We start from the raw sequence: 144,179 nt of genomic DNA, 5'->3' as shown, positions 1-144,179 counted from the left end.
CACAAACAAAAGACTAATACTTTTTAACTCAGGAGGATGGTTAGTAATAAATAGCATGATTAGCTCGGTGGGTTTTTTCTAATCATGTTTTAAGTTTTATCTAAATTGTCTGATTCTTACAAAGACTGGCCCTTAATATGAGGGTGGAACTGACCATGGGAATATAAACATCAACGACGTCATTATAAAACAGCAATGGTATTCAAACTCGAGAGAAAACCCCTCTCAGATAACAAACCTATCGATAATGTTTAAGCTCGAATTGTTAAACTACATACGTTTCATCAAATGGCAGTTCGTCTGTTTTGCATATTTAAGCAAAACGAAATAAATATTTACTCAACTCCATGTACATATTAAATACAACTCCAACTGCTACTTTAACTCTAATTTTAAATCAAATTGAACTCAAAATCCTGTTCGAACTGCAATAACTCATCAACTGTTATTTTTCAACTGATTGTGTATAATATATAAGGTATGTAGAGATGACAAAGGCGTCTTTTTTTCAATTCTTTATTTTTAAGCCGACTTTACTACTAACTTCACCTTTTTGCGTCTCATTTGGTTCATATGTCTGTTTGAATTTTATAGACTGTTGGGTTGTATGTCTGTTTTTATATATACATGATAGTTTTCTACTGCTGAATCTCAATTTTTGTCAGGTGAACCTATAAAGTATATTTGGGTTTTTCATCCAATTTTTTCATTATAACGGAAGTATTAACAATAGTTATAAACTGGGAGGTTCAGTGAGTTATAAACCAAGATTTAATGCATATTTTTTTTCAGGAATTTCCTGTCCCTGTTTTATTACACATGCTGATTGACAACGTCATATTTTGACTGTTTGTAACAAACTTCCCCTGTTTAAGTTGCCTTGGAGTTCTATATTTTGTTGTACTGTTTTGTTCATGTTGTTAATAGTCATAACGACATTGTTTACAACTTACTAGTTTTAGGCTTTCAAGCAATATATCTGGTGGAAGTTTTAAATGAAGAACTATTCACACTAACATTATTATCACATTAACTCATGATCACTCATATTTCCGATAAGTATTTTGTTTTAAAGTGTTTAACGTAGAAGAAAGCCACATTTTCGTCGTCGCCTTCTGACAACAAAATGATTTTTGAATCTTGGATATGTACTGATATTTAAGTCTTGAATTCATATTTGTTTTAATAAGCTGTTAATGGGGTTTTTTCTAGATGTCAGAAAATGCGAGTACACTGTGATATGTACGTTGTGTCTTTTTAGTTTATGGGGTTTATAAATACTGTCCAACGAACGGTATAATTATGTTAGATATTTTCTGCTTTGTAACGATCTATTGAATTAAAGTTTGTTAAACTGTTTTTTATAGTTTGTACTTATTTGGAAGAGTACACCCCTGTGTAAAAGAAGGTTTGGTGCCTTGCAATATAGTCCAGCTATCTTCGTTATTTTCCTGTCACACATCTGGAGCCAGTAGTTCAGTTGTTGTCATGGGTCCATGTATGTCATACTTCTTTTTGAAAGTTATATATAAGCCTTATAAATTCCACAATTGAATTTTTGCATATAGAATCCTTGTCGTTGTTTTGTACTGCCAACACTATATTATGATGTCTTCTCGTATTAAATGTATGTTAAACTGCATATAATTGCTTACATATAAATATGTAAATATGCAAATACATATATTTGAATTTAGTAAGATATTTGTGACGTTGGCAATCATATGAAATTTTATTACTTTTATGCATATGGTATCATTAAAACATTATGGAGGTATCTAAACGGTGGTATTCATAACGTTAACTGTAAACATTTTTTTGCAACAAATTCGCAACCAACGCTTCTTTGTTGCCTTCTTAACTAACAATGATTATCAACATGATTGTTGAAGGACAAACACATTATTTCTTTACTTTTTTCAATCATGACAATAAAAGTTCACATTTTTTTAGAAACAGCAAAAAAAAAACATGTCAATAGCACTTTACAGATATATGTGTCTAGAAATTATTGGAACTGAGGAGCAGGTTAAAACAATTAGAATGATGAAAAATATAAGAGACTTTCTAAACAGTCATCACACTTATATAACAATCACCAGTGGAAGTTTTGGAGAGGGACTTATTATGAGAGGAAGCGATTTAGATGAAATGTGTGTTCATACGTCTATTGAGGTTTCTGAAGATGCAAACATCAGTTTCAATGATGATACAATATATTTTACAATGATACAAGACGATACCCCTTCAGGTTTCACCAAGTTGCGTCTCTTACATACTGATGATCCGGATATATTTGAAGACTGCGATATATCTGGACGCGATTACTACTTTTCTAGCGCTTCAGTTAAACAAAGATTGTTATCCGACAATGTATCGACTGTTCATGGTCCTTGTGTGTCAGATAAAAAGGGAATCATTGACATCGCATATTGTGTACGCAGTAAATCATGGATTATAACAGTAGATCAATGGATAACGCGATCAAATGACGGATGGCCAGATTACGATGTGAAAAATTCTATTGTTAAACATGGCGTACTTTTTGTTCCAATAGGTGCGAAAGGATCCGCAAATGAAGAAATAGAATGGCGAATATCGTTTTCAGTTGGAGAAAAGCTTCTGGTTTATACATTTACGCATACTAAACTTCTATGTTATGCTCTGATGAAAATAATTCTAAAGGACGTGATAAATATTGACATTCATTGTAAGGAGTTGCTTTGCTCATATTTAATAAAAACCGTTATGTTTTGGATATCGGAAGAATTGTCTACATCAATATGGAAACCTGAAAACTTGATATCGTGTTTCATGAGATGTTTTAGAAGGCTTATATATTATGTTGAATACTCAGTGTGTCCACATTATTTTATTCCAAAGATTAATTTATTTGAGAATAAGATAAAAGGACAATCACACAAAAGACTTTTCAATAATCTGCATATTCTAAACAGTTATGGTTGGCAATGTATATTATTTTCAGACCAAATCTCGAGATTCTTTGGTTTAGAATACGAAGTAAGGAAAAGACGAAGTTGTTTTAATATCTTCAGTATCAAACAACAGTTATCGTTTATCATGAGTGCGGCAGATACTCCAAATATGTCTCAAACATTGTTATTGAAAAAAGTGATACCCAAGGTAATGTATATTAAAAGTTCCAAAATCAAATACCTGTACACGTACTATTTGTCAAAACTAAGATGCTTAAGTAACGAATGACTACAAATTGATGATGTCTCTGATAATAAATCTACTTACAGACAATACAATACCGCCATAAGAACTCTTTTGCTGGGTCTTCATCATGACGCTGTATCAGGATGGCTGTTGCTAGCTTCGTTTTTTTATGGAAGGAAAGAATACAAAATATCTGTAGATCTCATTCAGTATTGTCTTTTTAAATGCACACCGGAAAAGATTTATCGTGGCATGAATTTATCAAATATTCATAAAGAATTATTGGATATGCGTGTATGTAGAAAGATGAATATTGTTCAGTTGTCGAGGTTTCTTCTTTTAGGCTTTGTAGAATTTCCGAACTGTGTGCTAATTCCTGACGAACTAAGAATCGACGAGGAAGACAAAGGACACAGTATAGCCCCAGTAATATATGCTTATTTTCTACGTTTCCTTTGTCATTATCATCTTGACAATACTGGACAATGCCTGAAATCTCTTCGATATCTCAAATTTACAATAGAAGAAAGCTGTTTTATAACAAATAACTACCAAGTAGCGATATCCTGTAATATGCTAGGCATAGCGTTTCAACTAATAGGAGACTTGGAATCAGCGAGACAGGCATTTATGTACTCTTTTGAATTATATCCAGATAGAATTGTATATGAAGCATCAAGAAGATTAGCATTGGTTGATAGAACGTAATTATGATGATCCATAACATGTTTTATTTTTCCATTTTCAATAACTTTAGGATAGTGCTGCATACTTTATATTGTTTTGGTTTATTTCCTGGATTATCATTATCATAATTAGCTATTTTGTATTTGAGTGTTTCAAATATATAATAATAGAGGGCTAGAATAAGGTTTACAGAATAGAAATTAATTGACCGATGCTACAAAAAACAATTACCAAAAACAAAAACAAAACAAAAAACATTTACCTTAGCTGTATTCGGCAAAACTTTTAGGAATTTTGGTCCTCAATGCTCTTCAACTTCGTACTTTATTTGGCCTTTTTAACTTTTGTGGATTCGAGCGTCGCTGATGAGTCTTTTGTAGACGAAACGCGTGTCTGGCGTATATACTAAATTTATTCCTGGTATCTATGATGAGTTTATTTACCTTGAGTTGAATGTCCTAATATTTATAAACGTTTCGTCAGGGAGAAAAGACTGAACAGATGAAAACTGACAAGTCACTTAAGGCGGATTAACAGTGCAAATAATAATTATCAAAAGAATGCAAACGCAAGAGTGGACATATACCAAAGATTTTGATTATAATTAATAATTCAAAACTATATTGGGTCATTCAAAGATAATATCGGATTTGGCTATGTTATCACAATATTGTGGAATAATGTTTCGAACGGTAAAGTCATTAAAATTATCGAAAAATTATAAAAAAATCATACATCTGTTTATGAAATTTGATTTAAGTAAATACCTTGAATGATCTTTTAGTTGTGAATTCAGGGTATTAGTCAATGGTGACAAAAACTGTAATAATACTTTAACACAATCACAATCGTTATTGAAATAATGGAATATAATTGGCAGTTCACCAACTTAAAAAATATTAAAAGATATATGCGGCATTGGGTTTTTCAAGTAAAGAACTACGAAAAAAAACATATTCTGTAAAGGCTTACAATTTTCTAGCTTTGGACGGCAATATACACATCGTTAATGCCATGTGAACTTCGTATGAATGTTTTAAATTATCATTTGTTATATCACTCTTTTTTCTATAATCATTGATAATGAAACATCCTGTAAATATAAAGTTTTGTAAAAAAAATAGAATACAAAGTTAAGTAAATCTTATAAATCAAATATATATTTATTCTGACACATGTCCATTGAAAAAATATTCAACAAAAGTAGAGTTCAAAGACTGATTATAAAACCAAAAATCATGTATCAGACAAACATTTGATGGTACGCATTACCGGTTTTTTATCTATAAGACACAGACGATTTTTAATTTATTTTTTTAATTTTGAAGAGGGAAACAAATATAAAATCATTATATTATGTTGTACAAAATATTTGTAAATGTTGATAAATAGGTTTTTTTTTTTTGTATAAGTGTAGAACAGGACACATTTGCAAGTTGTTTTAAGATTATATATCATTTCCTGCTTCCTATTCAGAGGGAAAATTCAGAGATGACGTATGTACAAATCAAATGAATATTTCCCTGAGTTAGTTGTGTACAACTGGTTTTTTTAATTTGACCTATTTTCTCTCAATTTTTGAAGAAATAAACCATGTCATCTGACTAATATATATAGTCAATATGTAAAATTCCCCTTTTTATATAGTTCCGGGTGGTGTATTTTTTTCAAACGAATAAGATTGTTCATTTTATAACAATGCTATAACCAAACAATAGATCTGCCCTGAATAACATTCTGACGTCAAGCAACAATCAAGCAGCTATCATATTTTAACTGTAACGGTAACCTCAACCTATAAAAACTGACAGCGACAAACACCAATCAAACAAACAAAAATAAATGAATAAATGAATGTAATCTACCATTGAAACATTATATAACATGTTCAAGGAGAACCTGAGATCACCCCTAGTTTTTTGGTGAGGTTCGTGTTGTTTCTTCTTTGGTTTTCTATGTTGTGTCATGTGTGCTGTTGTTTGTTTGTCTTTTTAATTTTTAGCCATGGCGTTGTCAGTTTGTTTTAGATTTATGAGTTTGACTGTCCCTTTTGTATCTTTCGTCCCTCTTTTCCAACCAATTTAGATTATAACTGAAGTTAACTTTCGTTTTACACGTGATGGTTATGAAATTGATGGGTCATTCATGGCTTGATTCTTTTGTTGCATACACCGAAGAATAATGTGAGATTAAAAAATAAAAAAATAGAAACACATGCCGAATGTTTATTTAGAGTCATACCCAAAATTGAGTGTTAATTAAAATAGTATACGAAGTATATTTAGAAATGATTGGTCCATATGTATATATGACATCAATTAATCACAAATTAAAACTTATATTGGACATTTTCATAAAAAAATCATTAAGCCGAATGTCAATTTTTTGTTCTCAAAAAAATACCTTACTGCATCATAATTTGGAAAACAACAATACTTCATATTTAAGTTAAACACCAAATAATATTGCATCAATATCCTGATCTTAAGTGAATGAATATAACCAAACGTAAGATAAATATTTTGTTTAAGATCATGGTAATATTTATTTTGTAACATCAAAAGATCAACCAAAAAAAAACGTATAATTATTTCGAAAGAAGTCCTCGAAGAGGTAAACTATTATAAACCTATAAAAAATAGTGTTTTGGTTTTGCGGTAAATTCAGTAAAAATGTTTTTCATTGACTTCAATGCACAAATGTTTCTTGAACTAGTTGTAAATAGAAATAGGACAATGTGGTATGAAGACTAATGAGACAACTCTCCATTCAATTTTTAATGTTTTTAAAGTTAAAAATTATAGTTCGAAGTACGGCCTCTTCAACACGGAGTCCAAGCTTTCACCGAATAACAAGCTTTAAGGGCCTGAAATAATTAGTGTTAAAAAAGAATTTAACCGAAAAACCAACAGTTTACTCTGTATAAAAAATAGATTATGCATAGATTACTTTTAGAAATTGAAAGCTTTGATATATCAGTCATCAAATGTACGAAAGAAGCCACACCTTGTTTAAACATAAAAACATAGGGTCATGTTGTAGTCCATAATGTTGTATGAGTCGATAAAAAGTAAAATGTTTTGTTTTTATTTACATAATATATAAGCGATCATATTTCTGAAATTAAGTACATCATTAGGCATAGATGGAAAGTGTAATGTTATGTTTATCAATCGTTATGTTACAAATGTACACATTAGAATAATCTTCATACAGCCATTTAATTTTGTACGTTTACGGAAGCATTATGAGGGAAAGTTAAAGATCGAATCGTATGAGGTAGGTCAGCAGACGAGATACTCTACCTTGTGTAATGGGAACAAGTAGGGAACATTCATATTAACGAAATGTTATATTTAATCAGTGTTACATAAGAAATTACACTAAGTCTTGTTGAATGTCCGTCTTCTGCCAATGTAAAAAAAAAGGACAGATAATTATAATTTTGTAAGAGCAAAACTATTGAAAGGACACTTTGTACCGGTTTAAAATTAAAGTGCAGGTAGGATTGATTTTAGCTAACTTCCTTTCTACACTCGGAACACAAAGTGTATTATCCCGCATAATCTGATACGGCGAACGGTCCAATAAGGGGGACATCATATACGTGTATGTAGATTTGTAAATATATAAGTGTTCGATGTTATTTGAAATGTTTCAAAAGCAAATGTATATATCTGAATTTGTTGCATGCAAATGTAGCTGTGATGTCGTATTGTGTATGGCTAGCTTGCGTCCAAATAATTACTTAAGTCTAGGATAAACACTTGTTGAACGTTACATATGTATTATGCGTAATGTATTTAAATATACAATATGTAACGTCAAGTACGTTTTTTGGGGCATTGTCTTCTGAGTTTGGATTCAAATGGCTACTTTTGCAAAGACGAGAAACTACTCTGTCCAAATAGGAAGAGTAATGATTTTAAGAAACTCTAGTGAGGTTAACAAAATATATGTATACACGCCCTAAACATGATTTAAAAGAATCAAAGTTGTTCAAATACAAAATCGTAAACAAAACTAAATTTGGAATAAAACATCCAACTACATTTTGTATTTTTCAATCTGAACAATATTTATCATACATTTCAAATAATAGTCAAACACATAGTGCGTTATTCAAAACAACATAGTTTGAAACATCAAACACAAAAGGTAAAGGTGAAATAATCAGTATTTCAACAAACATTGATAAAAGCAAACATAATATTTTCATTTGAACATTTGGACTTTTAATAGATACGAAAAGAGACATAACGGAAGTCCTTGTTATCAACGTAGAGAGTACAACAACCATGGCAGGTAAAATATTGTTTAAACACATTTATCGTTCCGTTCTGGTCAATGTACCGTTCTGTCAGTCTAAACCATTGTGTGTAATTGCATCACTAAACAGACATACATTTTCAAAACGCTGTCAGGTGCAGTAAATATTCAAAGTTTAGTTAGAAATAATAGGGACATAAAGAGTTTTACTCTCAATGATACAGAGTTTATACTTTTTCGATATGCAGTTTATTTGTATCATGTTGCTCGCCAGAATCACTTGACTTATTACTTATTGCTCTGAACTTAAAGCTGAAATCTCGAGACTTGTGGTTAATATGAAAAACATGTAATTATAAACGATAGCATAAAACAGATGCAAGATCAAATTTGTGTAATGTTCTGATTGAAATTCGATGGAATTACTTTTTAAGTCATCTTGATATCATGATGGATTTACATTTTACGCTATATGTAGCTATTATAGAAAACACTTTAATCCAATTGTCATTTTGGTTTTTTTTGTATCCCTATTGCGGATGAGAATATATTATTTTATCTAATACATGACGAATATGCATCTATGAAGAGTAACAAACAAGCGAGATCATAGTAAAATTTCTTTCTCATACTGGCTAGCCTGAAAACTAGATTCAACCCACATGTTTTTCTTAAATGTTCTGTAGTAAGTCAGTAATATTGCAGTTGTTATCATGTTGGCGTGTGTTTGTGTACATTGTGTAGTTGGTCAGTATTTCATTTTTTCCGTTTTTCTCCTCTTCAAGTTGATGTTTTCCTATGGTATAGATTAGTGATCCAAATCGTTTTCCGTTAGATAGGTTTTTGACTATTGAACAGTGGTATACTACTGTTGCCAGAATGTATCAAGATAATTGCATGGTGGTTAAAGAAAAGGCAACATTCAAACGCCTTGATTCCAGGACTGAAAAGAATAGAAAACAACAATTGATATAGGTTATCAATCCATGACAAAAAATATAACATACCTATCTTTTAACACCCAAATAAATCTTTTAGTCAGACTTACAAGACGTTAAATAACTTTCACATAAAAGATTCAGACGGCATCAGGCCTTGCGGTCATAAAACTTTCGAGTACGATTTTTGTACTCAAACTCAAGAATCAACCAATCAAAATACTGGATTTTGTGTTTCGAGCACTTATTTTGTACTCGGAGTACTGAGTAAAGTTTTATGACCGAGAGCAAAGAACGGATATTTTTTTACACGAATGCCTTGCTTTTTTCCCACAGGCAAAGTTGATTGAAGATGAATTTAGCTATTTATTTTAGGTATTTTTTTTATATATTGCTCTTCAACGGTTTCGGTACTTATACATCTTTGAATTTCAAATGTTTGGTTGTGAGCGTTCCTGATGAAGATGAAGGTAAATAAAGAAAAGCGCTTCGGAGGCATGAAATTATTAAACGTGTAGTTTTCAATTTTGCAAAAAAATAATAGTTTTACACGAATTAGTTACCTAAGTAATTAGTTCAATGTAACAGGGTACATCAGGTCGAGAATTGGCTTCTGAAGGATATTGCAACCAGATTAGAATAGAACTAATTATTGAAAAAAGGTTTGCATCAAAACGAATTAATAATGAAATATTTTTATGCATGCGGAAATACTTTATAACTTAAATTAAGTCAACATATGGATTTCATAGTTTAATGACAAAAACTAAAATCCAAAATTTCGGGGAAAGTAATATGCTTTCGTGTTTTCGAATAGAACAGTCATGAGTTTAATTCGGTAAATATATGAAAGGAAACGTACTTAAAAAAAAAAAAACTAAAGACCCATTTTTTATATTTCACATGATTACCGGTATGCAGAGATTTGTCTCATGGGCACTCATTCCCATCTTCTTATTTCTATGTATCATTATCAATTGATTGTTTTGAATTTCTTATTGCTCTTATTTTGGAACACAGTAATGTTGTCCATTTAAGCTTACCCATCAATCATTAAACCATTATCGCATTGAAGACAGCATTCAGTCGTCATTTTGATTCACCAAATTTTGAAAAGAATCTGAAGCTGTATAAAAATGACACAAACATAATTACTCACACAACAACAGCTAAATATAAAATTTCCTTTTATATCATTGTGTTTATTGTATTTGTCGTGAAATTTTGCCTCCGAACGGTTTGAATATACTTTAAGAAAAGAATATGATGGTAAGTAATGCACGAAATCAAAGTACAAAATCAATCTAATTTATTCACATAGATATTTACGATTAATATTAAATAAATAAATCAATACAGCTGACAAAATACAAATAAAACAATTAACCTGTGTGTCAGTGAATTTTGCCCAACCCGGTATTAAATACTTATAACATATACATAACGGTAACAACAATTTTAGCTACAAACAAATTCCCGGACTCTAAATAATTGTCAACGTAAAATTCTAGATTCCGTTTTTTCCAAGTCGCGAACGTCATCGCTTTATGACTTAAAAATATATAAAAATATAGGCAGTAATTATGTACTAAAAATATTAACCTTATTTTAATTCTTTAACCAATATCTAAACCAATTTTTTGAAAAGGTGAGGGACACAAAGTTTTACGTCCGAGCTCTGGCCAATCTAAAGTTTGCTTACCGTTTTGTGTTTCTCCTCCATTGATTGACAACGTTATCATGCCCCATAAAAGGCTATGCAAATCATTTTGCGGAATTAATAGCCGTGAAGACAAAGTGGAATAATATATAATAACCTTAATTACGTTTCATCATAAGCTATTACCTTATTATACAATTAGGAAATTATCATATACAACTTTATAATGAACACATACATATCAATAATAAAAAGTCAAGAGATTAATCTTTCCAAAGAACGATAACTCAAACGCAAGAGTTCAAGATGTAGATTGGCTGAATTTTAGACACGAACATGACACTATCAATTTAGTAATAAACATCCCTTTTAAAGTAAGTTTCAAGAATACACATAAGTTCCACTTTGTTTCGTTAATCATTTCAGTTTAAGAAAACCTTATGAAACTAGTTCAATTTATTAATATTGTCTTAATTCCCAAAAAATAAAAAGGCTCGCGTTAATTTTACAACAGTATTGCTCAATTGCGTTCACGTATGTACGAGAACGTACAAAAGTTAAATTCACATTTTGGTTAACAACATTATATTGATCTCCAACAATCAAATATCATGAATAGTTTAACAAAATCGTAAAATACAGCTGAGAAATATTTGTTTACAAGCAGAGTAGTCAACTGATATTTGGGTTATTGACTATTTTGTCCCTAACAACTTTCAAAATGTTTAAAATTGGAATTTTTTGGGGATAGATTTTTGTATTATTTCCTGATTTATTTCAACCATTTTTCTAACGTTTAAAAAATTGATTTTACATTTCAATATTTTATTCATTATATGGTTGTACGATAGATTACCTTCATAAATTTTATATTTAAAACTGATAACATGTGTATCTAAATAACCGGTAAATAGTAACTACATTTAGATACACAAAAGTTTATGACCTGAAAAACAATGTAATCGAATAAAAGATTAAATGTAAGAATCAACCGATATATTGACTTTGAATGTATTAAATATATGGACAACATATGGAAAATAAATAAACAGATCATAGATATGTGATACTATGATTAAATTTGGTATTTGAGCCAGACACGCTTTACGTCTACAAAAGACTTATCAGTGAAGCTCGAATAAAGAAAGATAAAAAGGCCAGATAAAGTACGAAATTGATGAGCATTGAAGCCGAAATTCCTAAAAGTTTTGCGAAATACAGCAAATGTGATTTATACCTGAGGTAGAAAAGCCTTAGTGAATGTGGTTTTCAGGGGGAAAAACATCTTGCAAAGCAAGCAAAGCAATAAACGTACAATTATAAATGTAGTATTCATCTTAATATGTCAGCTCAATTTTGCGTCACAATTGTCATTTCAAGAGCGGTTAAACAATCAGCTTATATTTCATAAGCTTAATATAGCGTATTATTTTACATTTTACACCCACCTAATACACTCTGAATAATTTCTGACAAAAACATAAATGCATTTTGTAATCTTAGTTTTGGTCTAAGATTCTTTGGTTATAACATCTATTTTTTGTTTATTCAACAGGCCTTGAATAAAACTATTATGTGAAACAGTGACTCAAAATCTAACAATATTATAGTGTTGGTTGGATTTCTATTCCCCGTGGGTATCACTCGTCTAGTAGTAAGGCCGTCTGCGTCGACAGGAATTATCAGTGATATGGTCATAATTATAAATTACCCTTTTTCACAACTTTGAAGTTTTGAAATACTTAGGCTTTTCTACCAAATGATAAGATAATCTAAGATGTATAAGGCTACGTTTTTTTACGAATTTTTGGTCCAAAATGCTCTCCAACATCGTATTTCATTTCTCTTTTTAAATCTATTGTATTCGAGCGACACTGATGAGTCTTTTCAGATGAAACGATCTGTCGTTCATTTTACGTTTGTAAATCATACAAACTATTATAAACTAAGGAATTAACTCACATGTACAATTAACGAATTACATATATTTTTATGTAGAAAGGTCTTCACTATAAAGATACTGATATTCATATTCTTTAATAGCTTGATATTTTTTGGCTTTCAACGTTTCTAAAGACGTTAAATGCAGACAATTTCAAACAATGATATTAACTCTTAATTTATATTGATTTGATTTATAAGAACTTTCAAAGTAAAACTGCTATATGGACAAAATAGAAATACAAACTTATATATCAACTTTGCCCGGATTATATAAAAAAAAGAAGATGTGGTATGGTTTGAATCTTCGTTCCAAATAAGTTCATTGCGTCCTTGGATGGTGTAAACTTCTAACTAACCATATTCACAATTACACCATTACACCATACACTCTGTATCATTACACCATACACGTAACACCTTTGCACCATACACCTTACACATTACACCATGATGCAATTTAATTTCAAAGAAAGTGGGGGACTACAAATTATTTATTTCTTTTAAAAACGAATTTTGGTCGTCATATTGTACAGTAATGTATACAATTAAAATGCTTATCAATATGTTGCATAGTATGAAATGTCGTACACCATTTATCCACAGTATTCCCAACCTCACGTTATTATTTTCCACCATACACCATAGCACCATAGCACCATTTTCCTTCTACCGTTGCACCATATGCCATAGACAATTACACCAAACACGATTTTTTGGGGATTTTTTTAGGATGGGGGCAGTTTACACAATTCAATGGCCAAATATACTCTTTAGTTACTCGGCATAAAAGTCCTTATGCAATCTTGATTGATGTTTGGTAATGCCATGTCCTGGTAATTTTGAATTATCCTCATTGTTATTTTCACATATTCGCAATACAATTGTATCGAAACATTCTCAATAATCATATTCCACCACAATTCATGAATATTTCAATAATCTGTGTGCATAGGCTTTTGTTATAAGACTGTGTGTTGAACATACTGCAATATGTCAACATATGCATTTTGTGTTAATTTCTTTAATCAAATGTATTGAATTTTGCAGAAATTCCAACACAAAATGATTCGTTAGCTCTGTATGAATATATGTGTCAGAATATAGTTGGAACAAAGGAACACGTTAACACATGCAGATTGATGAACACGGTCAGAGACAATGTACAAAGCGACAAACAATGGACAGTTATAACCAGTGGTAGTTTTGGAGAAGGTTTGGAGATGCGAGGTAGTGATGTAGATTTAGTGCGGGTTCATAAAGATATTGAAGTTTGTGAAAATACAAACATTCATTTTAATCCTGCAACAAGTTATTTTGAAATGGAAATGAACGATACACATCCAGGTTACACGCAGCTACGTTTAGTTTACAGCTTTTTTCCGATTATTTTGCAATCCTGTCATAGGATTAGAAGTGAATACTACTATTCAAACTCTTTACATAATCAACGATTTTCAAAAAGTCTGTTTTCTACTTTTCATGGTCCATGTATATCTGACAACAATGAATTGTATGACATTGCATTCTGCTTACATTGTAAATCTTGGATTACACCAGCAAACAAATGGAAGACACGGTCAAACAAATCATGGCCTGAAACCTTTGTGAAAGAGGCTATTGTAAAACACGGCGTTCTTTTTGTCCCAGTAGGATCGAAAGGATCTACAAATGAAGAGCTAGAATGGCGAATCTCTTTTTCCGTTGGAGAAAAGCTTCTACTTTATTCTTTTACACATACACAATTATTATGTTATGCTCTTTTGAAAATTTTTCTTAAAGACATTATAGATACAGATACAGAATGTACAGAATTGCTTTGTTCATATTTCATGAAAACAATGATGTTTTGGATGTCTGAGGAATTTTCTCCATCAATATGGAAACCTGAAAACTTGATATCATGTTTCATGAGATGCTTCAGGAGGCTTTCATATTATGTAAAATACTCAGTTTGTCCGCATTATTTTATTCCAGAACATAATTTATTTGAGAACAAAATCAAAGCACACGCACAAGAAAACCTTTTAAGCAAGTTGTATCTTCTTAACACTTATGATTGGCGATGTATTCTATTGTCAGACCAAATCTCGAGTTTCCAAGAAAAATCATTTGACTGTACCATAAAGTCAAGTAATTTCCATATTCACACTGTGAAACAATTAACATCTACAAATAGAGTAAAGGCAGAGGATTTCAGGTCGACGTTTAGTTTGAATGCGAAAAAACTGATAAGCAGGATATTGTCCATTGAGAGTTATAAAATTAAAAAAATGTACATCTACAATATTTCAAAATTTTGTTTGAAAAGTAACCAGTTGCCGCCATTGGATGATGTATTACTATCCAATAACAAATATTATTATAAACAAAGCAATATATATATAACTTCTCTGATGCTGAATACACGTCATGATGCTGTATCAGGATGGCTGATGTTTGCTTCGCTATTCTACAGAAATAAGCAATACAATGCTGCTCTTTGCGTCCTTAAGTATGCTCTATCAAAATGTACCCGGGAGAAACTTAGCAAAATCGTGAATTTTTTAGATATTTATTATGAACGTGAAGCACTTTTGAATTTGCCTTTATTTAAAAAGATGAGTATTGTTCAGTTGAAGAAAATTTTAGTACTAGATAATGTGGTATTTGTGAACAATTCTGCGTTAGTACCTGATGAGCTGAAATTCGATGTACAGATTATGGGAACATTCCATATACCACCAGTAGTATATGCTCATTTCCTTATGTTTCTTTGTTATTATCATCTTAACAAGACAAGACATTGTCAGAAGTGTCTTCGAAAATTACAATCAACTGTAAGGGATCGCTATTTCATATCAAATGAATATCTCGATGCTATATCTCACAACATCCTAGCTAGAAGTTTTCAATTTTCTGGATACATGAAATTAGCCAGAAATGCGTATTTGGAATCTATATCATTAGAACCGCATAAAATGTTGAACACTGCTTCATGGAGACTCTCGCGGATGCGTTAGACGTGATAATGATACATTACTGTGTATTTACTGTTTTGTTGTTTGACAATTTTAGTCTTTTTTATATTAGGTTTTGTTAGAAAACTCGTTCGAACTGTTGAATAAGTACTTCATGTGAATTTCTATCAAGTATTTTTTCAGGTTACCAAAATTTTAGTACAGATTCAATTTTAGTAAGACATCGGCTGATATGATAATGTGGTTTTTAGTGGCTGTCATAAAGAACCTGATCCGATCTTACACAAACACTCATACAATGTACAAACATATAGGAAATATATTTGTTGTGCAAAACGATAAGTTGTTTTATAAAACATAGAAAAACAGTTATATTTAGCAGTTTTAGAGTACTTATGCATTTGTGGTTTATAACACCAGTACTTTAAACTGGACTTTGCCATCAATGTTTGGTGTAAAAACAAAAGGAGAAAAAATCCGATTAACAAAAAAATGAAATGGAGAGTACCATGATACATCTTCATATTTACGTTTATAAAAGGATAGCACAATTATGTTCCCATTTGATTTATTAAGAGATATATTGTTTTACTGTATCAATATCTATATTTATAAAAAGCCGGACTGTTATAGTGGCACAGCTTGTCCCTTGGGACTTTCAATATTAAGACACGAAATATTTCTCTCTAATTGATTTTTACTACAGTTAAAATCGGCAAAAGTCGATGACCTAAAAATTAACAACAAAAGAGTTTAAAAAACAGTTAAAAAAAATAAAATACCAAACTGAAAGGGAAATTCCAAATTAAAGTATTAACAAATAGCAAAATCAGAAGCTCTAACACATTAAACGAATAGAACAACAACGGTCATATTAATGACTTGGAGCAGGTAGTAAAGATCACATATAAAATGGAGTAGAAATATATGAAAGGAATATCCAAACTCAAATACACAAACTCCAAAACATCTGATAACATTTTGCTGTTAGAAAGTACAAGTACCCAGCCACGTCCACTTGTATGTGTAGTAATTGTATTTTAATCCATCTGATGAGTTAAGCCTTTTTGTACTGTTACATCACTGTCCTATTGGAGGGGGATGGTTGGGATCCCGCTTACATGTTTAACCCCGCCATATTTATATGTTTACGCATGTCCAAGGTCAGTGGTTGTCGTTTGTTTATGTGTTACATATTTGTTTTTCGTTCATTTTTTATACATTAATAAGGCCGTTATTTCTCTCACTTGAATTGTTTTACATTGTCATGTCGGGCCATGAAATAGCTGACTTTGCGGTTTGGGCTCGTTCATTGTTGAAGGCTATACGGTGCCCTATATTGTTAAATTCTGTGTCATTTGGTATCTGTGTCAATTGTGCAGGGTTGTCTCATTGGCAATCACACCACATCTTCTTTTTATATAATAATGTCATGACGATGACAAAAACCTAAATACAAACAAAAGTACAAAAACCAAAAACAGAAATCAGAAAACATTAGATTTTGCAACAAGAACCCAATCAGAGTTTAGAATTGAAATCCCATGTCCAGAAGAGTTACCATGTTCTGCTCTATCATTGGCTCTAATTGTGATGCTTATGCAGTACAAACCGTTGATACGTCTTATTCAGACTGTCCAATTCAAGTTTAATAGAACGGGATCGTTATGATGACCATTGTAAATATCCGTTGTTATCTGCGCCAGAGAAAGTGTCTGATTAAGTTTACCTGCTCGCTATAAAACAAAAAGAGAAAATGGAAAGAAAAGATAGATATTTACTTGTCCATCGTCGGACAACATATTTTTATGTTGAAGTTACCGACCAAAGAGTTGGTGCTGACTTTACTAAACAGGGGTTTATTGCAGGTTAACGATACACATTAAATAAAGTCATGATGTAAGTACGTTATCTTGTTTCTGGACTTGATTTTAAACACACGCTTTAGGCTTATTAGAAGATGAATCAATAATACAAGATATCTGACAAAATGACATAATTTTACATTCTAAATGATACGCAATATGAGTACAAAAACAAAATAAGGGAAACTTGCACATAAGCATATCCAAAACAGAAGATATTTAATTACAGTAATAACATTTAAAACAATTCATATTTTACATCCGAAAAAATATTTTAACCGTTATAATATATCAAGAACTGGAAGTGTTTAACGACCTTGATTGGCTAAACAGCCCTCGCACGGTCGGTTCGGTGCCTGAAGGCGATTGGTGATCGTTTCAATATTTTCTGCCGTGGGTCAGGAACAGGTGGTAGAGAACGCCATTTTGACAGGCCGCCATATTGGTTTTGGTGAGTTATCCATAAACCAAATTTCAGAGTTGTATGTCAAAATATGTCTTATAAGAGTATCAAATAATTTACATGGCAAATCAGTTTGAACAAAATTGAAATTTGACAGTTTTACATAATGTCCTAGAATAGATCTTCTGACAGATTCTGACAGCTTTGATGAAAAGGTTAGATGTGATCTCTTTTGTACGTTAAAACTACTTGATTACATTCAAGATTTATTATCGCATATGTACATTCCATGAAATCACGGCATGTGCCCCTAATGATGCCCTTTGTTTTGGCGCAACAGAGATCACAGTCACTATTGATTTTAAAAAAGTAAAATTTAAAAAAATACCGAACTCCGTAGAATATTTTGAACGAAAAGTCACTAAGCTAATCATAAAATAAAAAAACTCAAACACATCAAACGAATGGATCAAAACTGTTGTATTTATTATAGTTCTTGGGGTTTTGTCCGTGTTTTATTGTGTCAATTTTTTTAATTTTTTTTCTTAATTACTCATGTTTTTTACATTTTCAATAATCTTTGTTTTCGTTTAGACTTTTACAATCGGTTTATGAATGGTAAAATTCGCCTGAACTTATGTTTGTTTGTATTTCATGTCAAAAGGTTGGACAAAGTACATTGTTTTTCCTAATTTGAAAGATCCTTAGTCATTGTACTTATCGGTGATGTTTAACAAGAGTAGCAGGACGCCCTAAAAGCCCCCTTATACTGTGAAAGTAAAGTTAAATCCCTCGTTCAAATTATGTTTGATAACCATAAACTATTGATTATGTTTCTTTGCGGGTACAGATTTTTCTGAAGTATTGATTTTTATTAAATATTGGTTATTTTAAAGTTTAGGTAGGAGAACATTTTTATTGGTAAATAATTCTTATATGATTTTTATATTAGGGAATATGTTGATATGGTTGGTCAAGAGAACTTCCGTTGGTGATCTTGACGTTGGTTATTTTTCGAAAGACGATGTTGACCGAACTTCTTTTCGAAACCAATGTAAACAAGATGACGGCGATAAAAAAATACTTACTTTACCAAATTTATTTTCACTGCACGCTAATCGTTAAATAAAATAATAGACACAATCATTCGTTTAAAGATAATAAGAGTTTTTGACAAAACTTTATATTTTTCAAACAAATAAGGTTTTTTCTTATCCCAGGAATAGATAACCTTAGCCGTATTTGGCACAACGTTTTTGTGGTCCTCAATGCTCTTCAACTTTGAACTTGTTTGGCTTTATAACTATTTTGGTCTGGGCGTCACTGATGAGTCTTATGTAGACGAATATAATCATGGAACCTTTGATAAATATTTACACAACTGGGCCGATGCCGCTATAGGTGGACGTTTCCTCCCCGAGGATATCAACAGCCCAGAAGTCAGCACTTCGGTGTTGACATGAATATCAATTATATGGTCATTTAAATAAATTTCCTGTTGACAAAACTTTATTTTTTTTTTCCAACTAAGGATTTTCCTACCTTAGGAACAGATTACCTTAGCCGTATTTGGCACAACGTTTTGGAATTTCGGGTCATCAATGCTCTTCAAACTTTGTAATTGTTTGGCTTTATAACTATTTTAATCATAACGTCATTGATGACTCTTAAGTAGACGAAACGCCCATCAGGCGTATTAAATTATAATCCTGGTACCTTTGATAAATATTTGCAGTTTAATTTTTATCAGATAGCAAGTTGTATTGAGTACATATTTTTGCGTTAAACAACAAAAATATTCATGCGCCAGGCGTATTCAATGACATAAATATACAATTTACGTGTGATAGAGTTGGAAAAATATATTCCCTATCTCCATTTTTAAAGAATTATAAGTATTAAACGCCTTTTTAAAGGAATCTATTGTTGTATAAATGGACCAAGTCACTCAAAAATATAGTGTCTTAGTTCGATTGCTTCGGACATAATATAAGTAAAAATTATATTAAAATGTTTACAATCTAATCCCAAAATACACAATACTGTCTGAAACAGATCTTAAAGATGGTGGTCTTTTATTTCCAGAAATATATGTAATTATATTCATTGTTCCTTGATGAACTTTAGTTTCTTTAAAAATATGACTTTATATACTCAGTTGATAGAAATATGGTATTTTTCCAAATTTTTTTCCCTGAAATTAGCGAAATATTTTTCCACATGTAACCTCGTTGTTGGATTTATATAGATGTATCTAGGTAGTCATGTATTTGATAATTTGGCAATTGTAGGAATAACTTGTTTTAAAAAAATGCCACAAAATCACATTATTTCAAATACTATATTATTAGAGTTTTCATGTATGACAACTCTATATTTTAGTGGGCCTTTAGCAAAAAGAGTCTATTTCAAAACCGTTTACGATATAAACTCATAAACTTCTGCATTGGATGACGAACGTATTGAGAAGATACAACTTACCATGATATCTGCTATGTTAAGGAAACATATTTGCTTTGCATATTTCCCATTGATGAATTAAAAATTAGTTTCATAAAACATTTCGAAATAGCACGTTATCGAAACTTCATATAAAGAGTAGGTATTCGATTATTTTGATTGTTATATATATTCTAGTGAATTCAGTGGTTACTTACAGAAACAATTTTTTATTGATTTGCAGTATAATGCACTCAATTGCTCCATCTCTTTCGTCAAAATTTTAAATAAATATAAATAAGTTAATCCATATTTTATGTATTTACAATACCAAGTAACACAGGAATAGTTAGTTCAAACGTGTAGGAAATAAATCGAACTAGACAATTCAACTGACAATATTAAATAACTTAGAAAAAGAGAGAGCAAATAAGAACTGGTTATTAAATGAAAACGTCAATGATTATATTGAAACGACTATAATAGTTACCGTGTGAAAAATTAACATCTGTTTTTTTTAAACTAAAAGGGCATCGAAATAAAAAAAAATCGAATATGATCAAGTTCTCTTTTATGAATGCATTCTTTTTATACAATGAACGTCATTATCGAATTTTACCACGCGAAGTTAACTGGAAAACACTTGCAAAAATGTCCTGTTTAATATGAAAGGTTATATAAATTCAAAGCCAGTTTCGTTTTTGTATGACATGATATGTTTATTTCAATTTTGCTTCCTTGTTCAAATTACAAAATCAGCTTGGTAATCAAATAAATGTGTTAGGCGTAGTTATGAATACATTTATTATATTTATATAACTTTTGTAACTGTAACGTTTGATTCATTATTCCAACTTGCATGTGTTAAGTTTGTTACAAACGACTGAGGACTTTACTAAATATGATAGTATGACATATGTCGCCAATGCGATGAGAAAAAAATACTAGTAATTACGCAAAAAGAACATTTAACATCAACATCAACTTGATATCAATACGAGCAAACTTATTAAAAGCTTAACACATATCAAATTAGATGCTATAACTAATTTATAAAGACCATAAAAATCTTCGTCATTTTATGCTAAAATATAATTACCGAAATTACCTTAATGTTGTCAACCACTGCGGATTTTTTTTCTTCATTTGTTATACAACATTAAACAAGTTACAATTGTATAGCCTCTGTGTGAGGTTGATACGAGAATATATCGACCTTGCAGAAGTGTATGGACTGAGGACGAACTCAGACCTCATAGTGAGTAATCAAAAAGTTGGAATTGTTTTATTTATATTGAATAAGGCAGAAGATTGGTACCAACTCGTTTCAGTGGTTAGAATCGTATCAGATAATCTACCGAAATTAAGAGCAATAGTGCTTTTAAAAAAATAACCGTGCAATATCACATTTCTTTCTGCTGTTTTCAGTCTACCTATGACATATAAATTAAGAAGTGACTCCTTTCTAACTTTGATAAAAAAAAAAAAAAAAAAAGGGTAGCTTGCCTAATTCGGCACTTCAGTATTCCAACATCCTGCTGCAACGACACATTTTACTGGTCACAAAATATGCCTGGTTTTACTTGGCAAAAACTGAGTATTCTGACACTCTGCTTAATTTGACAATGTTTTTTTTCTGGTCACCCAGTGTGTCGAATAACTTTATTAACACTATCTATTGTTTTAAAAATATATCTTTTATGTATGTCTTCTGTTGAATATATAATGGAAATCATATTACATGTAAATTGTTATATCATACACTTCTTCGGTCCTCGATATAGTGATAGCAGGTTTTTAGGCTGTTGAACTTGTATCATGACCTAACGGTGTTAAAGGGTCTAATATGAAAATTGAAATGTTAAAAGATATGTGCCTAGTTTGGGTTTATATATTATTTTGTTTTGATTCATATAAAAGTGCTAGATAATACAATAAATTGAACTATCGTAAACTTTTTTTTTTTATTTTTTTGTATTTCATTTCTTTCGTTAAGTACTCACTTTAAGCATTGATACGTAAATTTATTCTTCGTTTGAGTAAGTCACAGAGGCAAAAAATCGTTATTCATTTTTGAAATTGAACATTTGTGTTACATGCATTGGTTGGTTTTCTAGTTTTACTGTCATCGGGAACATTCGGAGGCATTCATTTTGTAGCAATAGTTTAGGTTTACGCCTTATTTTCTATGGATTAGTTTTCAGAATGAAAGTTTGACCTACGTTGTAAAAATAGGGAGATGTGGTATGATTGAAAATGAGACAACTATTCATCATACTTCAATCTGAGTGGATATAAGTAGCTACAGGCAACCGTACGGCCGTCAACAATGAGACGATCCCTGATTATGAATAAGATTTTCATTTCTTTTCTCTTGTAACCGAAACAGTAAATCTAACATGTCGTCTTCATTATTGGTCAGCACTTTGCTTTATTCGTATTACTTTATACAATAATCTTTCAGTAGTCTTTTGGTTATCAAATACTAAATCAAACGTTTGGTTACGTTGTTGAGTGCAATTGATATCTATGTCTTTTTATCATTCTATATGTGCCTTTTTTCTTATAAACAATGTACACCAGAGTCCGATCAAGAAAGATTATTTTAAATATATGTAACAATTTCTTATCAATTTTAGCCGGTATATTTTGTTATAACATCCAACTGAATTTAACGTTCTAGAAATGTTACTTGCTATGTGTAGAGCCACAGACAATGTTTACAAATTTAAAACGGATGCCATTGTTAATGGAACTGGGTAACAGTTTAACATTGCCCCTCTGGGGGAAAAACTATAAAGCAGCATGTTCTGCTAGAATATTACATCAAACCCAATAAAACTGTATGGATATGTGTAACATGGCATGTGCCATTGTGGCATCTGTCTTTTGAATTTTGGAAATTGTCACCGTTAACATGAACGCAACAAAAAGTAAAATAAAATTAAAATGCTTCAAACTTTATGACTTTATCGTTATCATCTGAAACTTATCAAATTACGTACTTTTCAACTATGAGAACATAACGACTGTGTGAATACATCATGAGCAGAGTTACGTGTATAAAAAAGAAAATGAGATATGAGTATTTTAAATATATGCAGCTCCCTTGGAAATATCATATTCATAATAGCTTTGCTTTTAGTCACAATAAAATAAGATGGATCATGTTTTCTTAAATAGTTAAATATATGAAAATATATTGGGGATTGGATGTCGCGGCTACTTATCCCTAAAAAATGGAGGAAACAACCCATTGCTCGCCCACCACACAAACAAAGTGGAAGGTATGTAAACTTGTTGTAGTAAGAACTATCAATGTCAAACTGCTAAATTGGATGAGCAAGTGTCGCTGGGTTATTTGGTAAATAATAATGTACAGGAACATATCATTGGCAGTGAACCCAATGCTTATTCAAACAATTCGCGTCGTCTAATAATCAATCTTCTTATTTTTTTACATAACGTGTGTTTATCTCCTCCGCCAAAAAAAGAAAGTCAAATTTAAAAGTGTGCCCATTGCATGTGTTCATCTTATCTTAAACTGTAAAAGCTTAATACGACAGAACAGTTTCAGAATATTCAAAGCATTTGTACATTCAGTTTAAAGCGATCTGACAAAATATTATAAGAACTACTTTCGCTAAAAAGATTTCGATTAAAATTAATTGATTAGTGTTTCAGTCTTGTGCATGATGGATTGATCGAGATTCTTGAAAAGGGTTAGGTGAAATATGGCCTTGACAAATATCTACCTGAAATGACCTAGTTCAAACATGACGTCTTTGTACCAATAACAACAACAACATGCCTGAATGACACCATTATTTTATTTTACTAAAGGCTCGACAGTAGTCAAAATGACTAAGTAGTTCGTCCACTGAATAACTAATAATATAACTGAGGTTATGAGTGTATGACCCATTCGTTGCAGGTGCTTTTGATTCCAATCTTAATTGACTAGAATAGTAAAATTTCAGCCGATCGTCGGTGGTTATCTCTGTGAACTTCGGCTACATTCACCAATAACAATTGGCCGCCTCAAACCTGCCAACAGTGTTCACAACGGCATTAAGCACCAACAAGACATAAATCAATTACTATACCTCTATGGATTCCTAGGAGGGTCAGTAGCAAACCATATAACTTGTATAATTATGTTGTTCTAGACAGAGGGTAGATATCATCCAAACTGTTTCTGAAATGTTCTGTTTTTAATACTTTTCATTGCTAATCATCGCCAGGGATATAAGTGTAAACCATTCAATAAACATGAAATAATATTAAAAGTAGAGGACACTATTTGAAAAAAAACACGTTCAATAGTAATTTTCACAGCAATTCTAGTAGGGGAAATATTTCGACAACAAACCCAAAGAAAATTGTTTCCTGTTTAGTTTCAATTTGGTATATTATAAAGGATTGACTTTCATTCAAAATTTAAGAAGGATAAAGAGGAAATATAAACTTAAACTTAGAAAAAGTTTATTCATTTTATTTAAAGAGTGTACATTGTGTACCCGTTGTCACATTTCAAATGAAACTCTACTGTAACAATGCATTCCCAACCAATAACACAGATGCGAAGTTGATATCCTTTCGAGATGAAAGTGTAATTTTGGTCTTCAAAATAGTTTAAAGGATTGACATATTTTTGAGATTTTCAAAATATATACACTTATCAAAATGACAGGTAAGTGCAGTTAATTGGGCTTGCGTAATTGTACCTTAATTAAACTTAAAATTTTGATTTAATGAAGAATATTTTAACTTTCCACTTTTGTCTCAAACATCTGTTCAAGTTTTATGTATAGTTATTGGTTTCATCCATAAAAAGGCTTTCTTGTAATATATAATGTTTGGTCGGAAAATTTATTGATGAATAGTATTTGCTTTACGTCCAGTGGACAGTATTTCAATTATGTTCAAAACAAGAACACATTTACAATCAAGAAACAATTGTTTAGAGACCAATTGTAGGTCCCTCTATCTTTGATTTTTCAAACACTCTTCGCTAACTCATTATTAGTCCTGATATCAAAACATGTGTTTATTCATTCTGATTTTAAAAATGTATGATTTATATACATGCGGTTACCTGAAATGATAAAGAAAATTTAGTACCGGTTTCATGAAATCGCGTGCTCTGCTATGTTTTAGAAAATATTTGATTTCAATGTTATTTTCCTCAAATAAGGGATATGATTATCTAACCCTGGTTATAAATGATAAAGTGTGGTGTCATGTGAATGCTGTCGTAGCACTGATTTCAATAATGTGTGCTTCTTATGTACTTTCAATTGAAATATGTGTATACTCTGCCAATTCTTGTTTATAGTTGGTCAAAAATGGTAACATAAAAAAGCTTACTTTACGCTGAATACCAAAATATGGTTTCTATATACTAACCATTAGCTACTACCATTTCAAAAAAGTCCGTTTTTTTGTGTTTAAAGGTGACTGTATTCTGATTCTAAGAATATATGGTTATCCATTTTTCCCTTCCATTAGTTCAAAAACTACTTGTTTGCACCAGTTCACTTCAGGAAGATATATGTTATGGTCATATATCAACCATCTCATAACAAGAGACTCTATAGATCCATCATGTACAAGATCTTAATCGAAACCTTTTTATGGGCAATAGTTCCTATAACATTTCATCATATCGCTTAAAGTAAAATAATCTTTCAACGTGTTGATTCATTCTTAATAATCGAAATTGCAAGCGACGCATTGATGACGTTTTAAATGGAGTAACTGACTCTATGGTCTTTCGTTGGAAAACAAGGACTTAGCTATTCATGCGTACCTTTATTTATATATATCTCCATTCTCACGAGTACGACCATAACATACGCTGTAAATAAGAAAGACATGTGTACATTAAACACGCATTTGCTTAATATCCAGTTTTTCAGTTAGGCTGTGATGGTTCTTATTACCACAAGGTTAGCTACAATTGAACCTTCCAATGTGTCTGTGTGTGGGATGGGCTAGAGACACTTAAGTGCTATTTGGTAGGAATAAGCAGCCGCGACGTCCAGTTTCCTTCCATTTTAGAAATGTGGTCATTTTTTCTGTCGCCGTGTGAACGGTGAAAAACTTCAAAATTGTAAAGACAGATATCATGTTATATATCCATACAGGTTTTTTTTTTATTTAATGTTTTATTATTTAAGACATTGATGATTAATAGGTATTTTTCCAAAAGGGGTAATGTTTAACTTTTGCCCTGTTTTCATGACAATGGCAGCCGTTTTGAAATTCTTAATATTGTCTCTACATCTTGGCATACCATGTAACATTTCTTAATGTTAAATCAAGTTGGGTCTCATTATAACAGATTTATAATTTAGAAGATTTTCGGATTTGAGTAATTTATATGTTAACGGCAGACATCTTGACGATGGCATATCCCGATCGATAATCTGCACATGGTTAGTATTTAACTTAGTATATATGTAGTTCCATTCAATTTGGCTCATACAGTTCCAAGATATAAGCTAGACCAAAGAAGGGAAGAAAATTGATAAGAATTAGAAAACAGGATCATAAAATAACAATATGTCACCCCAATTCCGTTAAGAGTGCCATAATGAGCATTGTAGAAGTTTAATATCCAAACAATAAGATTGTCACTAAAGAAAAAAGTACATAAATAACAAAAAGACTGACAAAAAAACAAAATAAACATTTAGCCTTAAAAGAAAAATGTTGATACTTATTACTATACTGTTTTTTAAATCATGCCATGTCTATAAATAAAATCAACGGTACCTATTTTGTTGCACCAGATGCGCATTTCGACAATACATGTCTCTTCAGTGATGCTCGTGGCCAAAATATTTGAAATCCAAAGCATATATAAAAGATGAAGAGCTATAATCCAAAAGGTCCAAAAAGTATAGCCAAATTCGTGAAAGGAATCAGAGCTTTGCATGAGGGAGATACATTCCTTAATTTATGATAATTTCTAAGGTTTTGTAACAGCAAATTTTAATAACACAAAAAATCCGTATTTTCATGCCAGTACCGAAGTACTGGCTACTGGGCTGGTGATACCCTCGGGGACTAATAGTCCACCAGCAGAGGCATCGACCCAGTGGTAGTAATAAAATCAACGGTACCTATTTTGTTGCACCAGATGCGCATTTCGACAATACATGTCTCTTCAGTGATGCTCGTGGCCAAAATATTTGAAATCCAAAGCATATATAAAAGATATATAAAGTTATCATTTAAAGAATTTTAATTATACTTGTAAGAGTATAAGTGTATTTAAAATATCAATATAATCATTTGCTTCCACAATTGATTCAAAAAAGTCTCTCTCTCTCTCTCTACATATATATGACATGTTTATATATCTTGTTAATAGCAGATGTTCACATTTAACTACTGATTCATATAGCTGTCAGAATCTCTTAACGCCTACAACACTTTATCACATAAACAATGTACAATGAAATCTGTGTTATCTGACACATTAGGGAACCAGAAAAAAATATCGGATTAAGCAGGGTGTTGGAATACTCAGTTTTTTCTGCAAGAAAATGCATATTTAGGGAACATGGAAATGTCTCGGTAAAATCAGCATGTTGGAATACTCAGGTGTCGGATTTAGCAGGTTACACTGTATTAACTGAATACTTGTAATATTTCAGAGTGTAGCTTTTCAAATGAGATTGCAGGGAACTTGTTTACGGTTTTTAAATGCTTCACTTTGTGTCTTGTACAGGCCTTGTTTAACTGATTCTACAGTATGGACATTGCTCATTGTTGACGACATTAGGGTGACTTCTATTGTATAACACTATTGATCTTTGGTGTCAGGTGGATATTTGAAGTAAACAGCGTGTTGCAAAATTATCTTATCAATTAAAAAATTGTATTTTAGATTCAACCAACCAAGATGCATCATTAGCTCTGTATAGTTTTCTTTGTCGGAACATAGTTGGAACAGAGGATCATGTAAAAACAATCAGAATGATGAACACTGTTAGAGATAATTTAAGAACAACTGAGGATTGTGCAGTAATCACTAGTGGAAGTATTGGAGAAGGAATTATGATGCAAGGTAGTGATTTAGATATAATGGCGGTCATGAAAAAATATGAAGTTTGTGAGGACGAAAATATTCGTCAGAATCATGACATAATGTATCTCACATTGGAAACTGAAGATACACAGCCAGGTTTCACTACGTTACGTTTAGTACACAGTGATTATCAAAAGGCACCTGAATTTTGTGAAGGGATAGGCGAGAAGTACTATTTTTCAAACTCAAAATTTAAGCATTATTTTTTAAACAGCTATTTTTCTACTGTGCACGGACCATGTATATCAGACAAAGTTGGATTTTTTGACATGGCGTACAGCCTACATAGTAAGTTATGGATAACACAAGCAACACAATGGATAACTCGATCAACTTACTCATGGCCAGGACATGATGTTAAACAGTCTATTGTTAAACACGGTGTTCTCTTTGTACCGGTAGGTGTGAAAGGATCTACAAATGAAGAATTGGAATGGCGACTTTCATTTTCTGTTGCAGAAAAACTTCTGATTTATACTTTTACGCATACGCAATTGCTATGTTATGCACTCTTGAAAATTCTTCTTAAGGACATTATAGCTTTAGGCATAAATGGAACAGATATACTTTGTTCATATTTCATGAAAACCATTCTGTTTTGGATATCTGAAGAATTACCTACATCAATATGGATACCTCAAAACTTGATATCGTGTTTCATGAAATGTTTCAGGAGGCTTATATATTGTGTTGAATTCTCCATTTGTCCTAATTATTTTATCCCTGAGAGTAATTTATTTGAGAATAGGATAAAGGAGTACGCAAAGGAAATCCTTTTAGATAAATTATATACTTTAAAGAAATACGGTTGGCAATGTATCCTACTGTCAGAACAAATTTCTAATTTCCTTGTATCACACATTAGCAAGGAACCAAGTGAATCATATGTTTACAATGTTAAACAATTATTATCTGAAGTAATGAATTTGGCAGACAGTATGCGGGTGACATATAATTTGCCATTTGAAAATGTGATACACAGGGTGTTGTCAATTAAGAATTTCAAAATTAAGTACATGTACACCTACTATATGACAAAGCGTTGTAACAAGAGTGTCCAATTACTACCATATGAAAACAGATGCGGAAATAAATCGACTTATAAACAGTACAAAAGCTATATAAGTTCGTTGTTAATGCTCACACGTCATGACGCTTTATCTGGATGGCTTCTGTTAGCTTCGTTTTTTTACATGAGAAAACAATTCAATATAACACTTGCCATCCTTCAGTATGCTCTATCAAAATGTACACCGGATTCATTTTATAGAAGCATGAAGTTCAAACATATTAATTATCAATCAGTTTATTTGCCTTTATTTACGACGATGCCTTTCGTACAGATGGTGAAATTTCTGGTAATAGATATTATCGATTTTAATAAAGACTCCATGTTAATACCGGATGAATTGGAAATGGAAGTTGAAACGAAACCATTATCTATACCACCAGTAGTATATACGCATTTCCTTTGTTTTTTATGTCATTATCATGGCAACGATACCAGTCAATGTTGGGATTCTCTCCGATATTTAGTTTGGACTGTTCATGAAAACTATTTTGTAGCAAATACCTTTCAGCAAGCTATATCTTACAACATCCTAGGTATAGCTTGTCAGTTGATAGGACAAACGGAAACTGCAGTTGAGGCCTTTATAGAATCCATAGAAACATACCCACACCGAGATCAAAATTTTGCGTACCAGAGATTATCCTTAATGGGTATATGTGATTATGACAATATAAATTAAACTAAGTTAAGTTTTCTCTCCAATTGATAAGTGCAGGAGTTTTCCATATATTTTATCAATTTTGTTTTGTTAGAATATCATTTGTGCACATTTCTCCTTTTGGATTTTTCTTAAAATAGACTCTCAAATGACAATTTAAAAACAATTGAAGTTAAATATAAACATGTACTGAATGTGTATGAAATAATCACAACTAAGCTGAATTAATAATAGAGGAACACGACTGGACTACAGAAATACTGAAGTGTATCAAAAATAAAGGCAACAGTAGTATACCGCTGTTCAAAATTCATAAATCGATAGAGAAAACAAATTAGGGTTACAAACTAAAACCGAGGGAAAAAATAAACGAAACTGCAGCATACATAAAAACGAACTATTAGATAACAACTGCCATATTCCTGACTTGGTTAGGACATTTTGTGGGAAAAAAAATAGTGGGTTGAACCAGATGTTGTTGCAATCCCCGCGCTTGATAGCTGTCGCAAGCAGTAATGTGTACAATGCCAACAAAGAATTGTTAAATCGTATAACAGACCGGAACGAACAACACTACCAAAGGATAGAGTAAAAGACTACCTACTATTGTGTATAACTGGGATATATTTTGACGGACTTCTACACACCTAAGATACGTCAACACAACCGTGATAGGTATACATATGTGTATTAACATGTGCATGTATACGAACTATACATTTGGAACTTGTACAATATTTTTCATTGAAAACTTCAATTAACTTATCAGTTAAAAAGGAACGCCACAAACTAGTTATCCTAATAACGCACCTACATCTGTAGCCGAACAAATGAAATACAAAGTAAGCCGAATTTGTACATCAACTGGCAATTCATTCCGAACGAAGCGCCGTGGTATGGCGAATTGTGGGGACATCTAATAGGCTTAACTAAAAATAACATTAATAACAGTTATTGATAAGGCACCCGTCAGCGAACAATCAATGACAATATTATTAACAGAGATAGAAACTATAACAAACAATCACCAAATTATATCTATATCTTCAGACATCAGACATAAGATATCCCGAACCATTAACGTCATCTCATCTTTTACAAGGAATTATTATTTCGACGACCGAGATGCACAACGACAAACACAATGCGAATATTCAACAACATGATACGATCATAACAAACACACTATTTGAGAGAAAAAGGACTTTTATTAGACCATTTCGCAAAACGTTGGTCCAACTAATATCTAACTAAATTACATGAGTATCATAGAGCCTCCGGAAAACATAATGGACCAGTTAACATCGGTGATGTAGTTCAATAAGGAAGTGAATCATCACGAGTTTTTTAAAGATTAGGAACAATATAAGACGTCATCAAAGGAGGAGATGGACTAATTCGAGCAGCAAAAGTACGGACTTCGAAAGGACTAGTTACCACACCACTAATTGTGAAGTTATATCCATTAGAACTGTAGTAACTGTTAAAGAAATATTGTGGAGTGCAATTAACGTAAAGTTTTAAAAAATACTATAAATGTGATCAATAAAAGAAGACAGTTTTGTTAAATAAACTGAATGTGACTTTATTCCTTTGCACTACTGTTTAGGCTTTGCAATAAGAGTTGACTGAAATCAGTTTTTTAAACACATATGTCATTGTATAACTGTACAGCAAATGACCTAATGACATACATCTCCTGAAACTGTTATTGATTTGTGTACTTAGTAGTTCACACCAGTATTGAAATTTGTTTCAGTAAACTGTTTAGTTTTCATTACGAAACTAGATATACCAATATTTGTATTACGATTTAAATTGTATATCCTGAATCTAAAAACTGACACTTACTATAAAAAGCTTTTCCTACGCGACAGCATCGATGGCATCAATGTAGTTTTATTGCATATAATGTTGAATCAGCATCCAACATTAGTTGATGTAAAACGTATTAGGGTCTTTACCATTCATTTTTATTTAGTGTCATCTTATCATTGATTTTTTACCAGATGCATTTCGTTTCTGGTGATTTTTTGGTTGAGAGTAAATTCCTTTATTTGATTTTGTTTTAAAAAAAACCGTTATCTTTATGAAAGCATGCTGTCTTTTTATTGTTATACATATTTGATTTTGACACGGTAACAAGAAACAAATTCAAGTATATACATTGTATTACATGTATGTCGATGGTATGACTTAAGATTTTTTATTAATAAATACTGTATAATTGTATTTAATATGCAATTGTTTATAAGTGTTTTATAGATTATTACAAATTCAGATAACAAAAAAAAGTAAGTTATTCTACCGTTTGAATAAAATGGAATAGGAACAGTAAGATTAATATATATTGGTAGGTTATGTTAATTTCCTGCAATCTTTAAATAATAACAAAAGTAAATATGATTTGAATCCGCGTTGTGAAGGTAAATAATTCACAGTAGACGATCAAAATGACAGGTAAATTGAAATCTGTATTTTATAATACACACCTTCGAGATTGCATTATCCTTTTGAATATATTTCATACAATTAAAGTTTAAAACCTTTTAGATTTTTAAGTTTCTCACGTTTCTACGCAGGTACAATCCCAGGCATTCACATATTAGCATTTGAGCGTTCCTGGTGAAAGTACATTTAGACTTTTTAATCTGAATGTGGGTAAATTGTTTTAATTCACTGCTGTAATAGTTTTGAACAAATATATTGGCAGACTTGTTGTTCGTGTCATTCTTTTTAAAGAACAGGGTATTGAATTGAATCATTATTTTCCCTTAAGATCGAAATCATGTTCTCTGTAAATGTTTTGTGATAGGGTGAAAAGCTATAAGTTTCAGTTGATATATATAATGTCTTATAAATATGTTCAAACTATAAAATGATTGCTTAATATGCTGATGTGATATCACACATCAATGGATAGGCTCTGGAAATACACAATGATGCATTAATAATATTCCAAATCTCCTTTGTTGTTACCTTTCATCATCTAATTTAACAGTTATGATAATAAAAAAGGAGAAACATTGCAACACGTATAACAGATTAAGCAGTATTCACGCGTTACAAAAACATCATTCAAAACAAAAGCTTAACTGCCATCAATCTAAATACGCCCTAACTATTCACACGTTTTACAATTATTCCAACAGTGCATACATCAATATCCCTAAATATTCCTATGGTATAACCAGAAACGAAAAAAAGTGTCAACATTATCTTCTAATAAGACTAGTTGGCTTTAAATGGACAGGATCAATTTTGTATTGTTATGGCACTCATGATGAAAAAAAACCACCGTACGTTCTGTAACATGAATAAAGGCAACTGTATTATACCGCTGTTCAAAAGTCATAAATCGACTGAAAACAAATCTGGGTTAAAAACCATCCAAGTTACAAGTTATAAAAAAGTATAGCTACTGTTAATACTGTGCTATTCCTTCTATAGCGGTACGGTCTTCAACACGGAGTCTTAGCTCACACCGAACAGCAAGCTATAAAGAGCCCTATAATTACTAGTTTTAAACCATCCAAACAGGGAAACCAACGATCCAATCTATATACAAATCGAGAAACGTAGTTTATCTGTTCGAGAAAAGAACAAAAGGTCCAGTAGCATTCAAAGGTTTCTTGAAACTTAATTCAAATAGCTGTATAAATTCTAACAAACCGTTTATATTTTCATTATTATTAATTGATTTTCTTTGATCAAATGTATGTCTCTGAACATCATTCAAACAGAAGATTGTGTATGTATGATTTTATTCATATGAACTTCCTTTCAGATAAGAACATAATATCAAACATGAATCATGTATGGATATATAACACTGTATACACGAATCATCCATTTTCAGATATGTAAAATAAGGTTAGATAGCTGATATACGACAAAAGAATGACAACATTTCAATGCATAAGAAATATTTTGTCTATGTCATCGTCCTATTTGTTACCAATAAATAAAATGCTTGAAATCGAGGTGAGGAAACAAAATAACACCTGAGGAAATGTTTTGAAAATGTTTCCTGTATTTATCATTTTACAAATGAAATTATCAAAAAATCTATCTCGGTAATACACGATGCGGTTTTTAATTGCACTTCCGTGTTTGAATTACATCGATGCATACATTCTCTAGTCCGTATGAAATAAGTAGTATTTATACATCAAATATTTGGGACTGGGTTTTTCCCGGTTCATACACTACAATTGCAAAACGTTCAACATCACACAAAAATAATGTTTTATAACTTATAATATAAAAATAAGGAGATGTGGTATAATTGTCAATGAGACAACTATGCACCAACTATCAAATTAAGTGAATGCTATCAATTATAGATAACCATACTTCCGTCAACAATTAGGGAAAAAACAATACTGTATAATTGGCTATAAAAGGCCCAGACATTAAAATATGAAACTATTCCGTTGAGAAAACTAAACAATTCGCGCAAAACAAATATGACCGACGACAACTACTAAACAACAGGCTCCTGACTTGGAACAAACACATAAAGAATATGGTGATGCTTGTGAGTGCGAATCTTTCCCCCTAATCTGATAAATTGTATTAAGTAGCGTATTAATTTAAGATGACACTGGTCCATCAACTCCAAAATGAACAATACTAATAGGGGGTGTTTGTCTACACTGATTGATTTTCATGATGGTCTTTCATGTCGGTAAAAAGAATTCGATACCAATCATTGAATCATGTACATAGGTTATATTTTTTTCATCTTGTATTACTCATATTTAGAGTAAAATAATTTATATGTTAGAGAAATTATTATGTTCATTGATAAAACGTGTTACCACAATTATAATATACATTTGTGTACGTGTTATTTTAACTATTTTACCTATAATGTCTGTTTTGTTCACGCATCATTGTAAATATAATGGAACGTGATGCGACTGTCATACAAGTGAGAGGTTAAGCGCTATAAAACTAGTTTCAATCCGTCATTTTCTACATTTGAAAATGCCTGTGCAAAGTCAGGAATATGACAATTGTTGTCCATTCGTTTGATGTATTTTATCATTTGATTTTGCCATTTGATTAGGGATTTACCGCTTTGAATTTTCCTCGGAGTTCAGTATTTTTGTGATTTTACTTTTATCTTACCTCTTTTTATGGATAATGACAAGAAACAAAAATCGACGAAAAGAAAGAACGAAATGCAAACCCCACCATAACATAAGTGATCCCTGGTGCTCTGGAAAGCTAAATAAATCCTATATTTACTCCATGAATACCCAAATATTAACACAAATGTGTTAACATTTCATAAAAAAGCTTTTCCGGCAATCCAAACAAACATCCTCACATGTCCAAGGCGGAAGGTATAACTGATAAGTCGAAGACATCCTGACGATGACAAAGAAAAGTGAAAAACAGCAAAGAGACAAATTAGTCGTATAACATGACATTAATGAAAAGAATAGGCAACGTGATCCCACTTTAACTGGGATGATCTTCAGGTGAAGATAACAAGTTTTTGTTTACCCTCTGAAAACTACTCTCGATATTAAAATGTACGTATTGATAAATATATGGAACTTTAATATGTCATAACTATTCTGTTAAAAAAAGGATTTGCGTGACGAAACGTTATTGCTCATCAAATAAATTATGTTGTTATGAATGGTTTAACGCCATCACGTGGTGACCCCCTATGGATACATATCGATTTAGTAGATTTCATGAGGTTTATGACGTCACGTTCACTTTAAACGGTGATGATATGGATTGTTTTAATAAAAAAAAATGTATTTCGTTGCTTATTCTTTATTCATTACTTAGCAGGGAAAATTCCATGTGCTATAAATTCGTTATACGGTTTCCTACTGACCCCCTACAGATCCATCGAGGGTTAGTAAAGAATTTAAGAGATGCGGCATTCGGTCTCACCCCATAATGAATTTACAAACCCTCAATAAAGCAGTACGGGGTAGTAGTAAACCATATAACTTGCAATATACTGCACACACATTAAGAACATGGTACCAACACGAAACCAAATAAATATTAGTATAAGTACGTTCAAACTGCTTTAACATGTTCACTTCATATGATACATGAACTGACTCATGCTGAAACATAATTTTAAAAAGCCATTAGATTACATGTTGTATTTAAAAGCGTTGTTGATATATTCTATTTTAGTTCACCATTGCATTAGGTACTATTATGACCACACGCCAATTTCTGAACACATATCAACATAAAATAAATTTATCATATTGTCTCCATCGTTTCACTCATCTGGAAATATTACGTAGATTACGTAGAAAAAAACAAACACAGTATAGGGTTGTGCGTTCGCTACAAGATCGCCTGTAATTATTGCATCTGTAACATAAATATATACACTCATCCATACATAAATGCATCAAATTTCAAAATACACAATTAGATACGAATCGAGAAAGTTACATGTAAGATGGTTATGTGGGATGTAGGGTGGGGAAAAGTATACCATACTAACTTTGACCTTAATGATCTTCTACCTTCTTGAGTATGAATAACGAATTAGGTTAAAATAAGATATCATGTGTTATTTGTACAGAAGGAAGAATATCCTAGTTAACGGAAATGAATGTTAATTGGTCGAAATAATTAAAAATGTCAAACTTGCAGAGAATGAAATAATGTATTGAATGTTGTCAAAAGTGGATTATCTGGACTTAGAAAGGTCGTTGATCATAGTAAGGCACCATAAAATGTAGAAAACCCGTTTATCTATCAGTGTATACAGGTAAGGATGTCTGACAAGTACAAAGCAAGCGAAAATTAGCACAACCAAATTGTCCGCGATCTCCTGTTTTGAATGGGCACTTCTTTCTGTCTCTATATTGCACTTTTTTTTTAGAAAATAGCAAATTCAATATAAAGCAAATGTAAATAAGTAAATATATGCATTATAGAGACAATGAATTCGGTCTAACATCGTCCGTGCAGAAAGAAATTCAATGGGTATTTCCCTATATCATTTAAATATCGAAAGACCGTTATGTAAAACATAGGCTCGTAAAGAAATGTAATCATATTGGTGTTTCATTCGCTATCATGATTAAGAATAAGGATGGGAGTAAAGGGAATAATTCGAGAAAAAACCTATGCAACTGGGTTTTAAATCAACTAAACCCATATAAAATCTACTACAAGAAAACGAGGAAAAGATTTGATAAAAAAAATCATGATCAAGTTAATATTATTCAGCCCGTGAAAACGTGTGTCCTTTTACGTTTCTTTTGAAGGATCCATTTACGTATTGAACTATCAAAGACGTACTATATAAAAAAAGTTTTGAACTGTTATATAAAGAAAATGATTGTGCGTTTCTTGTCAAGCTCTATGCTCACGTGATCATATTCGACAGAAACACAAATACTTGATGAGAAGAGGATATGCTTGGCAACTCGAGGTAATCTTTGAAATTCGAAACTATTCTAAAGCAAATCACGGTTTCTATTATCTCCAGCGGAATCTCATTGAAACGACATGCCGGGTAAGTGCATATAGCTGGCCTTTTCTAATTATGACTTAATGTGTTCTCGTACAATTTATGATATAACTGACAATGTATTCTTCCCAGATAATACGAATAAAGGAAATAAAATAATGTTATGATAGGTAGTAATATCTCACTTAATCCTGCAATTTTATTGGTTTCCTTAACATTTCATATAAGCTCTTAGTCTCTGTGAAGAGAAACAAAGATACAAATTGTAATAAGGGTTGAAATCGAGACACTCCATTATACTTAAATTGTTAATCGGGCTTCACAAAGGATATGAGCTCATAAATATTGTCAGTTTCACTACATTCCTACATATTTGTTCATTTTTATAAGTCGTAATGTCTAAACCATAAAACGATGTATAGTCAGCAAAAAGTCTTATTTTGCATAGCACATCACATATAAGGAATACATATTAGGAATAAAGCAAGGGCTTACATTTTGCCTTGGAGACGCTGTAAAATTATGAATATCACATGTTTCTCCTGTTACGACAACTTTGTGTTTTCTCTCGGATAAATAACTATTCAAACATCCCAGGAGGTGCAAACACATTTTTTTATTTCCGTCCTCATTTGGTCAATTTCTAGTGGAAAGGAAAACAAAATACAGCTATAAATGGTACCAAAAACAGCAAAGAGAGAAACTGGGACCCATTACCATATGGTGAGCACGCAACACACTATATCTAAACTGATAACAAAATAAAAATTCCTCCAATTATATATTCATGTTAATATAATAGTATAGGATGTTTTATGTACAGCACACATGTAACAATGAATATGTCATTTTATATAATTCATTCGTCCGTAGAGCTTTACTCGACTAACCTTCAACGGGAAAGCTCCAAGCTAAAATATGAATGACAAGATTGCATAAATTAAACACAAATTCGAAATTTTAACTTGACTTAAATCTCGGAATACGAAATTAGACTCGAAGCGTCAAATTATATAAATTGATTTACTGGTCAGTCATCTGCTTTGAAATATTTTAGCAAATCAAAATATGTAGTTAAACATATTTTGTTTTACTAATATATGTGAAAAAACAAATGACTAGAGTCAAGTTTTATTTCGATTTTTCTTTACGTGCATCTATATATCAAACCAAAACGCTACATTAAGTTTTAATTCCAACGTAAATTCAATATAATGTCAACTCAATTTTGAACAACTTCGGAGTTTTTTAAATCTTCATTTGCATTGATTTGTGTTGTACTGACACATTGTCATAATCCTTTTCTTATTAGTAACCTAACGTTTTTTAGAGACAGTCACACGAAACATTTTGATGGGTCTTTACAGATATATGTGTCAGGAAATTTATTGGAACTTAGAATCAGTTAAAACAATTGAAATGATGAACAATATAAGAGACAATTTAACCAGCAGCAATAATTCAATAACAATTACAAGTGGAAGTCTTGGAGAAGGACTTGAAATGCTAGGGAGTGATTTAGATCAAATGAGTGTTAACACATATATTGAGGCCTCTGAAGATACAAACATCAATTTCAATGTTGATACAACATATTTTACAACGGTATCAGAAGATACATCTCCAAGTTTCACTAAGTTACGTCTCTTACACAGTAATGGTCAAAGTAGATATGAAGAATGTGAACAGATTGGACATGATTATTACCTTTTGAACGCGTCAATTAAACAAGTACATTTCAACGACATTTTCTCCAATGTTCATGGTCCTTGTGTATCAGACAAACATGGGTTGTTTGACTTTGCAGTATGTTTTCGTAGTAAATCATGGATTACACCAGCAAACCAATGGATAACACGATCAAATAATGGCTGGCCAGATTACGATGTGAAACAGTATACTGTTAAACACGGCCCACGTTTTGTTCCAATAGGTATGAAAGGATCTAAAAATGAAGAATTAGAATGGCGAATGTCGTTTTCCGTTGAAGAAAAGCTTTTAATTTACACATTTACGCATACTCAACTTCTATGTTATGCTCTAATGAAAATTATTCTAAAGGACGTAATAAATATTGACGCTCATTGTATAGAACTGTTCGTATTACATATAAACCGTAATATTTTGGGTATTTGAAGAATCATCTACCTCAATATGGAAACCTGAAAACTTGATATCGTGTTTCATGAGATGTTTTAGAAGGCTTTTATATTTTGTTGAATACTCAGTGTGTCCACATTGTTTTATTCCAGAGAATAATTTATTTGAAAATAAGATACAGGGACAAGCACGTGACATAATTTTAAATAAGTTGTATATTCTAGACAATTATAGTTGGCATTATATATTATTTTCCAATCATATAACGAAGTTCCTTGATTTATCATATGAAATTAGAAAGAAAACAACTTTATTTCATGTTTTCGGTTTCCACAAATTAACTTCGCCTAGTATGGAAGTTGGAGCGAAGAACCTCAAAATTTGATATTGCAAATAGTCATACGCAAGGTATTGTCCGTTAAAAGTTCCAAAATCAAATACTTGTATACATATTAGTTGTCAAAACTTGGTAGTCAAGAATTATAACCATTTGGTAATATATCTGATAATAAATTATCTTATAAACATTACAGTACGAATATTAGTACTCTGTTGCTAAGTACGCGCCATGATGCGGTGTCAGGATGGCTATTTTAGCATCTTTTTTTTTATAAAACAAAAGAATACAAAAAAGCTGTTGATGTTCTCAATCACTGTTTTTTAATATGCACACCAGAAAAACTTTACAGAGGCATACATTTGTCACATTTCCATGAAGAATTATTCAATTCGCCCTTATTTAGAAAGATGGCTACTGTTCATTTGTTGAAATTTCTTTATTTAGAATTTGTGAAATTTTATTCATAAATGCTAGTACCGGATGAATTACGAGTCAAGGAGGAGGTCACTGAAGTCGTTATATGCCCATGTAGATATCCTTAGTTTTCTGTGTAACTATTATCTTCACAATACTAAACAAGATCAGGACTCTCTAAAATATCTCTTATAGGCTATAGAGAAAAACTATTAGCAAAATGTCCCACAAAATGCTATATCTAACAACCATACTTTTTCAATTAGTTTGAGACAAATTACCAGCAAGACACGCATTCATGCAATTTTAGGTTGCATTTCTGTAAATATTGACATGCAATTTCCCTTTTACGACTAAAACTGTACCAATTATACGATGAAGTTTTGAAAAAAATCTTATCCTAGAATTGAAAGTTCAATTTGTTTCAAAGGTCAAAATATAAGGCTGTGCGGCATATTTTCAACGTTTATAGGCCTTGAACTTTTCAGAGTTTGAACTAACACTAATTGTATTAACTACCCCTACCTCGAATGAAGCTTTACCACAGATTTCAATGTAAACAATGTGCACATGTTTATTTACTGGTAACATTCCCAAGTTATGTCTTTATGAGATGGAACACAGAGAGCATAACTTTGAACCAGTATGTAAACAAAATTAATTTTCTATGAATATTCTAAATCTCCCCCAAAAGAGGCGTGGTTTGAGAAACAGCTGTATTTACAGAATCTAAGGTGCCAACTCATTTGATCAAGGTTGACCTTAGATGAGTTTGGTGTTCTTTTGTCGATTACTGTTGTCATATATCTCTTCTTTACATTTCAACGCATTTGCACATCTCTATGTTACGTGAAGTCCATTAATCGTTCTTGTTGAGGTGTTCGGAAAACCGCTTTAAACGAACGAACAATATAAAGTCTTTTTTTTATTTATATATGTTTAATTGTCTATTGATATCGTAAGAAGTTATGAGACATCAAGGTTCCGTCATGTATGTCTAATTTGACTTATGTCTATGATGAGTTTCTCTTTAATCAAACATCTAGGCATATAATTCTTCAAGTATCTCTTTTATCAATTCAATATAAAAAAGAAGATGTGGTATGATTTCCAATGAGACAACTATCCACAAAAGACCAAAATGACACAGACATTAACAACTATAGGTCACCGTACGGCCTTCAACAATAAGCACAGCCCATACCGCATAGTCAGCTATAATAGGCCCCGATAAGACAATGTAAAACAATTCAAACGAGAAACCTAACGGCCTTATTCATGTAAAACAATGAACAAAAAACAAATATGTAACACATAAACAAACGACAACCACTGAATAACAGGCTCCTGACTTGGGACAGGCACATACATAAATAATGTGGCGGGGTTGCAAACATGTATTACACACATAATTTGTTCACAATTGCTCGAATGTCAAAATAAAGTAATGCTTTAAAGTATCGATGATCATAATAGAGTTTTTGTATGCCTGTATGTCTTTGAAGCGATATAGTTATACCATTAACCTGTGACATAGTTCATTATCTCCTAGGAAATAATAAATATAATAACAATTCCTCTCAGGGTCTCCAAGGGTTTCTTTGTTTTTTGGATTCGAAAAAGCATGGAAATACATGCACAAATTAAAGTCAACCGACAAAAAAAGTCGTGTACAAATACAAATTAAACATTAAAAAAACCTACTAAGTGTATCGTATCGAAGAAATATGTTTTATGTCACCATTTAAATGCTGTCAATGTTGTTCAATAACATAGGTCTGTTGTAGAATTGAGCTTATTTTGGAATCGGAACTACAACTTAGTCCACAATATGTTGAAGTGGCGGTTGTCTAGCATATATCAATCGTAAAAACCACACTCGATATCTAAACACAAAATGAAGACAAATCGTGTACTATTGCAAACAAAAAAGAAGAATGAAAAACATACACGCACAAAAATACAAATCCAAACAAACCCCGCTGCATTTGTTTGCACCTGTCCTAAGTCAGGAACCTAATGTTCAATGGTTGTCGTTTGTTTATGTGGTTCATAAGTGTTTCTCGTTTCTCGTCTTTTATAGAGATTAGGCCGTTGGTTTTCCTGTTTGAATGGTTTTACACTACTCATTTTGGGGCCCTTTATAGCTTGCTGTTCGGTGTGAGCCAAGGCTCCGTGTTGAAGACCGTACTTTGACCTATAATGGTTTACTTTTACATATTGTGACTTGGATGGAGAGTTGTCTCATTGGCACTCATACCACATCTTCTTATATCTATCTAAAGACAAAAACACCAAAAATAACATCAAGAGTTTGCACTTTACATTACAGGAATTCAATCAAATAATTTTAGATAAAACAATTAGTAGTGACATGCATAACCTATCAATATGGTTCAAGGGAAAGAATGGAAGTATGAACAAAATTGAGAAAATATTAAGCTCTGAAATCATGATTGAAAATTATATGTTATTGACGGAAATTCAGATTTTAGCCACCAAAGACATTTTATATCTTGATCGGACATAACATACATGCATACAATGCATTGTAATGATCGAGAGATATACAAATTAGGAGATGTGGTATGGTTGCCAATCAGACAAACCTCCACAAGAGACCAAATGACATAGAAATTAACAACTTTAGGTCATCGTACGACCTGCATCAATTAGCAAAATCCATACCACATAGTCAGCTCATAAAATCAAATTGAATTACCTCCCGTCTACCTGAAATCATTATGTGCCATCAACCATAACAAACGCATACTGTACATTGTTTGTTCAATGTCGAACATCAAGGTGTCCTTAACATACTTAATGTGTATTTGTACCGACTGAAATACCCGTGCGATTATAAGCTCTTGAACTTATTTTAACACTTATTGTCGTTTAAAAAGGTAAATGTGTTTGTTTTATCTTTTGAAACTAATCATGTATTGAATAACATAATTTTATTATAGTTGTTTTTTCTGCTCATAGTTTTATAAATGTGTGTGTGGATTTTGCTGTTTCTTATCAACAACTCTCTCGTAAGTTTAGCTTGAACTGTTGTTTGTAAATAATAAAGTATCATACGATTAGGAACTGATTACAAAATATCTTTTAAAGAAAAAGGAAACAAGAATAAAGATATATTACTTTCGTGTAAAAAGCAATATAAATCATTTATTTAAATAGTCAATTGTTAAGATAGTAATCGATTTTAAAATTATTACAGCTCAAAAGGAAAGGTAAATTTATCGATTTAATTCAACTAAATATAGAAACGAAGGAAGACATAAGGGTCTCGTCACCAGGGTAAAAGACCAAGATGACAGGTAATACTTATTCAATAAGACGTTTATTATTTATTTTTCAATGCATTCCTTTGTTATATGTCCCACGCATGATTCCTTTTCCACAAATTTTAGATTAAATATTTTTGATAAAAAAAAAGATTGTTATATGCTGAGACTACTATAACTGTGTTATAGTAGTCTCAGTTATATGTTAAGCGTTTTCAAAAGTAAAATAGCAAAAACACCGAACTCCTTGTAGAATTCAAAACGGAAAGACCTTTATCAAATGGCTAAATTAAATGCTCAAACACATAAAACGAATGGAAAACAACTGTCACATTCCTGTCTTGGTAAAGGCATTTCCTCATGTAGAAAGTGTGGGTTAAACCTGGTTTTATAGCTAGCTAAACCTCTCAAATTAAGATAACGGTATAACTAAATAAAAAGCAAACAATCCTACCAAGTATGAGATGATTCTGTCAATTAGTTTTTTAGAAGTTTCATTCACAAGGTAACACTATTGTAAAACTCCAAAATATAGTCAAAGTATGATGACATCAGTACAAATACTTAGATCAAAATGGCGGTTTAGTATAGTCAACTACACAGGATAACAAACGATAGGATTCAGGTATTGAAAATGTGAAGTTACAAAAATATCGAACTCCGATGAAAATTCAAAATGAAAAGTCCCTTATCCAATGGCAAAATCAAAAGCTCAAACCCATTAAACGAATGGATAACAACTGTCATATTCCTGATTTGAAACATGCATTTTCTTATATAGAAATTGGTGGTTTGAATCTGGTTTTATAACTTGCTATACCTCTCACTTGTATGACAGTCACATAAACTTCCCAATGTTTGGACACAACAAAGAGACATAATAAATAAAATTGTCAAAAATAGGGGAATAGCAGTCAACATTGTGTTATAATCTTAATCACTATAAAAACAAAAACAAAACAATTAAAAAAACTTTTCTGAAGGATAGATGTGGGCATGGTCCTCACAATATTGTTATGTCTAAAAAATGTTCTAGTTGAAATTGAAAAAAATCAGGTAGAAAGATGAGTTGAGAAACAGAAAAAAATAATAATTTCAGGGTATCTCATCCCACAGCCAAGAATGAATACAGTTTTTAGGACGTTTGTATGTTACGTGTTCTTAGACATAGAGAATTGTACAACAGTATTACGTCGAGTTGAGTGTACATTATCAGAATATATAGTGCAGCTAACGAGATTATTGTCAAGCAATTTCACTCTTGCTTTGAACAATACCTTTAGGTGCAGTTTCTTAGAAGAAAAATATTCAAAATATTAGGCTTTGATGATATTGCTGCTTCCTGTTAAGTTATAAACAAATAGCACATTGAATTATTTCCATCTTTTCTTGTGAAATAATAGTATATTAAGGCATAGTAACGAAATGCTAAAGCATATAACATAAGTTCTTGACCTTTGCTGGTGTCTACTTGATTGTGTAAGTTCTCTATTATTCATACTTTAACTTGGAATTAACAGTCGATTTATCGGACTGACACCTAAATCTATATATATACCCGAATCAAAATTTCTCTTATAGGACTGGTTTAACCTTTTGCCAAAATATGACTTTGGATTCCATTTGTATTATGATGTATAAAAAAGTCCACACTTTGGTTCATAAATGCTAAGTAAGACAAATATCATCATAAGGTACTTTTTGCGACACAAAATTAACACATTTTGGAGCCACCTGTAATGTCAAAACACTATGACTTTGTTCATTTTTATCCTTTAAATTTTCAGAAAACAACCTTGGCAGCAACATACAATCAGATCTATTCTCTAATCAACAATGTTAACATACGTTTCGAAATGTTTTATAACATATACTACTAGCACACAAATTGAAATTTCCTGTAACCAGAAATATAAACATTCTATAGACACAATATTTGTGGAGATTAGGGGGTTGATGCCAAATTTAAGTTGCTAAAACTATATTAAGAAAAAATAATTGGACCAAAATGAAGTCTACACAATAAATACTACGTAATTAAGGAGTAATAACTTCATCATTTATTATGTTACCGGTATATCAGAACGTTTCTAGCTTTTCGGCTAGACAAAAGGAAAATAAACATCTAGGGGCCAATTTCAATCTTTGGAAATCAACGCTTTGATTTTTTTTTTTTAGAATCACATACACGAAATGCATCAATAGCTCTGTATCATAATATATGTCAGAATATTGTCGGAACCGAGGACCATGTAAAAGCAATCAGAATGATGAACGCTGTTAGAGACAATCTACAAAGCAACAAATATACGACAATAATCACGAGTGGAAGTTTTGGTGAGGGACTTGATATGCAAGGTAGTGATATTGATGTTGTGTTGGTTATGAACTATGCTGAGGTTTGCGAAGGCATACAAGTTTGTTTCGATGCTGATAAAATATATCTTACCACGGAAGCTGACGATACACAGCCAGGTTTCACCAAGTTACGTGTAGTTTTAGTGCATATTAATGGCCAGGTTATCTTTAAAGACCGTGATAAGATAGGAAGCGACTACTATTTCTTTAACTCTAATTCATTCAAACAAAAATATTCCGACAAACTTTTGTCGACTGTGCATGGACCATGTGTATCCGACACAAATGGAATATTTGACTTGGCATACTGTATACATAGTAAATTATGGGTAAAACAAGCAAATCAATGGAAAACACGATCAAAAAATGTGTGGCCAACATACGATGTTAAACAGGCTATTGTAAATCACGGAGTTCTCTTTGTACCGGTTGGTGTAAAAGGATCAACAGAAGAAGAATTAGAATGGCGAATATCATTTTCCGTTGGAGAAAAACTTTTAATTTATACATTTACACATACACAATTGCTATGTTATGCTCTTATGAAAATTCTTCTCAAAGATGTTATAGCTTTAGACAAAGATTGTAAAGAATTGCTTTCTTCATATGTCATGAAAACAGTTATGTTTTGGATGTCCGAAGAACTACCATCATCAATATGGAAGCCAGAAAATTTGATATCTTGTTTCATGAGATGTTTCAGAAGGCTTATCTATTATGTACAGTACTTGGTTTGTCCGCAGTATTTCATTCCTGAGAATAATTTATTTGAGAATAAGATGAAAGGCCAGGCACAAGAAATACTTTTCAAGAAGTTGAATATTCTTAAAAGTAATGGTTGGAAGTGTATCTTACTGTCAAAACAAATCTCGAATTTCAATGCATTAGCAGATATAATTAGAAAGAAACCAAGTTGTTTACAAGTCTACAGTGTTAAACAATTGTTATCTCCAGTTATGGATGCTGCAGACAGTTTACTGTCGAAACATACATTAAGTATGGAATTTGAAAAAGCCATACATTGGGTGCTGTCCACAAAGAGTTCCAAAATCAAATACCTGTACACGCACTTCATGTCAAAATATTGTCAGAGAAGTCACAAATTACTGCCATTTGATGACAAATACGGTACTAGAAATAAATCTATTTATAAACAGAGGAATTCATATATATGTACCTTGCTACTGAATACACGTTATGATGCTGTATCTGGATGGCTGCTGTTAGCTTCGCTTTTCTATAGAACAAAACAATACAATATAGCTCTTTTCATCCTCAGGTATTCGCTTTCGAAATGTACGATAGAAAAGATTTACAGAGCCATGAATTTATCTCATGTTAATTATGAAGCATTCGATGTTAATATTTTTAGAAAGATGCCAATCGTGCAGATGGAGAAATTGCTTTTGTTAAATCGTGTGAAATTTGTTGTTCACTCTAAGTTAATACCGGATGAATTACAAATAGAAGTAGACAAATTAGATTTTCCTATACCTCCAGTAGTATATGCTCATTTCCTTTCTTTTCTATGTCATTATCATCTGAACAATACAGAACATTGTCGGGATTCTTTGCAAGATTTACACTTGACCGTAAAAAAAGAATACCGTATTGTAATTGACATTCAAAAGGCTATATCTTACAATATTCTCGGAGTCGCTTTTCAATTAGTGGGAAACAATGAATCAGCGAGAAAGGCATTTATACAATCTATGTATTTGTTTAGGGGCCATGCAAACAATACTATGTTGAGTTTATATGTATTAAAGTGTCTTGAGGATTTGTCAGTTGGAATGGACCTATCAAAACTGAACCAAAGTTATTTCAGATAGATGGACACTACAATTCATCGGTAAGCGAAAGAAAGCCAGCGTCGTGAGGAAAAGAAGAACAAATAGAAAAGTCAGATAAGAACAGGAAACACTTATATATTGCCGTTCGCTATTAGGCAATACGAAAACTTTGGATTTCAGACTTCACAGTCGTATTAAGTTGGTATTGGAGTAAAAACAAGAAGTGACCGATTTTTTCATACTTTGCCAAGGTGTAGTATATGTTGTGAAATGTTCAAAAATATGATAAAATATAGGTCACCGAGCTTTTTTTTAAGCCACAGGTTGTGAAAAATATCGCATTTTGTATGGATTATACAGGGAAAATGCGTTATTAAGAAAATAGAAGGTAAACTTTGTGATAGAATTTGAAATAAAATATGAGAACATAGCTCTACTGAAATGCTTTCAGAATACCAACAGAGAAAATGGAGTCTCAGTACGTTTTTTACCTTTCTATAGCATGATATAATACCAATTCCTGTAGTTTCTTTTATGATTCACAATTTCTGAGTAACCTCCCCCTTAACATGCTTGATACGCAAATTAAAATAAAGTCTCATTTTTATGCCCCACCTACGATAGTAGAGGGGCATTATGTTTTCTGGTCTGTGCGTCCGTTCGTCTGTTCGTTCGTCCGTCCGTTTGTCCCGCTTCAGGTTAAAGTTTTTGGTCAAAGTAGTTTTTGATGAAGTTGAAGTCCAATCGACTTCAAACGTAGTATACATATTCCCTATGATATGATCTTTTTAATTTTAATGCCAAATTAGAGGGTTTACCCAAATTTCACGGTCCACTGAACATAGAAAATGATAGTGCGAGTAGGGAATTCGTGTACTGGGGACACATTCTTGTTATATTCTACCTTAATAAAAATTTAAGTAATTCTAAGATTTAATCACGTACTTTTAAATTTTAATTCTTATCTGTAGACGGCGTTCCTATTAAGATGGCAGAAGACTATTATACTATCTTTATCTACATGTACTGGTTTTTAGATAAAGTATGATTTAGTAAACATTTCATTTAGGAAAATATTGGTAACTTATATTTGATATTGTTTTAGTGTACCTTTACCATTGGCATCAATAAACGATATCATTTTAGGAGACATCAGTACAAGACTTAGACAGCTAATGATAAAAAACAAAAGTTGACCGGCTTTTTCATGTTTTGTCAAGACGATTTCGTTGAGAAATACTAACCTGAAGTTTAATATCGCGTTTAACGATTGGTGTCAAAGACTGATTTTAGATGAATACATTCCATTTGTATGTTTATATTACTTTTCTGATGCTTGTAGTTTAAAGGTTTGGGTGGCTTGCTTGCTTTGTTTGTATAAATGTTTGCTCAAGCATTGTAATGCTGATTGACATCTGCAATCAATAGATAGGCAGGCCTTCAGTTTTTATAAATTATACTTAATTATTAAATAATATGATTAAAACAGCCCTAATACTACCAAAACGGCATGTGTCATACTAGAGACGTCGTCCTGGTCCTATAAATCATGTGATCTTTATTGCTTTCCGGCCCGGTCCGATATTTTCAATCCGGACTGGCAACGAATCTTGAATTACATGTAAACATATAGTGTGCATGTCATTCAGGATTCATTGCCAGTCCGTATTGGAAATAGTGTTCCTATATTCACATCATTGCCAGTCCGTAATGGAAATACTGGCCCTATATTCACATTTGATGTATGAAATACAGCATTCAGAACAAGTCTGTATTGAAAAAGTTGGTTTATTTAATAAAAGTGTTATGAATTGGCTGTTTCCGTATTGGCACTGGTATAGATTCTCGGTCAGCTGTATTGGCCCTCGACCCTATATACGGGTCTCGAGGCCAATACAGCAAACCTTGAATCTATACAAGTTCCAATAAAGAACACTATAATGTTTTTGGATGTAAGTATAAAGCAGAGTATAATAAAATAGAGAATAGTAATTGGGAATGTGTCAAATATATATCAAAGGTACCAGGATTATAATTTGAACGCCAGACGCGCGTTTCGCCTACATAAGACTCATCAGTGACGCTCATATTAAAATAGTTATAAAGCCAAACAAGAACAAAGTTGAAGATTATTGAGGATTCGAAATTCCAAAAAGAGACAACAACCCAACCAAAGACTAAAACACAACCGAAGGCCACCAATGGGTCTTCAACACAGCGAGAACATCCCGCACCCGGAGGCTGACATCAGTCGGCCCCGAAACAAAAATATATACTTGTTCAGTAAAAATGGACGTCATACTTTACTCCTAAACATATATATAAAACGAAATTAAAACAAAAAACACACTCAAGATTAACAAAGGCCATATGCTCCTGACTTGAGACAGGCGTAAAATTGCGGCTAGGTTAATCATGTTAGTGAGATCACAACCGCCCCCTTTTACCTCTAGACAATATTATTAAAATGAAGCCCCGCCTATCTATTGATTGAAGATATCAATCTTAATTGCAATGCTTGAGCAAACATTTACAAAAACAAAACAATCAAGCCACCCAAACATTTATACAAACATAGCAAGCAAACAATTCAGCCAAACCTTAAAACTACATGCACTCGTACAATAGCAGAAAAAAGGCTAATTTGTATGTGCATTTCTGTTATATCTTATTCAGGAAATGACGAGATTCAGTATATTTGCCTATGAAAAAAATATGGCACCAACAAACAAAAAAGTATAACTTGCTGTTCGGTGTGAGCCAAGGCTCCGTGTTGAAGACCGTACTATGACCTGTAATTATTTACTTTTATAAATTGTGACTTGGATAGGGAGTTTTCTCATTTGTACTCATACCACATCTTTTTAACTCCAATTACATATCACTGTACAGCCTTCGGAAATGAGTCGAACACAAAGAGATTGTAAGCTATAGAAGACCAAATAATGACGATTCAAAACACAACAAATTAAACAATAGATTTATACTACATTAACAAACAATAAAAAAAAGAGATTGCAGCGCCTTGGAGAAATGTCACTATGGTGAATATAATTATGTAATTGTACTACAATAATCACAATATGGTCAAAGTCTAAATAATCCATACGAATAATCTTAACGAAATGACGTAAAATTGTGGTCGTCTGCATATGGTGTCAAACAGCCCTGTCAAGTATAAGATCGTTCGGACAAGCAGTTTCAAAGAAGTTGCGTTCACAAGGTTTCATTGTGGTATTGCTAGATTTATTTCACTTGACTGGGCAGAGTTTATGAAGTTCGCTCATTTAAGATCAGTCCATCTATAGATAGGAGTTTTGGGATAAGTTCATCAATGAAGTGTCCAGTTATTCGTCTCGTATCATACAATCAGTCCTTTTGTATATGCGTTTGGTGACACTGATTATTGATTAGAATTCAATTAGTATTATAACGGCAATCATCCTTATCACACATATCTTCAAATAGACTGTCCTTATGCAAATTAAAACATAAGCTCCGCCCGATCAGTTGAAAACACATTGGTAATACAAGAGTATAAACAGTCAAAATCACAAAACTGTCAAATTAAAAATGACAGTAGAATATGGTGAACTACAAATGGTTGCGAACAACCCTGTCCCCCACAGGAGATATAAAACTAAAATAAAGTCAAAGAGACATAACTCTTTTAAGAAGGAGATAGAATCGAAATATTAGTATTATATGGCCAACTACACTTGATTGAAAACAATCCAACTATACGGACGAACGAACAAACGAAAAGACGCATAGAAACTTCAACCATATCACAGGAACGGTGGGACAATTAATACAAATATTAGATCTATAACGACAACAAATAAATGTTTAGCTTTGTTATGGAGGTCATAAATAAGACTATGGGCGCTAAACTCTGAATGCTCATAACCTTGTCCCTGGAGAGAAATAACTTGAGAACAGCTGCTTGAGAATAAACAGTAAACGATTACAAATATGTAAACAATAACAGGTCACACGTGACACTCCGTGACCTGCGTAAATCATTTGAATCACATGTGGTGCAGTAAACGTCAAAAAAGGGGGGTGTGACTCGCATGTGAAACACTTGTGTACATGTGTGTCATTTTTGCCTGTGTATGTCTTCAGCAATGAGCAAATTCACACCGTTTTGTAAGCTATAAAAAGCACCGTACATGAACAAAAAATCTAACGACAAACACTGTATTACATTTTTTTGGTTTGGAATGTAGAGTTGTCTCACTGTCAATCATACCACATCTTCATTTTTCATGTTAAATGTACCGTGCTGTAGAAATGTCTTTTACTGTTCCTCTGAATATAGAAAAAAAAACCGACAGATATCTATGCCGATGGACATTTAAGTATATTTAAATGAATGTAAATACACACCGTATGCAGGGTGTCCAATATGTTTGACACGGGGTGGAAATTTTGAAGCTGATAAAAACGATCAAAGTAATTTCCAGTATCAAAACTTCTAATTATAGAATTGTTAGTACCAATAATGTATTGCAAGGAAGGAACCGAACCATAAACTATTTCCAGCAAGCAGAAGCAGTCGTTTTCAGTGCTCTCAAACACCTCTCCCTTATTGGTCGTGTTTAAGATTGTGAGGCAGTATATGTAACATGCAAGTTTTAGGATAAAAAAAATACTTTTGACGAAATCAATGTTTCCTCGTATGATTTATATAGAAATGAATTCCTACCATGACAGCTGCTCATTTAAAAAATGTTGGTTATCAAACTAGTTTTTCATCAAAATATAATGTGTCGCTTGGGGTGTCAGATTTTGAATCTCAAGGGGTAGAGGCATTATAATAAAAAAAAAATGCATATGATTCAGCCTTTGTCTGATACTTTGTAATTCATTTTACTCGTTTTATAGTCTTATAAGTATTGTGCTTTTTTTTTTAGTAATACTATAAAAGACTCAAAATTCTTTTGTTTTATACCCGAACATGATGTGTTTTCCTTTTCAGTTGCTATCATGATCATGAAAAAGTAATCACTATGGCTCAATGCACCCAAATATGGAGCAAAATCTCAGACCGACCTTCCTATAAGATTTGCTTGAGATACCAACAGTTAAAATCCATCAAATGTCTTCCGAAAATGAAAACAAATAATGTTCAAGTATAAAACAAAATACTTTGAGTCTTTGTTTTCACTATTTCTAACATTAAAAAAAGCAAATTACCAGTACTTACAAGCCTAAATGAAATATCCTAAGAATGTAAATTGTCATTACAGTAAAGCAAATTCATCGTTCAAAAATGTGGCGTTTTTGTGATTTACGCGTGCTTTTCTTCTTTACAGAAAGAAACTTAATTGTATTTGAGTTTTTTTGTTGATAAAAATAAAATAACTTACATTAAAAAAAAACTCGCTTGTCAAGACTTTGTGATGTGAAATAAGAATAAAAAAATAGTTGTCTAGCATGTGAATGACAAAACAATTTGTATACAGAAGTATCTTTGATTCATTACAGGCGTTCTCCCTTCAACGTCACCAATGAGTCAAACTCAAACCGTATATATAGTAGTTTACTTTTTTTCGATAAAGAATATCATTATTGCTACCACTATGGTCATAAGTTAACATACAGAAAAGGCATGTCATTTGTTGAAAAACGTATATTGACATCGTGCATGCAGTATTGTATTAGTTATATATGTCGTATGTTGTCAGACTTGGTCTTGAAGTCATAAAACTTTCGATAAAGAATTTTGTACTCGTGCTCCAAAGTCAACCAATCAAAATGCTTGATTTCATGTTTCGAGCATGATTTTTGTGCTCCGAGCACGGCTGAGCAAAGTTTTATGACTTCAACCCCAGACCACCGACCTGAACATCCTTCTTACATCCTTTTATGTCTTTGTGTATTCTTGTCTTTAATTTTTGCTAATATGCTTGGTAGTTTATTACAGAATGTTGACTGCTGTACCTCTATATTTAACATTTTTATCTCTTGTGTCTGTTTATTTTGTTCTCACATCGTTGTTAATATAATGGAATTTGATGCGACTGCTATACAAGTGAGAGGTTTAGCTATGGTTAAAACCAGGTTTATTCCATAATTTTCATTTTCTGCACAAGTAAATGCCTGTACAAAACCAAGATTTTCTTTGCTTCCAACTTTAGATTAAGAATTACTAAACACAGTACTTGAGTAATAGTCTAGTTGACGTGTTTTGTTCATTTTTATATTTAGTTACAATGAAAGATAACTCGTGTTTACCTGACGCAATTCCGTATTGAGTTATTTACCTTAGAAAAAAAATATCCCATATTTTGTTTTACAACATACAAATATAACTATTCTAAAATGACGAATATATATATTTAAAACAATCAATATTTGATGAAATCAGTCTAAAATAATTATTGTCAAAAAAGTGACAACAAAAGCGAAGGAATGGTTTATTTCAAAATTATATGTATATTTTCTATGTTGAAAATAATATCTTTGTAAGCCAAGTTTTTCAACAACGCAACTGTTATACAGCTTATATCACGCCTTTATTTAAACACACACGCAAAACACTAGAGTGCCATAACATATATCCAGCTTTTAAACAAAACCCGATATAGAAACTAGCATTAGTGTACGAGCCTTTACGATAGTATGAGTTTAGGGAGAACAAATAATGGTAAATCAGTGATATTTGGTATGTAGTTGTAATTAAAAGAAACGAATGAAATCTTAAGTATCAGAAAATTGATAGTCGGACGATACATGTTTTATCTATGTGAATCAGTAACACATGGTGCATGAATGAAAAAGATTTATGAGACAGCTACCCTATTACACCATGCATAAACGAAAAGGTTGCATTTAGAGATCAGAATATGCAAGAACAAATGTTCGTTTCTTTTGTCAAGCAATTAATCGCATCAAACAAAAACAAAAAAGACTATCAAATATCTAACAATAGGACAGACATGGTAATACCATGATATACTGGGGTCTTGATATGTATTTTTTTATTCTACATTGGCTAGAGGTATAGAGGAGGGTTGAGATCTCACAAAACGTCTTTAATTCCGCCGCATTTTTACACCTGTCTAAAGGCAGGGGCCTTAGACCTTTGTTGGTTTTGTACGGGTTTTTTGTAAGTTCTACTTCATTTATATGTTTTGGAGTTTAGTGTACCATCCTTTTTCACTGAACTAGAACTAATTTTGAATAGCGGCCAGCTGAAGTTGTGTTGAAGACCCGTTGGTTTCTGTTCTTTAGTCGGGTTGTTGTCTCTTTACCATATTCCCCATTTCCATTCTTAATTTTACGTTATAGATAATAATGGGTAAAAAAATAAAGTTAGAGAACAATGGGTCAAACAATAAAGAATGTACAATAATGGGCCCAAAAATAAAAATTAGAGAACAATGGGCCAAACAATAAAGAATGTACAATAATGGGCCCAAAAATAAAGTTAGAGAACAATGGGCCAAACAATAAAGAATGTACAATAATGGGCCCAAAAATAAAGATTAGAGAAGAATGGGCCACACAAATGAAGAATGTACAATAATGGGCCCAAAAAATAAAATTAGAGAACAATGGGTCAAACAATAAAGAATGTACAATAATGGGCACAAAAAATAAAAATTAGAGAACAATGGGCCAAACAATAAAGAATGTACAATAATGGGCACAAAAAATAAAATTAGAGAACAATGGGCCAAACAATAAAGAATGTACAATAATGGGCCCAAAAATAAAATAAGAGAACAATGGGTCAAACAATAAAGAATGTACAATAATGGGCCCAAAAATAAAATTAGAGAACAATGGGCCAAACAATAAAGAATGTACAATAATGGGCCCAAAAATAAAATAAGAGAACAATGGACCAAACAATAAAGAATGTACAATAATGGGCCCAAAAATAAAAATTAGAGAACAATGGGCCAAACAATAAAGAATGTACAATAATGGGCCCAAAAATAAAGTTAGAGAACAATGGGCCAAACAATAAAGAATGTACAATAATGGGCCCTAAAATAAAGATTAGAGAAGAATGGGCCACACAAATGAAGAATGTACAATAATGGGCCCAAAAAATAAAATTAGAGAACAATGGGTCAAACAATAAAGAATGTACAATAATGGGCCCAAAAATAAAATTAGAGAACAATGGGCCAAACAATAAAGAATGTACAATAATGGGCCCAAAAATAAAAATAAGAGAACAATGGGCCAAACAATAAAGAATGTACAATAATGGGCCCAAAAATAAAGATTAGCGAAGAATGGGCCAAAAAATAAAGAATATACAATAATGGACCCAAAAATAAAGATTAGAGAAGAATGGGCCACACAAATGAAGAATAAAGAAGAATGGGCCACAAAATAAAATATACAGAATAATGGACCACAAAATTAATGAATAGAGGATAATGGCATGGGCAACAAAAAAATGAAGAATAAAAAATAATGTGGCATAAACTGAAATATAGAAAAAAGGAAAATGGACCCAAAAGTAGATAATAGAGAATAATGGTCTACAAAAATTCAGAATAGAGAATATTGGGCCACACAAATAAAGAATAGATAACAATGGACCCAAAAATAAAGAATAACGAACCACAAAAAGAAAAGCTAAGTACATACAATGTTGTGTACGTTTCCTCAACTAAAGTAAGAGAGATATATGGCAACAATTAAGCTTTAAACTACACCAAACTGTTATGCCGATGTATCTTAAATTGATCAGTACATATTCAAATAAAATCATGTTTCAGTAAAAGGTTTGTCTGTAACATACCATGGCGGCAATCAAGCTAAAAAGTAAAAAAAAAACACAGACAACGCCAGGACAAATAGAAAAAGATTAATATACAAACATAAGACAAAAGAAAAAGAAGCATCACACAGCAAACAAAAGATATAGGAAACAAATCCCCGGAAAGCCGATGTAAATAATTCATGTGCTTTGGAAGAGTCAACAGTTTATACTTTTTACTAGCAGTGATGCATGAACAACAGGAGACACCGATCCTGTAAAAGCAGCCCTGTGTCGCTCGATCCTTGTAGAGTTCATGTGATTCCCTAGCTGACTGAATTGATCATGAGGGTCTGGATAGGGGGTTATTCCTTTCTGTATATGCCCCTCCTTCTGTGTTTTCTTGGTTCTTTATTCTACACATTTGTTCTTTAATTTGTAAACAAACCCTCGAACATCGATGAACTGAATTCTGTTGCCTTTGATTAACGTTTTATTGCAAAATTTTTTAAACCGATTTTTCCTAGAATACCTTTACTTTGTTTTATTTTTAAGAAAATGTTCAGACACATTGAAATCGCTAATGCAAGTATAGCGTTCTGTCTTGGCGTTTATTTTTAACGTTTGGAACTCAAATCTTTCAGATTATTACAACTATATGTTCACAACTATTGTTTGCGCTTTGATGTCCCGACGAAGAAGTTTTCGAATTTTGCTTTTAAAAACAAATCTTAAATATGTATCCCTCTGATGAGTTAAGTCCTTCTCAACTGATTAATTTTTACAGTTTTTTCATTTGTTGTACTGAGGGCTACACTTTTGTCCCACTTTGTCTGTTTTCCACTATTTGATTGGATGGTTGTCTCTTCTTGTCGACACATTACCCATTTCAATACTCAATTTTATGGTTTTTAAAACGTCAATGAGACAGCACACCAATATGAACCTTGAAATGAACAGTTCATTCTCTTATTGGTGAGTATCCAGATAGAAGGTTCTTCAATTCAGTAGTCTTTCATTTTTCAGGTAATTATATGAGGGTCTGTTATTCTGTAAACATTTAATTTTCACCCCTTTTTTCTCTAATCTTTTAAAAATTAGCCCCTTTTTTCTATAATCTTAAAAAAATTAACCCCTTTTTTCTCTAATCTTCATTTTTTTTTTGCCCGTCATTTTCTAATCTTCATTTTTTAAGGGCATTATTCTTTAATCATTTAACCCCATCCAAACCCTCTTATAACCTTTATTATATTCTTTGCTTTATATTCCTGACATTTTTAACTTCCATTGTACTATGTGTTTGGCCTGTTGTTCTCTATTCTTTATCTGTGTGCCTGTAATATTGTTTGCCCATTATTATCTAAACTGAAACCCAATCTAGACCCTCCTTTATAAAACTGGCCCAGTGCATATGGTGACAGTAAACCTGATAATAAAATTACTATTGGTAAAAGTATGCCTGATTGTTCCTTGTTTGACGTCCAGTAGCAAATATTTGTTAAAATTAAAAATCTAATGCCATCTCAGTTATATTTTCAAAAACTTACACCTAAACATTCTGACTGGTTAAATAAATGTATTTTAAAACATCCTAAACAATGGAAATTAAAACAATGATGTAACGTTATTTTGATTTTGATGTGTCAGAACAATGAGATTACCCATAGTCCCTCAGATTCTGAAATGGCAGATTGATAAAAAGATAGGTTTTGCGAAGTGGATCGACTGTTGACATCAATATATTTTCCAAATCAACAAATAAGCAAACCGTGCACATAATCAAACAGTTGCTACATGGCATATATATAACCAAATGTACATAGCCAAATATTCGGAATAATAAAAGTCGTGGATTTTACCCCAAGTGGCGACAGCAACACAACTACAAGAACAATCAAACAACTTCTACCAGCCAGCATACACACAAAAATATATTGACAGCTAGATTGCTATACCATTAGCCAAGCTATAAATCGTCCGGAGTCTACAAAATTTATGAATGATTTCAACAAAAGCCACATGCATCAAAAGTCAACTTACAACAACTAAATATATTAAATTTCTCCAAATAACGAAAAAAACATTAAGCTATGACACATGACAGCCTAGTATGACAAAGTTCCCGAAAAATTGATATGTAACCCCCCAAAAAAATGTGATGCAAAGATTGAACAGCAGCAGTATATTAATCACAACCTTGATCAATAGGTGTATTAAACTAAGCGGAAATTTGAACAGGATAATTACTAAGTTTGTTAGCTTTTAAAACAATATTTTCGTAAAAAACTGGATACATGTAGCACATACAAAAATGAATTTATCACAGTAAATCAAACTTCCACAATTAATCTTTGTAATGAAATTTTGTATGAGTTTTGACCAATTTATGATACCTATATCTCTTGTGAAAAGTTTTTCAATACATCAAATGAAAACATTGCGTTTATAAAAATCCGAAACTTAAATAGTATAAGGCGCATATCGATTCAACTGAGAAATCAATCTAATTAAAAACCGATCTCTCATCGCTCCTGTTTCTGATATGTCGCGTGGGAGCACGCGACATATCAGAAACAGGAGCGATGAGAGATCGGTTTTAAATTAGATTGCTGAGAAATGCGCTCCATAAGAAGCAGCCACCAGAATAATTATCTTGCTCAAGGAAAGGAAAAGTAACAATAGGAAAGGAAAGATCATCTCGTTTATAATACACTTTGAAATGGATGCATGTAGAAATGTACAATTTTTATAGCAAGATTAAAAAGGAACTGCTAAAGTTTGATTTAATAAGAACATCAAATCAACTTCAAACTTATGCAGTGCGCGTTTAAAAATTGCTTAGCGTTCCTCTGGCGTGCAACTAACGTATACCGACTTTGTCAATTTTCTCTTTACGTTTGGTGCACGCCGGTCTATACGCCAATGTGTGACGCCGACATTATGAAGACGAAACGCGCGTCTGGCGTACAAAAAAATAATCCTGGTACCTATGATAACTATTACCTGTGCATTTTTTTTAATTTGTGCTCTGAATGGATACCCCATCTATTTCTTTATAGTTTCGTTCAATTTTATCTTACGAAATAGCAATGAGAAGTTACTTCGTCCATGTCAAATGTCAGACTAGCTATTACTCCACCTTGGATAAGAACACTTTTGGAATCAATGTGTGATATAGAGTAAGAAAATAAAGATTTGGAATCTAGGGCAAAAAAAGGGCAGTGATATTGTTGGCTTTTTCCAAACTTCCTCTACCCCTTTTTTTTTGGGGGGGGGGGGGGGGGATATGCGTCATTTTTATCAAACTGGGAAATTTATAATAAACCATGAATTTGACTGGAACTTCAATTTGCAGACCCCCTTTTAAGAGATGAATCCTCATTTGAAATCAGACCCCTTATTGTCAGCGATGATACATAAATAGACCCTCAAATCTGCAAATATAGTCATTTTGGGCATGAAAAATGTTTAAATGAGTGTTTATCAGTTTGTATTCATGCACAATTACTACTGAGACTGCACTGGTTGGGAAAAAAGTTGTCTTTTGGGGAATAATAATTATTTTAAGCCATTTTTGTTCTGTATTTTAATAGATCTTAATACGATTTCAGGCAAGGTTGATAGGTTATGTATATATTACTTTTATTATCATTGTATTATTATTTTACGGGGGTCATGGTTAAGTCAGCCTTATAATATACTATGTCTCGTAAGATGTAAAATAATCTGTCCAGCATTTTACTATTTGTCTAAATCGATTCGATGGTGCTTATAAATGATTTTATTCATTATGAATGAATGATAGATGAAGATAAATTAATTTTCATCACATCACCATTAGTATTTTTTCTTTTCTTTTCTATCGTTAAATGAAATTTTTTTAAATATTTCATTTTTTTTCATTGTGTATGTATTTTTTATGTTCACATATGCCTTAAAATCAAAGAATATACATTTATGCATTTCTTCGATAGATAATTATAATCCAATTTCAACCTCTGATTTACAAATAAAATTGACACCAGACAGCGCGCATGAGTCTCAGTGTGTAATGAAAATCTCTCACACACCAAAAATGTTATTATTAAAAAATAAATAAATGCACCCTTAACTTGAAATGAAAAAAAAAAATACTTTTAAAATTATTTTAACAGTTTTGCCTACAAAGAAAGGGGGATACTCTGATAATCTTGTAATTAGCGCCAATTTGTGTTAATCGCCTTTCTAAAAACAGCGAGTGATCATGACTGTCAAACAGTTAGTAATGATAATTTCATATTTTTGACAAATTATCCGATTTATTTTTACCTGGCATTCCATATTTCATACGTAATCCGGTAATTGAATTCCTTCCATTCATACCTGAGTGGGGCTAGTAAGGGGATTGCGCAAAACAAAATTACTAAATAATTTAAATTACAATCTTAATAATTATAAATTCTTTAAATTCAGACAAAGCTATTCCATAAATTTATTATTATATAACATTTTTGTAATTTTTCGTGCAATTTTGCTGAAGTTTGAAAAATTCTATCTAACCTGTTTCCTTGGGGCGTAAAGCATCGACTTTTCAATCAAGTTAAGGGAGGCGTGGTTTATTCGTGACGTAGCGAGCATTTCGCACCGTTTGTTATGTTTGGAAGAAACATGGAAGTACACTAGAAGAACAATTTTCATTTTGATTGAAATTAGGATTTTATTAATTTGAACTTAATGTGAAAATGAAACAATAAGGAAAAGGATTTATACAAATAATTAACTTCTTTATCATTCCGATAATTGTATCGTTTCAAAAGTGTGATACGTGAAAACTCAGGTAGCATGTTTGAACACAGGTGAGTGTTAGACAAAAATCACCTTTGTCAACAATCGGAGGTCGGAGCTGTGTATTATAGTTCTCAAAATGTGTACATTTCGCATTATAGGCTTACTACTAACAAACAGTAATAATTGTTAATTTGGACAATGTGTCGTTTCGAGAGGAATTACATTACATGAAAACAAATACATGGAATACACGTGAAATGCGAAACATAATTTAGCATTGTGAGTACAAATTAGTGGAGAAAATTGATCAAAAAGAGGTTCTCAGGGAAAACATTATATTTTTAAAGCATGGCTTTAATAACGATATTCCATACAACATGGAGAGAATTATTGACAACATTTTTAGTTATTTTACAAATATTATCTGTGACTTCACAAGTGCCGGACCCTGGTGGGACACCAGAAATTACAACTGAAAATTATAATATTTCTGAAGAATTACCAATAGATTCGTTTGTAGGAATTTTACCAATTAAATCAGGATATCTATATCACATTCAAGACCAACAAAATTTATTTAAATTAAATGAAAATACAGGTAGGATTACAACAAATATTGTCATAGACAGAGAAAAACTCAAGCAAAACACGATAAGTTTTTTCGTAACTGGCTCATCATCATCAAATACTCAGCAGCACCCCATCAATGTTAGGGTTACGATTTTAGACAAAAATGACAATTCGCCTACTTTTCCTCAACAAACAGTATCAATTAGATTTTACGAAAATATACAAGGTGCTCAAGTGCCGCTTACAACAGCCTCTGACAATGATTTTGGAGAGAACGGTAGAGTTTCAAACTATGCAATTATTTCAAGAGATGACGACAATAAGTTTGATGTTCTTTACGATCCTGATCAGTATGGTGAGGTATTAATTGTTAGAAACGTAGAAAAATTAAACCGAGAGGAGCGATCTGTTTATCAACTTAACGTTTCAGTCCAGGATCACGGAACACCTCCAAAATTTGGGTATTTACAAATTTCGATAAATGTAGATGATGTTAATGACAATCCACCAATATTTGATCAAAGTCAGTATAAGGCAACTATAAATGAAAGCGCCCCTATTGGTACACTAGTCATTCACGCTGCAGCGTCAGATGATGATATTGGAGTTAACAGTGACATAACCTACTCACTGTTGGATGACTCAAATCAATTCGAAATTGACCCTAAAACAGGAGAGATCAGAACAACCAAAACACCATTGTATTGTTATCAACGTTGCGATCGATCTGCTGGAGACTTAGAATGTGAACCCTATAGCTGTATTATAACCATTACAACTACAGATGGTGGCAGTCCTTCATTATCAGGTAGAGCCTATGTATCTGTGAAAATTGTTGACGAAAACAACCATGCACCCACCATCTCAATAAAGCACTACCCAGATGCCTCGAAGCCTCATTCTACCGTCAGTGAAAATGAAAGTACACAAAACATTGTTGCCTTAGTAACAGTGACAGATGCTGATCCTGGAACAACAATTTCATCTTTGTCAATTATATCCGGAAATGAAAAGGGACATTTTAAAATAATGTCAACACCCAACTTTAAGTACAGTTCTGTGCAACTCATTGGAGTTCCTGATAGAGAGCGAATTAGTGTTTACAACTTAACAATTGAAGCCACAGACTCTGGAATTCCTCAAAAGTCTTCTTATGCATATTTGATAATCTATGTTATCGATATAAATGATCACGTTCCATGGTTTACCAAGCTTGAATACAGGATAACGCTTGGTGAAACTTTACCTGTCGGTAGCTTTGTGGAAAGCTTAACAGCACATGATGAAGACTCAGGTCAAAATGCTGACTTGACCTATTCTGTTGTTACTGGCAATGAACGTGGATGGTTTAAATTAGACGAAAAGACTGGACTTCTAACAATAAAGGCAAAACTACATTATGAAATTGCTTCAGGTATTGTAATGAATGTATCAGTTCATGATGGTGGACCCAGTCCATTTTACAATTTTACACGTGTCATTATAAACATTTTAGACGAAAACGATCAGGCACCAACTTTCTCAAGTTCAAGTTTCAACATTACACTGGATGAGAACAAAGCAGCTGGATTTGAAATTCTAATGGCAACTGCAACTGATGTTGACACTGGGGTTAATGGGACAGTATTATATCACTTGCACAGCGATGTCCAACTCAGATATCCAAGTACATTTAGCATAGATACGAACAGTGGTAAACTTACAACTCTGAAGATGTTAGACAGAGAGGTCAAGTCATTTTATGAGATCAAAATCATAGCCAAAGACCAAGGACCACAACCTTTGTCCTCTACTGCAACAATAAATTTAAGAATTGCTGACCAGAATGACGAAAAACCATCTTTTTATCCAGAAAAGTATTTTGTGAATTTTGATGAAAATCAACCAATTGGTTCATTGGTTGTTCAAGTGACTGCTTTTGACCGAGACTATGGATCTAATGCTAAGATTACATACAGTTTCGTATCAAATGATCCTGCATTTTCTATTAACCCAGACACTGGTATTATTACAACAACACGAGTACTTAGCAGAAATGTTCGAAATAAGTACACACTACAAGCGGTGGCAGTTGATCCTGATCCTTCGCATGTATCAAATGTTGGCACCGTTGAAATAGCCGTTTTCAATTCAATTGACATTGTGCCTGTTTTTCAAAATCTGCCATACAAGTTTAATGTCGATGAGGATTCTGGTACCGTATCAAATCCAACAACAAAAACAGTTGGCTCTGTCAGAGCAGTTGTGAATGGTAAAACTGTCAGATATGCCATTGTAAATGGTGACACTGAAAAAATATTCAATATTGGACAGACAACAGGGGCCATAACTGCAGTGAAAAGAGTAGACCGGGAAATCAAATCTGAATATATTCTGACAATTGTTGCCTACACGGACAGTCGTAGCACAGAAGTTGGTGTACATGTATCTATAAATGATGTTAATGACCATGCACCGAAATTTGAACTCATCAACAGTGAAGTTTTCATTGCGGAAAATTTACCGGAAGGAAATGAAGTATATCTTGCATCTGCAGTTGACCTAGATGCTGATATGAATTCTGTTATTACTTACTCTATAAATGACCCATCCTTTTCAAATTTATTTGAAATCAACAGAAATACAGGAATGATCATTCTAGCGAAATCTATCCAGAAACTGAACTTGGTGCAGAGATCTTTCCAGGTTACAATTACGGCGACTGATGGTGGATCTCAGCAACTTTCGTCATCACAGCAAATCACATTAGTCATCAAAGACGTTAATGATCATTCCCCGGTATTTTCACACACAAGTTATGCATATTCATTATACGAAACCACTTCAGTAAACGAACAATTCTTGGTACTGCAAGCCGCTGATAGTGACTTTGGTGAAAATGCAAAAATAACATACAACATTACTCGAGGGAATGGTGATTCATCATTTGGAATTTTCCCCAGTGGTGCGCTATATGTTGCTAAACAACTAGACCGTGAAACGAGGGACCACTATCAACTGACTGTTGTTGCTACAGACAATGGTGCCGATCGGCGGAGTTCTGCTGTAAATGTCACCATAAACGTTTTGGACAACAATGACAACAAGCCTTTGTTTGTAAACACAACTTACTCAATGACAATCAAGGAAAATAGCCCAGCACACAGTGTTATTGGTTCAGTGAGTGCCACAGATGAAGACATCGGCAGGAATGCTGAAATTTCGTATTTCTTAGTGACTGGTCATGACAAATTTATGATGGACGTACAAACAGGTGAAATCAGAAGCTTGAAAGTTTTCGATAGAGAGAGCTTAATTGAAGACACTGGAAAAGATTCTTATACTATTGAGATTATGGCTACCGACAATGGAATCACAAAACTAAATGACAAAGCTACAGTTGAAATTCGTATCCTTGACGAGAATGATAACCCACCTATCTTTGACAACAATATCTACAGACCGAAAGTGAACGAAAATTCGGCAAAGTATTCGCCTGTTGTGAAGGTGACTGCAACTGACTTGGACAGTGGAGAAAATCAGGCATTGACATACTCAATATTATCTGGAAATGAGGATGGACAGTTTGAAATAAATTCAGGAAGTGGACAGATTTCATTAGTTGGATTTGTGGACCGTGAGTCACAAGATAGTTATTTATTAAACATTTTGGCTACGGATTCTGGATCCTTAAGAAAAAATAGCGCAACTTGCACTGTTTCCATTACAATTTTAGATGTTAATGACAATTCACCACTTTTTGCACAGTCTGTGTATGAAGTCGTCTTGTCTGAATATACAGTTGTTGGAGATGAAATTATTCAGTTTGTTGCCACGGATACTGATCTTGGAATAAATGCTCAAATAACCTATTCTCTAACTGGAGGTGCTGGTACATTTGTCATAGATGCTAATACTGGGAAATTGTACTTGGATAAAGGATTAGATTATGAAACAAAACGTGAATATAAACTAAATGTATCTGCCTCCGACAAAGGAACACCAAAGGTTCTGCCAACGTATGCTAGTCTAACAGTCAAAGTCAATGATGAGAATGACAATGTACCAACTTTCATAAGTACGCCAAACGTGGCCTCTATTACGGAAAATGCAAATTCCTTTCAGTCCATCATGAAAGTAACAGCCCAGGATATTGACTCTGGTCTCAATGGGTCTGTGACCTATAGCATCATCAACCAGGAACCAGTTACAAACATGTTTTCTATAGATGCAGAGCAAGGAAAAATTTCATTTTCTGGTTCCGATTTGGACAGGGAAAAGGTCTCTACATATAGTTTGACTGTTGATGCATCAGACAAAGGTGTTGACATCACAAAGAGAAAATCGGCTGAAAAGACCATCATTATTAATGTCATTGATGAAAACGATAATGCACCTGTTTTCTTATCAACAAATGCTGTCACAGTAACATACCCAACAAGTATTGGACAGTTTGCAACAATTAAAGCTGAGGACCCTGATGAAGGGAACAACGGCAGAGTTGTCTACACTTTGCTCACTCAAAATTCATATTTTAACCTTGACATTACATCTGGAGCATTGTCTGTTACATCTTCGTTACCAGCCTCACCGGGAACGTATACATTACGAGTGAAAGCATCTGATAATGGAATGACACCAAAATCTAAGGAAATGGATGTAAGAGTTATTCTTGTGCCATCATCAGGAGTTGGACCACGGTTTGAAACCTCTTCGTATTCACTTCAAATTCCGGAGAATCAAAATATTGGAAAATCAATTAAACGCATTTACACCAGTCCGTATGCAAATGAGAAATTTTATATTACTGGAATTAGTACTAAAGGTAAAACCGGACAATTGTTTCAAATTGATGAAAATTCGGGAATATTTAGTGCCGCCATGCAATTAGATAGAGAGATTCATGGGAGTAATGTTAACGTTACTGTGTGTGCTGTACAGAGTTCCCAGAGCAGTCCAAAAGCTAGCTGTACTGTGGTAAGTTTTAAGCTTATATTTGTTTCATTTGAGAAAAGGATAATTCTATGTTTGGTATGAAAATTATGAATTGGGTGCATTTATTTTGAATAATTTAAAAAAAAAAAGCAGATTGAATTAAGTGCATTTGAATACTTATTTTATAATGAACAAATGATGAAAATCAAATTTTATAACGTTGAATTTAAGTTTTTAACATGCTTTTAAATTTGATCGAATCACTTGAAACACAGGCATGTAACATGTATTTGAATTCTTTATTTGTTTTGACTTGCAAAAATTGTAGCAGAGATATATTTAAATTTAATTGGTGTCAAGGATGCCCCAATTAGATATTTAAAAATTATACTTATTATATTCATATGCATGTGCTCAGCAACCAAGAAAATCTATGAGGGCACTGTTTAATTATACATGTAATTAAGTATAGATTTTTTTATTACTTGGTTCGTTTTAAAATGTCATACAAATGTACTGATAAGTTTTACTATCATTGAATACATGTACATGTATGCTCATGTTTATAGAGTTAACAAAATTATTGATCAAATTTCTATTGAGAATTTTTTAAAATTAAAACGAATTGAAGAAAGAATTTAACCTTTTAAAAATAAGACAGGGATTAGATGTATCCAACTTTTTGTAGAAATGTGATTACATTAACCATGTTAACACATGACATGATTAATAAAAGTTAGGAATGAACAAAAAAATGAAAGTACATGTGTACTTCAATTTTTTGCAACACAAATTTGGTATTGGGTTAAAAAATTGGAACATTAGCTTTAGAACATGTAGAATACAAGCTGTTTTGATTGGCCTAAATGTCTGCTTTTGTTGCCAAGTTGCTGTCTCTTATAGTGAAGATAGTCAGGAGATAGGGTTTACAAGATTAGAGATAAACAGACCAAGCATACAGAAAAATTTGTAAAAAAAAAAAGAATAGAGGGAAATAGGGTTCTTAATAATAAAGAATAGAAAAAAAGGGTTCTTTAAATAATCAAGAATAGAGCAAAATAGGGTTCTTAATATTAAAGAATAGAGAAAAATAGGCAAATTAGTTAATGAAAAGAGAATAAATGTCCTTCAGAAATGAAGAAACCTCTAGACCCAGTGGCGGATCCAGAACTTTTCCTAAGGGGGGCCCCGCTCGAGTCCTGCTTCAATGATTCCCTATATAATCAACCAAATTTTTCCCACAAAAGGGGGGGCCCGGTCCCCCAGGGCCCCCCCTGGATCCGCCTATGAGACCCTTAGTTTAAAAGGACATATACATGATATATATATATATATATATGAAGTAATTAAACTTGTTTTTTTCAACTAAATCATAGTAGATTTTGCCTTACATTTTTGTACTGATAGAATGTGACAGAAGATAAAAATATTTAATAGGTCACTTGTGACATAACATGATTAATGTGGAATTCTTGCTTTCTTACAAATTTGTACAATTCTTGACCAAATTTAGCTGTAAGGCTTAAATATTACACAATTATAGACCAGTCACGCTTGAAAATAAAGGAGGAAAACAAGTCATATAATTATAACAATTTTTCAATTTCTCCCCAAATATATATAAGTACAGAAAAGTACAAGGTGTCACTTGTATTAGTAAGAAATTGATAGGTATGGTAATAAAATGCCTGGTCATTTATTGATAAATGACCATAGACCTGAATTTATGACTCCGGCCATAAAAATGTATGATAAACATGATAAAATCAGTGGACATACCTATACAATAAACCCTCACTCATCTCAATAAATATTATGATCAATTATTTATTAGGGTCAGTTTATAAGTTGTTTAAAATAGCCATATAAAATATGTGAAGTTAAAGTGATCTACAGTCTATTTAGTATATATACATTGTATATATATACGGGGACTATTATAATACTTATATATATAGTATAATAGTCCCAGATATATACAAGGTTTTCAATTTGTTTACGTTTAGGAGCTAAAACAAGAAGTATCCTCAAAATAGATTATATTTTTATTTATCTTTCTGTTTATTCTTATGGGGGGGGGGGGGGGGAGAAATCCACAATGTCTTTTAATCTTGTTATCTTAAGCAACCTTTCAAAAATGGATCGAAATTACGATTACCAGAGTGAGGAAATTATCAGTTTATCAAGACCTGACTTTTAAAATCACTGTTATTCTAGATGTGAAAGTGGAGTTATAATTACTTGGAAGATTTATAAAAATTGATACAATATATAAAACTTGAAAAAAATCAGTTCTAAGGAAATACATTCTATATAAATCTTGTTTTTTGGAGATCCATAAGACATGATAATTTTGACCAAACTTTCTGCTCCATTGACTGGTTGACTTAGGAAACAATCATAATTAATATTCCTTATTTAACATGAACTTCATTCAATTGCCAGACAACATTTTTGATGTAAATCATAAAATGTAATAAAATTGTAAAACCAAATATCAACCCTTTTCCCATGTCATGTAACTAAATTATGTACTTTTAATACTGATACATTGTACATGTATTTTGATAGAAATGACACATTTTTTAAGATAAATTGTGACTTCCTTAACTTTTGACAAGACCGACAAAATTGATCAAAGGATTTTTTTGTCTTTTGTTTCAGAATACAAATATTGTGTATTTTCTTAATATAGGATGGTCAATTTACAATCAATCACCTTTGATTTAAGACATGAAAACTCCCTCGATTCATTATGAGACATGTAAAAACTCCCTTCAATCCCTAATGCTCCAAACATTGAAGTTACCTGCCTGCCCCCCCTCCCCCCCCCTTTTTTCAAAATCCTTGATCAGCACCTGGTATTTTTATGTACAGGTATTTTGTTAAGTTAACATACAAACTATTTGTAACTGATCATGAACACATGAATACATGAAAATCTTGCACACTATTTGCACATTTTTACATGTAAAACAAATTGCACAACGATGCACAATTAAATAAAATACACAATACACATAGGTACCAGCTGGGCTTTACCTACATACCTTAATCTTATTAATAAGATTTATATCTGCCCAGCAGAGAAAAAAAACTAAACTGTTAACAGTAAATGTCTTCATCTTGATTTAAGATTTGTGTCAGTAATTTGTACAAGTTGGCATTTTTGTCCATTTTTTGTTTAAATGTTTTTTTTTCTGGTATTTAGTTATTTAAATATCCTCCTGACATGTGATTGCATTATTATAACAGAGACAGTCACATGTTAGATCGTCTCTGCCAAACGCAGTCGGAATTGAATGATAAATCTTTATGAAACTAAAGATTTGAGTTAATTTAAATGTTGAAAAAGTTTAAATCAACAACAAAGAGACGTAGTGCATTTGGCAGTTAACATGTAAATGTTGCACACTTAATACTGGAAACGTGCAGTTGATCAAAAAAGTTTCGTCTTATTACAAAAAAGAAGTTTGATTAAGAAATGTGGCTGTCAGGTGTAATTTTTAAAATTCCAAAGATTGACAAGTTTATTTTTGTACTGAAACACAAAATACTAGTTTTACATTATTTGCTATAAGAGGACACTTCGCTGTACATTTATTTGCTCTTGAAAATAAACTGAACTATCATTTGATTTTACATTTGTTGCATTGAAGTAAAAGTTTAATGTAATGAATTGTGAAAAGGTAACTTAAAATGAGATACAAAGTAAAAGGAGCATGAATGTACTTGTATAATTATAAAAGGTATTGAAACTTCTGTTTTCCATAATAAGCAGTTATCTCCCCTTAATACTGAGATAAAACCAATAGATTTCTCTAATTCATATCAAGCACAGATAAATATTGTATTCAAAATAGACTATGTTTGTTGCAATTCTTTTTCATTGAAGAAATATACATCATGTACTATAATTTGGGTGAAAAACCTTGTTGACACTCAGGATGTAAAAAAAGGGGGATAGCGAGTGCACTAAAGTGATGGAATTTAGTAAAATTTATAAAGTATCGAAGTTTAGATTTTGCTTTTAGTAATACATTTCTGTTTACTTGAAAAAATATATAGCTAAAAATTATCTTTCACCAACAACTCTGGAGTTACATCTAATTGGCAAATCGCACCCAAATTACCCTTTCTTTAAACTAAGCCGGGCCAGTGTCCAAAAGGATTATCCAAATCAACTGTTTAGTCATAACTTGAAAACATTCAAGATTATGACACTATTTGATCAATGTTAGTAGAATTTTGAAAGTTTGAATCTAATTTATCAGTACAATAGCGTAGAAATTATAGGTCTTTTCACTTACGCTGACAACCGAAATATTTTATCTCTTTTATATAGAAACTCAGTAGGTACTCTTTCAGTACCCTGGCCGTACTATTTACGAACAACATTACACCTGATGTTTATTTATCAATATGGAAAACAAATAACGAGGACATTTTTCTGTTTCCAGTTTATTAATGAATTAATCAAGAATGTATAATCCTTCCAAAAGAGTTTTTCCTATTGAAGAAATATTTGTAATTTCTTCAGACCCATAAGATGTCACTCATAAGATTTCTTTATTATTTTATGGAAGAAAAATCCATAATTATATTTCAAATTTATTACCATCCAAATCAATATCTATAACAGTCTGCATGGTCTGTGTTAAATGTGTTATTTTTGTGGCCAATAAAAATTTCTATAGGCTAAACTATTTTTAAGGTATATGAAAAGCACTCGGTATGGATTTTTTTATTCAAATCTTTATTTGTAATTTTAAAGCCAACTAGTTGCATTTGAACATTTTGATGAATTAAACAGTGCACTTTTATATCCGTTTTAGCTCAATATATCAATTATTAGCTGCTAACAGAATGACTAAAATTGGACTATATTTGTTTTCATCCAAGGTGGTGTTGGTGTTGGTTTTCTTTTTTTCAATAATTCACAGCAAAGATTTTGAATCTTAATTAATTTTTTACGGGTTTTTCAAATTTTTGCAATACATTTTTTAAATTTGTATAAATTTTAGTAAAATACAAGTACATTTTCCACCAATATTGTGACCAGAATGACACGCTTTAAAGTACCTTTGAAATAGACATGATGAAGTAGAAAATATACAATACAAATGGCCAAGATTTATAGATTCTGTTACACAATAGGTAAAGATTGGGTTTGAGATCAGACTCCATAAATTATATGTCACATTTGTTCGGGGTCCATTTAATGTGTCCGTACATACCACGCTAGGTATCAAATCTTTTTATTTAACTTTAAATGACAAAATCGCATGACCACCATAAAATGCCACAAGAAAAAGACGAAGGTATCGGTTACATTAAAGTGACACCTATCTTTTAAAATTCTTTGTCTTGGGTGACTAAGTTCGTATTTTTCGTTTCATATTGTTCTTTTATCTTGTCATTGTGGACAAAAGCCTGTGTTTTGAAAAGGCCATCCAGTTTGTCAAAATTGTATTGAGTCTTCCACCCGTTTGTCCCAATTTTTTTGTCAGATTCGTAATTTGAAATATGAAATTGTCTTTGTTTACATTGTATGTTGGAACGATATTCACATGTTATTTACAGTGAATCGTTACCTGTTTATTACAACCCGTCCCAATGTTATAAAAATAAAATCCAAAAACAAAATCTGGGGGGTTGCTTACAAGATATGCAGCTGTACTCATTTAATTTAAAGTTCAGGGCAACATTGAAGTGCAATTTTGTTCGTTGCACGGTACGAGCACAAAGTGTCATTTAAAAATTGGAGAAGTTTAATTTGAAAGAGATGAATTGGGTTTTCATTTCTATTTACAACTCTGCTTGAGAAAACGTTGGGATCAAATGAAATATAAAATTTCTAGGTTAGATAAAAGAGTTTGATTGTTTTCTCATATACATGTACACCATTAAACATGATATCTTATTTGTTCGAGATAATTTTCTCATCAAATTTGGACTAAATCTATTTTTGTTTTTTCCATATTCATATTCAGATAATTTAGCAAATTGTAATGGAATATATATATGATATGTTCAAATTTATAAATATAAATGTTTAAACAAAATTATTAAGAAAGAAAAAATGTTTTGGAGAAAATTTTATGCTCTCTTAACATGCTTAATTCAACTTGCCAAGAACATTACTTATCAACATTACAAAAAGGAAAACCCTGGAAATTTATTACCACTAATAAGTGGTCAAGTACTAAACAACTGCAATAAACAAAATGTAAATATACAATAAACAACAAGACTCATTAAATGATGGTCAGTAAACCTTAGTATACATATGTCCATTTCACAATAAGTGTAATTAACGTGTACTGGGTAATATACATGTAATTGACATTAATCAGTTTACCACAATAAAGTGTGGATATATTATGTTAATTGTTATGACCAAACCTTCAGGTATGAAATACCAGACATGTTTATTTCGGTGTTGTCCGTTTCATATGTTGTTAATTTCGAGTTATGCATGGGGGTTTAAACAGTATTTTATTGTCCTAATTTGTATTTTGACTGATAAGGTACATGTAGAGTAACACAATTACAGGTCTACCAATATCCATACTCCAAGTAAATATATTGACCAAAAAGAAAATATTTTGTTACCATAAACTTTAAAGGAGAAAATTTTTGAAAGTAAAATTAGTTTAGCCTCACCCAAGACTTAAAAATAACATGGTCCAGTTTAAGAAAGTGCAAAATTGTATGAATGAAAAGATTTTGTCAATGTGGAACTTTCTTTTGAATTGAAAGAAAAAAACTTTTAAAGTATTGAATGATGTACACAAAATGTGGTATGATGTCAAATGAAGGTGTGCAGCCTACATGTCCTATACAGTGACTTTACAAATGTTTGTTTATAGTGCATTCAAACATATTCTCAAGTACATAAAGGTATAAAGATTGATACAAAAATTAAAAAAATCTTTTTATGCATGTTGTCAAGTGCCAACTTAAAAACATTCAAGTGTATTTCACCTTCGGTAATTTCTTAAAAGGGTCTGAAAGTGCTGGTTACGCCTTTGACGAATGTTTGATAGAACGTAATGCAAAAGTTTATTTTTTTTGTTTACAAGGTGTGGTGTGAGACCTAACTTTAAACAAGATAGATCTATCTTTCTATTTAAGTTCAGGGTTAAAGTGATAGGTATGATATGTTTTCGTCTCATCGGAAGTGATTCAGTAAAAAAGTCCTTTCATGTAAGGTTCATTTAAGAAAAACCATGTAGGACGTTTAAAAAGTTATTTCAATATTTGACGAAGGTCAGTGGTTTTCTCCAGGCATGCTGGCTTCTGCCACTAATAAAGACTGGCCGCCACAAAATAGCCCAAAATGTCACTTAATTAAGTGTGTTAAAACACTAACAATCAATACATGTATATCAATTATTTGAAATTTTTTACTTAGTCACTAATAGAATTAGATGTTTCCCTTAATTTAACTTTGGACGTTTATTTTTGTGGATATTTATTTTCATTGTTTTGCCAAAGTCTGCATACATGCGTTTAGAAAATTTGTAAGTCATTGAAGTCAGTTGAATTTATGGCTTCCTTTGTCCTTATACCAACTTATCCACGAAAATTGGTATCCAACAAATATTAATGAATCCACAGTTAAACTAAATTAAAATGTATCAGAATTGAAATTACATGTTTAATTTATACTGACCCATATACATTAATTATTTAATTGAATTTTACCGATTTCAGAAAAATATAACTTGTATTATGACACATCTATTGTTAATGGAGTTGTTCTAGTTCATTCTTTTGTTCAAATTTTTAATCCATGCATATATTTTGTTAAAATATCATGGAGAAGTGGTCAACAATTGGCCTGTATTAAAATAAACTCTATACAAAAATTGGACGTGTCATTTCATTTCAATAGAATAAACCTCTAGTTAACCTGTACTGGGTTTTAAATTTGTTTATAGCAGAATAATAGCTAAATCCAAAACAAAAATGTATCATTAAGGATGTACTGTACTCGGTCTTAAGTCTTTTGAAAAGAAATAAAATCCCGTGATTATTGTGTTACTCCGATGGAATAGAATGGAATGTCATTTCAAGGGGAGCCGCCATTATGCCGGACAGTTTTATTGAAGTGAATAAATTGTAATCGTTTTAATCATGACCTGATGTCATTGATTATTCTGTGTACCTGGGCAGGTGTGTTAAATCTGGTTTCCTTTTGTCGTGATGACAAAACAAATAAATCGCTCGTTTGAAATTTTAAGGTGTACTAATCAAAGGCGAAAAATTTCGGAGTGATTCATCCATGTATATTTCGGTTCTATTTTATGTTAGTAAAAAAGGGGGAGGGGGATAGTAATAGTTGTACTTTTCTTTAAATTAAATTAAAAAAAATTAAATTCTATTTAATTGATATTCATCACCTTGAGTCAATTAAAACCAGACATTAACAAATAATTAAAGACTTGAAACAAATAATTAAGACTTGGAAGAGGAAAATAATCTTATGTGGAATTCTAACAATGAAACAAAAATATTTCTACACTGATAAGTTCAGCTGTCTGTCAAATAATTATCTTAATGAGATATCGTTAGAATTAAGACATGATAATATAATTCAATATTTAAATATTTGTATTAATCTTCTAGGGCTACTTATAATTTAATTTTTCTGATGTTCTGTCCATTCTCCTGTTGCAAACCACAAAACATGAAAGCACATATAATGAAACAAGGGGGAGATAACTCTGTAATCTAAATATTTGCTGACCAATTATCTTATACAGTCTTGACTATTTGGCTACAGTTAAATTTAACTTGTTGATAGAAGTCTGGCTATTGTTTGCTCTAGGACCAACAAAAGAATGCGATTACAAACTTAAATACATTTATTTCACTTCAAAGTAGCTTTGTCCCTAATGTTTACCCGACTGATTTGGGGCTTGGGCTATGCAGTGTGTTTTTATTTTGTCTATTATGGCGAATATTAATAAAGCATGTGAAGAAATGATAACATGTTGTGGGTGGGTTGTTAGGGTTTTCATACTAAACTTAACTTTTAGCTGACCTGATAGTATATAACATGTATACATTGTATGATAGAGAAAACATTTCACAAATGAAATAGAAAGTTAGCAACTATATATAGGTCACTGTAGAGCTTTCAACAATGAGCAAAACCCACACTGCATTATCAAGCGTATTCAGAAAACCTCTATGGTAATAAAAGTTTCATTCAAATTGGAAAGTTGTCTTGTTTTTGATTAACATGCTAAACAAATATACCCATAACCATGTGCATGAAGTTGTATCTTAATACTATGAATTTTGAAAAAGAACTCAAAACATGCATTGGAAGATATCATTCCTCTGTAACATTGATAGCCAAACTTTTATTTTTAGACAAACAATTTTATATACTGCTTTACACCATTACACGTTCTGTATATTTTAGTCTCAGATTCCATTTTGTATTACAAAATAAATTTTACTCTATGCATAACATATCAAAATCTAATTAGATAGCAAAAACATTGTATTTTGATAGCAAAAGTAAATATTTTGAGAAAATGTTAAACACATTAGCCAGACACCATCAGCTTGTGCAGCCAAGAATGTGGTTCCTATGTGAAAGTATAGCTTTATTTGAAGGCTGGGGAAAACATCATTAAGAGAAGTTTTTATTGCATGTTAATTTCTTAGAGGGTAATAAGGTACTTAGTTTAATCTAGAGTAGGATTGTAAATCAACATGAACAAGTGCAGAATTTACAGAGAGGAGGGGGGTAATGTTGAAAAATATTTGGAAAGTTTTTAAGCCAATGTTAGATATTATTTTGTCAAATTATAAAATAACAAGTGCAGAATTTACAAAGAGGAGGGGGTAATGTTGACAAATATTTGGAAAGTTTTTAAGCCAATGTTAGATATTATTTTGTCAAATTATAAAATAACAAGTGCAGAATTTACAGAGAGGAGGGGGGTAATGTTGAAATGAATTTGCAAAAGTTTTTAAGTCAAATGTTTGATATTATTTTGTCAAATTATAAAATAACACTTGCAGATTTATAGAGAGGAGGGGGTAATATTGAAATGAATTTGTAAACGTTATAAAGCCAAATGTTAGATTCTATTTTGTCAAATGTATAAAATATTATTTACACAGCAATGAACAAGTTTAGATTTAAGATCGGTATCCTTGAAAAAGTAAATATTTTAAATGTTTAATGGAAAAATTTGTAATTCAAAAATGAAATCTAATTTGGTTTTCCTTTGAGGTGTATTCAAGACTAATGAAAATTTCTTAAGCATACTGAATAGGAAAAATGAAAGACATCTATTATATAATTTAGAAGAAATTTATTCCGTACCAAAGGAAACTAATGCGAAATTTCCAGTCACAGAGCGAAGATGGGATTTGAATTGTTTACCGAGGTGTAAACACCCTCATTACAGAGATTTAAATTTGATGTTTTGTACAGATTCATTCGAACATGGGACTCCTAGTTTGGGTAGAAAAGAGCGGATCAGATACTTATTTTTTAATATTTTATATCAAAAAGGTCTGATGATTATAAAAGTCCTGGGCCATTGATCAAAGCTTGGAATGAATATGAAATAATCATTGACTTCAAACCATAGAATTTATTACTTTTTATGCTTCTATAATGACAAATGTTTTACAAAACAGAAGACGTTTACCTTTTGAGAATGCTGAAAAAAGAAGAATTTTGTTTGTTATTGCAGTTATAAAACAAAATATTTTTATACATGTATTGATGGTATTCCTTCTGTGTTTTTGCTGGTCACAATAAGTGAATGTTTGCACTTTTTAGTCAGGATTCTGCATCCTTTTTTTTGGCAGTTATGCCCCCTTGTAAATCACAGGAATGAATGACTATAAGTTTGGTTGATGACTTGAATGACTTTGAAGTTGACCTCTAGTTGCCTTTGAAGACATCTTTCTTGTATTTGTATAATATTATATGGATGAATTTAACACTCATACATCTCCCCAAACTATAAATACATTGTTTAAATTTTGCTGTTGAAGTTTTTGAAAACATTTTTTAATTTTCTTTTTAAATTTTTGTTGCAAATATTCATAAATTTTACACAGAAGAACCATACATTTTCCTAATTCATTTGCTTTTCTGCTGATTTTTTTTACGGATTTCAACACATGCATATTTATATTGGTATATACATGTGTTCACATCAGTTAGGAAATTTTTAACCAGTGACATCATTTATTCTGACATTTATAATTTACAAATGTACATCTTCATAATTGTATAATTGTTTACAACAAGCTATTGTCTTTGTTTGTTTGTTAGCTTCAGTTGTAAACATCTGTCTGGGGAATGAAGAAAATGTATGAAATTTATTTTATGAAAGATGAAATGTAACGATGATGTAAGCAGAAATGTACATCATTATAAGTTATCTTGTCTCATGAAATGTACATCTGGTCCAAAGAAGATTCTTTTCATGTTTTTTTTTCTGGTTTAAACATCTGGTGGACTATGTTTCATTATCTTTGTCTAACAATGCATTCATGACTAAATATTTCTATTGCTTTGGTTTGGTATACATAGATATAAGAAGATGTGGTATGAGTGCCAATGTTTTATAGTCTGGAACTTAATTCCTCATGTAAAAAATATTAACATAGGGGTAAATTATAAAAATCCATTCCCCCCTCCCCCCCTTTTTTAATTTTTTTTTTATTAAGTTTATAGAATGTAATTAACAATTAAGAATACAATAATTCACCATTTAAGCTTGTTTTTAACTGGCCTAAATGAACTTCAATCAAGTGTATAAAATTGTTCTTTCTCTTTGATCTTTTCAATCTGATTGTTCATAAAACAATTTTGTCTCATCAATATCAATTCTAAAACATCCCTGCAAATTACTCCTGACTTTTTACCTATAATAAAGCCTGAATAATTGATGGTTTTACATAGAGGTGGTAGTATTGGAGATTTTATCATATGATTTCTGGTCAGAATTTTTTTAAAGGCCATTGTCCTTCCAACATACATTTTTGAAACAGATGGCCGAGTGGTAAAATTATATAGAGGTTAAAAATCTGTATTGAAAATAAGAAAATACCATGCACTATTGAAATCATTACTTAATGATTATTCTAAAGTTAAACATCATCAAAATGACAACAGCTTTTACACATCGCTAAGTTAAAACTGAGCGCATTGCTATAACGTCAAATAAATATTTTTCAGAAGGAAAAAAATGCTTGACAATTGTGGAATGGGTTGCTTCAGAAATTTAGTTTCCTCCCTCTTAAATTATTTAGCATGCCCACTGGGACTCTTGTAATGAATGATATCTGAACCCAATATTCAGCTTGAAGGTCTACAATAAGTGACTTTCCCATGTATTTTCTCCGTGTTGAAGACCTTACTTTGACTTATATATCATGGATTACTTTTACAAACTGTGACTTGGATGGAAAATTGTCTCATTGGCACTCATACCACATCTTCTTTTATAGATATATGCAAGTACAAACACAATTTCTGATTGACCACTTATATCACCTAAAACAGACTTTGTATCCATGCAGAAGGAAGCATTACATTCAGATGTGAGATAAACTAATGTTTTATCATGTGTTTGAATGCCAGCGTCCTGCCGGTCACCAGGTTTATAATGTTTTATTAACAAAATTTTAACATGACAACCCCATCAAGAAATAAGATACCTGTAAGTTAAGTGACCTCAGTATCACTGTCAGTGTCATAACCTCTGTCTTCCAAGTATTGACAAGTTTCCTCACCATAAAAATAATCTTTTTTTAAGACTGATAAAAGTGTAGACCAACTGCAGTGCAATGTACATGTATATGCATGTACAGATTATCTTTTACATGAGGTATTAAGTTACAGTTGATTTAGAGGCAGATTAGGGGGCAAAGGGGTTGATTTGATAGTAGGAATGACTAAAGCTTGACTGGAGCCTGCCTCTATTAGGCAGTCTAATTATTGAAGTGGGCCCGGGCTCTTATGAACATTTCTGGATCTGCCACTGTTAATATAACTGCAGACTGTATAAAATATATACTTTATAATTAAACCATGCATTTCCTATTCAAATTATGAAGGGAGTATTTTATATTTATAATAGTACACACAATTGATAAAATCAAAATTTATTTAAAAGGTAAATACAGTTTATACTTATCATGTTTGTAAGTACACAATAGATATAATAGCTTGAAATTTTTTATCATAAATTTTAAAATTTGTTTATGAGATATAAGTAACTAACATTACAAGCTTGTAATCCACTGTCTAGAGTACAGTACAAATATTGTGGCATTTATGATTGTTTATACCTGTTCTTCTACCTTATCTAATTGTACTTGGGTGACAAATTTACGAGTTTTAAAATTTTTATGTTGTTGATGATTTCAAAAGAATGTTTATGATTATGTAAATATCAGCCTGTTGTCATAAAAGATTTTTTTTTACCCATCAGAACTTCAATTGTTTTGATAGAGTTCTTGATGATCTCCTAATGTCTCAAAGAGATTTTGAACAATCAAACGCACCCATGACACCTTGGTAAAATTGTTTAAAATTGGTATACTTGAAAATATCAATGGACTTTATATCTTTTTAGTATCTCTTTAAATGTGAATCATTTTTCATATTTATAATATGTTTTTCTTAAGATTTTATCAAATATTTTTAATAATAGATTTTGTCTAGAGATTAAAAACAAAAAAAAAGATGTTGAAAATGGAAAATTTTAAAAGATTATGCAAATTTGAAATTATATTCTATCTCTTCCAAATCTGATAAGCATGTTAAAGGATATAAAATGATACGGTATGATTTTCAAATATTTTTTGCATGTCAGAAATGAAATTAAAGAGGTGCAGCTGAGGGGTTTAATATACTGTAATATGATAAGTACATACAATATAAATGTTTTGAAATTTAAACATGAAAGAATTGTTTGTATATTTGATTTTTAATGATTTTAAAATATCTGCTTCAAGCAATAAAGATGGCTTGATCATAACTATCTTGGAAATTCATCAATATTTATACTTTATCAAAATATTTACCTTATTCATTTTAAAAGGACCCTGTGAAATTGCATAATATTATTTAGTCAGTATTTTTCAATATAACACATGTTTTCCCCTAATTTATTAAAATGTTTTATGAATATGCCAAATTAATAATTGTAGGGATTTAAGATTCTCAATTTTTATGATTTTTCCGTCTCCTGTATACATTAAAATATACTCTCGATCATTCACTTTTGTCATTTGGAACCTGACTTGTACTTGTTCATTAAAATGTGATTCAAGTTTTAAACCTCATAAAGTGCATTTTTTTACTCTAAGTTAAACCTTGCCAGTGAGTTAAAAATCAAATATTTCCATTCCTGAGAAAATCAATTGAAGGAAGAAGAAATGAAGTCCACAACTATCTTTACATCAAGGTTAATTATTTTGTGTATTGGTTATTTTAATTAAGGTTGCCAAGTACACTATTCACCTGTTTATTTGTCCTTTTGTCAGTTTATAACATGATATGATAATTAAACTCAATTTTCATCATGTTTCTTAATGCTTCAGAGTAATTATTAAATTCCTTTGGAATTTCCTATTATGAAAGGGACACTGCACAATCTGAAATAGACATACAAGTGGTTAAATTAAATTGATATTATTATTGGAGCTGTTTTGACCTGTTTATAGCAAAATTGTACATCTAAACAAAGTGGAAGTATTTTCAAATAGTTAGCAAGAGAAGGGATTAATATTTTTTGAAAAAAGGGGGAGGGTCCAACTTTTTTGCTAAATCCCCTTCTCTGATCTGACAGTATTTTAAGAGTGTTCTGTTATTGAGCTAGATTTTATTTCCTAATGCAAAAAAATCTTGTATAATATACCAAAAGAAGAGACTAATAATTTCAGAAATAAAGGGGGAGGGTCCAACTTCCAATCCCCATCTCTGGTCTGACAGTATTTTAAGAGTGTCCAGTTATTAAGGTAGATTTAATATCCTATTGTTCAAAAGTACAATAGTCATGCATGAAACAATGATTATAAGATGTAGAAAAATTAGTCATTTCAACACCCACACATTTCCAAATGATTCTCAAAGGTTAATATAATGTACCATTGACACACTACCGAGATATTTTGTAAATTAGTGGTTGAATTTTCAGTGTCTTATTGCAATCGTGCACTAAAAACCATCATTTTATGTTACTTGAGAAAACAATCACAGCTGGAAGTCAAACAGGGAAAAGTAACCCATTCATTGTGTGCAACGATACAAATACTAGCTGTGACACATTTTGAATGACAATGAAATAAAATATCGAATAGTTTAAATCAGTTGGCATACTGCAGTGAACTTCGCCACCTGTTAAAAAAAGTATGTATTTTTGTTACCAGAAATGGCGAGAAAAGTCAATATTTATGTCCCAAGAATTTGTCAACCTATTAATTGAGTGGATTACTAGGATTATAATTCCCTTAATAAATTATCATTTGACACTCCTAATAAATCGATTTATCAATTTATTAATTATCATTATAGGCCTGTGGGGCTGGATGATTGCAATCAATAGATGAATTATATTAATTTTGATAACCTTTAATCTGAAACAGTAAATGTATGACTTATTGCCACATTGAAGCAATAAATCGATGGATATGTCTAAATACAGCAAAAAAAATCAAATACCCAAAATGTTGTTTTTGAAAAAACAAATGTATTTCAATAAGGTAAACAAGAATGCTTATTCATTAAAAGATTTTTACATTTAGGGAACTTTGAATCATAAAAAGATGGCGGATTCTAAACTTTTGTTAGCTCTGGATGATCATCCGATTGCTGCATTGTTAAAATATACTTCTTGTCTGTTTTTTACCCCCAAGTTGACCAAGTTGAGGTCTTGAACAATTTCTACTTATTAAGTGTCCTCCCTGTCTGGTACATATGGGATGTGGATAAAAAAAAACCAACTGCAGACTAAACAACATTGAAATTTAAGCAGGCCACCAGAAACACTTAAACACATTTTAAAGTAGACACTTTAACCTTGTGTAAATAAGCAATTTTCTAAACCTAACAATAACATGAATAATTTGCAAGTAAATGTTAATTTGTAAAGTTTGATGAAAGAATTCTTTATATTGGATAATTACATGTATCAGAGATGGTTTATGGACCATTTTATGTGTTCTAATCCATTGCTTACCTTTGAACTGGGCTTGCTTAATAAAAGGAAATTTTATGTGAGGTTGTAAAAGTTTTTTACAGGTATTTTGAAGCATATGTGTTCTAATTATTTTACAATCATACTTTTATTAGAGAAAGAAAACTTTTATAGGACTATATATATATTTATTAACACTACATTATCACAAAATGGTCTTTTATTATTTTATCTTAATAACAATCTAGGGGATCTAAATAAATAAGTAAAATGGTCTGACGGGGTGATATTTTAGAAAGGTAAACTTCTACTAATTTTCTTCCATTTGAATTCAGTATAAAGTTGAAAATTATATGAAGAGAAAATTTTAAAAGGACAAGAGTTTTTTTGTAGAAAGCTTGTTTATTTGAAGTCTTTGAAATATGGGCCGGAATGACACAAGTTTTATAAATTATCTTGACTCAGCAAAAAAATTATGACATATTGAAGTTCCAATTGTCCAATCACTGTGGACCAAATTCTTTGTGCTGGGTGAGGCTGTTGGGCTTTAACTATTTTAGAAAGAAATTGAACTGGTAACCAGGACTGACAGAGGATTAAGACACAACTTCAAATAAAAACTTAACAGAAATTTAATAAACACATTATTTAGTCTTTTTCATGTCTCTTTTATCATAAGTATAAGGATGACCTAATGGTGACTGTTTGTATAGGTTTTTTGTAGATTCAGTTTTAACATGTATATATTTTTGTGATAAACTGAAAGGAATTTGTATCTATTTGGTACATTCATTAATATATTCAAGGCCACATTGCAAATTTAAACAACTTAAAATGAATCAGATCAGAGGCCTAATCAAAAAGGGTCTTAGAAGACAATGCCCCAACCCTTTACTATGTAGACAATAAAAACCAAACAAAATAATAGGAAATTGTTCATACAATATCATGTGCATATGGACCCATGTTTCTGAGCAGTGTGCCCAAAGTGTTTGGAAATACTGGATCTGCCTCATTGATTGAGTAAAAAGTTGTTTCTTACAGTAAACAGTTTGACTTCAGTTGGAAGTAACAGTTGTAATGATTTGTGAATTCTTAATTAATTCATGCTTGTTACAATTTCTTCAAATCCTTGTTCCTCAATGCACTTTGATCAGACTATCAGGGCTATTTTGCAGTTTAATCAATGTTTTATGTTACAACTCCTGTTGGTTCATATTTGTCTGTCCTCAGATTGCATTCCTCTTTGCACTTGGAGATGGCAATCACAGCTTAAGTAAATTCCGTTTGATTGAGCTTTGTCTGTCCATCAGACTGCAGAATTCAATGATCTGAATTGTCTGCTGCAGCAAGAATTGATACAAACTAATTAGTAGAATCGGTTCAGACAACATCAGTTTTTTAGACAAAGATGAATGGAGTTATGGAGGTCAAGAAAAATTCATCAATCATTTTAAATTATTTGATCTTCTCTCACAACAGAATAGTTTGAGAAAGATGTGTATCTGCATGTTCAGGAATGAGATTTTGGCAGATTTTATTTGCTGAATGATTAATTTGTACAATAGATAATTTGTTTTCTAAAATAAATTGCATTGAAGATTATAAATATGCCTAATGAGTGACTGAAATGTAAACAAAAATGGCTGATTGCTTCTGAAATTTGCATTGCAGATTGATGTATTATGAATACTTGTATTAAACAGACTTCACTGAATGAACATGAAAAATTAAATGTATGATTGTCACTTTTGAATTAGAACTTGAAGGAATGACATGTGTCTTAAACAATTTGTTAGAAACCCATGAAAATATTTAACACAAAAACGTCATTTCTAACTTTGTAACAATATATAATACAGAATGGAAATGGGGAATCAATGTATTGTAGAGATTTCAAATCAACCTGTCCAAAGAGCCTAATATAAAAAAGAAGATGTGGTATGATTGTCAATTAGACAACTCTCCATAAGAGACCAAAATGACACAGAAATTAACAAATATAGGTCACCATACGGCCTTCAACAATCAGCAAAACCCTGGATACCGCATAGTCACCTATAAAAGGCCCCGAAATGACAATGTAAGTTCATCAATTGGTCTTGCAGCCCAAAACTACAAGACCAAGAGACACACTTCATAATGACATTTTCAAACTTCAATGCCATTCTTTAAATTATTACTTAAAATTTAAACTTTGAGTTTTGTGCAAGTTAAATTCCCCTGCATGTAATTGATTGCTGTACATCATTGATGAAAACTATTAGTGACTGCTACAACAATTCAAACACTACAGGCTTTTTTTTCGTAATTGTAGTGTCACAGTTCTGCACAGTTCAACATGAAATTGATTCGTTATAAATTTCAGTTGTCATATTTGTATGCCAATCTAAGCAATAAAAAAATTACATAACATTATTTGTTTCAAGTTTTAATTAAGTTAATATGTTTAACATGGCGAGTTAATTTTCTCCTTACATAATCTAGCATGTTCAAAGCCATTTCAAGAATACATTAATTTCTTTGATTGCATTTCCATTGACTTAAGTCTAATTATGAATGAATTTGTACAAAAGCGAGTGTCTAATAGAAACACAGAAATTATGAGTAGTAAAATATTTGCTTTTTCTTGTAATGTGAAATTAATAACTTGTTTGATGGAATTTTCTGCAAGTTTATAAAGCTTTTGAAGTTTTTTCTGCAAATGCAAAGCTCAACTTTGACTTGTTTATATAATCTTATAATTCTGCTACATTGATGTATTGGATAGGCTTAGACATTGGTTAACTTACTAAAGCTTTCAATTAATGATTTAACAATTGCTGTTTTGAATGATTTTCAGTTCATATTGAAAACAAGTTATGTGTAAAGGGTTCTTTATTTTTGCTGCACTTTTTTTGTGTACTGAGGAAAACATGCATTATTTAATAGACTGATTGATTAATTGTTGTTTATTTCATGTCCTAAGTTTTATTTTATTGGATTCTAATCATCTCATTGGACATTTTAGTGACGGATCCTTTTTTTTGGCCAAACAATGCATTTGAATGGGGACATATAGTTGGAACCACCCTTAATCCTGAGTTGGGACCCCCCCCTTTTAAAATGGCTTGATCCGCCATGCATTTAGCAATGTTTAGAAAAAGTTTGTATAATATTTTCCTCATGCACTCAATGACATTCAAGTTTGATTGTTCAAAACAACCCACAATGCAATCAGCGTGGACTGTGTACTTTTAAACTAGTAAACAACATAAATAACAGAGTTTTTATTCAGGATGTCTTTTGTCAGTAGCCACGTTTAACACTTTTAATAAAGAAAAATCATTATCATTGATTAGATTTTAATGACAATCTTACATGTCTTAACTTTGGGACATTTTGAATTAATGATATCCTGATTTTATATGACCTTTGAATTTTTTATTAGGTTCCTTTTATTAACTTTTGAAGCATTGATTTATAGAATGTTTATTCAGTGGAAGAGGCATGGCTGACATGTTTTTTAAACAATAGAATTTATGGTGTAAACCATGTAGTAGTTATTTCAGAATCATGTCTGAAAGATTTATGTTTGGGCAAAGTGCTTAAAAGCATGAACATTTTTTTGGTTTATTGTTTTGTTGTTAATTAAATTGTGAATTGACTCTTGCAACCAAAATTATCTCCCCTTGGAGCTTTAAGAAAAATTCAGAAATATTCATTATAAATTATAATTATATCAGTTTGAACATAGAAATAGTATGAACTTAAAAATGGGGCTGTTCAGTAATCTCAAATAGTAGTATAAATCAATAGTTTATGATGTCTATGAGTCAATTCAAAAGCCTCAGACATTTTACATTATTATTAAATATTTCGGAAAGACTCATGCAGATTACTACAGCTTACATTATTAATAGGTTGTTAGGTTACTGTCTCATTGAGGACTGTGCTATAGACATCACATTTATATATATATTTCTATAGTATTAAAAACCAAATCTTCCACCTTGAAAATAGATTAAAACTAAATGTCGAGTCATATAAGAGGGAATTAACATTAATCTGTATACAGTGTTGGTTTGTATACACCCTGATCAAAAAGCTACTTAATCAACACTTTACCAATTAAGAAGATTTTGTCCACCTATTTATAATTGATTATTCATCTGCAATAAGTAGTTGCGTATAATTTTGTAACACTGAATAATTTGAATATCACCTGAGTAAGAGTCCAAATCAGGCAAACATGTTAAATATTGAAGATTATCACACTTTTTGGTTGGGCAGAAAATCCAGATTTTTTGTATTGTCCAAGGATTATTATAAGTTTTCTCCAAAAAAGATTTGTTGATAAATTTTTAAGCTTGGGTGTGAGAAAAGGGGTTTATAAAGGTAAATTATAGGGTGCTTTCTCATGGGCTTACATATTATGAATGGTAACTGTGCAGTGAGGCAGCACTGCTGTTGTGTTAAATAGAAAATGAAAGATATATTGTAGATTCATTTACCCGATGACTGTACCTGTCCAGGAAATATGTGGTGATAGTCAACCATGTCTAACCATGGTCAAGCACCAGAATAAGATGGTTGACCATGGTTAAAACAAATTGCCTTGACATGGTTCTAAATTAATTCTTTTAACCATGGTTTTTGCTAGAATGTAATGGGCCATGGTGAACTTTTACAATGTTCTTTCTTGGTCACCTATTGCAGGGGATATTTCGATCAGTACATGATTTCTTTAACAGGTGTTATGATTAAGGCAAGGATTTATTAACAAGTACAAAATAAATACACGAAATAATGAGATTAAAATTAATCAAACCTCTCAGTTCGCCTTGAGACTGTTCGACCACGAATATTTCTTTGACATGTTAAATATAAATTAATGAAAACCTTTATAGGATTAAATAGTTTTGTAAGATTTACAGAGAAATGGTAAAAGAAAATCTCACTTGAAAGTCTCCTGTTGCTAAATTGCACATTGACAAGTGTTAATCCAATTTAGTAAACATTAAAATTATGTAATGTGCTTTAAGCTGATGTAATTTGCATGTTTTTCCCATTGCCTCATGTGGTAGATAAAACATGAGCTGTTATTACATTTGTAGTGCTACAAATTAACTTCTTGAACAAACAAGAAAAGGTCTTTGAGAAGTGATTTTGAGGTTTAAAGTGTATAATGATTTGTTTGTTAGACAGGAGTAGATCTTTATTGAAATTGTCATTCGGAATTCATTCGCTTGAGAAGGTGTATTAAGTGCAATTTGTCTTTTTCTGAAGGTTTTGTTTGTAATTCTTGTATCTATACATATTTTATAAACCATTTCTGATTGAGAAAAAAAAAGGGGGATGATTAAATCAAAAATTTACCACAAGGACTTAGGTAAATGGTAATGGGCCATACCCCATGTGAAGATACTTTTTGATGGTTTACAGTCTATTTGCATGAATATCTTTATATCTATTTTATCCTTCAAGAATTTGATTTTGAAGTTAGATTAATAGAAATGGATTTTTTATTTTGTTTTGAACGTCTTTGGGTTCATTTATAGTTAGATCAGACAGTTATACTTGTGTCTTAGAGTTGACTAAGATTTGACTTCTGCATGCTTGTCTTCTTTTGATTGCGCTGTTTTCATTGATAACTGCATGTCAGTATAAAATATATTATATTGGAAATTTTTGCTTAGGTGTTTACAGTTTCAAGAAATTTTAAAGGATTTCTTTAATTTTAACTGCAAGTGTATATTTTTAGGGGGACAGTTTATGACAAATTCCGTACTTGTACATTTCACTGTTCATTGAAATGAGACAGTTGTACATGGCTTATAATATGAAAAGCAAAAAATGAACATAGCGAAGATTTAACAGCCTCATCATTTACGGTCCACATGCCCTTAGTCTCGGCTAACAATAAAGACACTAAAATAACCCACTATTCTATATCTCTATTACTCCATGTTGACTTATTTCTATAGTGAATTGATACTGCTCTGAATATTCCACTTTGATTTACCCAGTAATAATTGTTATGCTTAACTGACTTTATAAATGAGCCATAACATATGGTCCATTAATTCCTACCTATTCCACAAACAACATTCAATACTGGTTATTGTATACTGCCATTACAAAACTAATCAATTTTGTAATTATGCGACTAATTGTTTTTGAAAAAAACAGCCTTATTTTATTTATTTAAAAAAATCAGGTTTTATTTCTAAGTCTTTAGGATTACAAATCTAATGCGGCTAGATTTGCTAAGTCGAACACAGCTTAAAGTATTAGTATCAAGTCTGAAGAGATGATTTTCTCTGTTCTTTCCTCCCTAAAAATACAAAATAAAACTATGAAAAATCAACATCTTCTTTCATGTAAAAACCAAATTTTAATCTTTCTGTCAATATAAATGATGACTCGATCAGTATAATCAGGTGTTGAAAATATGTTTATAAGTACTCAGTTCATTACATTTTTTTGGGGTATACTTTTATTATTGGTAAACAAATGATAGGACTATTTTTAAAAGTCTCATGATAACTTGAAGTTTCACTTTGACTTCATGTAAGTAAGTATATACTGTAGCATTACACATTTATTATTGATCAGAAATGGTAGAATGGCACTAATACATGTTGCAATAAAACTTTAATGTACAGTTATATACAAACAAGATGATGATGATGATGATCACATTTATATAAATGCACATCAAGGGAAAACTTATTGAATGTAGTATGAATATTTATCTTGCTCTATATAAAGACAAATTTTAAATTGATGGTAAAATTTTTGAAGGAAGACAGGGTTTCCATTGGAGACACATTATTTTGACTCATTTGGGAATGTGTAACTTCTTTGCTCTTGTTATTCAAAAAATGCTTCTTGCTAAGCGGAGAAGCAGCAATTAACAAATTTCAATCCTTTAGTTTGACCATGACAGGGCTTGAACCTCTCCTGGGTGCTCTCTATATATATATATATTAAGTAGTATATTATTCTTAACTCATAAGTTGTCTCTTAGAAATCCTCATATAAAATACAGAGTTACCAATAGTTTTCAAAATATAAAGGGACAATTATTTATATTTTTCATTTAATTTTTCCAAATATTTATTTCAGGTTGTTGTCACAATTCAAGATTTGAATGACACACCACCAAAGTTCAGTAAGAATCTGTATGCAGAAACTGTTTCGGAGGGGACAGCAACGGGTACAAGAGTTGCTTCTGTTGTCGTCACTGATGATGATACCACTGGACAGGTCAGCCTGGTTATAAGAAGCGGAAGTGATGGGAAATTCATCATTAACAATTCAGGTACGATACAACTTTTCATTTACTTTTTAAACCTTATATTATGATCTCGAAATATACACAGGGGCCTAGGTGGCCAAGTGGTCTAAGTAGATACTTAACTGTTATCACTAGCCACTCAACACTGAGGTTGTGAGTTGGAACCCCCCTATTGCAGGTGCACTCAACTCCAATCTTAATTGACTATTGAAGGTCAATGGTTTTCTGCAGGCACTCCAGCTTCCTCCACCAATAAAAACTGACCAACACAAAATAGCCAAAATGCGGGCTCAAAAGTGGCATTAAAACATGGAAATCAAATCGAAAAACATAGATCAAATGTTGTAATTGACATGTACTTCTCAAAAGGGTAGATTGTACGTGTGTTTAAAAGTTTTATTTAGAGAAGGTATGATAGCATATATCTAGTTCAAAATTTTTTGATTGTTGTATAGGATGAGTATATTATTAGTCTTTATATTGGTAGAAAGTTGAGGTATGATTGCTAATGAAACACTGAGACCAAATAATTATGAATGTAAACAACGGTTAAATAATCTCTTTTTAAGTTCGCACTATTCAGGGCATTAAAATTTTGGTAAGCATAAAATTGAGAATGCAAATGGGGAATGTGTCAAAGAGACAACAATCCGACCAAAGAGCAGATAACAGTTGAGGCTGCCATTTTTATAGCATTTTATAAGACTTCTATATTTAACTTCACTTGTTTTTATTTTTTAGGTGAAATCAAACTTTCATCAAAGCTGGACAGGGAGACAAACAAAAAGCATACACTAGTTGTCCAAGCATCAGATGGAGTACAGACATCTACAGCTACTGTGGTTGTCACGGTTACAGACATCAACGATAGTCCACCAACTTTTAAACAAAGTCTGTACACTTTTGATGTCCCAGAAGACACTGCTGTTGGGACCACTCTTGGAAGAGTGGAGGCTGAGGATTTGGACGAGGGAATAGCTGGAGAGGTCTACTATACCCTCTTGACCACCTGGGGGTCCGATTTATTTATGTTGGACCTCCAGAAGGGTACATTTACTTTGAGAGGAAACTTAGACTTTGAAGAGGTAATTTTGATGGAGAGTATATGTATAAGTGTCTATTCAAGTTTCAAGTCTCAGGGTTTTAAATATTTCATCTTAGCTGCATAGTGAATTTAAAATTCGTTGAATTTTTATGGTGCCCACAAAGACACTCATATAAATGTAAATTTTAATAAACGTTAAATAAATGTCCTTAAAAAAGATTTCTTTGTGATCAAAATATCATGTACGTCTAATTTATTTTCTATCTTTGAACATCAATAATTTAAATTCTGACAATAAAACGAATATATTTCCGCTGGTGAATCATTTTTCATGTTTACAGAAAAGTAATAAACTTTTGAGGAGAAATTCTTATGTTAATAACCTAGGTAATTAGTAAATGTGTATTGAAATGATTAGTTTGACGATTTCACCTGTACTCAAAGTAAACTGTGTTAACAAATGGTGTTTTATATGTCACATCATACAAGATGGATGTTATGTCACATGATAGACAACTGTTGAAGAAGCCATAATTTCATTTTGTTTTGAGCACAATGACATATATATTTTTAAAAAGATTTTGCTTTAAATAGTACAGGGGCAAACAATAGTTTAGTAAGTAAAAAGTCAATAAATGAAACAAAGTGGAAATGGTGGTTTTAAGGCTGGCCTTGTAACTCCCAATCTTTAGAAATGTCATTCAATTTCCCTATCCAGCAGTAATTGCACACTATATAATTTGTTGGTTGATCTTGTAGGATCAATTTTTGAACATTATTTGAAAAACATAATTTTTTCCTAGTAAAACTGCTTCACGAAACTGAACATCATCCAGGCTTTCAAACACAATGCAAATTTTAACACATAAACTACACAGCTATTATCATCTTTGGATAAGAAGAATAGATTTCTCTTTTGTAAAGATAGGATTTTCTATCTTGTTTTTTTTTTTTTTTTTTTTTTTTTTAAAGTTCATGCTTATTTCTATTTTTAGATACAGTTGTATACCCTGAAAGTGAAAGCAGAAGATAGAGGGAGCCCTGTTCTGTCCTCTACAGTCACAATATTTATGAACATCAAGGACACAAATGATAACGAACCTGTCTTTGACCCCATGTCATACAGCACTGAGGTCAAGGAAGATGTTGCCATAGGAACAAGTGTTGGCATGGTTTCTGCCACAGATATTGATTCTGGTAGGTGTATTAGTCGATTACTTGAAAGACTTGCCATCAATGACATTATGTCAAAACTAATTTTGGAAATTTGAATAGAAAAACTTGTCAGTAGTTGCCAAATTTAGGTTGAGTTTTGTTTTGATGGCCACCTTTTCTAGACTCTGGGTCAAGTAGAACTTAAATTAGACCATGTATAGATAATCGCCTATTGTTGAACACTTGAGTTGATATCTAGTTGATTTTATATTGCTTGGTTGCTGTCCTATATCTTTGTTATTGCCCCAGCGGTCTGCATTCAAACATATAACTTTTACTTTCTTTCATCTCTTAAATTAGTGGCTTAGCTAATATAAACACAATCCTTGAAAATTAGTATTCCACAAATTTATAATGAATTCACAATAATTAGGATTATATAAATTCTGGATTGCTTTAGTGATGAATAATAATTTTTTTTTGTACAGAATTGAATTAATGACTGTCAAACTAAAATACCATCAATTAAGGTGGAAATACATGATTTTCAAATCGCAGGACGAAGACAATTTATTCAGTGATAATAAAGAGTCTTTTTATTTGATCGTCACTAAGTTAATACCTACATAACATTTACATTTCAATCAACGGCTTTCTTCTTTTCATTTGGGTTTTAGATTAATTCATTTATTCCGAAACCATTTTCTCTCATAACTCACAGATCCATTTAAAACTGTTGTTCGTTCTTTTTATTGGGACTTTTAGATTAATTCATTTATTCTGAGACCATTTTCTCCTATAACTTACAGATCTAAAGCTGTTGTTCGAGATTAAGGCTTACTTAATTCTATTCAGAAATCGATTTAAAATCCCTTGGTCTGAAAAACATAAAACTTGCTTGTACTGTCAACAAAGAATATTGTTAATTTTCTTCTTTATTTTTATAACCCTGTGTTGTCAAACTAGAAGTTGTAATTGAATTGGGTATCCTGTTTTTTGTGAGGTCCTAAGGGGGTTGTGGAGACAAAATTTGGCTCAAGTTCTTAACCTTGTTTATAACCTAAACAAAGAAATATGTTTGTTGAAGCATTGCTTTTTATTTAAAGTATCATGTCAGCTGTATCACGTTTATGAGGAGTTTTGATGGAAATTATTTTGTTAAATTGAAAAATAATTGTTTGGCGCCCTTCTCTCACCTTTCGGTAAAATTCATAATTGATTCTTTAGGTTACAAGAGAGGTATTATTTTGGTAAAGCTCAAGTAATACTTTTGTATAAAAACCTAAATAATTTACGTTTTATTTTTGGAAAATAATAATTGAAAACATTATAAAGGAATTAAGTTTGCTTATTTTATATGTCTTTTGTCATTGCTGTACAGCTAGTGTCATTGTTTGCAAAGGGACCACCCCAAAAAGTTTAAACTTATTAAAAATCAGTGAAAGAGAAGGATGGGTAAACGGATAGGTAGTTGACAGAAATTGTACATGTAATTTGATTCAGACGTAGAAAGTCGATATCAAATTTATGGTCCAGAAGTCTTACGGGACAGCGAACACTTTTGTGCAAAAAAAATCATATTGGATGCCCAATATATCAAATTATCATTTGTACTGTATTTTCGACAATAGAGCTTTCAACACATAGAAATGTTTTAAATTTCAATTTCTAAAAAGCGATTCATCTTTCTGTCATTTCTATCGTTTCAATCGATATTTTGTAGAAATCCTTTCAAACAAAATGTTGCGTGTTTTGTGAATTCTTGCAAAATTTTAAACCAGACAAAGTCACGATTTTTGTTTAACTTATTGATGTTAATGATAATTGTTTTGAAAAAAAATAAAGTGTAAATAATTGGTCAAGATTTTGCATTATGATACTGTGGCGTTCATTCAAAATTTAAAAGGCCTCCGACGCAATCATCAATCTGTACCTTTTAAAACAATAGACTGAAACAGTTGGCTTTTTTTAATACTGTTATTTGAAAAATAGTTTGTTTTAAAATATCTTTGTTTTTTTTAGTGACCATTGTTCTTTGTGGCGACATTGTGTCATCTTTTAGGATAGCTGTCATTCCGTTATTATGACTAAATTATTGAAAATTCAAATTAGACATAAAGAATGTAATTATTTCAATTTTTTTGCGTGTCGTTAAGGAGATGCATGTGGAAAATTGCTTCAAGTTGTTAAAAAAAGCAAAAAAAACATGATTACAAGTTCTCATGGTTTAACTTAGTCTGACCTCATTTTTTGCTGATTGATCTCATGATGTTTAAATTATCACTGTTCACCTGTGACGTCAAACGTTTGCTGTTGTGAGACTACAAAAAATGAATTAACAAAAATACTGCACTTCAAGGTAAATCGATCTCAAAAGGAGGGTTAGTCCAGAAAGCCTGAATTACAATATTATGGGGACAATATTTTCTTTCCTTTTATGGTCAGCAAAATTGAATTGGATATATAAGTTAAATTAGATAATAAACACACTGGAAACGAAACTTTCACAGCGTTCACTGGGCGAGGGTATATCTATCCCTTTATCAACAAAATTGCTACAAAATAACTAGGGAAATAATATTATATAACAAATTCACACATACTAAAACAATATTTAAAAGACAAAATTGTTATAATACACTGCATTCCTATATATGTCAGATTGAAACAAAAAAAAGAATTCCTTGAAGCAGTTCTGAGTAAAGGAATTGCATAACGCTAACTAAAAATAGTTTGAATCAACTAAAACTTAAAATCATTTCAAAAATTACAGGACAAACGTTCTGTCACCCCCTTATAAGAGGCCAGATTTGCACTGTATAACCGTCTTATTTTAGTCAAGACAGACAATAAAGGTATTATCAAGTTTTAATCAGTTTTACAGAACCCTGTATTTAAGACATGTGATCTCTTTGTAAATGAAATATGCATTGTTTACACAATTTAAATGAAAAGGGTTTAACGATTAATAAGATACCTTCAACTTTATTAAAAGGATGTTCGTGGCAAAATATTTTTATACACATCCTGTATTTGTCTTTGGAATAATTTCAATTCGTTTCATATAAATGAAAAGATATGTGCGGTATACTTCAATGAGAAAGCAAATCCAAATATAGTTAAAATATATTGTTTGTCCTTTTCTGTTTAGATTTTTGTTTTAAATAAAGGAGTAATAATGTACAATTTAGTCATGTTTAGAAACATTTTTATTTTGGTAAACAACTTTTTAAATTGTTATTTGTATGGAGAGTTGTCTCATTGGCACTCACACCACATCTTCCTTTATCTAAATATAAAGGGCTGATATTATCAGATTATTACATGGCATTTTTCATATCGCATGTATTACCAGCCCTAGGTTCAATATCAGCCCAAGAGCCGCATGGCTCGAGGGCTGATATTGACCGAGGGCTGATAATACATGCGATATGAAAAATGACATGTTATGATCTTTTTATCATATGCTTCAACAGTAGAGAAAAATAACAGATTCATATATTGATCCTTCTACGTGGTTCCCGAAAAAGAAGTTGAAAGAGTAAAAAGTTCACGGACGTTGGACCCAAAATTTGATACATTCAATATGAAATCTTTCTATCATATGCCTCAACTGAGGAAAAAAAATCATTTAAATATTGACGAATCGACAAAAAATAATTCAACAACATACATAATGAACAATTCTAAATTATGTTTCAGAAAAACTTAAAAACTGCATTTATTTAATATTTTTTAAATTAATTTAATCATTTTACACAATATATTTTCCACTATTCAAATAATTGTTTTGTACACTACTTTGTAATGTTTTTCACTGAAAACGTAGCATTGAGGTGTATTTTCCGGAATTTACCGAGTATCACCGGAATGCCGTGTGATAACGTTACGGAAAGGCATGTGATAACAATCGAAGCATGTGATAAACTTTTCATATCAGCCCGCTAAGCACCAATTCGGAAAATATGGAAAATACTTTAATTTAATGCTATTATCATACGGTAAAAATCATATGTTATTTAGTCTAAGTATATGATAAGGAAAAGTTATTTCCCTCTTGCAAAGATTTTTTTTATTTCTGTCAAATCTTTAAAGGTTCATTTGTTAAATAAACAGTTGGTGTAGGAGAACTTAAAGTTAAAATCCAGTATTTAATTAATATAGAAACTTTTTTTCTATAAATATTCCATTGCTTTTAATGTATTTTAATGAAAACATATTCCAAAGTGGCTATAAGTATTTGAAAAGTGGCTTTGGACAGACAGACACTGTTGTAACAGTCGCTCCTTTAAAACCTAATCCGAGAAGCGAACAATGAAAAATTCTAAGTAAATATTTGTCTATGAAGCCCAGTATCTGTTTTCAAATTGGACATTTAAAACGATAAAATAATTGTATTACTTTGTTTGGACTAATTGTATCTTTTGTCATGCTCTGATTGGTCGGATTAAGTTTTCGTAATTTTGTCAGGTTTTTGATTACTATAAAATACTTCATGACTGATTTGTTTTTCAAGTCTGGGTTAAAGGAATGTTTTGAGGCTTGGTTTAAAAAAAGAATGGATGCTAAATATTTAAAATATGTTAATCCATATTTGTGAAAATTAAAATTAATCCACAACTAACGGTATTAATACTTATTTATTTCAAGAAATTGTTACAGTGGAATTAAAATGAATAATGACATATCAATATTTATCCAGTTATTTTAAAGATTTTCTATGGAGGCGTGTAACAATTGGGACATGATGAAACCTTTAGTAATTCTTCTAGTATTAGTTTAAGCAAGTTTAAAGTGATTATCAAAAGGTTTCTATATTGGTATTAAAGGATGCAATAACAGCAACAAAAATATAAACATAAATAGATGTTTGCAATTTAAAATTTGTGTAGGAAAAGAACAGAACTGAAATGTCTAAAATCCTTGAAATGATACACCGGCTGTTGTGAAGCCCCATATGTGCAAAATGGCAGATCTGTGTACAAGAAATTTTCTGGATGCTTAATTTTCTTCAAATGAGGCCCAATCAGAGGCAGATCTGTGTGCCAACAAGTCTTGGGCTTCTAAACCTTCTCTGATTGATTAAAATAACATAAGAAAAGGGTAGCTAAAATAAGTGATCGGCTCCTGATCAGGAGATTTTGTGATCATCATTTAAGACCTATAAACTGCACTTATAACCAGTTTTACTGATAATCATTTAAGAGAATAAATTGGTCTGGGTCATAGCTTAATTGATACATCAAGTTGTCAACATTTGACAATTAGATTGAGAACAGCATGTAATTTTCTATAAAAAATTAAACATTAAGTTTTATTTTTCTTTGATCGGACATGATTGAACGATGTAAACTTCAGAATAACAGGTTTGAAACAGACAGTAAGGAGTTTTTACCTTGACAAATGCCTGACGAATAAAAAATAATTATTATTTTGAAAGTATAAGCGAGAAATTGAGATTTTAATTTTTAATTTTGACACAGGCATGAGTTTTTTGGTCATGAATGTTGATTATGTGTCGCGAGTTACCAGGAACCCATCACTGAAAAGTTTAATTAAAACATTTTTATGTAACCTAGATTGCATTCACGCAAGGTCAAGGTCACAATGTAACTTCAGAGCTAACAGAGGGAAAAAAAAGTTCATGGATTCATTTCAAAAGTTGATAATCTAGACAATTTAAATCAGTGTTTATGACTTTTTGTGACATTTTAATTTCTTTTAAAACTTAGATTCTTTCAACAACTTGAGATATCTACAAAAAAATATAAAATTTATGTGTTAAAATTGCAAAGCACTAAACAGTATTTTATGATTACGTTGACATTTGTTAAGCATTCACTGCAGGAAACTGTCTTCTAAATTTTGTATTTAAAGTGGAAATGTGAAGAATTAAACTGAAGAATGTGATCGTTTTTTAAATATTTCATTCCCGTCTACATTTGATATGACTCCTGCTAAAATCTTGACCTGTGATTGAAAAAAGGAGAAAACAAAAATAAATGTAATTTAATTATCTGCTGGTGTTATGCAAGACTATTTGAATTATTTTGTTCCTTGGCATATATCTTTTATTTTTGCTCCAGCTTGCTTCAATCATACCACCCAAATTATTTGACAGATTTCCATAATCTGCATGACCTCACAGTTGTGCATTATCAATTCAAATTGATTTTGTCTTAGTTTCATATTTTTAGTTATGAATCCCACAGGTGTCCCTTTTCATAATTTTCTTCCGCTGATACTAAATCTCTGCCTTTACACTGATATTATGATCAAATCACTCCAATGTCATAAGAAATAAAATGAGTATTGTATAGTAAATTTCCTTCACAAAGTTGGTTTGTGCATGAGGAACAGGTGATGTAAATTTTGTTTTTAACAATTCTGTATTTTTACTGATTTATAGTATAAGACACCTGTTGGAGTTTGTACAGTTTTAAGAAAATCAAATGATCTTTAAATTTGAACCTTATGAGTTTTTCAAAGTTATATGTAGTAATTAAGTTGTCCAGTCTCAACCATAAAAGGAAAGAGGTGAGACCATTTATTTATTGTCCTTCTCACAATATCTTGAGTAAAAGGAGATTTGGGGTTTCAGCAGCATCCTGACAACACAGCAAAATAAAGACATCTTGGATCTAGAGGTCCTCTTCATCAATAGACAAGTTGTCTATAAGAAACCTCAAGTGATAAATTTCCCGAGTCTTGATCTTCTTTGTAGTTTCGTCATAAAATAATACATGTATTTGTTGAAAACATTTTGCATGTATTTAACCATAACCGTTAAAAGAATTGCAGGATTTTCTGACTTGATTCTTTAACAAATCCAGATTTGACTTGTCCTCAAAATGTTCATCAAAATGCTGTGCATCTTTTGCAGATATTTCTGATTAGAGCTAATCAAACACACCCTGTCAGGTTCTAATTTACAGATTTATCTTATCTTGTCCTCAGTACCTACATGCATCTTGTATCCAGATGGGACTTTTCATTTTTCTTCAGGAAGAAAAATGTCCAAATTCATTATAAATGCCAGCTTACATAAGCTTTACATATGATTAACAGATAAACTATCTGGTTTGTGTATGTTTTCCATCTGTACTATGCATTAAAGAGATAAAATTTATACTTTCTGAGGTGAGATTATGACAGGGTTATTATTACTTGGTGTAGAAAATATGATACATGCAGGTTATAATCTATGGAGAATTGAAATGTGCTTCCTTTGGTATATATCATGTTCTATAATGTATGAGTATCTTAGATTTTAAATTCAAAGATTTGGTTCTGGAAATTAATCAAGATATCCAATATGTTTACCTGATTATTTAAAGATTTATTTGTCTGCAGATATCAAAGTTGTACATACCAAAATATAAACACAAAACAAATTTAAAACTCCAATGAGTCCATAGTTAACGAAATGTCTTAAACAACAGGTATCTTGGTAAAGTTGATTTCACTGTCTCACTGTATTATACCACTTTTAAGGGGGAACAGTTCTTGGAATTCATTTAAAATAAACAGCAGCAGATTTGTTGTTGGAGCTGTTCTCTGAAAATGTTTTTATGCATTCAAATTGTCTGCATTTTTAATTGTCATGCATATTGCAAGTTGCATTTAATAAGAATCGAATTAAATACATGTAATACAGAAACAGCTTATTAGATGGGAGAATTGTCAGAATTTGAAAGTTAATTTATTCACTTTTTGAAAAATCTATAATACCAGATTCCTCATGATTCAAATATTTGTTCTGCAGATGAGGGTATGAATCTAAACAAGATCAGTTTAATTTAAATCTTAACATCTTTCCCCAATCCTATGAGCAGACATGTGTAAAATCCCCTTGATTGAAATCAATGGGCAGAAAATGCTATGTTCAAAAACACATCTCACTTTTAATAAGTAACATCTTTTAAAACCATTGAAAAATGGGGTTTCTAATCATTTTTTGTGATGTATGATAGTGTATAACACCTCCCAAGACAAAAATAATGTTGTTATCTGAAGAGAGCCTGTGTTATATAACCGTTAACAACTTATTACATGATAAGGTGTAAGGGAAATGGCTTTCTTGTCTAAATTACATAGTAAATATGTTGGCACTGATATAATATACTGGTATTATCAGGTTTTGTAGGTCATAAAATCAGAATTTATTTGAGCCATTGTTATCTTGCAATCCTTTGTATTTGTGTCTGTTTTGTTGCAATAATGTTTATATAGTTTAGAAAATAAGAAACAAACCAGATTTTTGCTGTATGGGCTTTGCTCATTGTTGAAGGCCGTACAGTGACCTATAGTTGTTAATGTAGGTGTCATTTTGGTCTCTTGTGGACTGAGTTGTCTCATTGGCAATCATACCACATCTTCTTTTTTATATTTATAACAAATATAAATCTGTTTGTAGACTGTAACAACTTTTCCTTAAGTATCATATTGACTCTTTAGTTTGTTTTACTTACATTTTTGACAGTACGTTTAGTAAATCGTTTTTTATTATCGCTATTTTAAAGACAAACAGATCATATCTTGAAATATGAAAAATGATTGGTAAATCACTTTCTGTTTTGACAAATCATAATTTTCTTCCTTCATTGTCGAAAATCTTTAGTTTCTTCAATGCTTCTAACATTCCTTTACTGATACAGTGATACATTTGTAACTCCTATTTAAAATTTGGAATTTTTTAACAAGAATTTAATTTAAGAAACACAATTTGGAGACCAAAATACTTTTCAGCAAGTATTGTCTATAGAAAACTTGTCCCACTTTCTTCCTGCCAAATTTTCACCAATCTTCTACATATTTTGGCTGTTGTGACATACATTTCAATCTTTCTTGTCTAGTAAATATGTAGGCATTGATAGAGAATGTCTTGTATTGATGTTTTCATGATGTGTATGAGAATGAAATAGATCAGAATTTATTGATGGGAAATGCCTATCTAGTTATGTTATCTTTCGTTATGTTTTCAAAGGTGTTGGCACTAAATTGGCATGTTTTCCAGATTAACTTGTTAAATTTTAAGCAACTGCAATTCTGTTTTGAGAGCGTTGATTTAATACATTGTTGTCTAAGATCTATATTTATTGTATTATCTTATGTCTCTAGAATTGGACTTCAGTCAGAATAGAAATGTACTGGGATGTTTCGTGTTGCAGATTCTAGCTCTTTTAAATTTATGAGGCAATATTCCCTAAAATTTGTTAAATTTGAAGCAACTGCATTGTGTTTTGAATGTATTGATTTAAATTGTCTCAAGAATTCTTCAGGCAAAATAAAAAAAATGCATGTTTCATGTGGTCTGGTTATTTGAATATACGAGGCAACATTAAATGCCTAAAATGTGTTGCCAAGATTTATAAGTGGAATAAATGCTATTATCACTGCTAATTAATGTATGTATCGCTTAATTTTGGCTTATGTTCACAAATTATTTTCCTTTGTCTTTTACAGCTAATTTCCGAATGCATGTACAGAGGAAGACTTTGGTTAGCTTGCTTGATTTGTATATTGTACAATTATATTGGGATAATGTCCAATAAATTTAAATATGATATGTATAGGTTTAACTATGTCATACATATTGTTTGGAGATGTAAATCTTAATTACAAGCTTGAATAAACAATTATACAAACAAAGCAAGCAAGCCAACTAAATGTTTACTCTACAAGCATTAGGAAATCAGCTGTAAAGGAGTAGGGAATGAATGGTATTCTCTTGTCAATGGGAAAACTTAAATCATCTTGCCTATGTTTTATGAATTTGTATTTTTTTCTTTGTAGGATTAAACGGTCTGATCTACTATGAAATCTTTGATGGTGACTCACAAGGCCAGTTTGGAATGGGAAAAGAGAATGGAACTCTATACACCACAAAGAGGCTTGACCGTGAAACAACAGCAAACTATAGCCTTACTGTATTGGCTATTGACCAGGCAGAATCTCCTAACATTAAAAGAAGCACAACCACTCAGGTATAGTATTGAAAACATGAAACCAAATTAAATTACAAGTCATAAAATATTGAATTGACTTGTTCAGATTGATGGTCGCATTGCAGTCATGTCAACTCTCTTTTTACATTTTCTAAAGACTAGCTATAAGACTTTTATATAGATTTGTCAGTAAATAGTTTACAATAATTGGACTTTGATGAGATTGATACAAAATTTATTAACCCCCCAGAAATGATATTTGAGAAGGCCACGTACATGTAGAGGGAGAATATCATATCTTATATTTCAACCAAACATCTGCTTTGTTAATACTAGCCTTTATGAGCTAAACTATTCATAAAATTTACTTTATCAAAATGGACACTAAAAAATGACCCCCAAAAAAAGAAAATTAGCGAGACCTCATTTGTATTGGTGAGGAAAATAACTATTTGGGTGCACATAGTTTATCAAGTAGGTTTAAGCTTAGCTTATGAATGCATTTCATTGAGAGTTATATTGTTAAAAATAAATAATCTATTTATATATTGTTCCTTCTATATTTTAGGTGACTGTTATTGTTAAAGATGTCAATGACAATGCACCAGTGTTTCTCACACCATCAGTGATGTCTGTTCCAGAAGACAGACAGATTGGTAGCGTGGCTTTTGTCGTTAAAGCAGAAGACAAAGATATCGGTGACAATGCTGTCATCAATTTCCTTCTCTCCTATCATCCACAGTCACCATTCAGGATAAATCCGTCAACTGGAGAAGTTATAGTCAATACAGCGCTGGATAGAGAAAGTACGCCCAACTATACTGTTACCGTCTCTGCTTCTGACAATGGAAAAACAGCTAAGACATCTTTACAGTCGCTAATGATTAAAATCAGTGATGTCAATGATAATAAGCCTATATTTAATCCTACGTCCTACAGTAGAATAATAGCAGAAGATACAAAAATTGGAACAACACTCAAAACGGTCACTGCAACTGATCGTGATGAAGGATTAAACGGTAATGTGCGCTATTTCATTGTTGATGGTGATCGAAATTTTGATTTCACCATCGACCAGAGCAGTGGTGTTATTCGTATACAAAAGAATTTGGATTACGAACGTGTGCAAACATATTCACTGAGAATACAAGCCGAGGATAGTGGAAGTAATACACAATCTGCATTTGCAGATGTTACAATCAGTATACTGGATGTTAATGATAATAAACCAGTTTTCGTTAATTCACCATATTATCCTCTAGTTCAAGAAGAGGCTGACAATCTTCCAGTCCATGTTCTGCAAGTTTCCGCTCGAGACGAGGATTCTGGGAATAACAACAGAGTTACATATGGATTTCGTGAAGGAGATAAAGTTAATGGGGAAGTAGTGTTTAGGATGAATAACACTTCAGGGGAGATAACTTGTCTAAAGAAATTGGACCGAGAAGAGCGTGAAGAGTACCAGCTAACAATAGTAGCTTTTGATTCAGGTAAGTCTGGATAAGAAACACATAACTATGAATAAAGGGGGGTACAAAACATATGGAAGTTAACTTTTTAATCGCAAATCATTAGTTAAATAAAATCTAAAATTTACACTAAATTTATAAGTTTTGGCATTACCAATTTTTGCAGTTTTCATTGCTAAAGTCTGAATCAAATTATTACAGTAAAAAAAGTGCAAAGTCATAAATCCATAAAAATTGGTACTCACGAAAAAATAAATAAAATACTGCATGTACAGTTTATATGGTGTAACAGTAACTTTAAATATTTCTATATTTTGTGAGACAAAATATTGTCATATCTTTGTGGAATACCTCCCAGAAAGAAAAAAAAAGAAAAAGGCTTTCAGGACTAATTTTATCAGGAAGTTCATCACTGGCAACAAAATCTTTTTCACCGCCTAGGTGTGATATAAATTATGTTTTATATACCTGTGTATTTTACATTGGTATCCGTTCATCAGAAGATTATTTTTTAAGTACTTTTCTTTTGCCGAAAGGATTGTTTTATTGATAAACATGTTGCGATAAGAGCATTATTATATGAAATATTCACTTAAAATTCAATTTTCTGCATTTTTACCTTGATTTTTTATCTGACCTAACGGCAAAGCTTAATAGAGCTGATAATTTTATCATGTATGATCTTACCGCAGGATTTTTTGGTGTTCATGTATTGTGTAATTTCAGTCTCGAAAAAATGATGTTCGAAAAATTAATTAACTTAACAAGTTGGGTTGAATTGTGTAAAAAATCTGATAACCCAGAATTGCACTTAGAAAAAGATTAGAAAGGGATCTTGTCAAATTAAATATTGAAAATAGAAATAATTTCATGACCACAAATTTTCAATTTCATTGTCAGATTAGAAAAAAAAGTGATTAAAAGAGTACTCTGTTTTCATTTAATTGATAAAAATTGAAATAAAATTGAAATGTTTTTTAACAAAAAGAATTTTTAAAAATATGACTCAAGCGCATGGCAAAAAGGGAGGTAATTGTTGCCAGTAGGATTGTGCATGGAGGGTGAAATACCTCTGTTACGATTTGATTGTCATCCTTTTTAATTTCTTAAATTTTGTAAGAATTTGAAACAGGACTTTAATATGTTGATTTTAAAAGCTACTCAAATGATAAAAAACACTTCTTAATCATTAAATTTGTCTATCACAGAAAGATGTGTAAGAAATAAGAATGATTTAATGTTAGATTTAATACGGAACTGAATTATTGTGAATTCTAAATCTTTATTTTGATGTAATTTTAAGCTATTATGCAACTTAAATAACACTTTCATGTGAGAAAAATAACGCATATTGAATGAAAATAGCTTGAGGCTTTTTTGATATTTTAAGAAGATTAGTTTTGCAGAAGTGGCTTATATAATGACGATTTGTGATTATGATTGGCAGTTCACTGTTGATTCAGCTTGTCCATTTCAACATTGTTTATTTATTTCAAATCTACTTTCGTTACTTTGTTACAATGTTACATGTATTGTTTATCAAAGCTCAGAGAAACGTTTGGAAAACATTGACAAATGCAGGTTTTTATCTCGACTTTTCAAATTCTTTGTTAAAACTTGAAAAATGATTGAAATTTTTAACAACTTGAAATTGTTTGTTTATACGATAAGCTGTGGTTTTGCTATTTATTTACTGAAGAATTAGATTAAAAAAAGAAGGAAATAAAAAAATGCACTGAACTTCATAAAGGAATTTATGTAAACAATGTCAAATCAAGTCCAAACTCAGTAGATAAAAGTAGGAAACATCGATGATTCTGCACAAAAAAAAAAGTTTTTGTTACCATTTTTCTGGTTCTTCCTGAGTGCAAAATCTATAAGATTAAGATACCTGTACACCTATGTCATTGTTATTGTATTTGACTAGCAATAAGTTTCTTCAACCAAACTTAAATTGTTTATGAAGTTTATTTTTGCCCTTTTTTTGTGTCTCTTATTTTGATTTTTCTTTTGGAACAAATTTGGACTAATGAACATTTGTTTTATTTTAACAATTTTGAGATGCAGATCATGGAGATCCTTTGCAAAAATTCTCCCATTTACTGAACATTGGGTTTGAGACAATGAGGTTATTACTATGATTTCATGCACAAAGCTGATATTGCTTCTTTCAGTATCACAATTTAATATGACTATAATCTCTTTCTCTTTAAGAGTACTTTTAACTCAGTGCCTGAAGAACAAAAAAATGAAATACAATGATTATCAAATCTTCAAAGCATTTTACTCTTTTCTACTCTTTTAAAACCCTATATTGATTTATATGCAGTATGCGGAATGCCTTTATTAAACAAAACAAGAAATGAAAATCAAAAGATCAAAAACATTTTATATTTCCGACCTCATATTTTTTAGCTCACCTGGCCCGAAGGGCCAAGTGAGCTTTTCCCATCACTTTGCGTCCGGCGTCCGTCGTCGTCGTCGTCGTCCGTCGTCGTTAACTTTTACAAAAATCTTCTCCTCTGAAACTACTGGGCCAAATTAAACCAAACTTGGCCACAATCATTATTGGGGTATCTAGTTTAAAAAATGTGTGGCGTGACCCGGTCAACCAACCAAGATGGCCGCCACGGCTAAAAATAGAACATAGGGGTAAAATGCAGTTTTTGGCTTATAACTCAAAAACCAAAGCATTTAGAGGAAATCTGACATGGGGTAAATATGTTTATCAGGTCAAGATCTATCTGCCCTGAAATTTTCAGATGAATCGGTCAACCCATTGTTGGGTTGCTGCCCCTGAATTGGTCATTTTGAGGAAATTTTGCTGTTTTTGGTTATTATCTTGAATATTATTATAGATAGAGATAAACTGTTAACAGCAATAATGTTTGGCAAAGTTAGATTTACAAATAAGTCAACATGACCGAAATGGTCAGTTGACCCCTTTAGGAGTTATTGCCCTTTATAGTCAATTTTTAACCATTTTTCATAAATCTAAGTAATCTTTTACAAAAATCTTCTCCTCTGAAACTACTGGGCCAAATTAATCCAAACTTGGCCACAATCATCTTTGGGGTATCTAGTTTAAAAATTGTGTGGCGTGACCCGGTCAACCAACCAAGATGGCCGCCACGGCTAAAAATAGAACATAGGGGTAAAATGCAGTTTTTGGCTTATAACTCAAAAACCAAAGCATTTAGAGGAAATCTGACATGGGGTAAATATGTTTATCAGGTCAAGATCTATCTGCCCTGAAATTTTCAGATGAATCGGTCAACCTGTTGTTGGGTTGCTGACCCTGAATTGGTAATTTTGAGGAAATTTTGCCGTTTTTGGTTATTATCTTGAATATTATTATAGATAGAGATAAACTGTAAACAGCAATAATGTTCAGCAAAGTTAGATTTACAAATAAGTCAACATGACCGAAATGGTCAGTTGACCCCTTAAGGAGTTATTGCCCTTTATATTCAATTTTTAACCGTTTTTCATAAATCTAAGTAATCTTTTACAAAAATCTTCTCCTCTGAAACTACTGGGCCAAATTAATCCAAAGTTGGCCACAATCATCTTTGGGGTATCTAGTTTAAAAAATGTGTGGCGTGACCCGGTCAACCAACCAAGATGGCCGCCACGGCTAAAAATAGAACATAGGGGTAAAATGCAGTTTTTGGCTTATAACTCAAAAACCAAAGCATTTAGAGGAAATCTGACATGTATAAAACTGTTTATCAGGTCAAGATTTATCTGCCCTGAAATTTTCAGATGAATCGGTCAACCTGTTGTTGGGTTGCTGCCCCTGAATTGGTCATTTTGAGGAAATTTTGCTGTTTTTGGTTATTATCTTGAATATTATTATAGATAGAGATAAACTGTAAACAGCAATAATGTTCATCAAAGTAAGATTTACAAATAAGTCAACATGACCGAAATGGTCAGTTGACCCCTTTAGGAGTTGTTGCCCTTTATAGTCAATTTTTAACCATTTTTCGTAAATCTTAGTTATCTTTTACAAAAATCTTCTCCTCTGAAACTACTGGGCCAAATTAATTCAAACTTAACCACAATCATCTTTGAGGTACCTTGTTTGAAAAATGTGTCCGATGACCTGGCCTTCCAACCAAGATGGCCACCACGGCTAAAAATAGAACATAGGGGTAAAATGTAGTTTTTTGCTTATAACTCTGAAACCAAATCATTTAGAGGAAATCTGACAAGGAGTTAAATTGTTAATCAAGTCAATATATATCTGCCCTGAAATATTCAAATGAATTGGACAACCGGTTGTTGGGTTGCTGCCCTCCAATTGGTAATTTTTAAAGAAATTTTGCTGTTTTTGGTTATTATCTTGAATACTATTATAGATAGCGATAAACTGTAAACAGCGATAATGTTCATCAAAGTAAGATCTATAAATAAGTCCACATGACCTAAATGGTCAATTGACCCCTTAAGGAGTTATTGCCCTTTATAGTCAATTTTTAACAATTTTCATTAATTTGGTAAATTTATGTAAATTTTTACCAAATATTTTTCTCTGTTACTAATGGGCAAAGTTCATTATAGATATAATTGTAAGAAGCAAGAATGTTCAGTAAAGTAAGAACTTCAAACACATCACCATCACCAAAATACAATTTTGTCATGAATCCATTTGTGTCCTTTGTTTAATATGCACATAGACCAAGGTGAGCGACACAGGCTCTTTAGAGCCTCTAGTTCTAATCATTTCTTCTTTTGCAAATTCCTAGTTAAATCTGTCCTGAATGAAAAAATCCATTAATGCAGATCGTAATTGCATAAAATTTCACAAAAAACATGCACCGTAATTTATGCATTATGAAAACATTCACATTCAATTACGAACTCACAAAAAGACGTAAGAAGAAGATTAAGTAGTAGAATTTGTTATTTAGTAATTAAATATGGTTATGACACTTTATGAATGTGTACAAAGAGCCTGGGTAATTGTTTGTGTAATGTTGTAGAAATGCATTTATTACGAAAAAACCATGTTGAGCATTCTTGCTTGTCTAGATTTGCCAATTTGCTAATCTAAACCACTTTGTTTTTACTTCTCAGCTGGTGATGTAATTGAAAACGATTGTAGAGTACTTTCATTTGAAAAGCTTTTGTCAGTTATCTTTCCCTAGCCATGTTACTAAGAAAATGCATTTTGATCCCAAAGTACTAAAGGGAGATAATTTATGATTTGTTGGAATAATAGTCACTTTTGTCTTTTTTTTGTTGTTAAACTGTTTGGATATTTGAAAATAAATAAATCAGATTTTGTTTATAAGATAGTCTTTAAAAGTTGTTTTATTTAATTCAGACATATGAATGATAGAAGGTCTAAACAAAATGTTATGGTCTAGAAATGGGAGATAACTCAAAACGATGAAAATTTGAAACCTGTTTTTTCCATTGTCCTTTACCATTTTTGTGATTTTAAATATATTTTTTTCTATATTTTAATAACATAGATTTAAAATTGATTTACATGAATATTCAAGGACTGAATTACGGATACTTTATGACAAAGTATGGAAGAGTGTACCAAGGGGGAAAATGATAAAAGTTGTGGATGAGTATTATTATTAGGAACTGATCTCAATATACATAATATATCTGTATTTCCTCTGGAAAAAGTTGTGACAATCAGACTCAGACCTTAAAAAAAAAAAAGACTTCAAATATTGGATTTAAAGCAATTCTGATAAAGGACACTGACTAAAATTTTAACAAGAACAGTTTGTTCTGATTAATGTGGTTTTAAAATAACAAGCGTCAAAGTTGTCAACGGCAGGACATAACTTGAACTGTCTGTGTATCCTGTCTCTTGTCTTGTTAGACCTTGTCCAAGTTCATATTCAGTCACCTTTGAACAATTTAAAGAATGTATTGCTTGTAATGTGGAAATAAGGTTGGATGTAAAGACCAACGGAAAAAAAACCTTCACAGATGTGCATCCTGTATATCTTGATAAAGTCTGGATAATTTTTAAAGTTCAAGAAACTGTAGAAAAACATTGTAGTCTCTCATTTGCAAGATTAACAAATCTTAAGCAATAACAGCTTAAATTTTTTTTTTTACGAATAGTTTATCAAAAATGACAGGTGACTATCTTAGGTAATTTTCGTGGTGTAGAAAGTCCCTGAATGAATGTTTTTTTCTTGATGGATGATAAAAGGACGAAAAGGTTGAAGAAACTTGTACAAAAGGTGGACTTTTTATACACTAAAACTGCATGATTTAGCCGAATGTCTGCAGCATGTCCTTGTCTGTTTAGATACGAAGTGGTTTAACAAATGAGAAAGTATTTATCATTATTTTAGAAAAGCATGCTTACATCCTTAGTCCATATTTACAGCATGCATTGTTATACTTTTTTACCCCAAAATACAACAAACAAAATTTTTAGAACTACACTATTAATTGACGTAATCAGAAGGCGTTGGTCTTAAATACATGTTCTTTAAAAGTTTAAACAAATGTTATTTTAAATGGTATCATTTACTTCTAATTTATGGGCCAAATATTTAGGTGCCACATATCCACCCCCATGTATGTCCTTAAAATTACTCTTCTTTGTACTTATAATAATCATGACAATATTGTAAAGTACTAGACAAGTATTTCCGAAAAATTCAAATCCAAAATTTTATAATTGTAATTGCCAACAAAAATTATTGTAGATCATATTTGTCTTTTAAATATGAATAGGATATTATGTTTCATAAGCAAACTATCTGTATGAGTGCAGTGTGAAACTTAATAGAATTAAAATCTTGAAAATCCTCGAGTTAAAAAAGTGTTGGAGTGTTGACAGACCGGATGAATCTCAAGTATGAAGTACCATTGAATTGAGTTAGGACACTCCAGAACAAACCAATGTCATCAGAAGCCTTATGATGAAGCCGTCTCATGAATGTAGTCTTTAAAATAGGTTTTAATCAATTTATTTGAAAAATGGATCTCTGCAGGTTTGCTTTAATGATATTTTTAATCATAAGGGTACTTCACTCTGTAGCAGGATTTGATAGTAAGAATGGTTTCGAGTGGCTAGAGATAAACCGTATGTCAAGTTTAACTCAGAAATGTCTGCACCATTCTTAGCAGTTAAATTTAAAGATTATTGTGGTTTTAAAAATATATAATAGATAACTTTGACTCAGACTTTTGATTTTCTAATTTTTTTGTTGAAAGAAATTTTGAAATAAATTTCATGCATGACAATCATGACATTAGAACATTTGTTTTAAATTGAACCCAACTCATTTTAACAAGATTTTTAATTTCTTCCATTGTAAGATGTTTGCGCTAAAGAAACTCTGTGACCAAAGAATTTAAAACTGATTGACCTGGTTAAAAAAAGGTAAACAGTTGAATTAAGTTTTTACTGTAAATATTATAAAACTCTGCAAGGACTCAGTTTTTTTTAAACATTAAAATGTACTTCAATGTTTTCTCCATGTAATGGGACATGTATATATAATATATTTATCAGTAATACATGTGCATGTATTTGCACAAAGACTGCAGTATAATATATTAAAATTGTCAGTTTTTGCAGACAATTTATTATTATGATTCAAGATTCTTTTAAGTTTATTTGTCAAATTAAATTGATTTATTGCACATTAAGAACATATTAAATGAAAACTTATTAGATTTACTTTTACCAAGATTCCTATGCTTTATGATGAATGGAAAACAAACCATCCACCTGCTGGGGAACACATGTTTGTAGTTTTGTGAGAAGTAGATTTTAATTAACAGTTAATTATTTTCTCAAAAGTTGGTTAAATGTTTATTAGACATAGAAAATTAAATGGTGAGTTTGTTGTTTAATATATCAAAACTTATGAAAATAATCTGTTTTCATGCTGGTATGATACGAAATCTGTGGAACTGTAAAGTTAAAAGCTATATTATGTCAGTTTCTTGATGAAGGTTTGGTGGTTCTCTCTGGGTACTGTCTCAGTGGGCTTCCTGCACAGGAAAAAAAAGCAAAAAAAGCAGGAATGTGAATGTAATAAACACTTAAAATCAAATGACATTAAGCATCAATTTAACAAACAAACTATTGCAGATTTGTTTCTTTTTATGTTTTACAATTTGCATACAATTTAAGATTACAGAAAATTTGAACTTAAATTGAAAATTCGGGGTTCACCTGTTACCAACTAATTTGACAAATAATGTTATCCCACAAAACAAATGAATCCACAGTATTCATTGTATTGTTTAACTAAAACAGTTCTTTCCATAAAACTATGGACATTTAACAGCCAACAATCAATCAATCCTTAAAACTATAAATGGGCCGGAAGAATCATGTCTAGTACCAGAGTTTTGGTGTATTTATATTTGTTATATTGCATTACCATGTACATTTATTTGAAATTAGTCCAGAATGATAAGTTACTATAATGTACAAAATGACCTCATAAATAGAAAAAAAAATGTATAAAATTCGTCATTTACATTAATTATCTAGCACTGTTATAACCTTTGATGTTTTTGAACCAGTTCATTGTATTTAAGTTCAAATGTGTATCATGTCTCCATTATTTTGACCTTATAAGGTTCACTTTTAATTTGTTATGTCGCAATGCTAAAACTGTTGGGCAAATATTTTTATACACTGATTTTATTAGTGTATGTTTCAGACTTTGGACTAATAATAATTAATTATATATAACATGTCAGGTTTTAATGAAAAGATCCATTTAATTTTTAAATGTTCTCTAATTTGATTTGAATGAAGAAATGAAAACATCCAAAGTTCATACAGAATTCAGGTTTTAGTTCAGTCAACTTTGTAGTTTTGATTTACTACCACTGGATTTGAAAAGAAAGGATGATATAGTGTATTAATTCAGGACACAATTAATAAACTGATTCTTCATGCAGTTTTTACAACTTAAAACTAAGGAATTGTGTTTTTATTTGCTGTTATTTTTCTGAGTTCAAATTCCAGCCTTAAAAATAAAGCATAGAACTCACACCTTTCTGCATGTTCAAATTCCAGCCTTAAAAATAAAGCATAGAACTCACACCTTTCTGCATGTTCAAGAAGGGAACCATTAGCTTGCACCTATTTGGCTGATTTTTTTAATACTCTTTGATCATGCCCACTACCTTGCACTAAAAGATGGATTAAAATGGATGGGTTGGGGCAGTCAAATCATCAAAATACTTTTACTCAGAGTTAGCATCAAGTTTTACATTCATGACTCAAGTCATCTTAATTTTTCGAATATGAGCTGGGTTCGTTTGGCCCACAGAAAATACATGAGAACTAATTGCTCATGTTTCAGCCATTTTCTTGATGTCTCAAATATATATATATAAAATATATTTAACTGATATGAAAAGAGTAGACATTTATACATCATTTTTTTGTGTTTTTAATGTCTCAAACATGCCTCAGATGACAGTTGACATTATCATTAATCAATGTGTGAAACTGTACCGTTATAAAAACTACATAAGTATTTTAAAAAATGATGTAATATAAGTATTGAAAATGTGAAAGTTGATGCTAAAAATGTAACTATGGTAACTTTACATTTCTTAAAAATTTGTAACTGAATATGAATGACGAAGAAATGTCTATGATTTATTGAAAGAATTCAGCTACCACAACAAATCCTTTTTTGTCACAAAAGTATATTTTATTGACCATTAAAATGTGTTTAATCTGTTAGTTTCATTTTTCTCGAGTTAGTACCTTTTTATGACTGCATTCTATACAAAGTACCAGACTCCATTACAAAACCTTTGCCCTCAGATTGAATTTTATTTTGTCATTTCTTTTATATTAAACTGTATTTATGTCGCTTTCAAGTAACAGTTTTGCTAACAAAAGACGTTGAAAATATAATTGCCGTGTACCAGATAACTTTAAACGTGAGGAGACAAATTTTAAATATTAAGTTGATTTAAATCCTCGAGAACCTAATGTTGTGTAATAATTTGGAAACGTTATTAAAAGGGGAAAATGTTGCAAAGATTAGATATAGTTGACTTGATAGGTTTAAGAGTTTTTAATGTTTTACTTTGAAGTGAAGGTAACAATGTACCACTCGGAATATATTAAAATTGGGAAAAATATTACATCTTTTCAAAGCACATTTTTTTTGCGTAAATTGTTAGATATGGATTTTGAAAGTTGGTTTTCAGATGACATAATTGATAAGTTTTTAAGTCTTAGCATTTTAGGAACAGGATTTTAGTATAAAATCTTTATTTTTTTTCATAACAATTCATTATAACCCTGCGACTTGACTCTTAAAAATTCAGAAAAGCTATAAACTTCATATTTTTTAAGGACACACAACATAATTGATATCCATGCAATGATTTAGAAGAAAATATGTTAAACAAGTGAGCTGGTGCATTTTCTTGACATTCTTTTCAACATTTTATGTATTTAATTTCATATATTTAAATGGATGCATGCCTGGTGCAATATTCTTTTATGTTAAGGTATTTAATATGCACTGAATAATTTTCATAATAAATATATGATAATGTTACGATCTATAGAATTTAAAGATGAACATGGCATTAAATTTACATGATAGATTCATAATAACGCAATATACTAGGCTATTAAAAAATAATAATTGAAAATATATTTGTAATCTTGTCACATTCAAAGTCATAAATATATAAAAAATAAAATCATGTGCTTTTGAAGAAAAAAATTAATTAGTTTCGGTAACATGTACAGGTAGATACCCTTTGAAAGTTTTTTAATATAACAAATTTTCAAAGTCTGTGCAAAATTAAAATTCAATGAAAGTTAATCTATCAAGTTGTAACATTTCATATTTACAAATATTGTTTCACATTTCTTAATTCAGTCATCTTTTTATATATTGCTTATTACATGTATGTACATGTATTGCCTTTGTTCATTTTTGAAGGTCATATTATGGCATATACTGTGGATTTTATTTATTTCCATGGGTACCAATTTTCGTGGATTAGGGAAAACTCTTGCATGTTCGTGGAGATTTTTAAATTTGTGGTTTTAATGTAGTCTACATACAAGCTCAGCCTCAGTAACCAATAAATCCACGGAAATTGGTATCCAACGAAAATTTAATGAAACCACAATAGTTGTTTTTCATCTTTGTGCTTTAATCTTTGGTAGAAAGTTACGTGCCCCAATATAGGAAAAGGGGGAGGGATTATGATGCATCATCATCTTTGAGGCATGGTTCCCTATTGACACAGATTCTTGTTATTTATATATATGTAGTTTCAGTTGAAAAAAACTACTAAACCAGATGTGTTTGAATAAATTATAATTCCAAATCAGAAGTGCAACTTTAACCTGGCACTTCCATTGCCAATAAATCAAACAATAAAGTAACCAGCATTTAATTGATGAACCTTTTAAATAATAGTTGAAGAAACAATAAACTGTACATAAATTACACCTACTAAAACACAAGCAGTAAATATGTGCATTGCATAACTTCAAAGTCCAATAATATTACAACATCAAGAAATTGATTCCATTCATGAGCCATATATTTACAGTAGAATAGGACTATAAGAAATAACTATTTGTTAAAGTGAAAAATTGATTGTTGGTGTTTAAGGTGGTACCAAACACCTTGACTAAAATTAATTTGGCTCGTTTAATTTTGATAAACTTTTGACAAAGTATTTACTTTGACCCTTTGACAAAAATATGAAAAGTTCAAAAAATTTGAACCAGCTATTTTATCAGAAAACTACACTGCTTATATAGCAGTGAAACAAACACAAATTTTGATCATTGAGAAGCTTAATATTCCCTAAACAACACAACGTTATTAAAACGTTTAGCTGATTTTACAGAGTTATCTCCCTGTAGTGTTAGGTACCACCTTAATGCCACTTTCAGCACTTAATGACTATATTATGGCAATAAGTTATATCTGCTTGAAAAGTTACCTGTTTGCCCAAAGTGAAACATGAATTTTGGCAGGAAAACTAATGCAATCGGCTAATTTTTGTCACTTGCATTTGAACTGACAACTTGGCCATCAAGTTTTATTTACCAGCTGATGCTATCAGTTTGATTAAAATAAACAAATTGGAATATTAATTAATTTTCAATCATATTCTTCTTTTATTTACAGGTAGCCCAAGTTTAACAGGCACTGGAACTGTGATAGTCAAAGTCCAAGATATCAACGATCATGCTCCTGAATTTGAGCACAGTTCTGTTTATGTTGGCCATATTGAAGAGAATCTGCCTGGCAGCTCACTGATCCTGACGGTCAAAGCCACAGACAAAGATACAGGACCCAATGCACAAATCATGTAAGTTGCCACAGCAACAAATAAGTTGCCATAGCAATGAAAGTAAGAAGCCACAGCAATGGGAGGCATAAAAGTTGCCACAGCAAAGGTTACTGCATGGAAGCAACTTTTCTGCAAGTGGTCTGGTTTAAATTAAATTCTTTGCTTTTTACAGGCACAAATTCAGAAGGATTCATATAACAAGATTTTCCCTCAGTAGCTAAGGGCTTTATAAAGATAAGTTGTTCAGGGTAGATAACTCTTCAATGTTTTTCTTTAAATCAGCTTCCACATCAGGTTAATACAAATCTGATAATTCTTTTAAATAGGTTTGAAGGAGGGAACTGTTAACTTTAAACATAATATTTTCAAACATTAATAAATTTTACAATACAGTGTATTCAGGACTGGAGAAAGAGATTTTGGGGGGGATTTTTTAAATGACCTCAGAATTTTGAGAATATAGAAAAATCTTACTAATTGAAATAATCTTGACCAAGCAAAGTTAGCAAACATTTACATAATGGAAAGGGACAGTATAGGGGAAACCCCAAATGAAAATAAAGAACAAGATTTATAATTCTGTATGAAACCCCACTTAAAAGGCTTAAACGATATGTCACAAATTTCTTTTGTCACTTTTAATTTACTGAAAAAGAGAGGATATAAAACTCTTTATATTCTCCAACTTATAATTATATTAGTTGACTCAGGATCTTAGTCTCTTAGACCCCAAGACTAAAATTTGCATAAGTGGTCATAAAAACCTATGGCATTTAAGATTGGTATTGTTTCTAGAGAAAGATACAAGTTTTAAAGAAAAACAATCATGATAAAATTAAATAAGGCATCATGTTGCTGGGAGAGTTTAATATATAAGTTTATTGACTATAATACTTTATTCATGACATGCACAAATATGTGCATTTCAAATTTATATAACTGTCTAATAAATTTCAAATTTCAATTTCAATGCTTTATGTAAAGAATATGCATATTTTAGTCCTCTTTTCACCTTAACAACAATTAAGTATAGCTATTGAACAAGAAGTATTATCATTGCACCGGCTTTGAATATGACGAACTTTGATAGAGAATTGATTTAGCTTAGCAGCTAGTGAGTTATTTTGGTTGAGCTTAAAGATTTACTAATAAGGCTATTTTATTTGTTAACATGATTCAGCAGGATTTGTCATGTTAGATAAAACGGGGACACTGAGATTTGATTTTAATGGAAATACATTATCTAAAGTAAATACTCAACAGTCTTAAGCCCATAGTTCTATCTTTGGCTGTCATTTTATAAATTGTGCCATTTAAATTGGGTGACGTTTTTCGTTCCGGAGAACCTTTGTATATTATAAGGTCGTCTTGTTGAAAGAAAGTTGGTATGAGAAGTTCAAGATCAGATGCATTATTAAAATGGAGGTCTTTTAGTTTTTACTTTTTGTCATACAAGTAAATTGTAATTTTATAGTCACGTTTACAAGTCAAGAAAAAAATGTGTTCATGACATGTTTTGATAAATGCCTGTTTTGTCCATGATTTTCATTTGGAAAAGATGAAACTTAATTAATCATCATATATATGTGAACCTATTTATTGATTGTTTCAATAATTTATCAAGAATATTTAAAACTTGAGCTTGAATATTATAAAAATGATTTCATTCCCATCAAAAATTATAAAATGTATCAATAAACAAATAAAATAAAAAATACTACCTTTAAATCATTTACATTTTTTGTAAGCTTTTCTCACATGGAAATCGGTTGCAATGAATTATTGCAGCTGACATGCACAATTCTAATTCAATGAATTGTAAAACAGCATGATTTTATTTCATCAGGTTTGAAAATTTATTTTTTTGTTCTCAAGATGGCAGACACTTTGTCAGTCATGATTATAGTTTATCAATTTGTTGTTGCTAAAAATCCAGTGTCAAATTTCAAGCATTTTTAAGATGAGAAAAATAGGAAGAGTTATTAGGTCAGAGATTTGGATCCGTCTTCAAGGCCTTTTAAATTTGGGAGGATCTTGATTGTGTTTTCCCAAACATGATCTGAAGGTTGGTTTTCAATGGTTAAGCCTAACACCAATACCTGAAAATTGATGACCATATTTGAATGGACTTGAAAAAGTTGGCATCCAGGGGTCGAATATTAATTTAGACCCTTTTTTGTCATCATTTGGCCATGATTTGGGTCAACTTGACATTTGCAATAAAGATTAAAACTTATTAATCATAAAATAAATTTATATACTCAGCATTAAAAAGAATTGTTGGTTACTTAAGGTCAATTACTGATGCAGTGTTGATGCTTCATTTTTTGCTCATTATTGTGTTCCATTCTGATTTTAATTGACAAGCTAGTATTGCAAAATTTTCTGCTAAAGACTTCAAGATGGACAGTGAGTGAATTATAAGTCAAGGTCTTAATTTGCGAGTGGTATTAAACATGTATAAAAACACAAACAAAATTATTTTTCAAGGCCACAGTAACAATTAAAAGAACTGATGATTAATGAAGGTATATATGCTAATAAAAGATTCCATATTTAAAAAAAAAATGATGATGACATATTTTGCATATTCTAGCAATGCATGCCATAAATTTAATTAGTTGTGTCAACCAGTTAATGCATCTTTTCAATGCACACATACATGTAGTTATCATATAACCTTTTAATTTATTACATCTCTTTAGCAATTGATATCCAGGAGAATGTCTCTAAACTGGTGCAAATTTTTTTAAATGAAAAAATATATATTTACTGTTATTGTTATTTCATTTTAAAGATATTTCCTTCTAAATAATGGAGCAAAGAAAATTGATATATATATTGAACGTTATTTAATTAAAGATCACTGTATTGGTACAGCCTTCAACAATGAGCAAAACCTTTAGCAAGCTATATATAAAGGCCTGAAATAACCAATATAGAACAATTTAAACAAGAAAACTGACCATTTTTTTTCTTCTATTCCAGATACAGCTTAAATGATAGTTTTGGTGAGAAATTTACAATTCATCCATCTACTGGTGCCCTAATGGCTGTCAAACCATTGGATAGAGAAGAAAAAGATGCATACAGTTTGAAGGTCATCGCTAGGGACAACGCTCTCATTCCAAAACGGATTACAGCGGATGTGACCATAATTGTGGATGATAAGAATGATAATTCTCCACAATTTGAAAAACAAAACTACCAGCAGACGGTCAACAATCCAACACAAACAGGTGCGATCTAAAGTTACAATGGGCATAAAAAGGAGGGGGCTTGTATCTGCACAGAAGAACGCAAGATAAAATTGCCATTTCAGGAAGAAACAACAATTAAAAATGTCTTGCACGTTGTTCTGTTTACCGATTTTCACAATGAATAACAATCCTTTGTCACGGCTGCACATGAAATAAAAATGGCAAAACATGTTGCACGAAAAAAACACCTTTACAGATCTTTACAACTCCCTCAGTTACTGTTTTTGGCTGATAAAGCTTCCAAGTTTTTCCAAATAATTTTCTTTCAAGTTTGTTTTATTTTAAATAGGTTAAATTCATAATACATTATATATAATATATATTTTCTATGTTTTTGAACCTTTGCTCGACAATGACAGAAGACAGAGCTAGTGACAAATAGGAAAATATCCTGATCATAAATGTTAGATCCTATTTCTCTTAATTTCTAAATTCAGACTTTATTTCTAATTTCTGACTGTATATCTATATTTTATTGTAGGAGATTTTGTGTTAGGCGTGACAGCTTTAGACAGAGATATTGGTGGCAATGGACAAGTGATCTACACTTTGACCGGGTCAGACAAATTTGTCATCAACGGTCACACTGGTATATTGACCGCTAGTCAAAAGCTGAATGTTGCCAGGAGTACTTATACATGCTTAATTAAAGCAGAAGATCAGGTAAGGAAAACCAGGGGTTGATGTCATCAGGCCATTCATTAAGAGGCGGTACCCGGTACTTTTACCCTCTTATGCTACTGATAAGTACCGCCTAAATTCAGGAATTTTTATATAAGATGTTCATTGAATACATTGAAAAGTACCACCTACAAATAGGAATGTACCGGTCAACATGAAAGATAATGAAACCCCTGTGTCATAAAACTTTGCTCAGTGCTTGGAGTACAAAAATCATGCTCGAAACATGAAATTCAGCATTTTGATTGGTTGATTTTCAAGAACGAGTACAAAAAACTGACTTGAAAGTTTTATGACTGCAGGGCCAGGGGTTGAAGTCATGAAATCCAACGTTTTGATTGGTTGAATTTTGGAGTACAAGTACAAAAAACTGACTCAAAATTTTATGACTTCAAGGCCAGAACTAATGAAATATTTGTAAAGTGGATTTTCAACAAGGGTTTACATTCAATCCTGTTGTAAAAGAGAGATGAAAGAAACAAAATGACAAAGCCATGGTTGAAAACGAAAACCAATGATAGACAAACATGAGTACACAAAACACAACATAAAAGTTAAAATCAGCAGCCCAAACCCTACTTAAAACTCTGGTGAACTCAGCTGCTTCAGAACAGGAAGCAGATCCTGCTTCAATTTTGACACCTGTTGTGTTGCTCATGTTATACTGACCTAATGAAATTACATTTAATACAAAAAAAAAGGTACTGAATAAAAATTTACTTACTAAGATTCAGCTGCAAGTTGAAAGTGAGAATAACTCTACCATGTTTTAAAATATTGTGAATGTGTATTGAGTGATACCAATATCAAATTATAAAAAAATAAATACATGGAATCGGCTCTAAAAAAATAATTTGCATATTTTCAGGGACTGCCTAAAAGAAGTTCATCTGTCAATGTAACAGTCACTGTGTCTGACATTAGTTCCAGTAGCAAGCCAGCCTTTACATCGTTTACTTCACCACAAAATATTGAAGAAAACAAACCAGCTGGACACCCAATTGTCACAGTCAGGGCTATTTCAAACACAGGTGGCAGCATCAAGTTCTATTTGGCAGGAGGCAACATTGGGCAATCTTTTACCATCGGACAGTCCACAGGGGCAATCACTGTACTAAAGCCTGTGGATTATGAAATGACGCAGACCTACGATTTGTGGATTGAGGCAAGAGATGGAACAAACACAGCTCTATCAGCTTACAGGAAGATGATCATTAATGTTCAGGACTTGAACGACAATGTACCGAGATTTTCACAACCCTTGTACACGCCCACTATCTCAGAAGACGCAGATATTGGAGGATCAGTTCTACAGATAATGGCTACAGATGGTGACAGCGGTAACAATGGTCAAATGACATATAGATTGGCTACGAATGACACAACATTCCAGATTGACCCCACGACAGGCTTAATTACCACTAGTGTCAAATTAGACAGAGAAACAATTGATGTTTATAATATTGTCGTGGAAGCCATTGACAGGGTAAATATATATATATATGGCGTTTTAAGTCTTGTTCATAAGAAAAATCACAAAAATACATGAGAAACGGAAAGTCCTGTACCAAATTGCAAAATCAAAATCTCAAACACACCAGAAAGGAGTTCTTGCAGAATTCAATATATATAAAAAAGGTGATATGGTATGATTGCCAATGCCACAACTCTCCACAAGAGACCAAATGACACAGACATTAACATTTTTAGGTCACCCTAAGGCCTTCAACAATGAGCAAAGCCTTTTCCATGTAAATAACTTAGTTTGGTTAAAACACATGTATAAAATCCAAGGAATTACCAATATGAATGAAAAGAGCTTAGGGGGCCACTTATATACTTTATTGATAGGGGCTGCTGCAACCCCACCCTTTTCATATTTTGAAATGTTTAATAATGTAACAGTGGAATACCAAAGTATCAAAAAACAGAAAATTGGTTGATAAAAACACAGCCTGAAACACCAAGGTAGATGACAGACATTTAAGAAGTTATGGGAACTTTGTTGATCTTTTTCACTTATTTTCAAGCTTAAAGACCTATTCCAGCAGATGTCTTATCACCTTGTACAAATATGACGTGGATCCCTGAGGAAAAAAGATGTGGGAATTGCATCATGCTTGGGGAAAAAACATACGATCTACAAAATTGAATTTAAAATCTACCAAAAAACGCAAACATCTACAAATTTTTGTAATAACAAAACACATCAAGAAATGCTTTTACACTACAGTAAGGAAATATCATTGGCATGAGTTAAAAGTTATACGGGCTATTTTATTAAAATGTATGTGGGACAGTGGGAGGGTAGGAAGGGAAGTTAAATAATTGAATGTGGGTCATGGGTCTTTTTTCAGTATGTGTCTATTACCATTATGCAAAACTATCTAAAAAGTGGTTCTTGGTTGTAGGGATATATTGAAAGTCTCTTCCTACCCTCCCTCATACATTTTAATGTAATAGCCCAAAGAAGTGTGCATTTTATGTGAGTTGATCAATTTGTTTACATATATTTATATATATATACATTCTGTTTCAGGGCACACAGCCACAGACCGGTTCCACCACAGTTAGGATACTAATTTCAGATGTTAACGACAATTTTCCGCAATTTTCCCACATTTTCAACATTGAGATTCCGGAAGATACAGCTGTTGGTAGTTTTATAATCCAGGTCACAAGTTCAGATGATGATATCGGAAACAATGCTAAAGTTACATATGATATCATAGAAAATCCAGAAAACAAATTCAAAATTGATCCTAATTCTGGAAATATTACACTCCTTAGTAAACTTGATGCTGAGGTACAAAACGGACCAGGCAACCAAGGTATGAGTATCAAGATTTCAGCCTCAGACAGCTCACATTTGACGTATGGGTTTGTCAATGTTCGGATCGCTGATGTCAACGACAATGCACCAAAATTTTCTCAGCCGCTCAGCTTTGCTTTGATCGAGGGGTCACCATCAGGTTCTTATGTAGGGAAAGTCAGCGCAATAGATGCAGACATATCACCGCCAAATAATCAGTTGTATTATTCATTTAAATTATCGTCATCTGAATTTGGTATTGATTCAACAAGTGGAGAAATAAGTTCTAAAATGGAAATGGTTTACGTTCATAACACTGAATATCCTAGTGTAAACAACAGAGAATTGATCGTCATAGCAACTGACTTGGGAACTCCCCCAAAGTCATCCGAGGCTGTCGTTCAGCTGCAAATTACTGATGCCAATGATCATGCTCCAGTGTTTGAGAAGAGGGATTATTTTTCAGCAGTACCAAACAATGTTGTTGTCGGTGATCATGTGATGAAAGTTGTTGCCGTGGATGAGTTTGACTATGGGATTAATGCAGAAGTGGAATATTTCAAAGATGGTGGAAGTGGTGCTAGCTATTTCTATGTAAACAAAATCACAGGTAATACATTTGTAGAAATGAGCAACTGTGCATAAGTATGATTGTGGAAGATGGATTTTCTTTTCATATATTTAAAAATTAACACGGCAATCATACCACATCTCCTTTATGTTCATATATATATTTGTTGAACATGTTGAAAACAAAAAAAAGAACATATAATTTTTAACTCACTCAAGAGTTTTCATTGGAGCAAATGTCCACTTTTCACTATTAAGTGCAAGTGGAACAGCATTTCCAACATTAAACTTGAATCAAGCAATTTAAGAGGATACTTGAACATGGTTGTATATTTTAATCTTATCTTTTCATTAATTAGTACCAACAAAAGAAAATGATATGTTTATTCTAATAAGACAGCTATCAAACATCCAAAAATAATGTCAGAAGCATGCATAGTAATGGATTACTTATTAAATGGATTTCAGGGTCTTTACAAAACTGAACAAGAAATCTAAACAAAACATTTTAACAAAACAAACAAAAACTAAGAAACATTTTAAATCAGAAAATACAGTCTTACAATTATAGGGTAATGTTTCAAATTGGTATTAATATATTAAATTTTGGCCAATTTCACTCTACATACAATTATAAAGAGATTTTTTTTTTAATTTGCAGGTGATATTTCGATAGCTAGTTCTCTTCTGGGACAACTGAATCAGGAGTTCAAATTAGTCGTCAAAGCCCAAGACAAAGGCACGCCACCAAAGAACGTTACTCAGGAAATAAGATTCAAAATTACTGGTGTCAACGAGAACAGTCCTGTTTTTACCACCACCAATCTGCAGACGACCATCATGGAGAATACAATTATTGGATCTAGCATTGCAAATGTCAATGCAAGAGATAACGACATTACTGGACCAAATAGTGAAATTTCCTACCATATTGTAGGTGGCGATCCTAAAAATCTTTTCCTAATTGACCAATCAAGAGGTGATATATCAGTTCATAAACCATTGGATTATGAAGCAACAAGACAACATACATTAACAATCATGGCGAAGGATCAGGCCCTTTTCTCACGAAATGCAACAGTTGTTTACATTGTGCATGTGACTGACGTGAATGATAATGCGCCTGTCTTTAACAGTACATATTTCAAAGTATCAGTCGATGAAAACACTGCAAGTGGTGTTGTCATAACAACCATAACAGCTACCGATTCTGATTCTGGAAACAATGCCATTATTGAATATTCTTTTGGATATACCCAGAATAATGACTGGTTTACAATTGATCAGTTCACTGGTTCCATCAAAACTAAGGCAGCATTGGATTATGAGCAGCAGACTTCATACACTGTTTTGATTTTAGCCATCAACCCAGGAACACAGCTCAAAAATACCACAGAAGTTGTGATAGACATCAATGGAGTTAACGAATTCTATCCTACATTTGTTCAATCAAATTATCCATTCAGTATCAAGGAATCTATTCCTGTCGGAACAACTTTAGGGTCAGTGGTTGCCACTGACGATGATGACGGTGAAGATGGAGTTGTTTACTATTATTTGATTGGCTCAAGCAATGCAAAAGGATTTAAAATGGATTACAAAACAGGGGAGTTAATCGTGTCTGGACGTCCGGACTATGAAAGTTCACCACATATTATCTTAACCGTCATGGCTAAAAACTGGGGCAGTATAAAAGGTGGAGATACGGACCAGTGTACTATTAAAATCACTGTAGAAGATGCTAACGATCCTCCAATATTTTCCCAACAACTGTACAATGCTTCAGTCCGAGAGAATTCTGGTATAGGTATCAATGTCATACAAGTTGCAGCAACAGATACGGACCACAATCCATCAGACCAGGTTTTCTCTTTCACAATTTTGGATGGAAATGGTAATGGTCTTTTCAAGATTGATCCTTCAAGTGGATGGGTCTCTACGACAGGTGCAGGGGTGCTGGACAGGGAGACTAATCCTGTATATAATGTGACTGTGGGAGCTGTAGATACTGGAACTGTGCCCCAGACAGGTAAATTGAAAACTAATTTTGATTAAGTTAGCCAACATATTTATTATTGACAGAAGTACGCTATCAAAGGACATTCTTTTGAAAAAGGCTCAGATGTATTGTTTAACATTATCTTAGACATATTTTTAATACAACACCAGTTCTGCCAAGTTTCACGCATTTCTCAAGAGACTCGCGCATGTTCATGCTTATTTGGCGGCATTTTCCTTTGATCTATTGTTATTTTCTCTTTGATCTTTGCAATTTTTGCCAAATCTCTCGTATTTGCTTCATGAAAACTTAACAGCCCTGCTATACATGAATTTTATGCAATAGATGGAATATGGTGTATAAATCGCTAGGTGATGATAACAAAATGAAATACAATGAAAAAATGCTTGCAATTTCCTGTTCTTAATCACAAAATCTGACCGCAGTAAACACACACACAAAATTATGATAATGAGAACATGTTTGTCTTGCAAAAAAATCATAAATTTGAAGTTCAAGATAGATCATGAGATAAAAATGCTACAGGACCATATAGTAAGTAAGTAAATGAGTATTTTTTTATTATAATGACATGTGTAATAACAGTTCAGTAAAGTAAAAATATATTACATACACAATAAAATACACTGACCCATTTGGTCTATAAGTCACCTTCAAATCATAAAACGTAATTCTTTCATCACGGATTTCAAACGAAATAATAAAAAGTAAGATTAAGCGAAATTCAAAATAATTAATTAATAATGAAAAATTCAAAATCAAATAAAAATGAAGTTATCAGAAGATCGATTTAGTAAATGTCAAGTTGAATGCATAATAAATTTATATTTATAATAAAGAAACTGGAAATATACAGATTGACCATGAAGTTATTATATATAATTTCAGTCTTGTGAGGAACCTAATGTATACTTTGTTTATTATTTGTTGTTATTTATTTAACAGGTTCAGCTGTTGTTCAAATAAACCTGATTGATGAAAATGATAATGGACCATTCTTCATTCCAAGTAATTTAACTGGACACATTTTAGAAAATCGAAATGCAGAAGTCCCGGTTATTTCTCTATATGATTTCACAAGCGATCCAGATTTAGTTCCTTACCAGTATAGATACAGGCTACAAGGAACCAGTAGTTATTTCCAGGTCAATGAAGTCAGTGGACTGGTTACATCAAGGAAATCTATTGATCGGGAACAGAATCCAAAGTTTGAAATTGGGGTCATAGTTTCAGATGGAGGCTCTCCAATACAATCATCTACTCTTACATTTAGCGTAGTTGTTGATGACGAAAACGATACGCCACCATCGCCAAGAAACAACATGGAAATACAAGTAGCTCTGTTTAATGAAAGAATCCCAGCAGGTCCGATAGCAGATGTGCGCCCTATTGACCCAGATTTGGTTGGTTCTTACAGCTGCGAGATTTCAACCCAAACAAATATTTTCCATATAGCAAATGGCTGTCAACTGAGTGTAATGTCAAAACCAGATATTACCAACCCAATGATTGTCAGTTTTTCAGGTTCTGATGGACGCCACGATAAAGTTACATACAATGCTGAAATTAAGTTTCTCAAGTTCAGTAACAAAACTCTGGACAACACAGTCATTCTTAGAATTGAGAATATTTTAGCTGAGCAGTTTGTCGACTCTAAACTGAAGAGTATGAAACAGTATCTGTCGGGTGTATTTGGAACATCATACACTGTTGTTATTTACAGTGTTAAATCGTTCATAGGGGATGCTCTAGTATACTTATCTGTCACAAACCCAGATGGTTCGCTAGTTTTACACGACATTTTGAGACAACAGATTTTAAAGAAAAAGACGGACATTGAGTCTGAAGTAGGAATAACAATTAGTCATGTTGGTTACACACCATGTGCTCCATCTACCTGTCATTCCGGTGAATGTTTAAACCATATTGAAGTTGGTAGCAATGTGAATGCAGTAGATTCTGACCAGCTGATTATTTCATCGCCAGATTTAATCGTTTCCTATCAGTGTTCATGTCCGCCTGAAGTTACAGGAACACACTGTGAGATTCCCGTCAGCCCTTGTGGAAATGGTCATTGTCAAAATGGAGGATTTTGTTTAACCAATCAAGAAGGAAATCAAATATGTGATTGTCCAACCGGCTGGACAGGTACTTATTGTGAGAATGATGTCAATGAATGTTCAACTTCCCCATGCAGGAATGGAGGATCATGCGAAAATACACAAGGAACATTTCAATGCAGTTGTAGAGACGGATTTACTGGGAATTTATGTGAAAATGGTGCTGATCGGTGTTCACCAAATCCATGTGTCAACGGTATTTGTAAAAATCAAATTGGAAGTTATAAATGTGAGTGTCCCTTTACATTCTGGGGAGACAAATGCCAGTACACATCTATTGGATTTAATGTCGGTTCATATAAACTCTTCAGCTCTCTGTCGTCATCCACAAACGACAACACATTTGATATCACCTTGGCAACCGTGAGCAACAGGGCCCTGATTCTGTATAACCCTGCAGAGCTGACACAATCTAGTGAATTTTTGGCACTGGAAATTATTGATGGACAAGTGAGATTTTCATTTAATTTGGGAGATATAACTACTTCTAGAGTGACTGTTCCTAGAAACATCTCGACCGGGGAATGGTTCCGTATTCAAGTTCATAGGAGTGGAGAGGTAAGGTTTCTTTTTTAATCAGATTAAAAAGAGCTGCACATACTGCAGATTTATTATTATTCATTGGATACTAATTTTCGTGGATTTCATGGGTACAGTTTTACCACTTAAATTAAATTTTCAACAAATGACAAATTTTCTATGGGCTTGTATTAAACCTCAGCAAAACCACAAGTTTTCCTTCATCCAAGAAAATTGGTACCCACGAAAATTAATGAATACACAGTAACTGTAAATTCAAATATTATTGCGAAGAATGTGTTTTCAGTCAGAAAATGATGTTACCTTTTATAGATTATGTTGACCTAGTTTCAATTTTATCAGCTTGCTGTTTGATTGACATGTATCCTACATACAGATATTTGTCCAATATATGAAACAAGAATCATGACAAGAAAATGACGTTAGAACAGGGCAAAATATTTAAAAATAATATTGAACCAACATGACCAATATTCTAGGGTATAGCCATGATTTCAAATGTTCACAAAGGAAACATTTTCTATCATATGGATACTTTGGCAAATTAAACCACCGAATCAAATATCAATGAAACATTTGATATTTTTCAATAGACGAAAGTTAGCATCCACATAAATGATTGATACCACTATAACACATAATTAGAAAAAAAATATTTCAGTTCTTTATCGAATTGTGATTTTATAATAAACTTTATCTGATGAATTCATATAAATTTTGTATTTTAGAATGCCCAGTTAAGAGTTAGCAGTTGTCCGAAGGATGGAGGTGTGTGTCCAGAATGTTCAGACTCATCCTGCACCAGAGAGGCTTCACAGACATCTCAGTAAGTTTATTTTGGTAGATAGTAAGACCAATGAGGATGCTTTCCCAGCAATAATAAGGGGATATAATGATAGAAGTAGGGGAAGGCAACTCTTTTGGCAATGATTGACAAGAAATACAAAATAAAGAATTTGAAGGTTATAAAAAAGGACAAGGAGAATGTTATCTTCACACTCAAACCATCACAATGATTCTAAACATTTTTTTCTTCCTCATCCCAAACAGCAACAGCCATGTTTTTTTTTTGTACACCCTCTCAAAATCCCATATTTAGACTCAACAGCTATACCAAGTTTATTTGTCCTTTTAATATTAGACAATATTGACCTTTTTTATTGCCTGTTTCTTTTCTTTTCTTTATTTAGTTGACTCTTTTGAAGTTGAAAACTTTTTGCAATGAAATGAATGAAAAATATTCCACAAAGATTTTGAAATTCTTAAAATAAGTGACATTTTCTTTTGACCTTCTATTGTCCATTCGAACAAAGAATTTTAATTTCAGATTGACGCAATAATTGATCTGAGTAAAATTTTGTATTAATTTAAAAATGCATCTGAAAAAAACAATTTTAATCTTCAAGGCCACAAGTCCTTACAGAAGAAAATTGATTTAAACTTGTTTGCAGTGTTAAACAAAATAATACATTAAAAAAAAAAGTTGGAAAATTGGGAAGTTAAAAAAATTCAATATCACAAACTGTTGTTATAAAGATTTTAATTATGACCCTGTATTGAGGACCAGATATCGTTAAAAAAATCATGAGTTGGACAACTAATTGTATTCAGATGTGAGTTCAATACCACCCCTATGTCAACATTACTTTAGAACAGTTGAACCGAAAATAATATTTTATTTGTTAGCTTTTAAAAATGATTTTTACAATCGGTCTTTCACCTAACAAATATATTGTTCTGTTATCAGAATCAGAATTGAGATATTATCAAGGTTATTGAAATATTGAATATGTCCAATCCTTTTAACCTTTAACCCAAAGTTCGTTTGGATATATACCTTTCTCCACTCTTTTTCAGACGAAGATGACCTGAGAATATTGCTGCTTACAATATTCATATTTTATATTTTATATTTTCTAAGTAGTGACCACAAATATTTTGTTTTATAATATTGGTGAATCTGCTTGCAATAACCATGCTAGCATAAGAAATAGGTTGGGCTAATTTTGTTAGACCATCTTGTTAATACTTCAAAAAAACATTGAAAAATGATCAATTGAATTTTTGTTTTGCTATATCATGGCAGTCTTGTTTTTATTGGTGGAGGAAGCTGTTGTGTCAGGGAAAAACCACAACTTGTGTCAAGAAAACTGCAATTTTAGTCAATTAAGATTGGAGTTAACTGCACTTGCCACATGTGGGGTTCAAACTCACAACCTCATTGTTGACAGGCTAATGATACAGTAGTTGAACTGTTTAGACCACTTGGGATCAAGCATATCATGGTTTTCAATATTTATATATTATTGTAATAAAAAAAGCATTTTGAAAAACGGCAAATAGTTTTAGAATTAGACAAATTTGTTTGACCTCTAATTTAAGTGTGCAAAATTGAAACCACAAAAAATGTAGAACATAAAAAGTAAACCATGTTTGAATAATCTATAATCCCTTAGAGATTTTCATGATACCACTATAAAAATATTGATTTTTCAAAAGACTTCATAACTTACAATTCAAGACTCTTTCATTTAAATCGTTTTAATCTAATTTTCATATTCTATTTCATTTATTTCTTTTGATTTCTGATAATGCATTTTTGAAAGAAGAATTTCATTTAAATTTAATTTTCATATTTCATTGTGCCCTTGTTGACTGTCATATTGGCAGGTCTTTTTATCGGACATTGTTGTTTGGACACAAATGTAAGAGCATGCTTTAGTTACCAATATATTAATAGATTAAACTTATTGTTAATCAATGAAAACCTGTCACTACAAAAATATTTCATAAATGGAAATGTATATTATCGTTTTAAGTGTTCATTTTAAACAAGAAAAATATTTATTTTTAGTTAGACTGGGATTAATTCATTATTAAACTTGGTCAGTTTAGTGACCTAGATTTTTGGTAGAAATGTAAGTCAAAGATTAGGTTCATGTATAAGTTTTTGGATTTGGAAGTAGCTTTTTTTTATGGAAAGTTAATAAAGTAGTTTTGAGAATCTGCAGATAAAACCTTTTTTTTTGTCATATTTCATGATTCTTACATATTTGAAACCAAAATTGCTTAGGTATTTCTCTCATTGAATGTAGTGCCTTTTGTTTCAATGAAAAATGAGATATTATAATGAAATTTTGAAAAGGAGATTTTATTTAAATAAGAAAATTCCCAAAGTATAAACTATAACATGTTCTGCACACAAATCAAGCAATTTGAACTAATTCAACTTATGAAATAATTTCACTAAACTGGCATTGATTTAAACAATATCGGTTTGATAATGTTGTCTGCTGACTGAAGCATAACACTATATACAATTCAAATGTATTACAGTTTTTTGATAATAACTTTTTCAGTAGAATTTTCTAAAAACTAAATGACAATTAATAATCTTTCTTCATCAAGTTTTAAATGTAAAAGTTGAAAAAATCAATTTTGTTTAGAGATTATGGGAAATTTTCATTGGAGAATCAGTCGTTAAAAAATCTCTTGTCTGGATTGCATATTGTGATAGAAGAATATTGATTAATCAACAATTTCACAGTGTTTTATAATGTCAAAGAATAATTATTCAGGAAGGATTACACTTTTACTTGTCATTTCAGTTAATAGTAAATAATGAATTTCACAGAGAATTAATCCACTAGAATTTTAATTAGCATAACTTTTTGAGAATATTTTGAAAATTATGAGTTTGAGTCAAATTGGTGCCAAAAAGATAAATTTCTTCTACCACGATAAAGCTAAGGATTTTGGTTGACATTTGTGTGCGAATATGTGGAGTAGGATCTGCATGAAACTGTTATAAGGAGTTTATTATCAGTAAGGAATTACAGAAAACCCACCAATAATGATGAATTACCTAAAAGTTAATGGCAATGCCCTTTAAAAATCTAATGCTATTTAGATTAGCTTGTTTTGTTTGTTTGCTGGCTCATCAGGTTTTACTCCTAGATGCATATTTCTCCTTTTATTCACATTCGTTGCGATTCATAGAATACAAAATCACCAGTAACAATGATTTCTCTAATCTAATTATGCATACCTTTTGAATATTTTATGAAGTCATAAAACTGTTTTATCATAAGATATGGCATGAAGTGTACAGGTGTTGAATTGTAAAATTATTAGAAAACCCTCTTTCATACATGTATGTGACTGAAATATGTACATGATACTAATTTTGGGGCACCCAGCAGGAGAATTTAATGATTTTAAAGGGAGCTAACTTACTGAGGAAAAAATATTGATAGGATTTTGGGAAAAAATATGAAAAATTCCTGAACACCATAGACTTGATATTGAATTAGGATTTTTCTTGACTTTGGCAAGATTTCATTTAAAAAAAAGAAAGATATGTTTTAATTAAAAGCAACAATTAACAATTTAAAAAAAAGTTTGTTTAGTTTCTTCACAAGTTTTCAGAATACTCAGTTTTAGATAAAACTTAATCCTTCCAATTGGAATTAATGAAGGTGAAAGTAAAATTTACTAATACTAAACCCTGCAGTAGTGAACTTAAATGGTACAGCTTTACATTTTTAATGTGAAATGAACTATATAAGGAGCCACTTGAAAAAATATTGAAGTTATTTAGTTGAAATGAAATCTCATGTATGTGAGACTACAACATAAATCTTTATTTTTAAAGTGCATAAAACCTGCAATGAATTAAAATAGAATTGCATAAACACTGAATTTTCATATGATTTAATGCCTTTAAGGATGGATTTTTTTCTGTTTTGAAAGAAAAACTGTGGTAGGTTGATGGAGATATCTTGCATATATGCATAAATTGACATGTGGATGATTAAAAATTATAAAAAATAATGCCAATGCTCAGCTTAAGTTATAGTGCTAAAAATATTAGGATGTGATTGAAATTTTGTGAAAGGAATAAAAGATGTTTAACAGTTCGTATCCATGTCGTAATCAGTAGTAAATTAAAATTTTCTTTTGGAACATAGAAATTAATTTACGACACAGCAAGTTATAAGTTACAAACTCCAGTTGTTAGACTACTCTTAAAGATTCACGTGTCTTTTTACAAAGTGAATAATTTTGCAATGAAAAAGTATATTGAAGAAACACCCGGGGACAAATCGTATTGTACCTCGATTCAGTTTGTAGCTCCATAAATATAATCTTCACGTTTATGATAAGATCAGACATCTATTATGAAATATTAATGTCTATAATTTGATCAAATATCATGTAATTTACTGTTTATTTGAATAAAAATATGATTATGAAGCATTTGAAAACCTCTTTTGAACAATTTACCTGTGACGGTTTGCAGTTTTATGTTTAACAAAAAATGATAAATGGAGCCGTCTCAGATACTAATTATTTCTATTTTGAAACCTCAATGGTGATTTATTTCTTTTTTCTGAAACCTTGAAAAAATTAAATTACAAATTCAACAGTTGCTTTTGAAATGAGATTTTTTTATGTTGGAGGGAGGCGATGAAGAATTTTTTTTGTTTGAATATGCAATTGAATAAATTATGCCGATTAAAAATTGATATATTCTTTATGAACTATAATTGAAAATTGTATGAAAATGTTCAATTATATATTTCTGTATATATATATTAACAATGGTCTTTTCTTATGTTGAATTATTCATGTACGTCTGACATATTTGAAAAGACAGGCGGCCATTTTTCCTCTGGATGAATTTTGTCATTTTATGTATTGTAGAATATATCGGTGAATTGAATTCTTTCATAGAACCCTTGATACAATCCTTGATTTTTATCTGTGATTAATTGATAGATATTTTATTTGTCACTTGATTGAGTATCTGATGGCCTCAGTGATTAATCGTAATATAACTGAAACATTATAATTGTGACTTATCATGCTAAACATTAGGCTGACCTCATGTTTGTAATATTTGTAAAAATGTTCGGTTTGTATGTAAAGATGGCGGAAGATACAAGTAGACATGATAATTTGAATGAATTACAGCGGATTCCATTGAGTGTGTAGCAAAAGGTAATATCTTTGGTTAGCTTGCTTGTTAGCTGAACCGTGAAGTCATTGTTAGTTCAGGTATACTACCCTCCTTTCGAAGTAGCATAGTCCAACAGACAAATCGATTAGTTTTCTGTTGGACTAGTCTATTTGCAAAGTAGGGTAGTTTACCTATCTCAACAATGACTTCACGGTTCAGCTAACAAGCAAGCTAACCAAAGATATTATCTTTGGCTACACACTCAATGGAATGCGCTGTAATAACTTGTTACCTTTTCAATCACAAAGTGGTAGATTTCAGTTTTTTGCACTTTTTCTTCCACTAATTATGTAGTATTTATAAAATATATTTGCCCAAATTTACCAGAGAGTACTTCTACTTGCTTGTTTATCATTGTATTTTTTTCTATTTTGAAGGAATAGAAAGGCTGTATTTGCATGAGGGCAATGGTTCAAATTAGTTTGGCTAATGTATAACAATCCTTTAGATGTTCTTAGTTTGAATCCCTCAAATGGCAGTTGCTTTAATTGGTCTCCAATTAGTTTTCCTGGCAAAGTTCAGTGTTTCTTACCCTGCACACTAAAGACTTCCTACACTAATAAAGACTTATGCCAAAAATAGCCTATTGAGGTGAAAAAAATGTGAAACACAAGACTGAACTTAAAAGTTTACCAGTATAAAATGAAAAAAATGCAGAAGTAATGGATTTCATATCTACATCACATATGCAGTGTTTCTTTTAAACTTACACACAATTAAGACAGTGTACAATCTCTGAGTTTTTCATTGTAAACTCTGAACGTGATTCTATTTATTTATAATCAGTGCAATAATCCAAGGGAAGTAACTGTATTTTGTTTTCAGTGAATTTGATAAATTGAAGGATTTTCAATTCTTTTTTTGTTTTTTTCAGAAAACTGAATTTAAGTAACGAGCCTGTTTCTATTTGTGGCATTAAAGACATTAATGTGGCATTACAGCGGCCTGGTCAGATTGAGACCCATGATTTTGTTGGATGCATGAGGGAATTCAAGATTAACAATGAAGATTATCTTCATAGTAAAAATCCTCTAGAAGAACAAGGTGTTGACAATAATGGCTGCCCACGACAACACGGTCAGAGTTCATGCTCAGATGCTGTGTGTCACAATGGTGGCAGATGTGTGGATGAATGGAATACAGTCAGTTGTAGATGTGCAGCAGGTTTCCATGGCAATCTCTGTCAACAAGGTAAATACTACAGTGAATATGAATAAAATAAGATGTTGGATTTTCTTCAGTTGGTCAAGAACCCAACAAAACTTACAGAAAACATTTAAAGTTCATCTTAAAAAAAAAAAATCTTTGCTTTTTAATAGACTCCCCATCTTTTAACTAACAGTTTATTTTTAAGACTAAATGTTTTCTTGGGGGAACTGTTGTTGGGTTGATGACATCCCATCATCAATGTAAACAGTAGGCGGGAAATAAAACAAAGTGTGCCTAACAACTTACAGTAAAACAAATTTCAGTAGTGGACAGTGTAGTTTAACTTATAGGTATAAAACTAAGATGTTGGATTAAATCCTGAAAATGTCAATGCTCAAATGAAATATAAAAAAATGGGGAACAAATTCTGGCAAAATTTATTTTCTATTTTTTGTAGTTTCCTGCAGCTCAAAATTTTTGTATTTTCCTGTTGTTTCCCTAGGCTCAAAACTTCATAGAAGTATTATAATTTTTGTTGCAACATGCTTATATGATGTCTCAACCTATTTTATGATTTTAGAATTCAAACCATTTGGTTTTGGTGCCAGTGCGTATGTGGTGTTCAAACAGAAAGAAAGTTATCAGAAGGATGTTTTAGTGTCAGAATCAAGGAGACGCAGAGAAGCTGGCACATCCAGTGTCTTCATAAGATTTAGAACAACCAACAATGGTCTTCTATTCTATGCAGAAAGAGGTCCAAGATCATCAGTACTTTATGTAAGTAAAACACATAAAATTGATTAAAAATTTAAATGTGCAAATTGCAAAGAACATTAATTCGAATAAAAACAATTGTTTTTAAGATTTAGCTCTATGAAATACACTAGTCATTTCTGGGTCCCTTTACAGTTGCTGATCAGTGTGAGCCAAGGCTTCATATTGAAGGCTGTGCTTTGACCTATAATGGTTTACTTTTACAAATTGTGACTTAAATGGAGAGTTGTCTCCTTGACACTCATACCACATCTTCTTATCTCTATATAAAGTTAAGCAGACAGTCATTCTTTATGAATGATTTGGATGAAAAATTCCCATTAGACATATATTCAGTGTGCTTTGTTGCAATTATTTAAATTTACTTTCTGTAATACAAACAGTGTTACTATATCGCTGAAAGTTCATTGTGTGATTTATGTCAGAAGGTGAGATATTGTTTCATAAATGTTCATTGGCGTCATTTGAAAATATGTTAGTAGTGGATATATATACAATATTCAATCTCCATAAGTTTAATTTTATATTCATATATATGTATATATATATTTCAATTTTAAGTAGCTGTTTTCAAAAACACGGTCAGTCTTTAGTTTATATGTGCAAGTTGGTTAAGATAAAGGTTAAACAGTAAAAAAAAAAACTTCCATGTTTTGTTTTGACGATTTACAACTTTTACAAGATAAAATTGGATGTACATCTATTTATTAAACCCAAACCTTGACATGGAGTATATATGAGAAGATATATGTGTCATGCAGAATGTAAAATTGCATCTGTTTTAGAATATAAGGTAAACCAAAAAAGTTGTGATTTTCAGAAAAATAATTTGGATTATGCATTATTAAAATAGCAACCAAAACAAGACAATCAAAAGATCAGAGGTCAAAATACAGTCATTTAAAACAAACAGTGGTCTTAACAATTTGTTAAGATGTAAATTGCCAGAGTGCAGAAAAGTTGTAAATAAAGGATGAACAATATACAATTAAGGAGATGTGGTATGATTGCCAATGAGGCAACTATCAACTACAGTTCAAACTATGAAGCACTGTTTATGTCTACAAAATGAAAAAAGCTAAGCAGACAAGAATGAAGAGAGGTGAAATTTGGACAAAAAATATTAGTTTCACTATCAATAATATTTCTTTTTTATTTTGACAGATTGATGATAAAACAATGAAGTACACCATCACAGAGAGTACCAGTAACCAGGTCACAGTAGAGGTCAAGGTTGACTCTATTCGTGATGGAAGCTGGCATAATGCTACAGTCATTATTACAGGTAAGCAAAGTTTCCAAGTTGAAGTTGTGCACTTGCTATTATGGAATTGTTTGAGGAACTTTTCCCCATTTTCAAGACAAGGGAATTTTGTATTTTTCACCAAAATTTATTTGTTTTATAAATTCCCCTACAATTTTCTATCAATATTTCTTAAACTTCAAAGGAAGATTGCAAATATGTTGAAGTTGTGCATCTGCTATTATGGAATTGTTTGAAGAAATTTTTCTAATTTTTTTCAGACTTTGGTTTAAAGTCAGATATAGTCACAAAAATTGCAACTTCTTACTGGTAATTGAGACTTTGACCTACTTTTAAAGAATTGTTTTGAGAACTGTTGTATTGACGTTTTAAAATTTGATGAAATTTATGTTAACATTTTGCAATTTTAGGATCAACGATTTTGCTGATGTTTGATGATAAGAGCTCTTCTAGGAGCAATGTGCAGACGGCATTCAAGTTTTCGGATGTGCATGTGACACAAATGTCACTAGGTGGCACCATCAAAACTGTGTCTGTTGATGGTGGTTTAAATGATTTGCAAGGTAATTTTGAAATATAGACTATGTAAGGTTTTTTCTGTGTATTCACTTTCAGTAATATATATGAAATATTTGCCACTGGACATTGAGCAAGCAATCAATCAATGAACTGCATAGGAAGAAAGTGTTTACATGCATAAAACAGGGTTACTAAAAGGTCAGAACATCTTTGTTATCATAAACCTATGAATATTTCGAAAATTGATAGATCAATTTTTTTTGGTGGAAAGGTATATATTCATGGCAATTTTTATTCACAACAAAACATTAAAAAGCATCAGGAAAATAATTGTACCAATTTTAAAATTCTACTGCTTTCCTAGTTAATTAGATTTGTACTCTCAGGCCTTATTTTGAAAGTATAAGCAGCTAAGACATTTTACCATGTGCACTATTGTTGAAAATTTGAAAATAAGGAGATTGGTATAATTTCCAATGAGACAACTTTGCACCAAAGTTGAAATTAAGTGGATGTGAGTATAGGCAACCTTCAACAATGAGAAAATCCATATCAATTAGTAGGCTATACAAGGCCCTGACTTGAAAAATATGAAACAAATTTCAATTGATAAACCGCCTTATTCATAACTAAACAATTTATGAAAAACAAATATGACAGACATTGAACAAAAGACAACCACTGAATTATAGGCTCATGACTAGGGAAAAGCACACGGAGAATGTGGAGAGTTAAACATATTTGTGAACACTCAACCCTCTTTATATAATATTTTTTTTTTCTTCAGGTTTTGGAGGATGTGTGTCTGAATTTGAATTGGACGAGAGAGTAACACCTCTGAATGGTACAACTGACAGATTTGTTATTGAAACAAGTACTACCGGTGTTGAGAATGGCTGCTCTGGATTATGTGCATCTGCTGGATGTAGTGGTTGTACCGTGGACGGAGAAGTAGCTAAATGTGCTATAAATGCAGGAGGAGAAGATGAGCCACTAGGAATTGGAGTAATAGTTGTGATCGCATTCTTTGGAGTTTTACTCATTGTGATTGTCGTCATTTTCTTAGTTTACCGATTCCATAGACAGCGAAAAGAGACAGCAGCAAAACAAAATGGCCACGTAAATAAAAGTTTCGGAAGTGGTCATAGTCCAGGGGATTCTGGTTATGGCGACAATGAATTTATACATCAACATGTCAATCAAAGTATTAAAAATAGCTCACATTATGCGGTGTCCAATGGTAGACTGCCAAGTAGACCTGATCTTATCAATGCTGACGGAAGAAGATCAGCGTTGCCTTTAGAGATAGATGATGGCACTGTAATAATTGACAATGGTGATATTCATTTAACAGGAAATGAGGATAGTCCAGAACTCTATGATTTGGAAAATGCAAGTAGTATAGCGCCATCTGATATTGACGTTTCGTACTATTATGGTGCTTCTCGACATGGCAAAGGCCAGTCATATAGAGATAACTACAAAAAACAGTTATCAAAGACTAATGGGCATGGCCCACCTGCAAATCACTGGAACTCTAATGGTTCCAGAGAAAGTCCTGGTGCCTTAAGAATGCAGACCACTGCAATGCAAAATAGAAACAGTCCAGCTAATATGCTGGGTCCTCAGCATTTTAACCCGCCAAATCGCAATAGTCCAGCATCACAATATGGGTCTCGGCTTAGTCCCATGAATCAAATGAATAGACAAAGTCCTCATTTAAGGGCTAGTCCCTTAGTGCAACAAAACATGCGTGGCACACCAGACATTCATCACGGAAGGGGAGATTCAGATCATAGTGTTGTCAGTCATCATAGCCATCACAGTATTAGTTCAACCTCATCAGCATCTAGAATGCAACCGTTACCTAATGGACATATTAAACATAGCACTGGTAAAAGACCGATGCCAGGTAGCCGTGTTCCAAATCATTCACGGCCAGTGAAAGGATTAACGGTAGAAGAAATAGATAAATTAAATGCCCGTCCATCAAGACCTAGTCCTGTCAGTATGTTGGAGGCAGTGTCTTCCTCAACGGAAGAAAACCGTCTTAATAAACAGTATAAGATTAAAGACCATCTAGATGATGGGGCAATGTTGGAACCTCTTGATTCAAGTTCGGATGAAAGTAACAATGATTCATTCACATGTTCGGAATTTGAATATGAAAATGACAAGGGTCGTAGTGACTTTGACCCCAGTGCAATGATCTTTTCAAAAGTTGCAGAAGTTGACAATGAAAATGAGGATTTTAATGTGAATCCTAACTACCGGAACAATGATGGACTAGACTCAAATGGAAGTTCATTTGCTTCTTCAGAGGAAGGAAGAAGAAATGGGGCTCCAGTTAATGGTGCAATAAATTGGGACTATTTTACTGACTGGGGCCCTAGTTTTGAGAAGTTAGTTGGCGTGTTTAAGGATATTGCCTCTCTGCCGGATGGGGACGGGACTTCAAACAATAATATGGACTGCAGGACTGAAACAGAGGAATATGTGTGACCCCCTCAGGACTATTTAAATATTTAAATTATATCAAAAGTAACTTACAGCACATGAATATGCAAATTAATGTACTAATTAATTATATAGAATATTTTATATTTTTGTTTCATCATTGAATTGTAAAAAAGAAATATTGTACATAAAATTTTTATTTTATCCATGATTTTTGTATTTATACACAATATTCACTTGTAAATAAATTTCTATTGAGTTCTTGAGTCCCAGTCTAATTTAATGCATAATTACCATTAAGCTTTATTTATTCTCATTCAAGCGCAGCCAGTCTATATTGTGTGTAAAAACAAACTATTCTCTTAAAGTACTGTCAGTCAAAAATAAACCTCAAATAAGCTACTTGTTTGATCAAAGAGTAAAATTGTGTTAAAAAAAAATGTTCCTGAGATTTTTAAAGTAACCATGTTTTGAAATATGTAAATTAATGAGATCTATCTTTGTCTGACAATGATCATGTGATGGTCATGTGATGTTTTTACACCTAGTTAAAAGGTGTGTTTGATATTTTTTAATTGTACAGTCTTTTATACATTTTATAATATTTTGTTTGTTGTGTTTTAACCAAAATTTCTTATATTTTATATCTTTTAATTTTAAAAATGTTCAGTGAAGCGAACATTTTTTTTCCAGATTATTTGATTGTGTGTTAATGAAAAACAGTACCATGTTTATTTTAAAAATATAATCATTTGTCACCATACAAAATATAAGAAAAGAAGATTTGTAAAATTTAGATTTTCTGTAAAAATTAAATTGAAAATTAAAAGACAGCTAAACAGAACAAAGTTGATTAAATGATCGATATTGAAATTGGTTTTCAATATATAAGAAAATGTAAAAGATTGCAAGAATATATTTTTATGAATAAAATTCAAAATGAATAGTGAAAATAGTACATTCCATGGATTAAGGGGAGTAGAAATTAAATCTTGCCAATTGATTTGTGATATTCATTTGAAAATTGTACGTGTCATTTGTATTCTTAAGCAAAGTGTTCATTAAAAACATACATACATCTTCATTTCCATCTGTCCATCATGTTTATACATTTTACATAAATTGCTCATTTTACTGATTGAAAAAAAAGCTACTTTATAGGAAATAGGTTTCTAGTATTTTGAAAATACTGCAAAATGAACTAAATTTATTTTCATCATTATTTGGAAATTAATCTACTTTTAATCTCTTATTATAAGATATATTTTTTTGAAAGCAAGATAAGATTTTATAATTGACATCATTTATAAAGATTTGTATAAAAAAACATTTAAATATTTTTATTAGAATGTGTTAAAGCATTTCTGTCTCAATTCAACTTCCAATCATTTAAGATTTTAACATTTCCAATTCATCTATCATTCCAATGGAAGTTAAGGTCGTAGAAAAAAAATCATATTTACTTTACGTTAATACTGGACAACATACTGCTGATATACAAGTAATGTTTACTTTATTTCCCCCCCCCCCTTCTGTGTGCATATAAAGACTTTATAAAACTAACAAATTTGGTCAAAGGGAGATAACTTAGATGTAGAAGTTACTATTTTGTTAAACAATTATGTTTATTAAAGGGAGGTTATCATGGCATGAAATTATGAAGCTGAAGATGTTTCTTGATTTTAATTTTTAAACTTTTTATGATTAAACCATAATGTATTCCTTTACTTCATTCCATATATTTCATAAAATGAAGCATTTTAAAATGAGCCTGTAACTTTTCATATTGTAAATGAAATTGAATATCAGCAGAAAAATAATGTATTAAATGCATGAAAATATACCTAGCTAATGATCAAAATGTTTATAAACCTATGCATTTATTTAAAATATAGACATTGTCTTGACAAGAATTTGTTATCTGTTTACAGGTAAACAATGATATTGTTTCTATTAAAGAAATAAAAAATAATGAATTTATTTGTGTTAGATTTGTTTTATGAATTAATAACATATGAAGTTAGGTTAGTGAGATATCAACAGGAGAAAATAATACAAGAACCCATTCAGAGATATACATGTATTAATGATTGATGATTGATTGTTGTTGCTTGAGACCACTTGGCTTTATTACAATGGTTGATTTATAGCAGGGGAATATTGAAGGATAGATGTTTACGCCCCTGCAATCAACAAAGGGGGCATTATGTGTTACCCTTGACTCAATCTAATTAAAAACCGATCTCTCATCGCTCCTGTTTCTGATATGTCGCGTGGGAGATCTAACGAAACCCGCTTTGAGGTCACATGTGAGTGACCTTGTAGGTGTGTCTTTTTCGACCAATAAAATTGAGTCTTCCACGATCTTGGAAGTTTAACGTAAGGCAAAGGGATGTAACTCATTTTATTTACGACAAAATCGTCAGTCAAAATAATTCATAAACTTTTTTGATTGGCTTATTAATAGGTCGTCAACTCATTTACATATCTTTATAAATTCATGACTTTTAATTCACTCACATGTGACCTCAAAGCCGGTTTCGTTAGATCTCCCACGCGACATATCAGAAACAGGAGCAATGAGAGATCGGTTTTTAATTAGATTGCCCTTGACTGTCCGTACTTAATCCCCAAATAGGTTTCTGTTTTGTAACTCCAGTGCTCCTCAGCCATGTGAAATGAAACTAACACAATGCTTTTTACCACAAATCTCAAGTTATGCCAATTCATAATGTTATAATGCACAGGCACCTTCTCCATTATTAGTGTTTTAAGGCCACTTTGAGTTCTATTGGCCATTATTTATTTGCGGAGAAAGCCATCTACCTATGGCAGAAAACTGGCACCTCTATTAAAAAAAGATTGGAGTTGAATGTACTCATCACATGCAGAGTTTCAAATCACAACCTTAGTGTTTACAGGTCAGTGATAAAGTAGGTAAACTACCCGCCTTAAATTATGAGCAAAACCCTTACCAAATAGAAGGCTATAAAAAGCTCTGAAATATCAAATGTAAAACAAATTCAAAAAAGAAAACTAACAGCCTAATTATTGTCTCGCTTTGATGGAGTCAAAAAGGGAGACCTAGGTATGCTGTTTACGGCGTAGGCGGCGGCGATAGCGGTGATGGCGTCAACAATGTATTAGTTTGTGATTAGGTCTAGATTATGGTGAACCACAAGTGGTAGGTCAATCATATTTGGTGTGCAGTTGTATAAGCATTAGCACATCTGATTTCCATGGAGATTATTTGGCCCTGCCCCCTCAGTCATGGTCTATTGACTTCGAAAAGATTTTCTTATTTTACATATACGTATAAGTTTTTGATTAGGTCAGTTTATGGGGAACCACAAGTGGTAGGTCAATCATATTTGGTATGCAGTTGTATAAGCATTGGCACATCTCATTTCCATTTAGATTATTTGGCCCTGCCCCCTCAGTCATGGTCTATTGACTTCGAAAAGATTTTCTTATTTTACATGTATAAGTTTGTGATTAGGTCAGTTTATGGGGAACTCAAGTGGTAGGTCAATGATATTTGGTATACAGTTGTATAAGTATGGGCATATCTCATTTCCATGGAGATAATCTGGCTACGCCCTCTTAGTCATGGTCTATTGACTTTGAAATTATTTCAAAGTTACGGTCTCACTAA

The 144,179-nt window shown here is 31.6% G+C and overlaps 3 protein-coding genes across 3 annotated transcripts; all 3 read left to right on the top strand.

Moving 5' to 3' along the window:
• The first annotated feature begins 8,126 nt into the window (after window positions 1-8,126).
• Window positions 8,127-15,680, top strand: LOC139484182 (uncharacterized). Its single transcript, XM_071267914.1, has 2 exons — window positions 8,127-8,175; window positions 13,729-15,680. Exons 1-2 carry the CDS (start codon window positions 8,169-8,171, stop codon window positions 15,678-15,680), a joined length of 1,959 nt encoding a protein of 652 aa, XP_071124015.1. The 5' UTR covers window positions 8,127-8,168.
• Window positions 15,681-39,072: 23,392 nt separating this feature from the next.
• On the top strand, window positions 39,073-49,696 carry LOC139484181 (uncharacterized). Its single transcript, XM_071267913.1, has 3 exons — window positions 39,073-39,586; window positions 45,976-47,657; window positions 49,598-49,696. The coding sequence occupies exons 1-3, from the start codon at window positions 39,073-39,075 to the stop codon at window positions 49,694-49,696; spliced, it is 2,295 nt and encodes a 764-aa protein (XP_071124014.1).
• An 11,586-nt stretch (window positions 49,697-61,282) lies between these two features.
• On the top strand, window positions 61,283-141,464 carry LOC139485828 (cadherin-related tumor suppressor-like). The gene is made up of 19 exons (XM_071270474.1): window positions 61,283-66,972; window positions 90,237-90,432; window positions 91,150-91,493; window positions 92,449-92,650; window positions 102,404-102,594; window positions 103,124-104,045; window positions 116,171-116,354; window positions 119,325-119,575; window positions 120,078-120,259; window positions 121,146-121,763; window positions 122,817-123,699; window positions 124,321-125,688; window positions 126,625-128,357; window positions 129,068-129,165; window positions 135,236-135,552; window positions 136,091-136,287; window positions 137,449-137,569; window positions 137,959-138,111; window positions 138,855-141,464. The coding sequence occupies exons 1-19, from the start codon at window positions 61,795-61,797 to the stop codon at window positions 140,567-140,569; spliced, it is 14,853 nt and encodes a 4,950-aa protein (XP_071126575.1). The 5' UTR covers window positions 61,283-61,794; the 3' UTR covers window positions 140,570-141,464.
• Window positions 141,465-144,179: the final 2,715 nt, after the last annotated feature.

This window comes from Mytilus edulis, chromosome 8 (assembly GCF_963676685.1).
Source record: "Mytilus edulis chromosome 8, xbMytEdul2.2, whole genome shotgun sequence".
Taxonomy (NCBI): domain Eukaryota; kingdom Metazoa; phylum Mollusca; class Bivalvia; order Mytilida; family Mytilidae; genus Mytilus; species Mytilus edulis.
The sequence above is the reverse complement of the archived record's forward strand: the minus strand, read 5'-3'. Positions and strand labels throughout refer to the sequence as shown.

What these genes read in the sequence shown, in the direction of transcription:
- LOC139484181 (XM_071267913.1), top strand. Translation starts at nt 39,073, where the DNA reads ATGATGAACAATATAAGAGACAATTTAACCAGCAGCAATAATTCAATA. An exon ending in CCCACGTTTTGTTCCAATAG is followed by an intron (nt 39,587 to 45,975) that starts GTATGAAAGGAT and finishes TTTTTTTTTTAG; the next exon opens with AATCACATACACGAAATGCA. An exon ending in ATTTTCCTATACCTCCAGTA is followed by an intron (nt 47,658 to 49,597) that starts GTATATGCTCAT and finishes CATGTCATTCAG; the next exon opens with GATTCATTGCCAGTCCGTAT.
- LOC139485828 (XM_071270474.1), top strand. Translation starts at nt 61,795, where the DNA reads ATGGCTTTAATAACGATATTCCATACAACATGGAGAGAATTATTGACA. An exon ending in CAAAAGCTAGCTGTACTGTG is followed by an intron (nt 66,973 to 90,236) that starts GTAAGTTTTAAG and finishes TATTTATTTCAG; the next exon opens with GTTGTTGTCACAATTCAAGA. An exon ending in AAAGAAGCACAACCACTCAG is followed by an intron (nt 102,595 to 103,123) that starts GTATAGTATTGA and finishes TCTATATTTTAG; the next exon opens with GTGACTGTTATTGTTAAAGA.